The sequence below is a fragment of the Saimiri boliviensis genome, chromosome 19 (genome assembly GCF_048565385.1).
Source record: "Saimiri boliviensis isolate mSaiBol1 chromosome 19, mSaiBol1.pri, whole genome shotgun sequence".
NCBI classification, from domain to species: Eukaryota; Metazoa; Chordata; class Mammalia; order Primates; family Cebidae; genus Saimiri; species Saimiri boliviensis.
In genome coordinates, this window is record NC_133467.1 from 22,690,296 (window position 1) to 22,823,583 (window position 133,288).

Consider the following 133,288-nt stretch of genomic DNA (forward strand, 5'->3'; position numbering starts at 1 on the left):
TATTTCCTTTGCTGTACAGAAGCTCTGGAGTTTAATTAGATCCGATTTGTCTACTTTGGCTTTTGTTGCCATTACTTTTGGTGTTTTGGTCATGAAGTCCTTTACTATGCCTATGTCCTGAATGGTTTTGCCTAGGTTTTCTTCTAGGATTTTTATGGTGTTAGGTCTTATGTTTAAATCTTTAATCCATCTGGAGTTAAGGTGTCAGGAAGGGGTACAGTTTCTGCTTTCTGCACACTGCTAGCCAGTTTTCCCAATCCCATTTATTAAACAGGGAATCCTTTCCCCATTGCTTATTTTTGTCAGGTTTGTCAAAGATCAGATGGTTGTAGATGTGTGGTGTTGCTTTCAAGGCCTCTTTTCTGTTCCATTGGTCTATATCTCTGTTTTGGTACAAGTACTGTGCTGTTTTGATTACTGTAACCTAGTAGTATAGTTTGAAGTCAGGCAGTGTGATGCCTCCCACTTCGTTCTTTTTGCTTAGGATTGTTTTGGCTATGCGAGTGAGTTCTCTTTTGGTTCCATATAAAGTTTAAAGTGGTTTTTTCCAGTTCTGTGAAGAAGGTGATTGGTAGCTTAATGTAGTGTCGAATCTATAAATTACTTTGGGCAGTATGGCCATTTTCATGATACTGATTCTTCCTAACCATAAGCATGGAATGTTTTTCCATCTGTTTCTGTCCTCTCTTATTTCCTTGGGCAGTGGTTTGTAGTTCTCCTTAAAGAGCTCCTTTGCATCCTTTGTTTGTTGTATTTTTAGGTATTTCATTCTCTTTGTAGCAATTGTGACTGTGAGTTCGCTCTTGATTTGGCTCTCTTTAAGTCTGTAATTGGTGTATAGGAATGCCTGTGATTTCTGCACATTGATTTTGTATCCTAAGAGTTTGCTGAAGTTGCTTATCAGTTTCAGGAGATTCTGAGCTGAGGCAATGGGGTCTTCTAAATATACAATCATGTTGTCTGCAAATAGAGATAATTTGACTTCCTCCTTTCCTATTTAAATACCCTTTATTTCTTTTTCTTTCCTGATTGATCTGGCTAGAACTTCCAGTACTATATTGAATAGGAGTGGTGAGAGAGGAGGGTATCCTTGTCTAGTGCCAGATTTCAAAGGGAATGCTTCCAGATTTTGCCTATTCAGTATGATATTGGCCGTGGATTTGTTGTAAACAGCTTTTATGATTTTGTGATATGTTCCATCAATACCTAGTTTATTGAGGGTTTTTAGCATAAACAGCTGTTGAATTTTTTTGAAAGTCTTCTCTGCATCTATTGAGATAACACGTGTTGTTTGTCTTTGGTTCTGTTTGTGTGATAGATTATGTTTATAGACTTGCATATGGTGAACCAGCCTTGCATCCCCAGGATGAAGCCTACCTGATGGTGATGAATAAGCTTTTTGATGTGCTGTTGCATTCAGTTTGTATTTTATTAAAGATTTTTGCATCAATGTTCATCATGGATATTGGCCTGAAGTTTTCTTTTTTAGTTGTGTCTCTGCCAGGATTTGATATCAGGATGTGAGGCCAACAAACATAGGAAAAAATGCTCATCATCACTGGTCATTAGAGAAATGCAAATCAGAACCACACTGAGATACCATCTCATGCCAGTTAAAATGGCAATCATTAAAAAATCTGGAGGTAACAGATGCTGGAGAGGATGTGGACAAATAGGAACACTTTTACACTGTTGGTGGGAGTATAAATTAATTCAACTATTGTAGAAGACAGGGTGGCGATTCCTCAAGGATCTAGAAATAGAAATTCCATTTGACCCAGCAATCCCATTACTGGGTATATACCCAAAGGATTATAAATTGTTCCACTATAAAGACACATGCACATGTATGTTCACTGCAGCACAGTTTACAATAGCAAAGACTTGGAACCAACCCAAATGTCCATCAGTGATAGACTTGACAAAGAAAATATGGTACATATACACCATGGAATACTACACAGCCATAAATAAGGATGAGTTCGTGTCCTTTGTAGGGACATGGATGAATCTGAAAAGCATCATTCTCAGCAAACTGACATAAGAGCAGAAAATCAAACAGCGCATGTTCTTGCTCATAGGTGCGTGTTGAACAACAAGAACACATGGACATAGGGAGGGGAGCATCACACACTGGAGTCAGTTGTGGGGGGGTAGGGGAGGGACAATGGGGGGTGGGGAGGGATAACGTGGAGAGAAATGACAGATATAGGTGATGGGGGGAGGGAGGCAGCAAACCATCTTGCCATGTATGTACCTATTCAACAATCCTGCATGATCTGCAGATATACCCCAGAACCTAAAGTACAATAAAATTATATATATATATGTTTTATATGTGTTTAAATTTGACATAAAACTTGAAACCCATTTTAATTTGTTCATTTTTATTGCTTCAGATTACTGAATTAATGTTATTAAAAGTTTATAAGACATACTGGTTTAAAATTTGAGCATATTAAAAGTTAAAGTTATAATTTTTTAAAAAAGAACCTAAAATAGCTCTCTATTGTTAATCTCGTACAATCTAAAATTTTCAGCCCTTCAGTAAATACCTGCCACATACCCTGTAGTCATGCAGAGAAGCAAATGCAATGTAACATTCATGTTTGCATGCTTGTACATTGTTTACAAGGCATTTCCTGATTTTTGTTCCTCTTGATTCTCATACTTGTCTTTTAAAGCAGAAAGGGAAAGGTTAACATCTCCACTTTGTAAATTATAAAGCAAGGTTTGGAAAGATTAAGATCAGTTCATTGAAGGCCTTTTCAGCATTTATTCTAGTCCTCAACTTTTCTGAGTTTACACATCTAATAAATGGCAGTGACCTCTCCAACCCTTGACTTTTCTCCTCTAGTAATCTTGTTTACCCTAACCTTAGCGCCACCCTCCCATGGACATTCCCTGGGCTTCGCCACTACCAGTAACTTCAATCTTTTCAATTTTATTCATTCTAATCCCATTTTTCCCATCTGCTCCCTTTGACAAGACAAATCTAATCATCTTTTACCATTACCACAATTAATAACCCTACCACTTTCTCACTGGAATTCACTTATTTAATGTTCTTATTCTTTTCCCTCAACAGCCTTTTCATTTCTCACTTTGTCAGAGCCACAACCCTTAAGCCCACTACCCATGTATTCTATGCCTGCACTTCTGCTGCTTAATATGGCTAGAAAAATATAAAAACACCACACAACCATGTTTGCTTGGTCTGACCTTAAGTTCGTGACCACTATCCGGAAATCAAGCTATCAACATACCTAGTCCGTTTACTTTCCCTCTGCTCTAACTACTAACACCTTTTTTCTGCTCAGATATCCAACACATCCTCCCTACACCCACTTTCAGTTGATGGCCTTCCTTCTGGCTTTACTGAGAAAACTGAAGCAATCAGAAGACAGTTTTTAGACATCTGTCTCATCACATCAATCCACTTCTTATCAGCATATGCAGGCAAATAGCTGCCTTCCTGCTTGTTGTTAAACATAAATTCTCTCTGTGACGCTACCTAAGAGAAATTTATTCACTTGCATAGATCAAGTCCCACCTCCTCTCACCTGCTCAAGAGCATTACTAAAGAAGTTCTCTCCTCTCACTCCTACAACATCAATATTTCCCTTTGTACTGGAAAATTCTAATCAGAATGCAAATATCTTGTTATTTCATCCATATTAAGACCAAACCCAAAAACATGGTCTCACACACCAATTCTATTCCCATTTCCTTGCTTCCCTTTGCAGCAAAGAGTGGTCTATACTTGGTGTTTCAGAAAAATCTCATTTCTTAAGCTCATTTTAATCAAACTGTTGCCTCCACCTTATCAAAACTGCTCTTGATAAGCTCACCAGCCCCTTTCTTATTGCTAAGCCCGTTAGTCAATTTTCAGGCCTCATCTTCTTCAAACCATCAGCAACAACTAACACTGTTGGTCATTTCTTGATGTATTTTCTTCATTTAGCTTCCAGATCATCAACTTTCTTGTTTTTCCTCTTATTAATGATCCTTTTCAATCTCCTTTTGTTAGTTTCTTCTAGTCTCCTTACCTCTCAATGTTTCAGTGCTCCAGAGCTCAGTCTTTGGTCTGTTTTTTCTTTCTCTATTTTTACTTGCTCCCTTGGTGATCCCACCCAGTCGTGTGACTTTAAATATAATTTGTATGCGAATGACTTCTACTTTTAACATTTTTAGCCAAGAATTCTTCTCCAGACTGCAGATGTGTGTGTCTACTCACCTATCTGACATCTGAAGGAAATAATGTATATAGTGGTCCCTTTCCAAGACAGGGGACCTCTGGCTTCCACAGTCTCTCCCTAATATGTCTTGAAATCTCTAACAAGTGATGTATATGCTGACAAATCGGTCTTCCCACTACAGCTACCATCACACATCTATCGTGTTTTTCCTCCCTAACTTCATTCCATAGCCGGCTCTCTCCATTGCCTTTCAGTAGCTACTGTCCCTGCTGTCCATGGTGCTGTCGCCTGATTCTCCTCATTCTGCCTATCTGCAAGGTTCCAGAGCTATCTGTGTTCTAAGGAAGCGTGGATAGAATGCCTTTCTCCTCCATTTTGGTCTTTACCCAGCAAATAAAAGTTTACTATCCTAATAGCTGACACTGGATTTTCTCTTACACAGAGTAATGACTGTTTGGTAAAATATTTTGATAAGCAACCAAAGTTTGAAGAGAAGACCTTATAGGTATGGGTGTTGCCTAGACAGAGGCCTGAGAAACAAATAGATGGTTAAATTCTGCACGAGACTGTTTTACTCATGAGAGGGAAGGCAAGCATGAACAAGTAGTCTCTTAGGTGATGTGAGGCTGGCATCTATGTGGACCAAAGGAAAAGATTTGGTTAGGAAATTTGTGGGCCAAGGGAATGTTTGTAAGTCCATTTGTAAGTGGAAGTTTCTTTTTTTGTTGTTGTTTTGTTTTCTAATTTTTGAGACGGAGTCTTGCTCTGTCACACAGGCTGGAGTGCAGTGGTTTGATCCTGGAGATGGAGACATTTTTAGACTGGGATAGTCTGACATATTTAAACATTGTTTCCACTTCTACAATGTGAAGCCTTCCTAGGGCTCTCATTTGGCTCCAAATATTCCTCTGCATGCTAAACTCATGCATGCGTGCTGTGTGGAAATGGAAGTGCTGAGAGGGAAGGAGCTATGTTTTATATTTGGGTCACTGTGTGTAACACATAGACACAATTTGAACTAAAACAGAGGTAATCATTAGAATATTAATCCGTCTCCACATTCCACCTCTGCCAAGAAATTTGCAGGAATCTTGAAGAAGTCTTTGGATTTCTAGGACTCATAGAATGGGTAAGCAGGGTTTAATAATGATTAAATTACCTTAAGGACAAAGCTATGCCGCTTGTGTGATTTCCACTCTACTGCAAACTCCTCTAATGCAATGCCTCACTAAACCTTCATGAAAATTCACCTTTAATCTCTGGCTCTAGGTTTGTCAAAAGAGCCTAGAAGGAAACAGAAGCCACATTACCTATTTGAGAAAAGGAAATACAAAATAATATTGTGAAGGGTTATCAGATATTGACACATAAAATAATAAACTGAGGAGGTAAGATAATTAAAGCAAATGATGTCCAAAGTGTCCCTAACAGGAGTGGAGTAAAGGGAAGTGATTTTTCCAGAGCAGAATTTCTCAACCTCAACAGGATTGACACTTGGGTCGAATAATTTTATGTTTTGTGTGGCTGCCTGTGCACTGAAACGTACCTAGCAGCATCCCCGACCTCTATTCACCAGAGGCCAGTAGCAATCCCCTAGTTTCAACAACCGAAAATGTCTCCAGGTGTTGCCAAGTGTTTCCTGGGGGGCAAAATTGTTCCCAGCTAAGACTGTCCTGAAGGAAGCTGGAAGAAAGGTGAATTATCACTAAAACATAATCTGGGAGAGACTAAAGAAATATCTATATACAATTGTCTTTGTTGCCATTCCGGAACTTTATTTGCCAGAAATGAGCATGATGTAATAATGATATACATTCCCAGAGCAACATGGCTCTTGGCTACTTTTCGCTGTACCACACATATCCTACCAGAATATTTACCTGGCATCTCATCCTACCATTGGTGTAATTCACCTTTTAGATTTTACTCAAAGATGTCTCTACATAAATGTCACTCCCTCATCAATTCCACAGATGGTAATCAAATGCCTACTCCTCGTCTGCCACAACATAGTCACTGTGTCCCATGTTTTCTAAAAAAAAAAAAAAAAAAAAAAAAAAAAAAATTATACTGGTTTTTTTTTGGCGTTCATCAGACTGCTTTAAAATTATTTTGCATAGATCTTCCTTCTGACTGTGGAGTCTTCCAGAGCACAATGTGTTTCTGTTTAATCTTAGGCCTTTGATAATAGTACTAAGAGTAATAATTTTTAATATGAGTACAAGAATTCACAATTTCCAGAGAACTCTCCTAGAGTCTGTCTCATTTTATTCTCACAAGTTTGCAAAATGCACGCATTTTAGAACTTAAGGTCCACAGAGTTTTAGAGAGATTCAGTTAATATTATAAAATTAATAAACTGTGGCTCTGGATCTAGAACTTAGAACTTTTATTCATTCCAATGTTAAAAAGTAAGATAATATTATAAAAGCCCATGAATGTTGGTGATTGGAAAGTGACTGGAAGAGCTTCAAGAGTAGGTTTAGTTCCTGTAGCATAACGGGTAATAAACAAGCTTTGCAAGTTTGCAGTATTTTACAGTGAAGCAATGTGAGAACCTATGTGAGGAACATGGGAATTTTGATAGTAAAATGGAGAAGGAAAAGATTATGTTAGTGAATTTGTAGGCTGAGGGAATATTTGCAAGTCACCAAGCTATGAGCATATTATTACATGTAGTAGGAGAGATTAAAGAGACAGTCTAGGAAAATTGCATAAGTATAATCCAATGAGTGGCTTCCTGAAAAGATGGTAAAAGAGAAGATTAAAGGAAAGAACAAAGGATGTATAAAAAGATCATTTTATTTTAATACTTATTTTTCATTGAGTTTTTTAAAAGATCTACAGGTTTCAAAATAAAAAACACAAGCAGATGTTTTTCAATTGCATCTTATATTTAAATATTCAACAACAGATAATAATTATCTGCTATATACTAGGCATCATTCGCCCATGAACTTATCTTCCTTGCAATGACTCTTTCAAGAAGTAGTAATTTTTAACCATTTGCAGATTAGGAAAATGAGTATAATAAGTCAGTAATTTTATTATGATCATATAGTTAACTCTGGAAGAGTGAGTGCAGAAACACTGCCATCATGGGAACAGCGGTTCTTTCCACTATAATAGCCTGCCTTTCAGAGATAAAACACACAACTCTGTCCTCAAGAAAGTTACTACCTTTTAGATGAAAAAGACAAGTAATCTGGTCGATTACCATGTAGCATAGAGTGCTGTGTTGTGCAGGGCTGCCTGCGCATCGTAAGATGTCTGTCTGCCTGGGGAACCATCAGAGAAGGAGCCATAAAATATGACCATTTAAAATACTTCTTTGAAACATTTACCAAACTTTTCCTAATATTCAGCAAATTTTCTGTTTTTAGCTGTGCGTGTTTTTGTGAAATTCACACAATACCTTGAAGAAACGCCCTGCATGGGAGAAAATTTTAGACGTTTTATACTCAGTGCAGTTCTTTCCAGAGCCACCATGTGGTATTGTTGTGCAATTAAAACAACTTCTTTTTAGCATTCTGGCCTTTCTCTTGACTAGTTTCTCATCTAAGAAATATCTTTTCTGACTTTACTCTGTTGATTCTATAACAGGTGCTTATATTTTACCCTTTAAGTAGGGCTTTTTAAGTGTCTGTGTTCTTAAATTTCTCCAGCAGCTATTGAAAACGGTTGGCCAGACTTTTTTTTTTTTTTTTTTCCAGAAAAAGCCATGAGGGCACATTTGCCCATGCCATTGCTTCCAGGAAGAGCGACAATTCCATATTTGTTGGCTGGCTACCTTTCATTACAGCCCCACATGGGATAGCAACACTTGGCCCCACAGGACAGAATCACTTGCACACATCACCCTGAGACACTTCTTTGATGCTCTCCAGCTCTTCCATCATCATGAAAGCCACATAAAAGCACATGAAAAATTAGGTCTCACTTTATAACACCCTAAGGGAACACTCTCTCTGGGAAAGGGCAGTGCAACAGAAGGAGCACACTGAGCCTTGGATTTGCATCAGTCCTGGGATCTCTTGGAGACCTGTGGAAAATTTAAGGCCTGAAATTTTCTGTCATTTATTAAAACATTGTCTTTGTTTTCTCCCCATCTTAAGCATCATCATTACTGCTTGTTAACTTTTATTGATTTTTCACTGTTTTGTTGTTACATCTGGACCCCCATAAAGGACAATTCCTTATACTCCATCTAAGATTGAAATAGAAGAGAGGCAACACCTCAAATCAAATGTCAAATAACAATAATCCATAATATTTTAGTATTACTTGGGAGTTTTCAGAGTATTTTCTCATACAGTATTTTATTCAGCCTCACAGCAAATCTGTAAGGCAGATATTGGGAATTACAAATCAGGAAATCAGTGTCTGATAAGTTAAATAATCTTCATCAAATCAACAAATGACAGAGGCAAGGTAGAACTCAGACTTCTGAATCTCAGTATACTGTGTTTTCACTGCACCTTAGCTCCTTAAGCTAAGTGGCAGAGTGTGTCTACAAAATGCACACCCAATAAACAAGAGTTTGGGATAAAGAACAAGGGCATAACAGAGGCCGAGAAACTAGGGAACCAGAATTTATATGATGAGTGAGATTTTAATCATCAAAATGTACTACATGCTTTGAGCTCTCTTTAGGCAAATTCTTTTTTTTTTTTTTTTTTTTTTTTTTTTTGAGACAGAATCTTGCTCTGTAGCCCAGGCTGGAATGCAGTGGTGCAATCTCAGCTCACTGCAACCTCCACCTCCTGGGTCCTGATTCAAACAATTTTCCTGCCTCAGCCCCCTGAGTAGTTGGGATTGCAGGCACGTGCCACCGTTCTCAGCTAAGTTTTTTATATTTTTGATAGAGATGGGTTTCACCATGTTGGCCAGGCTGGTCTTGAACTCCTGACCTTGTGATCTTCCTGCCTCATATGCCCACGTCGACCTCCTAAAATGCTGGCATTACAGGCGTGAGCCACTACGCCTGGCCTGGGCAAATTCTTATAAAATAGCTTAGTAGGCAGCCAGAAAGTTGATTTCACAGCTTAAGAAAAAAAACCCTCTCATCAGCTAATGTTTATCATGATATCTTTCATTTGAAAATGTGCTTTGCACATGTGAATGCTTAATACATGCTAGTTGGTAATGACAATGAGGACTGATGGACTGAAATTACCTTTGGCACCAAACTTGTCAGCTTTCACATGAGTAGCATATGATGAAGAATGGTGTGTCCCATTAACAGCTCACTAAGCATGTGGGTCCGTAACAGTAACTTTTTGAACCCACTGTGGCGCTAGTGCAGGGCTGATAACATAAGGCCATATATATACAGTGCCAGTCATTCCAATGAAAACTGAAAAATTCAGTCAATCATCTGGAGATTTATCCACATGACACCAAACATCTGGATGGGCTGAGTGTTTCCAGTTCCCACTAGGATGGTGTCATGTAGATGCTTACTTCTACTCTTAGAGACAAGTAATGCCTCACGATAAATAAACTTTTACATATCGTGGCATATTTGGGGCCACAAGAGTATATTTAATTCATTGATTCCCTCAGTAAATATGTTTATAAGAGTGAATGCTATGTGTCACCAATCACTCTTTGGTACAAGAGACCAAACATGCACAAAGCAGTCATGGGTAGTGGAGAAAGACAGTGATTCCAATGAAGAGTAACAAAGGCCATCACAGAGATATAAACAAAATGCCAAGGGACTGCAAAGCAGAAATGAACTATCTCTACCTAAGAAAGTTTGCAAAGCTTCAAAGATCAAATGGCATTTGAATAAGGTCTTATTCAAACAGAGTAGGCATGAGTGTTTTACACAAAAAAGAAAGTCAGAAGGAATGAGGGAGCACAGCGCTGTATGCAAAGATGAAGAGATACTCAAAAACACTTTAGGGAAAAGGAGAAACTGGGAGAGGGTAGAATACAGGAAATACTGGCAATATCTGTCCTGGGTCCTGTGTGTTAGGGAGCCAGATTTCAGCCTTCCTTCGGCTGCATGCTTTCTAAGAAGTTGTCCATGGGCAAAAGAACTGGCTTACCGAGAGCCAGCCCTTCAGCCTTTGCAGACCACAGTTTGGTTTCCAGAATTCCCTGCCCACATGGCCCCCAAACCCAATTAAGGATCTGCACAGACTTTGCCCAAAGTTCATCCCCCTAAAGGCAGATCATGCTGCTGATGTGGGCACCCCTACACTGAAGTGGACAGCTATTTCTGGAGCTATGGATGAGCTTGGATGTGTGAGCTAGAGTTCACATGGTGTATATGAAGCTTCTTATGAAAGCTGAAAGTATATGAAAGCTGGAACCACACATAGAAAGAGAAGGGCTAGCAGACTGCAGCGCTGATGCTGAGAGCCCGCTATTGCTGCCCTGCTATGTTCAACAGTAGAGCTCCTAGAAGTTCGGGAATTCTAAAGTTACACCTAGCCTTTCAGACTGCTATAAATATAGGATAATTAACCTAGAATAGTATGATGTGTTTTATTTAACTGTTTGTTCCCTTGCTTATAACTTTTAAATATCTAAATACCGGGTGTGTGAGCCTCCGTGGACGCTCTTGACCTGAGTTTGGTAAATGTTAGGCACAGTTCTATATTTGAGGAGACTGGTCAAAGATGAAGCTGGAGAGAGGTTGGGACTAGACTCTGAAGGGTTTTATGTAACATGCTTAGTAGAGACATTTCTAAAAATAGATATGTGGGCTATCAGATGGCTCAAATCCTTCCTTTCACATCTTTTTCCACTGCTCCTGTCCTCAAAGATTTCTTTCTTTCCTAAACGACTATTATAATTATTACCCACAACATACAATCTAGCTCTTAATGAAAGAATCTCTAATTGCTTAATGAATATCAATGTTATCTCCTCAACCTGACTATAAGCTTTAATATTGGATAAAAAACACCTAATATTTCATTTTTATCCTCCATGGATGTGTTGTATAGCTTTGCAGTGGTGATTTTTCTAATGACTATTTAATGATTCACTCTAAAGGAGCTGTTAATGTAAAACAGATTTCAGTATTATAGCTAAGCCATGTTCTTACGCCATACCTTTTATATGCCTTTACCTCTTCGGGACTGGATCTATAATTTGCAAGACCTGGTGAAAAAAATGTGGGATCTTTTATTAACAAATAATTGAGAATTTCAAGACATGGAAGCAGAGCATTTGCTATTGTTTGGCTGTGTGTCCCTAACCACATCTCATGTCAAATTGTAATTTACAGTGTTTTAGGAGGGAACTGGTGAGAGGTGATTGAATCATGGGCATAGGCTTCCCCTTGCTGTTCTCATGACAGAGTTCTCATGAGAGTTGAAAGTGTGTAATACCTCCCTTTTCTCTAACTTTCTCCTGCTCTGGCCATGTAGAGACCATGCCTGCTTTTTCTTTACCTTTTACCATTATTTTAAGTTTCCTGAGGCTTCCCCACCAAAAGCAGAAGCCTGCACAGCCCACAGAACTGCAAGTCAATTAAACCTCTTTTCTTTATAAATTAGCCAGTCTCAGGTAGTTCTTTATAGCAATGTAAGAACAGACTAATAGAGCATTCAAGCAGGCATGAGGCCTTTCTGAGTGCAGGGTCCTGTGAGACTGTCCAGGTTTGCTTCCCTTACTCACTTAAGATGACTTTCCTTTAAGCTTTGTTAGTAAACTCAGAGAAAATGGCCTCTGAGTCTTCCCAAAGTGTGGTCCAGTAGTTAATGAGATGGGTTTTGATGGTACATAGATAGAAATTTGCTTAGTGTTATAGTTATGTATCAATATGTTATGATATATATAACAGTTATATAAATGTGTCTTAGAGAAATATAATTTGCACATCAATCAATAATTTCAGGTTTATTACTGTTTGGGATGAAGTTAAGTTTAAAAATGGGCCAGATTAAAGAAAAATGCTAAGTAAATAAGAATACAGGTGTTATGCAGATGTTGCAGAAAGTGTAAAATGGTACTTCAATAACAGAAATTTGGAAACAGTGGAAAACTAGATGATTATGGTGCCTTAATGACCACAAGAACTTAAAGTATAATAAATAATAATAATAATAATAAAGAATACAGTAGCATTCTTAGGCCACACCTGACTTTTTATTTTCTGTTCTGGCTGATCTTTTCTTTGAGGTTTCTTTTTAGGCTGGTAAAAGATTTTCCAATATTGAACAAAGAAAGGCTGCTGAATCTAGAGTCCAGTTGGAGGCAGCAGTAACCAATAACATCCCAGGTTTCAAAGTCCATCAGCCATTCACCATACCCTTTCCTGATCCTATTTTGTACACAGGAAGACTACTTACCAGGGGAAGAATACATACTTGAAACTGTCCACCAAAATATTTCTACCAATTTTCCAGTCAGCCCTGAAGTACTAATAGCAATTTTGACACTCTTCATTCATTATTGTGGATAGCTTTAAAATGTGTGTTTAATAATTATTATTAAGTAATAAATAACACTTAATCATTTATTATTAACTCCAGTTATTGTCCTTTCCAAATTTATACATGGCACACAAAATTTAGCAAAGATCACTTGAGATTCTTGCCTGAATTTGTGCTCCTTATTTATCTAGAGTACATAAAGGGCTAGAATTTCTAACCTTATTTGGCATTATCAATAACCCAATAAGTATGAGTATGTCCATATTATAGATGAGTCACAGGAGGCCAAGTGACTTGCTTAAGGCCAGCTACTAGTGGTCAAGTTTCTGAAGGAGGGCCTATTTCTACTCTTCCAATTCCTAAGTTCAAAATGTTTTCAGCATTCTTTGCTTGGACACTTAACACCATGGTCCCAGTATTTCATTCTAGAATGAAGCTTCTTCCTAAATTCACATAGGACTATCATTCCAAATTCTGAAAGCTGTTAACCTTAGGGATTTAGGGAACAAGTGATGAGAATTTCTAGGAATTCTCAGAAATTTCAAAAGTCATAAGTTATTCTTAAATTACTTCCCACATTTCACACATTCTTTATATTCTTCACTCATTATCATGGATATCTAAACATTATTTGTTTAAATTATTAATGTTATTTAAATAATGTAACATTCAGATTATCTAAGAAGATAACAGGAATATACAGAGTCACATATCAGTATTACCAACATAAGAACTTGTTTTGTTTCCCAAATCCATTATTTCTTGAAACACCACTCATGGAATTTGTATAAAATAAAAATACTGATTGCAAATAAACATACAAATATTAATTTTATTTCCAAGAATGATTCACCATTAGTAGCATACAAGGCCATGAGCATTCAGTTATACCACTGGAGCAGTAATATGCAAGACTGAATACACTGTGACCACTTCACTCTTATGTGCTCCTGTCCTGGTACCAAAAATACAAACCTTAAACTTCCACTCCAGGTGGCACCACTTTCTGAGACTCATTTGACTCAATAATTTCTCTATGCTATGTATCGAGTTTAATTCTCTCACAAGATAATATTTTTCACAGTTCTCCAACTTTTCAGCTGATTTTTCTTGGGATGTAGGATTTAGAAAAGCATATTAAAAGAAATGCTGGGAAGAAACAACTGAGGGGAAACACTGCTTAGGACAGGCAGCAATCTGGGATGGTGAGCATTTGCATATAGCAGTTAGGTCAGATGATTCGTGTTCCAAGAAAGAGAAGGGCAACAACTAAGTGAAGTTTTTAACAATATTTCCTCCTATTTGAGATAAAGGGCCTTTTTAAACCTTGTATTAGGTAATGAGTATCCTACATGGAATTAAAATCCACTATCTTCCCAGGAAGAGGAATTATTTAGGAGTTAATTGCTCGTTGCTTGTTTAGTCTTTCTGTGGCTGTCAGATTATTCCTGAATGGGGGCCTCATAAACAAGAAGCTTCCTAGCATGTCCTCGCCAGACCAAATGGACATGTGTTTCCCATTTAAACATTTCATTGCCCCAACTGAAAACAAATCAGCTGTGTCTTTCGGATCTTAAGGGGAGAAGGTTGGGATTTATTCCTGGACAAGCCTGAAGAAAACATTAATGGATGAAATATGTTTGTACAAAAAGACTTTTTAAAAGTGTTGCATTGATCTTTCCTAACTTGATCTTTTCCTTGAAAAGAAAGCGCAGAAACATTCGTCCATGTTAGCCTAGCTTTGTACTTAAATGAGGAGTGATGGATTAACTTTGCTTTGGTTTAGATAAGCACCAAAAGAAATAGTCACTTTCTCCAGGGGTTATCCCCACACCTTCAACAATGTAGTCTAGAAATCCCATTCTCTCCTGGCCATAGACATCAATAGAAATCCACTTTCTGTTTTCTCAAGCCAGATTCCTTCATCAATTCAATTTTTCCCAAGAAGACTCTCACCGATTTCTCAATTCTCAATGTAGTCAGCAAGAAAACTGGTCCTGGAAAAAAAACATTTTGACTTTCTGCATAAAATATAATGGTCTCTTTAAGATTGCAAGCCCACTGTGGAGGAATTTTGGCTTATTTTATGTTTTGTACCCTGATGAAGCACAGGAAATAGGAAAATAGATTATTTTTCTTGGCAAATCTTGGGTATGTTTGGTTTAGCAATTGGACAATTTTTAGTTTAAACTGGGCAGCACAACATGAAGCCACTGTCAAAACTGTGTGTCAGGTTCTCAAGCATAATTAGGAAAATTCATTATCCCTAATGGTTTTATTCTGAACTCTATGTGATAGAACTGCACTGCAAGTAAAATATGTTGGGGTTTTTCTTACTTGTGTTCGATTTTGTTATAAGAAGGCTTAGAACCTCAAAGAAACTTGAGAGATGGCAAGATCCACAGTGAACCCAAAGAACAGCGCTGTATTAGCTAACCAGAAGCTGGCATCTTGTTCATGTTGGTGCCATGCCACTCAGCATTGAAGATATATAAGAATAGCATAAAAGGGTATTTAAAAATTACTCTTATACAGGTATCTTAATTAAATTTAAAATGAAATTTAGACGTCACTTTTTCATTACTCAAACAGGTGAGGCTCCATCTGGACAGTCTGATATATAATTCTTATTTGAGGCTAGTTCCCAGAACTTACCACACATCTCTCTTTCAGAGAAAATTTTAGCAGAACCAGTAGGGGTCAGTCTGTGGTTTTATCTAAATTATCTTCTAGCTTTTATATTCCGTGCTCTGATGTCTATCTTTTCTATCTTAATTTTTTAAATACTAATTTTTCCATATAATAGTCATTCTTGGGTGTACAGTAAGACCTTACTTGACAGGATATGCTTCCAAGTGAAATGGAAGCATATTATCTCCATTGAAAAATCTTCCTCAGTTTGTATTTGGTATTGATATTATTGTCTTCCAGTAAGACTATGATACATTTCAGGAAATTTAATGTGATCATAGAGATACATTAATGTTATTCACCAAGAGAAGTATATATGTTATCAAATATAATAACTAACGTGATAATAATGATTATCAGTGCTTGTTGTCAGATGGTAGCCAATGTTCTTTAGGCCTTAAAAGCATGTCTGTATATATGATATTCTCTGAAGTCACAGAGGGAATTTTGTTTTTGATGTGGATGTCCAATTAATTGAATTAATCAACATATGCCAACAGTTTATTACTTTGCAGCTGAACTTCTGTTCCTAGTTCCACTTCTTACAGATCAAACTCTTCTTCATCATAAGGGCATTCATGGAGCTTCTGTTTCCACTACTAATACTTTTATTTGTCTGTCTACTTTTTGTAGATTTATACTGTTTTAATCAACTGTATTGAGGCATAATTTACATATAATAAAATGCACATATTTCACAAGTACAGTTTAATAAGCTTTAACAAATGTGTATGCTCGTGTAACCCCCATGCCAGCCTTGACAGGGAAAAATCCCATTAGCTCAGACAGATCTCTTATGACCTTCACAGTCAATTTTCCCACCCCCTAGCCTGATAACCACCTGGACTTCTTTCTACTCGTATAGATTTTTCCTTTCTAGAGTCTCACATAATGGAATTAAATATATGCACTCCTTTGCTTTATCTTCTTACACTCAACCTCATGTTTTTGAGATATATCCATGTTGTCGCCTGTATCAGTGATTTGATCTTTCTTATTGTCACGCAGTATTCTATTTTATGCATATACCACAAATGTCTACCCACCCACCTGTTGTGGGCATTTAGGTTCTTTCCATTTGGCATTATTATGAATAAAACTGCTACAAACATTTGTGTTTAAGTCTGTATATAGAAAAACATTTTTATTTCTCTTCGAAAAATACTTAGGAATATAATTTCTTGGTTTTATGATGACTGTATTTTCAGCCAGGTAAGAAACTGAAAAACTGCTTTTCACATGGATTATATAAATTTTAATTCCCACCAGCAATGTTTAAGATTTCTAGGTGCTCTATATCTTTACCAGTATTTGGTATTGTTAATCTCCCTAATTTTAGCCATTCAAATGAGTGTGTAGTAGAAATTAAAACTAGTGAAGATCATTGCTTCAGGAATGTTTCATTTCTCCTGGAAATAAGAGCCCACTAACCCATTATCTAATATCTGTTTTAAGTGAGGACCATCTCAAATGAATCTTGTGATTCAAGTGCATTAACTATTTTTTCAAGACTCAGGTCAAAGTGACCCAAAGTCTTTATTTTTTATCACTTACTGATAAACAGGTTGTGGACAAATTAAAGTCATCTGACAAAAGTAGGACATGTTGTAAAAATTTACTAATTTTTACAATAAAAAATTAGTTCTTTGATTTTAAAATTATAAATATTTATAAAGTATGGTTATTAATTGTCTTATTTAACTCTATAAGCTTTCTAATTTTAAATTTTTATCACTTACTGACAGAGGTTTGTTGAAACCTCTGTCAGTAAGTGATAAAAATAAAAGACTTTGAACAATGAGAAAATGGCTCTTTATTTTTTAATAAAGACTTTGGGTCAAGTCTTAAAAAAATAGTTAACGCCCTGGAATCAAGATTTTTAACTATTTTGATAAAAAGTAGATTTCTTTCCTTAATTCTACACAAGTAATTGATTAAAATATTGAGTAAAAATGTACCTACAACAAAGTCCTGAAGTATGCAAATGAATAAGCATAAACTTTGGTCTTGATTATTCAGGCAGTAAAAATTTTTATTCATTTGTACCATATCATCATCTGTCTCATATTTGTCTATTTTTTTTTCCTGTTGAGAAAGAGAAACTTACTCAAAATCTTCTTGGACATTTTCAGCTTTCTAGCTACCAGCATAAGGATAAAATCATCAGGTAAAAGTACAAAAGCCCTGCCATAATAAATTTCCTAATTTTTTTAAGGCCTCCAAAAATGAAGATGAGCAAGTGTTTTTAGAATCTCCTAATCCACCAATTTATGAATTCTTCTTACTTAGAAAAAGCATAATGAACACTTTCTACCCCCTTGTGTCCATAAAATCTGTCACCCCCACCCAGCTTTTTTTACATTAAAAAAAAAAATACGTTCAATGGTTTTCTGGGAAGCAAAATTAAACACTACAACAAATTTTAGTAAAGGGCTTGGATTTACCAAAAAACCAAACACAGACAATTGCAGCAGTAAATCAGTCAGATTAATTTTTCTAAAAGATCTTTAAAGAAAGTTAGTATTGCGTGATCCAAGATGGCCGAATAGGAACAGCTCTGGAGTGCAGTTCCTGGCAAGATTGCAGAGGGTGAGTGATCACCGCATTTTCAAACGAATTTTTACTGCCCACAGACCAGAAGATTCCTGGGCGGAAAAGCACCATGAGTCTCCAGTGTGGCTGTTTCAGCCTGCGCAGTGGGTCTCCACACAAAAACTCACAAAAATCTGGGAAGCTATTTCAACTGGCTCCTGGAACAGCTGGGAGACAGAATTGCTCACTCAGTTGAATAAAAGGGGACTGAAATGGGGAGCCAGGTAATCTGGCTCGGCGGGTCCCACCCCCACAAAGACCAGCAATCTGAAACGCTCTGGATTGAGAGTTTCACAGCAAGCGCAGCTGGACCTGGGACACTCCATCTCTGTTGGGGGAGGGGCATCTGCCATTACCAAGGCAGCCCACCACTACTAAGGCAGTCCACCATTACTGAGGCAGTCCACCATTACTGAGGCAGTCCACCATTACTGAGGCAGTTCTAACTATACCTCTATAAACAAAACCACAAGAAAGTTCACACAGCAGCTGGGCAGAGCCCACGGCAGCTCAGCAACACCTCTGCTGGCAGATTGTGACTAGGCTACCTCCTCGCTGGGCAAGGCAGCTCTGAAAAAAGGCAGCAGAATGACAGGAACTTAGAAATAAAGCTCCACCTTCCCAGGGCAAAGCACCAGGGAAAAAAGGCGGTTATGACTTCTGCTGCATCAGACTTAAATGTACCTGCCCAGCAGCTCTGAATGGAACAACGGAGCTCACAGCTCAGCACTTGAGCTCCTATAAGACATAAACTGTCTCCTCAAGCAGCATCCCAACCCCTGTATACCCAAAGAGACACCTCATAAAGGAGAGCTCAGGCTGACACCTGGCATGTATCCTTCTGGGACAAAGATAACAGAACAAGAAACTGGCAGCAACCCTTACTGTTCTGCAGCCACCACAGGTGATCCCCAGACAAGCAGGGTCTGGAGTGGACCTCTAGCAGTCCTACAGCAGAGGGGCCTGACTGTTAGAAGGAAAACTAAAAAACAGAAATAACTTCATCATCAACAAAAAGGGTGTTCACTCAGAGACCCCATCAAAAAGTCACCAACTACAAAGACCGCAAGTAGATAAATCCACAAAGATGGGAAGTAACCAGTGCAAAAAGGATGAAAACACCCAAAACCAGAATGCCTCTCCTCCTCTAAGGGATCACAACTCCTCACCAGCAAGGGAACAAGGCTAGATGGGAATGAATCTGATGAATTGACTGAAACAGACTTCAGGAAGTGGGTAATAACAAACTTCTCTGAGCTAAAAGAACATGTTCTAACCTAATGCAAAGAAACTAAGAACCTTGAGAAAAGGTTTGATGAAATGCTAACAAGAATAAACAGCTTAGAGAAGAAAATAAATGAACTGATGGAGCTGAGAAACGCAACACAAGAACTTCACAAAGCATATACGAGTTTCAATAGCTGAGTCAACCAACAGAAGGAAGGATATCAGAGGTTGAAGATCAGCTCAATGAAATAAAATGAGAAGGCAAGATAAGTGAAAAAAGAATAAGAAGAAAGTTAATGAAGCCTCCAAGAAATATGGGATTATGTAAAAAGACCTCATCTACATTTGATAGGTGTACCTGAATGTGACGGACAGAATGAATCCAAGCTGGAAAACACTCTTCAGGATATTATCCAGGAGAACTTCCCTAACCTAGCAAGGCAGGCCAATATTCAAGTCCAGGAAATACAGAGAACACCACAAAGATACTCCTCAAGAAGAACAACCCCAAGGCACATAATCGTCAGATTCTCCAAGGTTGAAATGAAGGAAAAAAATGCTAAGGGCAGCCAGAGAGAAAGGCCAGGTTACCCACAAAGGGAAGCCCATCAGACTCACAGTGGATCTCTCAGCAGAAACCCTACAAGCCAGAAGAGTGGGGGCAAATATTCAACATCCTTAAAGAAAAGAACTTTCAACCCAGAATTTCATATCCAGCCAAACTAAACTTCATAAGCAAAGGAGAAATAAAATCCTTTACAAACAAGCAATTGCTCAGAGATTTCATCACCACCAGGCCTGCCTTATAAGAGCTCCTGAAAGAAGCACTAAACATAGAAAGGAACAACCAGTACCAGTCACTCCAAAAATGTACCAAATGGTAAAGAGCATCAACACAATGAAGAAACTGTGTCAACTAATGGGCAAAACGGCCAGCTAGCATCAAAATGGCAGGATCAGATTCACACATAACAATATCGACCTCAAATGTAAATGAGCTAAATGCCCCTATCAAAAGACACAGACTGACAAATTGGATAAAAAGTCAAAACTCATAGGTGTGCTCTATCCGGAAAACCCATCTCATATGCAAGGATACACATAGGCTCAAAATAAAGGGATGGAGGAAGATTTACCAAGCAAATGGAGAGCAAAAAAAAGCAGGAGTTGCAATTCTCATCTCTGATAAAATAGACTTTAAAGCAACAAAGATCAAAAGAGACAAAGAAGGACATTACATAATAGTAAAAGGACCAATGCAACAAGAAATGCTAAGGATCCTAAATATATATGCACCCAATACAGGAGCACCCAGATACGTGAAGCAAGTTCTTAATGACCTATGAAGAGATTTAGACTCCCACACAATTATAGTGGAAACTTTAACGCTCCACTGTCAATATTAGACAGATCAATGAGACAGAAAATTAATGACTATATCCAGGACTTGAACTCAGACCTGGACCAAGCAAACCTAATAGGCATTTACAGAACTCTCCACCCCAAATAAAATACCTAGGAATACAGCTAACAAAGGATGCAAAGGACCTCTTCAAGGAGAACTATAAACCACTGCTCAAGGGAATAAGAGAGGACACAAACAGATGGAAAAAATTCCATGCTCATGGTTAGGAAGAATCAATATTGTGAAAATGGCCATACTGCTTAAAGTAATTTATAGATTCAGTGCTACCCCATCAAGCCACCTATGACCCTCTTGACAGAACTGGAAAAAACCACCTTAAACTTCATATGGAACCAAAAGAGAGCCTGCATAGCCAAGTCAATTCTAAGCAAAAAGAATGAAGCTGGAGGCATCATGCTACCTGACTTCAAATTATGCTACAATGCTACAGTAATCAAAACAGCATGGTACTGGTACCAAAACAGAGATATAGACCAATGGAACAGAACAGAGGCCTCGAAAGCAACCCTGTATATCTACAACCATCTGATCTTTAATAAACCTGACAAAAACAAGCAATGGGGGAAAGAATTCCCTGTTTTATAAATGGTGTTGGGAAAACTGGCTAGCCACATGCAGAAAGCAGAAACTGTACCCCTTCCTGACACCTTACACTGAAATTAACTCCCGATGCATTAAAGACTTAAACTTAAGACCTAACACCATAAAAACCTAGAAGAAAACCTAGGCAAAACCATTCAGGACATAGGCAGAGGCAAGTTTCATGTCTAAAACACCAAAAGCATTGGCAACAAAAGCCAAAATAGACAAATGGAATCTAATTAAACTCCAGAGCTTCTTCACAGCAAAAAAAAAACAATCATTAGAGTGAACCAGCAACCAACAGAATGGGAAAAAAATTTTGCAATCTACCCATCTGACAAAGAGCTAATATCCAGAATCTACAAAGAACTAAAACAGATTTACAAGAAAAAAACAAACCCATTCAAAAGTGGGTGAAGGATATGAACAGACAATTTTCAAGAGAAGACATATATGAGGCCAACAAACATAGGAAAAAAAGCTCATCATCACTGGTTGTTAGAGAAATGCAAATCAAAACCACTTTGAGATACCATCTAACCCTGGTTAGAATGGTGATCATTAAAAAATCTGGAGACAACCAATGCTGGAGAGGATGTGGAGAAATAGGAAGACTTTTACACTGTTGGTGGGAGTGTAAATTAGTTCAACCATTGTGAAAGACAATGTGGTGATTCCTCAAGAATCTAGAAATAGAAATTCCATTTGATCCAGCAATCCATTACTGGGTATACATTCAAAGGATTATAAATAATTCTGTTATAAAGACACATGCACACATGTGTTCATTGTGGCACTATTTACAACGGCAAAGACCTGGAACCAAACCAAATGCCCATCGATAATAGACTGGACAAGGAAAATGTGGTACATATACACCATGGAATACTATGTAGCCATAGAAAACAATGAGTTCGTGTCCTTTGTAGGGACAAGGATGAATCTGGAAACCATCATTCTCAGCAAACTGACACAAGAACAGAAAATCAAACACTGCATGTTCTCACTCATAGGCGAGTGTTGAACAACGAGAACACGTGGACACAGGGAGGGGAGAATCACACACTGGGGTCTGTTGGGGGAGACTATGGGAGGGATAGTAGCGGGTAGGGAGTTGGGGAGGGATAACATGGGGAGAAATGCCAGATATGGGTGGTGGGGATGGAGGCAGGAAACCACATTGCCCTGTATGTACCTATGCAAGAATCCTGCATGTTCTGCACATGTACCCCAGAGCCTAAAATGCAATAAAATTTATTTAAAAAAAAAAAAGTAAAGAAAGTATTGTTAGGATACACAGCACATGCTCCAGGACAGATGGAAGGGTAAGTTTCCACACCCTAGTAATTCTGTACCTTTTATAGATTACAACATCCAAGTGAAGGAGGGCCACATCAGTCTTCAGGTAGCATAGCTGCTATGCTTCTCCAGGCTATCATATATAAAACCAGAGCAGGTCTGCACATAGATTGGTCTGCATATATGCCTGAGATAATCAAACTTACTGCTATACAATATATTATATGATTACTGGGTACAGATTGGTATAGTACGTTTGAGCATCTCCCTCAGTCTGTGTAGGCCAATATTAGCCTAATCCAGGTACACTCCTGAACTCAGTACAGTGAGATAAAAATAAAGTGGTTTGCTCTAGTGTACCCAGAAGCCAAGTCAACAAAACCCCAGACTGGCTGTGAGGCCTGTCCCCTATATAATGCATAATAGGTATAATGCCTGCGATCTCTCTTCCTTGAAATGTTGAAATATCTTCCTGGTTCTCCTATTCTGTAATTGCTTCTACTGTGTATGACTTTTCAAACATGGGCCATGATGTTTACACCATCATATTTTTTGTTAATTATATTTAATTTACAATAAAAATTAGTTCTTTGATTTTAAAATTATAAATATTTATAAAGATTATTGTTATTAATTGTCTTATTTAATTCTTCTATAAGCTTTCTAATTTTTAATTTTTATCACTTACAGAGATTTGTTGAAATTTCCAAATGTGGTTGTGGATTTGTAAATTCTCTTTTGTAATTCTATTGATTTATCCTTTATAAATCTTAAAGCTCTGTTACTAAGTGTTGTTAGGTGTTATCTAAAATTGCTAGCACTTCATGTTGAGCAGTTTTGTCTTTTTACCATTATCTCATGAACTTCCTGATCCCTAACAGTGGTCTTTGCATTAATATCTACATTATCTGTTATTGACATGGTCAGACCAGATTTCTTTTGCCTAGTATTAATCTGATGTATATTTTCTCACACTTTTATCTTTTAAATTCTATCTTTGCACTTTATGTATCTCCTGTCAATAGCATATTTGCAAAATATTTAAATTCCATCTGACCACCAGCAGTTTATTTGGTGCTAGGGTGAGATGGAGAAGGAGATGCGTTCTTTCCCTGAGAAGGCAGAAGCTGAGTTAGGTACCTAAAGATACACATCATAGGGGCTTATAGGAGCCAGCCCAGATACTGGTTTTCTGAGGCTTGGAGGACAATTCTATGTTCATTCATAGGCCTATGATGCCTGCTTTCTGCCTTTCTGATAGAAAACCAAGCATTAACATAAAGTAGGCACTGTGAAAACTCACCTGGAGCCGGGAAGGGTAGGATTGAGTAGGTCAGGAGAAGTAGGGACTGCTTGCCTAATGAAGAAAGTTCTTTATAACTAACTGGCTTCTAACACTTCATCCCTGACAAGAAGGGGCATTGCACAAATAGCAGGGAGAGGAAATTGAGACAAAAGACTTCCAGGGATTTTTATTCACTCAGAAATTAACTCTGCACTCTATTGCTTTGGGGCTAGGCTATTTTGTTACTAGAAAATGGGTTATTTTGTTAGAGAAAGAAGAAATTTTTCAGAAGCCATCTCAGTTACTATTCTGTAGACTTTCCCTTGGGCTAGGAAAAGGGGCTTCTAAACTTCTGAGTGCCCTTTTTATACGTAAGAAGGAAGAAACCCAAACCCTCAACCTTGTGTAGCTAAGCAACAGGGAAAACATCTTGTATATACTTCTGGAAACAGCAGAGCAATCACACACATTTCCATGTACTCCCTTTTTTCCTTTCTGCAGTTTTCTTCCTCTTCTCACTGCCACATTGCCCTCATCTTTGAATTTCCTCTGCTGGAATGCCATGCAGAGAACTCAGACCTCCTGATCTGCAGACCAGGACTCTTGCCACTGTATCTGAGTTGTCTTTTGATAGTATGGAAGGAAAAGGGAACCTAAAGTGTGATACAGTTACTGCATTCTTGTTTCATGTATGTTATCTCCTTTAATTTTCCCACTAATCTCTGATGTAGGTTATCATTTTACAAAAGAAGAAAAAAGACTCAGGGGATAAGCAACTTGCCCAAAATTACACTGAAAGTAAGTAGCTAAGCAGGGACTGGAACCATGATCCATGTTTTTTCCATTACATCATGTTGTCCCCTGAAATTCCCCTCTGTAGAATTCCTGTTAATGCTTGCTATTCTGCAGCAGAATCCCCTCAGACCCCACACATTTACTTCTCTTTTGCCCCATCTCATGCATTAAAACTATGTCCTATTCCTTTAAAACCAAGCAGTTGTGGAAATGTTTAATAATCATCTCAAGGCATGAGTTGAGTCTATGCCCCGCTTGCAGCAGAAATAATGGGAGACTCCTGGAAACGGTGCAGTGATGGCGGGAATAAGTTTCTGCTTGTAGCAATTTAGGTACGGTAGTAAACCGAGGGAGACGTTCTTGGTAGAAGTCTTCTGGACACTTTGACTCTTCTACATCTAAAAGCTTGACTGAACTATATGCAAAAAAATTTGTTGTAGTTTTCTTAAAAGTATGTTACAATATCCCTCTTCCCTTCTTGGCTAAGACAAAGACAAGGATTACATCAACACACTCACCCCAACTCCACATCTCCCTCTGCTGAGGCTATACCTGTCCATTCTTTCTGTCTACACTTAACAAATTTTGAACTATAACAAGCACAGAAAAGTACAGAGATTAATATCATAAAAAAGCTGTACTCACCACCCAGCTTTTATCCAATTTAATATTTTGTCATATTTTCTTCTCATATTTTTAAGAAGTAGAACATTTCAGATGTATTAGAAGCACCCAGTATACCTGTCCCAATCCTATCCTCCACCCCCTTGTTCAGAAGCTGTTTTTGCTGAAATTGTTTCTGAAACAAGACATTTTATGAAATAATTTCTTCTATGATTTTTTTTGCATTTTTACTACATACATATATGTTTACAAACAACATACTATTACAGTGTGCATTTTTAAACTTTTTATCAAGGGTCTCACACCTTTTTACAACATGTCCTGCCCTCAAAATTATGCTTCTAAGTGAATAAATGCAGCTGTATTTCCTTCATTTTCTATTTCTGAATAGTATTCCATTGTTTGAACATGTCACAGTTTATTTATTCTCCTATTGAAGGACATTTTGTTTGTTTCCAATATTTTGTTATTGCAAACCATGTTGCAGTGAACATTTTTGTTCATGTCTTCCTGTGCACATGTGTGAGTTTCTCTAACTTTCCAGGATTGCTAGCCTTATTTTACCACAGCTTAACTCAATGACACCAAGCAAATAAACATTTAAGTCGAGGAAATAGTTGTCAGATGCTTTTAATTTGTCCACGAGCTAGTTATCTTCCTTTTAGGAATGCTCACTTTTTATAACTCAAATAACAGTTTGAAATATTTCCCATGAACTCCAGAGTGTCAGGCATTAATTTCTTGAAAGGATTATTTGTGTATTTATTTACTACAACGTTCAATTTACTTTATTAGTTTATAATCCAAAGGGCACAAGATGCCACAAGACTATGTATTACATATTCAAAGTCCAATGTGGGAGAATAATTTATCCTGTTCATTGAGAGCTTTAAGTCCATGAGTTACCACAGGGATGTTGAAATGTTGGTGGTATGGACGGAAGAAAGGAAGGTGGGAAGGGAAGGAGGGAAAGAGAAGAAAGAAAAAGGAGATGTTTTTATGTTGTGCTGAGTTACAGTAACAAATAGACCTTGTCATGTAATGGCTCAAGAGAACAGAACTTTATTTCTCTGTCATACAATACCCCAGGATGCTTCCAGGTCAGTGAGGGTTGCAGCGTTTCTTTATGCAGTCACTTTTCTGGTTCCAGGCTGACTATTACTTTACTGACTTTAAAATATGGCTCCCCAAGTTGATCAGAAGTTGTCATCTCAGTCAACCAGATGAAAGAAATAGCAAAAAGAGTGAATAGGGGCTCTGAGCCAGGATTGAAACTGTCAAATACCATTTATGCTTACATTCCAATGGCTAGAAATTAGTCATGAGACCGCATCTCCCTGCAGGAGATGCTGGGAAATGAAATCTACCTGTGTGCCCAGATGGAAGAGCAAATGGACTTTGCTAATATGTGAATTCTCTCTTCCACAGGAAAGAGAAAAGGAATTGCTGCAGTTTTAATTGAAGTATTTGCAGCAAATGTTTGCCAATATTAGTAAGAAGAAATAGGTAATACCAATTGAGCTAAAAACAATTTGCAGTCAAAAATGCTCTGTTTCTTCTTCTTTTCACTGGTGTACCTGTGCTATTTTCATCTGCCTACATTTCATTTCCTCATCTATCTTCTGATAACAACAGATCTCCACTACCCAGTCCTCCCAGTTTTGGTAAGGATGCAGCCTGAGCCCCCCCAAAAAGTAGAGTTGGACGTAATTGCTGATATGCAGGAAGTTTGTTTGGAAATGATCCCACAGAGCAGGAATGAAGGGTTGAGAGAATACAGGTAAAAAGGATGCATGATCAAGGTGGCCACTACTTCTGTGGTGACTGATGGTCAATAATTGTATGCATGTAGACAAAATGTGGGGAGTATTTATTGGTTCAGTTGAAGTTCTGTCTTCAAGGTTGGTGGAAATATCACGGGGACTGGGCACTGTAGTAGTGACTGGGCTACAAATGGGGACAAAAGGAGTTGCACTGGCTCCCAAGTGGTGTCTGAGACAGGTAGGCAGTGCTGGCCTGGCTACTCAGTACACCTGCACCTTCAGGGCACAATTATTGGCTCATGAGTGTACATACACCAAGTCAGAATTACAGAATTCTCCCATGGGGCTCACACCTGTAATGCCAGAATTTTGGGAGGCCAAGGCAGGCGGATCACAGGGTGGGAGTTCAAGACCAGCCTGGCCAATATGGTGAAACCCCATCTCTACTAATTATCCCTCAGGATTTTTATAATAGCAGCTTGTTTCTAAGATCCTTCTTCCAAAGCTGAATGGAGGTAAGTCTGCACCTTCAAGCAGCCCCTTTCCCTACTGGAAGGAGAAAACTTGCCTGCAGAGGTGGGAGATGGAGTCCTGGTGACATCAAATCTCAATACCAGGACCTGAGGTTCTCAGAGTTACCCTTACAAATCTTACAAATCTCCCTTTCGTCCTATGACCACACCCCATCCATGTAATACGTACTCTATCTTAGCCTAATTTGAGTTGGGTTACTGCCACTTACAACTGAAATGAACCTGAATGGAAACATAAAAATGGATAGATGAAAGTGGAGTTTTACTATATACATGCCTTCAAATCTAGAACTACATGGCCTGTGGTAGTTTAAAGAACCAAAAGATCTCAACTCCAAGCCAGCTCCCCAAAACTCCTGAGCATCAGACTGAAGGTCAGAATCTTCCAAATGGCAGAAACATTTTCCCACTTTCAAGCAAAGTCAGGAATTGTGAAACGCAGCAAAAAGTACTGAGGCTTAGGAGGAGCTCAAGAAATGATGGCAAATCTTTCCTCAGCCCCTTCCCAATCCCTTCCTGCTGTCCTTGCTCCCACAGACCGGACTGTTATAACATAATAAACTCTACTCCTCTCCCAGTATAAATTGCAATCTGTTAGGATCTTGCCTGAGGACAGAGGCAGATTACCTCTGCCCAAAACTCTTGTGTCATTCTATCCAAAGGCAGAAGATTACATTGAGATCCTAGGAATAAGCAAACCTCTGAGTCCCATCAAGAAAAAAAAAAGTGGGGTTGGGATGGGTTCAGACTCAAGAATATAACTCAACAATATTTCTGACTCAACAATATTAGTATGTATTATGGAATGTCCAGAAATGTAATCAAAAAGCAGTCAAGCCAGATTTTAAAAGGTGTATGTCATTCATCCGCTGGGATAGTAGAGTAGTGCCTGTTTCCCAGGCCTCGGCATGTATGGGGACAAAGGGTGAAGTAGGCAGATGTGGGTGCTGGATAGACTGGCCAAGGAAACCACTTTATTGTCAAGGGATTGAGTCCTCCATGTTCCTGGTGTTGCATGCTGCAGACAAGTGAACACTATGTTTTCCCCTTTACTTAAATGAAAGTATTATTGTTGTTAGCCTTTCTTCTCCACACCCATTAGGAATGGTTAAAATACCTTAGCTATAGATGACAGGATCATAAGAAACCACCTACAGATCTAATTGAAAAATATGGGCGCCTCCGAGTTTTCAGATAAGTGTTCTTGGGAGTTTTTGGCATCATGTTAAGCAGAGGCACTATGAATGGGAAGAAAGTGTTGTGCATACTGGGTGCCCCAGCACAGAATGTTTTGAGTCTCTGCTGCTTTTGTTAGTCCATTGTCCATTTCCTTCCAGGATAGTATTTCCCTTCTTATGGAAGGCGGCTCCTGCTCCATATCTATTTCCCTGGGGTACTCATGGACCTGTGGATCAGAGTGTCCCTCAAAAAGCAGTCTGGTCAATCAGAGGATCCCCCACTCCCTGATCACAGTGCTGATTCAGAAAGCCACATAACCCCCACTGGGCCAACCAGAATCTTTCCCATGGATTGTTCTGCTTAGAACCAGCATGGAAGATTCTTTACCCCTCATAAGAATGTGAATCTAAAGTAGCTACTACCCATACTATTTGTCTGCTCAAAGGCTGATTAATTGGAAAGAATTAAGAGAAATAAGAGGCAAAAAAAAAAAGAGAGATGGAAATAGAAAGAATGCTGGAGCGTTGAGCCCTTGTCCAGTCTTGTGCCCAGGGCGAGCATACAAATGGAAGGGCTGCATATTTATGTCCATAAATTTATGTTATAAATCAAGCTAACAGACTATTAAAGTATGTTCTAGTCTCATACTATAACAAACATACCTTCATAATGACTTGGAAAGCCAGGTTTGCTGTCAGGATTCTCATATTTGGAGTTTCTTTCCAGAACATGGTAGTGGTGGAGAAGGGGGTTGGACCTTGGCTCCAGCCTGTGGCCTTCCCATTTCTCTCCTTACCCCAGCCCCATGGTGCACCAAAAGTGGATGTGTGTGCATGTGTATGTGTGTGGGTGTGTAGCAACTATAGCACACATACCCCATGTCTACCTGCACACTCTTCCCCCACCAACAGTAGCCTTTTGACTATCCCTCAATGATATGAACCAGAAGAGGAGGTCTGTTAAGGTCCTGAAAGTGGGCTTGGGATCACTTGTTTAGGGAATTTCAAGTCTCAAGTACATGGAGTGTGGTCAAGAATAGGGGTATAGGCTGCAGGGGGGGCACATGCTGGTGGCCCCATGAACTCTTTTTCTCAGGGGAGGGACACAGTCAGAGGAATATAGGTAATGCTCAGGGGATGGTACACAGGCCTTGCCTGATAGAAGGGTAAGAACTTACTTACATGGTTTGGTTGTATCCTACCCCAAATTTCACCTCAAATTTTAATAATCTCCATGTGTCAAGGGCAGGACCAAGTGGAGAAAATTGAATCATGTAGATGATTTCTACCATACTGCTTTCGTGGCAGTGAATAAGTCTCATAATATCTGACAGTTTCATATATGGGAGTTCTCCTGCACAAGCTCTTTTGCTTGCCACTACGTAAGACATCCCTTTGCTCTTCCTTTGCCTTCCACCATGACGGTGAGGCCTCTCCAGTCATGTGGAACTGTGAGTTCCACAAAACCTCTTTCCTTTGTAAATTACCCAATCTCAGATATGTCTTTATTAACAGCATGAGAAGAGACTATTATAGTAAACTGGTACCAGTAGAGAGAGGTATTGCTGTAAAAATACCCAAAAGTGTGAAAGTGACTTTGGAACTGGGTAACAGGCAGAGGTTAGAACAGTTTAGAGGGCTCTGAAGAAGACAGGAAGATATGGGAAAGTTTGGAACTTTCTAGAGACTTGTTGGATGGCTTTGACCAAAATAGTGATATGGACAATATAGTCCAGGCTGAAGTGGTCTCAGATGGAGATGAGAAACTTGTTGGGAACTGGAGCAAAGGTGACCCTTGTTATGTTTTAGCAAAGAGACTGGTGGCATTTTGCCCCTGCCCTAGAGATTTTTGGAACTTTGAAATTGAGAAAAATGATTTAGGGCATCTGGCAGAAGAAATTTCTAAACAGCAAAGTGTTCAAGAGGAAGCAGAGTATAAATGTTTGAAACATTTGCAGCCTGATGATGCAATAAAAAAGAAAAATCCATTTTCTAAAGAGAAATTCAAGCTGGCTGCAGCAATTTGAATAAATAACAAGGAGACAAATGTTAATCACAAAAACAATGGGGAAATGTCTCCAGGCCATGTCAGAGACCTTCACAGCAGCCCCTCCCATCACAGGCTTGGAGGCACAGAAGGAAAAAATGGTTTTATGGACTGGGCCCAGGGCCCCCTTGCTGTGTACAGCCTAGGGACTTGGTGTCCTGTATCCCAGCTGCTCCAGCCATGGCTAAAAGGGACAAAGATATAGCTTGGGCTGTGGCTACAGGGGGTGCAAACCCCAAGCATTGGCAGCTTCCAAGTGGTGTTGGTTCTGCGAGTGTACAGAAGTCAAGAATTGAGGTTTGAGAACCTCTGCCTAGATGTCAGAGGATGTATGAAAATGCCTGGACATCCAGGGAGAGGTGTGCTGCAGGGGCAAAGCCCTCATGGAGAACCTCTGCTAGGGCAGTATAGAAGGAAAATGTGGGGTGGGAGCCCCCACGCAGAGTGGGGCATTATGTAGTGGAGCTGTGAGAAGAGCACCACATCTTCGAAACCCCAGAATGGTAGATCCACTGACAGCTTGCACTGTGCACCTGAAAAAGCCACAGACACTCAAGACCTGCCTGTGAAAAAGGAGCAAGGAGGGGAGCTGTAGACTGCAAAGCCACAGGGTCAGAGCTGCCCACAGCCATGGGACCCCACCTCTTGCATCAGTGTGACTGGATGTGAGACATGGAGTAAAAGGAGGTCATTTTGGAGCTTTAACTATGCTGCTGGATTTTGAATTCACATGGGGTCTGTAGTCTTTTCGTTTTGGCCAATTTCTCCTATGTAGAACAGGTATATTTACCTAATGCCTGTACCTCTATTGTATCTAGAAAGTAACTAACTTGCTTTTGATTTTACAGGCTCATAAGTGGAAGGGATTTGCCTTGTCTAAGATGAGATTTCAGACTTGAACTTTTGAGTTAATGCAGAAGTGAGTTAAGACTTTGGGGGATTGTTTTGAAGGCAGGATTGGTTTTGAAATGTGAGGACATGAGATTTGGGAGGGAACAGGGGTGGAATGATATGGTTTGGCTGTGTCCCACTCAAATCTTACCTCAAATTTTAATTATCTCCATGTGTCAAGGGTGGAGCCAGGTGGAGATCACTGAATCATGTATGTGGTCTCCTCCATACTGTTCTCATGGTAGTAAATATCCCATGAGATCTGATGGTTTTATAAATGGGAGTTCCCCTGCACAAGCTCTTTTGCCTGGCACCATATAAGACATCCCTTTGCTTTTCCTTCACCTTCCACCATGATTGTGAGGCTTCCCCATCCCTGTGGAACTGTAAGTCCACTAAACTTCACTCCTTCATAAATTACCCAGTCTCAGGTATGTCTTTATTAGCAGTGTGACAACAGACTAATACTTACCTTAAAAGGACTACGTGTTTGTGTACCTCTAAATTCATATGTTGAAACTTCAGCCCCCAATCGGATATTACTAGTGGGTAGGGACTTTGGGGGTAATTACACTTAGCTGAGGTCATGAGGATGGAGCTACTGTATTGAAATTGGTGTCCTTATAAGAAACTAGAGCTCACTCTTTTTGCCATGGAAAGCCACAAGAAAATGGCTGTCTCAGGAAGAAGGCCCTCAGCAGACTCTGCCAGCCTCCTGATCTTAGATTTCACAGCCTCCAGAACTGTGAGAAATAAATATGTTTTTAAAGCTACCAGTCTATGGTATCTTGTTAGAGCAGCTCAACTTGATGAAAACAGGAATAGGCTTTTTTCCAGGGTCTAGGATCCCTGGGGCTGTCCTGGCTCTGGCAGCATGTCTTGGCTGGGTGAGCTGTCCTTCAAATAAAGCCTCTTTATAAATTTGACTAGTTTGATAAGTTTCTGCTACCTGCAACTGAAAGAATCCTTATTAATAAGCTTATAATGCCAAGCAAGTTGTTCTATTTTTATAAAGCATTTATTCCTACCATAACTTGCTAAATCAACCTTCTTCCTCCAGCACTCTGGTAAAAGATACTCTTGAAAGTCATGAATCCATTGGCCTTTCCTCCATTCCCAATTAGCTGATCTTCTCTGTAGCATTTGAATATGTTAAACATTCCCTTCTTTTTGAAAACCTCTCTTAACTCTGGAATAAAAAATAAGCTTAAAGCTCCTCCTATTTTTCAAAGAGCTTCATTTAAATAGACTTTGTTAGCTCTCTCCCCAACTAGAAATGTTCTTCAAAGTATAATTGTCCTTCCTGGCTGAAACCACTTTCAAAAGCCATTTACTGGGAATAATTATTTGAGTCATAATGGTGCTCTTTCATTTCAATGAACCCATTTGTTCTTATACCTCAAAGTATCACCTCCTTAAAGATTAATTTCAAACTCATATCTCCATCTTTGACTTTGATACCAAGTTCCATTTTTGTGTCTTCACTTAATGGATGCTTACATTTGAATTTTCAGCTTCAATGATACCACAAAAATTGCACTTATCTTCTATAGCTGGGTCTTTCCCATTTGGGGTAGATTTTGTCAGTGATTCGTTTTCCGAGTCCCCAGGTTTTAAACAGATACTACCTTTGATTCCATTCTATTATTCTTGCTACAATGTCCCAATGATTCTTTTATTGTAAGATGATTCCTATTCCTCCTTTGTTTTTTGTTTCCTTTGCAGCAACCTCTGTCTGATCTGCTTCCAGTTCCTGTTCTGCTCTAGTTTACCTTCATTCTTTTACCAGAATAATCCTGCTACAGTAGCATTTTTTTCACATGGTGTTTTTGTTTTGTTTTGTTTTGTTTTTTGTTTTTCCTGCTCAAAAACCTTCAATGTATTTCTGTGGCATGAGGAAAAGTCCAAACATTTTTGTCTGACATGCAGTACCTGCAAAATTCAGGTTCAACTTTGATCTCTAGTATTTTATTCTACTCGACTTTAAAATTAACTCTCCATCTCCCAGGTCCATCTTGCCATACATCTCTGAACACAAATTCCTCACTCCTATATCCCTGCCTTCACCGCTTCTTCTCCACTCCCTCATTTGAAAGGCCATCACCTGTTCTTTACCTGTCCAGATCCTTAGTGATAAAATTTAAGTCCCAGTTTTTTTGTAAAACCTGTTTCCCACTTCAGCTCACAGCATGTTCTTTCTTCCTCCTCTGAACTTTTTTTTGTCTATACTGTTTGATACTTATTAATATATTATCTTGAACTGTTGCATACTTTTGCATGCTAAAGTTGCTTTTTATACCAGATTTTAATTGGGATGAAAACAGAATCTATGTCTCACAATTTGGTTTTTCTGTCCTCCCCATGACCACACACCCCATGCTATACACAATGGATCCTTAAGAAATTTTAGCTTTTTATTTCTTTACTCCAAAACAAACAGTCATGCTTATATGAAGTCTTTTTTTCTTATGGTGTCTGGTATTGTAAATGCTAAAGACATTGATTTTTGAAATGCTAAACTCTTATAAAAGTTCCACTCTGCTCTCATCTATTATAATAATCAATGTCCTCTCTTCCTCTGACCATTGTCTTTGTTTCTGAAGAAAAATTATTTTCCCATTTCATAGACAATAATATCACACTCAGATAAAGTTCTCTTGTCTATAAGCCCTTCTTACCTTCACTCTTCTGCATGTAATCTCAGATCCTAGCAGATCTGTTTTTTTCAAGTTCAAAGAGAAAATAATCCACAGGCTCAAATGTATGTAACAAAAGACATGGTAGTATCCTTCTTTCTTTTTATTGAAAAGAAATCATTTCTATTCTAGCGCAAACAATGTATATTTTACAACATAAAGCAAGATATAATTTACATATTATATTTCTTATGAGATCTTTATACCCTAAATGTCATTCCCTTTTTTATTAAGTCACCTCTTCTGGTTTAATTTAACCTGCCAAGTACCCTACAAATCAGCATCTTGTTTGGAGGGAGATTGAGGACACAGACAATTCCTATGTATTCACCTGTATCTGGTATCATGATGATGAGGAACAGGGATATGTCTTGATGTTTGTGGCCCTGAAGCCCTCCACTGACAACTGGCTTAAGATCCAGATGGCTTCTTCTCCAAATCACATACCAAACTTGTATTTTTAAAAATCGACAATAAATGAACAAAATTGAGAGCCTGCACTACATGTATACTTCTTGATCAAGTGCTTAGATAATAGATTCTTGTGGTATTGGTTCACCAGCAGTGAATGTTACTTTGGCTGACCAGCACTGGTTACTCTATGATATTCCCAGACATGACTTGCCTGAGACATTGAATAGAACCCCCCAATTTCACCTATCATTTGGGTTTGTGGGTTCAGGCTTTGCTGTTTACCACTGCAAATGGATGTCCAAATGAAAATTTCAAATGACTTTGTTTCACATGTCCCTCTAGCTAAGATTTCTCCCTTCTCAATAAAACCTTTTCATGTATGATTTCTGTTCCCTCCCTATAATTCAAGTCTTCTTAGCCATTCTCTCCAAACTCCAAACCTCCAAAGTTCACCATTTTCTTGGATTATACTCATTTCACTTAAGAATGTTTCAGTCTGTTGGGATTATACTCATTTCACTTAAGAATGTTTCAGTCTGTTGGGATGTACTTTTCTTTCAAAACTTGATAATCCAAAGCAACTAATGGGACAGATGGATGAATGTAGAAACTCTTCAGGAAGCATGTAATGTGTGCTGTTCAGCAAGCCTATTTGAATCATTCAGTAAGAAATGTTTTAATAGTAGGTTAAAAGAAGATAATCAATTGGTGAAAGCAAAATGCATAAGATGAGCTTCATTATTATTTAAAGAACTTCAGAATCAACATTTGAAATACAATTTCAGATTGGTGGCTATTAGACTGAAATAACATCACCCTTCGTTCAATCTGATATGCCAAGGGAAATACAAATATGTGCTAAAAGTGCATCTTAAACCCAAAAATCCTTGTCTGTCACTCAGAGTATAAAGTTGGCATATTTGACCAAAATTGATCCAAAGTTTTTTAATTACTCACAACTAAAAGTTAATTAGAACTAAGCCAGTCAGGATGAAAATATAAATAAAAAATATTCTGTTCTATGTGCCTTAAATTATTCTTTGGTCAAATGATGTGATTTTTGAGAGATCTGAAAATATAAACCTATTTCTCATTTCCAAATACAAGGTTATAAGTATGTACAGCAAGGTAGCATTTCCTTACTAGAAAACAAGGCTTCCAGGTACCATATCATTCCATTTACATTGTACATTTTATAGTCCCTTTCCTCCCGTGGCTACAAAGTGCTGGACATACAGAGAATACAGGAAAGAATTAAGGAGCAAATGAATAGAGCCTCACAACACCCCTGTGAGGTAGGTAAGTATTGTTAATCCCATTTACAAATGGGCAAACTGAGGCACAGCATGGTAGTAATGTAGTTGGTCAAGTCCACCTGGCAAGTTACAAAAGCATGGCTGGGAACAAAGAAAAAGAAATGAAAGATCAGTCCTGGCTCCCAGCCCTAGACACTAAACTTTATTTCAAAATATTAAAAAATAAAAATAGCCCACAATTGCCTTTTAAATGTTGAAATTTAGGAAAACTTTTAGATATTCCACTTAAACATGTGTCTTTCATATTCCTGTTGAGTGAAGAAAGGGTAGACGACTAAATGGTTTTCCCTCCTCTCACTAACTGCAATTCCCGTGATAGATCAGATGTATCAGCATTTCACCAGAGCTCAGGCTCCAAACTCAAGGACATTTTTATAGCCTCAAATAGTTTCTAATTAATATAAAGCCCTAATGTGAAAATGAGACCTGTCCTCAAACAGCTGCCCTATCAATTGTTCTCTGGCTTTAATAAGAATTTTGTGTAGAAAAAGAAAAGCAGCAGGATTCCTAATTAATGTCTCATCACTATAGAGATAAAAACAGTGGTGATGGTGTGTAATTTGCTTTTTGTATTGTTTGGGAAATTGGAAACTAAAGCTTGCAGTATTTTATATATATATACAGTACATATATAACTGTGCACCTCACCATCCTTAAGGCACCAAAGAGATGTAGGCATGGCTTTTACAACTCACTCTTTGTGTTTCTAGAGACATTTCTCTTCCTCTGTCATGTGAAAAATATTTCTTCTACCAAATGGTCTGTGATAGCAAATCATTTAAAGACAACAAATATCTTTAACTTAAGATAACTGATTGTTTGTGTGGGGTGAGGGGTGCTGGTGATAGTGATATAATCTATAGCTTGGAGCTTAAATATTTAGCTTAGATATAGAGCTTAGTACTTAGAATTAGCCAGACAAAGCCAATTACATTGGTTTAGACAGCCCAGTGACCAGATGTTATGCACAACTTTTTTTTCAGAGGCTGATGGAAAAACCTTACCATGACCAACAAAGATGGAGACAATGAGAAAGGGAATTATGTCTGTCCGGCACAGATTCTTCAGAAAGACTTTGGCTTTTCAAAAGCTGCTACAGCTTCTATAAAGAGAACTGGGAAGAGGACAGGTAAGGCACTCAGGTTCAAACAAGTCAATGAGGAGACTAGAGGCAATTATTCTGGAGAGAGAGAGAGATATATATATATATATATATATAGTTTCTTTGGCTGCTGTAGTTTTTAAAATAACTTCATACAATCATGGGGGTGGGTGGGCTGAACCTAGCTGAAGAAGCTTGGAGTATATTAAGCAAAGCATGAATAGGAAGAAAAACAAAATAAACACATACAGAAACAAGTGTTGGTGGTATCCCAGAGGGAGGAAGAACATTTGTTAACTAATTTTCATTTTGCTCCTCTCCTGCTTTTCTCTGCCATGGTCCCAATGTTTTAGTTCTGTTTTTTGTTTGTTTGTGATTTACTTTTATTCCCCCAGCAGATGAAGAAATAACAGAGCGGGATAGGTGTCTTATGGTTTTTGCTTTCTTCTTAGGCCTGTTTAATTATTTTTTTTCCTCAGTTGACTGTTGGCACCTGGTTCCTCTGTAAACTATATTCCTTGGCCTTCAGTCTCAGGTTGGCAATGCTGTTGGCCATGTTGATACCCTGTGCAGGGCTATTGTTGGCACATGTGGCAGAATAAGTAGCCATGGCGCTGTAGGGACAAAGGAGAGAGCAGGGAGAATAACAGGCATTAGTTTCACAAAGCTGCAAGTCCGTGCCCCAGATGGATGTACTCTCAGCATGGGGGCAGGCAGGGGCAATGGCTTGGACTAGATGGCCTCTAGGGTCCCTTACAGCCCCAGCTTTCCATTCATCTAAGGTACTTAGAGAAGAGTGGCTGTGTTTTGAAGAGCAGGAGAAAGTGATGTAGAGTGAGGAAAGGGAGGGAGAGGTATTTGTTGTGTTGGTAACAGTGAGTAATGATTTATTTCTGGGGTGAGAGAAGAAAGTTGCTCAAGTTCAATAGCAGGTGTTTCATCTGCTGACTAATTAAAACACTATTTAATCTCTCTTCCTGCCTGCCTCCCCAGCCTGTAGGAGCAGTGAGGAATAGAAACAAGCATTTGAAAATAAATTAAAGGGAATTTTGCTCCTTCACTATAGATAGCTGACCTTAATTCTAACACATTTTAAATAATCAACAAATGCCATAATAAATAATGTGCACGGAGAACCAATTAAACAATCCAAGATAAGTTCTCTGCCATTCTTGATTTACTGGTTGATAGCACCAAGCATTGCTGAATCAAGAGGTTACTAACCCACTGGCCTTGATTTTATAACCTCTCTTCAGAAGAACTTGAATAGCACACTCTGCCTTTTGGGTCAGTTATTTTGGAAATGTTTAAATCTCCTAGATAAACTATCAAAGGCTCCATTTTCAGCATTCTTGACCTCAGAGGTAACTGTTTCTCACTGTCCTTATTGTTGAGAAAGATCTGAAGTTGTTTTTCATTGCCAGAGATTATAATTAAGACCTGAGAACACTGCTAGGCAGAAATTTATCATTGATGGGTTTCTGTTAATTGCATCCATGAATCTCTGTTAAAAGAAAAAGAAATGGTTTCATAGACTTAGTAGCAAATTACTATTTCTATTAAATAGTTAAAAGTATACTCGTTTTAATTAAATAAAAATGTTTCTAGTTGCTTCTAAGATTAGCAAAATGCCTTTCAACTGAGGGCTGGAATGAGATAGACTTATAAATGGAATGACATGTGCTCTTCTGTTGCCTGCATTCCAATGGAATTTTGTCAGCCACATAAGACTTTGTGGTTCTGGGGATCAAGTGACAAGATCAGAAAGAGAGAAAAGTAAAGCTACTCCACAAATAGAATATATCATTGATACTTATTTGGGACACAACGTAGTCAAAACTCCTAATAACCTATTTCAGCTCAGCTACTAATAATTAACTCAAGAAAATTAATTTAAAGAAATATAATGAGTCCCAGATCACTAGGTCTTTCCAGAAATACGCATCTTTAATTAAAAATCTTTATAGACCTGGTTAAGTGTATGGGTGTGTATGTGTTTACACATATACATGCATGTATCTGACACAAGGAGAAACAAAGATTACAAAGGGATCCTACTTTCTTTTTCATTTTTGCGTGCTTCATTCAAACATCATTGATCATGTGGTAGATTATCTCAACTCTCTATACAAGGTTATGTTCTTTTACAGCACACTGAACTTTTGCTTTTGGCACTTAATTCAAGTTTAGCTAATAATTTGCTTAGTATCTATCACTGTTTCAACTATGAGCTCCATAGATCAGACACCACATCGGCCTTGCTCACAAGTGTATCCTCAGGTAGAGATGACACCATATCTAGTACTGTATGTTCAATGAATAGACAGATAACTAAAAATAGTTAGATATAGTATGATTAAATTGATTCCTGCTCGATGTCAGTGGTTTCTGTCATTCTGCTAAGAGTAATGATCTCTAAAAACAAACAAACAAACAAACAAACAAAATCTTATCACTATGCTTTTATTCATAGGAACTGGTCCTTAAAGTCAATTTTACTATCTCAATAGAAAGAGCAAAGTCAGTAGCATATGACAGAAGCAGGAGCTGATGACTGTGTATACTTGGATCCATCAAAAAATATCTTTCACAATAAAAACTGAAGAAATTATTAGTACAATCTAGACTTTTAGAATAGACTATCACTTCTACCACTGCCTGCCAAGTGATAGAAGCAGAAGAGTTCCCAGGTAAGGTAGGTTTATGTTAGAAGTGAGGTAAATGACCAGAACAATCCACTAAAGTGGGACAAGTTTTGTTTTGTTTTTTTGTTTTGTTTTTTTTTTTGAATGTACCAAGAAATGTCATTTATTTTCAAAATCCACATACATATTATCATTTAGTTCATGGTTCCATTGAAGATCTTACAATAAATGTGTATGTAAACCCACAAAATCTATATTCAAAAATTTCTAGGATATGCCAAGAACCCGAACATCTAAGTAGCTGAGAAAAAAAGACTATTGGATTTGGGAAATGTTCCTAAGTTATAGCTTATTATAAAATCAACCAAGTCAACCTTTCTCAATCAGTTTTCTGTGAGAGAATTAAGCCCTAAAGATGATGCACAGTTAGTATAATTTTAAACACACAGAAGAGAAACTGGAATTAGGAGTTGTTTCTATTATTTGCTAAGTACTGAGAAATAAATTTGGATGGCTTATGAAAACAGAAGGCTAAAACTACATAAAATAGTTCTCTGTTGCTAAGTTGTAGATTGTCATAGAATATTGTGCTCTTAAGTACTTGGTCTAATTTTCTGAGGGATGTGTTTTTTTTTTTTTTTTTTTTTTTTTTTTTTTTTTTTTTTGAGATTCTGGACAAGCAAAGTCCTATTTAACAAAAGCTTACTCTTAGATAATCAAAGTTGTATTCCATCTCTTTAGCTGAAAAGGAAGATTGAAACCTTGGGGAGATTATTTTAGTTTACTGAAGATACTTTTGCTGTTTCCCATAAATGTCTACATAGTAGTGATTTCAAGTGGCCTATTGTATGACCATTTTTGTTGTAGTGATTTCAGAGTCAGCTACCTTTACCACCTGATATTATAGTGAGGACTTAGTAGGGAACACATTTCTTGGAAATACTGAGTTTCTCTCTTGAGTGTAGGCAAGACAGTAATTCCCCAAATGAGATGAATGTTGATGCAGTTTCTGTCTCAAACACAAATTAATGGGAATTAAGATCATCGATCGCATGGGAGATTGGATATTCACAGGAACATTTTTCACATAAATGGCAGCCCGCTTTTCCACAGTAAAGAACAGTGCCCTTGTCTGATGATATGGTGACATTATTATAAAAACACCACCAAAGGCAAGTCTGTGACAATGCCTTATAGGTATCCCTCAAATTAGTGGAGCTTGAGGATTAAAAAGCAGTTGTTTTTAATGAATGAATTTTGCAGTTCTCTAGGAGCTTGATAGGTGATAACATCTTCACTAGATAAATGCTTAGGAAATATATAAACTTTCAAAATTGATTTAACTTGTTCCAGCATTCCATAGCCATAAGAAGTAGGCTAAAAGAACTGAAGCCATCTTAATTCACAGCCTCTTAACAGAAGTTTAGAATATGTAATCCTACAAATAGGGATTCCAATAATATTTTGGGCACATATTAAATAATTGCAAGTCTGTTTTCCAGTAATTTGACATGGATCTAGCTTCTCAGTTTATGCTAAGGGTGTCATATAGGCAAGCAGTGAGCAGTCCTTAGATACACCAGTGAAAAGCAAAACTTATTACAAGTCAGAAAAGACAAAATTAGTGAGTGAGTACTCTAAGAGTAGCTTAGTCATTCTTCAAATATGGCAGTAGATGTAAGATGGAGAGGACCTGTCTCCTAAAGTGTCAACAGATGCAAGAGAGCCTTGAGCGGCTGCCAACATGAAATTGTTCATGACCATCTGCTTTCCATGTCATGGAAACTTCTAAAGTTCTGCTTAAGAAAAGAAAAAGAACCCTGAAATGTTTTCTTAAAGGTCCAATGAGGGTAATTAACTGTTTTCAACCAATTTATAGAGCCATTCAGAGCATGTAAAATGACCAGTCCTTCCTATACAGGATTCAGCTTGCTCAAATAAAACGGGGAGATTGAAACTAAGTGATCTGTACAGATTAAGCACATGACAACAACCAACAGCCTGCTTAACAGCACCAGAGATTGTGCCTGTTGGTCTTGCCTTCTAAGTAAAACCCTTTTATTCTTGGAAGTAGGGTACAGACATAAGCTGAGTCCTGGGACTGAGTTTCTAGGCTTTGGCTAAAGAACCATTTTTAGTTAGTTTTAGTAAAGTTCTTTGTGTCAGTGACCAAGAAACCACATTACTGAATAAAGTGCATTGAGAAATTAGGGATTCATAATAAATGCTTGATCCCATCTGTTGACTCAGCTAGTCCGCACTGGGACTTATACAGAGCTGACACATTAAAATCAGCTTCAAATGTTTCCATCTCCTTATTTGGAGATTCCTAGCAGATGCAGCACAGCCATAGATAGCAGAATTCTAACCACCAGCAGGGTTAGAGTACTGTTTTCACTGGGGACAAATCATTTTTTATCATTTCAACCTACCCTGAAAGCTGTGAGGGGAAAAAAAATATGTTAAAATGACTACCAAACATTGAGGAAGTACAGAAAATCTATTCGTGCTACAATTTTAAACTCGGGAAACTTATGAACAACGGCCCCTCTGCTTTCTAAAAACCTATAGTGTTAAGCCCTACAAATCACAAAATACCTGACTCATTTTTAGCTCTTTGTTTTCTATTTGGCCCTTTGAACAAATGATGACAAGATGTTTAAAATTTCACCCTAAAGACAAATCTGTCAGCCTAAGAAGTCTATGAGTTTTTCTGAAATCCTTGGGTTTCAACAGCTCAGGATTTTTTCAGACTGTAGGGGTTATGGTGTTCAAGATATGATGTATAGAAGTTGCAGAAAGTCTCTTTGGTTAGTTCTTTTGTCAGTGCAAGAACAACAGAGGTATACTTGCTTCACCTGACAAAATGTAATACCAGTTTTCCTAGGGAAATTTACTTTTAAAAAGAGGTCTGGTAATTTCTTTTGAAAGGGATCTTTTGTGATGTAAATAATTAACTTCTGTTTCTAACTTCTGTTTTGAAATTCAGAAGTTGATTTTCTAATACATATATTTATCTCTTAAAGTGAACACGCTTATACATTTCATTGGTAAGCTTTCTGTTTGTACTAAATTTTCAGTGATTTTTCTGCCATTTTTAACTTTTCATTTTAGAAATATTTTCATGTATAAAGCCTCTTGCATCTTTCTATTGTTGCAAGTTTTTTTTTTTTTTTTTGAAGTGCACATTGCATATTGGTAGGTTCCAAACACCCCTGTGAAATAAGCAATGGGGAAATTAGAGCTAGCTTCATGTTAGGTACAAAGCTACATAAGAGAACAATGATCTCACTGACCTGAGAAGCAGCAGAAGCCAGGACAAGAACATAGTTCTTCCAAACCCTGTCCTGTAACCTACAAAGCCTCACTGTTTAAAGTGTGTACCAAGTGTCAGCAGCATCAGCATCACCTAGGAGCAAGTTAGAGATACAGAATCCAAGCTCTACCCTGGACTTAATGAACCAGAGTTTGCACAGTCACATGATCCCAGATACTTCCTGTGCACAGCAATCTCTGAAGAGCCCTGCTCTAGACTAGTATCATACTACACTTCATTTTGCGGACATGCTTTCTTGCAGCTCTTGTTCCCAATAGTATTCCTCACTTGAGGGCTTCACTGCTGAAATTTCTAGAACTGCAAACCCCACTTTCTTAGACACTCTCAGTTCCCACTTAAACTCTACCCCAAGCAGCCGCCCTCTTCCCCCTCTGACAAGTTACCTTTTCAGTGTCTTCCGTTAGAATCCGTTATGAAGCCCCTCGTGTAAACAACATCTTGGGAGGGACGAGGATCTATTTTTGAAAGTGTGAAAGGGAGAAATAAGCCAAATGCGTTCAGCAGATGTCCGGCAGCACCATGACCACGATCAAATGAGGTGGGGAGAAGGATGGGGAGGGAAGCTTTGGGCAGGGATAATTGGCCTCTCTTTCACTCATCACTAGCTTTCTTTTAAGCCCAGCCCTCCCTCTGGAAATGGCACTTCAGGTCAATGCTGCAAAAGCAGGCCATTCACTATCCACCTCATCTAGGAAAGGATGTCTCTGGGAAAATGTTGCTTGGCTACTTCAGCTCAAATAACAGTCAAAAGTTCAGGACTTGGTTGGTTACTGCTACCCAAGAAGTAAAGCACTGCAAGATTAGTGAGTCTGAATAATTCTGGTGCTTGCATGTGCTTTCATTCTTACAATTTGCCTAAGAAAAATAGTTCCGAGTTAAGCAATGGGTGTGTGTGTGCCAAAAACAAGCTTCCTTTAACTGGCCACGGATGGGTAAAGAAGACACCTGCCAGACAACAGTGTCTGTGTTAGGGAACACTCTGTGCCCCTGATGACTCGGTTGCCTGCCTAATGTCATCACCTCTAGCATACTCAAGGGAATGAGTGAGGTCATGACGTGCTATAATTAGAGCAAACTATATGTCCCAGTTTGCCAGAGACAATCTGGTTTATACATATTGTCCTAGTACAATTATTAATAGCACTCCCCTTTCACTCTAAAAAAAATCCCAGTTTGAACAATAAATTATACAGCTACCACTCTGGATGTAAAAGACACCTAGAAAAAAAAAATGTGTTGGCTATTTTCCAACCCATAATTCTGACCATATGCAAATAACTGCTTTTGTGCCTTGGTTTTCTCCTTTCTTTTTTCAGGGAATAACTGGAAGTCAGCAAACTATCCTTTCTGGAAAAACTGTCTGCTCAGTGTCCCTGGTTTGTATGACCAAGCCACATCTATCAGTCCAATGGTATGCCCACACCCCACAGAGCATGGACCTCAGCTGCAGGCATGCTTCACTGATCTAAGGTAGTTCTTGAATAAAAAGGGATTTCAGATAGTTTTCCAATCTTACACTTTTTTACTATTTTGGATACAATGCAAGGTTTAATTTGAATGAAATACAGTCATGTGGCCTAAAATGTATAAAAAGAGGGATTACCAGCATTAGTTCTAATTCTGCTTGCTGAAGGCTTAAATTTGGGCAAGTATTTAGTCTCTTCTTTGGAAGCAGAGCAAGACAGAGCTGTCACACAGGAGTGTTCCAAGAATTAACCAAGAGAAATGCCTTTTAATGAGTGTCACATGTGAGATAACTAACTTGAAGTAATAGTACCAACAAGAACAGTGAGTTAATTTTTCGTAATATGAAAGGTCTATCATTTCCTTTGCTTTGAATTACTTGTTTTTCTTTTTTATTTCCTTAACAATATTTCCTATCAAGCTTCAAAGTGTGAAATCATAACATAGTTTGGTTCTAAACATAGTAGAAAATTCTCCAAGTAACAGAATAGTTTTTTGCTACTTTTAGAAATTAACCAAAATATAAACACTTCAGTCAACATTGGATCAAAAAACATTGTCATTGATTAAATTATTGCTTTAACATCACTTTTCTACTTATATCTGAAGATTAATTTATTCTTCTTACATAATATGAACAATCAGATATTTTGATACTTAATTTTTACAAATTCCATATCTAAGAGAGAAATAATATAAAAGCATACCATGAAATGAGTAAAACGTATTAGGTTATATGATTTTAAGTGAAAAGAGCAGGATACAAAATAATATATACACTAAGGTTATACCTATATAAAATACTGAACTCTAATCACAAAAATGAATATACTACTTATGTCAAGATGGTGAAATTATGGATTTTTTAAAAAAATGTATCCAGTATTTCTACATAATTCTTTCCATTAAAATAGAATATTTCCAAAAAAGGCATGCATAAATTGCCATGTTAATATTTCAGTTGGATGTCCATATGCTAAACACATATGATACAGGCTCATACGGCTGAGGTCCAAGTAATATAACCCTATATTAAATCAGGAAAGATTTCATCCCCATTCGTGCAGTGTGCTGTGTGCAGCCTCTCACTGGTAAGGACCACGTGGCAGCCATCTGGCTTATTTATGGCTGGTGTGAAAAGTTCTTATGGAGGACCCAGACAGAAAAAGGAGCAGTACTTATTGGTTGTGATGAAATTCAAACCAGAAATCTTAAAACATCAGGCTTTGAACCACACCCATTTTCCAATCCATTAAGCATGTTCTTGAACACACTAAATTTCTCTTATAGCAATATATATAAGAGAAATAAAGCAGCCTTCCATTTACTTAAAATATTAGAGAATATGTGATTTCACAATCGTCTTCAAAAAATGTGTTTTTGGTAAATCTTAGAGGAGTTTAAATTTAAAATAGGGCACACAGATATTACTAATGTTTCAAGCTCAGCAAGGCATACCACATCTGAGTGCAACAGGGCCCAGAATAAGACTTCCTCAGACACTGGGTCTCTATGTACTAAGACCAAAAGAATTCAGGCTAATTTTATAACAGGAGATATAAAAGAAATTTCCAAGTATATTTACCGTGTTTCTCTATAGGAACTGATTTAGAACAGAAAGAAACTTTTAGATGAGGCTTTTTTGCTTTGATTAAAGCTGTCAACCTTTGAAAAACATTTGCATTTCAAAATGTGGCATTTCACGTCAGGAGTTCAACTTCATCTGAGACATAATCTTTTATATTTCACTTAAAACCTCTCCTTAAGCCAATAAATAACCTTGACAATAAAAAGGTAAACGAAAGCATAATAAATGAATTCGTGACTAGATCTTCCTCCACTAAAATCAGCCAGGGAGAACACATATGCTTGACCTTGTTTCTCAAGAGTACTCAGGTTTACTTTCAAAGAAAGGCACTCTAGACTAATCCAATGGGTTAGGCACTTGTGTCTCAGCTTCCCTTCTGGCATTAGCCTATATTTTCTGAACAGCATAAAAAGTGGAGGTTAAAAGCCTCTCTATGAGATTGAAATAGTACTCTGTTATTTGTTTCTTTAAAATGTTCAACTTTTTAATATAAAAGTTTAGTGTAAATTATACATTCCTTTTTTATTTAAAAGAAACACACACATACACACACACACACATACACACAAATATACACAAACTGACCCCCAAAGAGACCTTCAGACAAGTAGACAAGAATTAGCAATAGATTAGGAAGGCACCTGGCGTTATAAGAAATTCACAACTACTAACAAAGAACCTTGGCCATGAAAGTGATCAGAATGAACTTGGGTTTTCTTTCCTTCTCTTTCTGTCATAGTCCCTCTCTGTCTCCCTCCTTCCTTCCTTCCTTCCTTCTTTCTTTTCTTCCTTCCTTCTTCTTTTTTTAAATTCAAAGTCAGTTATACTGCAAAGTTTGCCTTTGGCCCTATACTTGGAGCCTTACATGTTAAGTCCCTACATTTGCATAATACAACAAATTTATCTTAAATTTGGAAACAGGGTAAAGTTTTGTTCCAGAACAGTCACAAGAGGGACACTGGGCATAGCTTAATGATCTTTTGTTTTAGATTCTTCCTCATCTTTGAAACCTTTGCAAGAGTTCCTGAGTCCAAGAGGAGACTGCTGAGGTAGCCTGTCCCTCTCGCTTCTGCCCCAAAACCTGCTCCTGGGGCAGCTAATAATCTCCTGGGAAAATGTGGGGATGCCAGCAAGTTGAATGTCTCTGAAGAGATTAACCCAGTAAGAAATGTCAGTGACCTGCACAAGCAGCTTGAAACATGACCAACCGCTGAGAAACATGTGGAAGTGGAGCAAGGGAGAGTGGGCCAGTCATTCACCTGTACGGAGACGCTGTCCCCCAGGAGAGATAATCGGTGGGTCTCGGAGCAGGACGAGGTACGATGGGCTGCTCCACAGCAGTCACGTCTCCTGAGTAGGATTTGAGGAGGGAAGCATTTTTATTGGCTAGCATGGCTCTCTCATTCCTGCGGAACTTGGCTCTTCGGTTCTGAAACCACACCTGGAAAATTGTTAGGAGGAGAGAAGGCATGAGGAAAGAGGAAAAACAAAGAAGAAGGGGATACATGAATGAAATTCTGGTTGATTTTACTATATAACGCTTTCCAAAGGAAGATATAAGATGGCTATGGAATTCTCAGAACTTAGAACAATAGAAATATGCCATACTCCTTCCCTCATGAGGGCCATTCTTAAAGTTCAAGGCTATTCTAACAGGACCATAAAATTCTCCAGTAATCAGGTCTCCAGAGATGAAATCTGTGACTGACCCACAGGACAGCAAAATATGGGTTATAATCCCTGTTACAATTGTAATCAAGAAAAATGAAAAAAATCTCATTAGACTTCTGCCACAGAAATAATGACTTTTCTAAAAGCTTTTTCAAAATTCTTTCTTCAAAATGTGAAAATCACATCTGCTTTCATAATTATTAGATATTTTAAGAAAATTTCCCATCTCCCAAAAGTAGATGTTCCAACAAAGATTTAAGAAGAAAGTGTTTTATTTGGGAGGTGCAAGGAACACCATTAGAGGAGTGAAGAAGTAACAGAGAAGACAAGATAATCACTAAAGAGTATACCACTAAACCAGTTGTCTCTGTGGTGGCTCAATCCCATTCAGAGTTGTTGAAGACTAAGACTAATGTAGGACACACACTTCAGAGTTATCCTTCTTGGGGGTGATGGAGCTGGGTGTGTGTACACTGGATCCTGTCAGCCATTGGCTATTAATGTTCCAGCACATCTGGAATGTGGAGGCAGGGCAGTCTCCTGAAGTTCTAGAAAGACACTGCTGGCATAGAAATGTAGAGACTAAAAGATGGAAACTGACAAGACTATACCTAATTGTAGGGTTCAAGGGAAATGGGCAGCACTGACGGACAGCTGACAGCATTTGCTACAGCTAATAATAAACCTATCAAAAATAAAATATTTATTTTCAATTTTATAAGTTCCAGGATATGTTTGCAGGATATGCAGGTTTGCTACATAAGTCAAACTGTCTCTGTTTGCAGATGACATAATCCTATACCTAGAAAACCCTATCGTCTCAGCCCAAAAGCTTTTTAAGCTGATATGCAACTTCAGCAAAGTCTCAGGATGCAAAATCAGTGTGCAAAAATCACAAGTATTTCTATACACCTACAAAAGAGAAGCAGAGAACCAAATCATGAATGAACTCCCATTCACAATTTCTGCAAAGAGAATAAAATACCTGGGAATATAGCTAACAAGAGAAGTAAAGCACCTCTTCAAGGAGAAGTACAAACCACTGCTCAAGGAAATCAGAGAGGACACAAACAAATGGGAAAACATTCCATGCTCATGGATAGGAAGAATCAATATCATGAAAATGGCCATACTGCCCAAAGTAATTTATAGATCTAATGCTATTTTCATTAAATTACCATTCACACTGTTCACAGAATTAGAAAAAACTACTTTAAAATTCATATGGAACAAAAAAAGAGCCTGCATGGCCAAGATAATGCTAAGCAAAAAGAACAAAGCTGAAGGCATAAAACTATCTGACTTCAAATTATACTACAAGGCTACAGTAACCAAAACAGCATGGTACTGGTACAAAAGCATGCTCAGAGACCAATGGAACAGACTAGAGAACTCAGAAAAGACTGCACATCTGCAACCATCTGATCTTCAACAAACCTGACAAAAACAAGCTGTGGGGAAAGGATTCCCTATTAATAAATGGTGCTTGGAGAACTGGCTATGCATATACAGAGAATTGAAACTGAAACTCTTCCTTACACCATATACAAAAATTAACTCAAGATAGATTAAAAACAAATATAAAACCCAGAACTATAACAACTATAGAAGAAAATCTAGACAATACCTTTCAGGACATAGGCATGGGCAAAGATCTCATGACAAAAATTTCAAAAAACAATTGCAGCAAAAGCAAAAATTGACAAATGGGATCTAACTAAAGTGCTTCTGCACAGAAAAAGAAACTACTGTCAGAATGAACAGACAACAAACAGAATGGGAGAAGATTTTTGTAATCTATACATCTGACAAAGGTCTAATATCCAGACTCTACAAGGAGTAACTTATGATGGACCTCATATACGATGGTGGTCTTATTAAATTATAATACCAAATTTTTGCTATTTGATATGTTTAGCTACACAAATGCTTACCATGTTATTACAATTGCCTACACTATTCAATACAGTAATATGCTGCTGTTACTTGTAACCTAAGAGCAATAGGCTATTCCCTATTGCCTAGGTGTGCAGTCAGTTATACCATCTAGATTTGTGGAAGTAGATTCCATGATGTTTGCCCAATGACAAAATTATCTAAAAATTTGTTTCTCAGAAGAGATCTCCATTGTTAAGCACTGTATGACTGTAATCTGTTGAAATTCACATAAATAATAAATGGCTGAGTTTTTGAACTCAAGGCCATCCATCTCATCTCACTCTTCTGGAGTGCTGTGGAATTTTACTCATTCATTTTCTCATTCAAGAAATCTTTATGGAGTGCCTGCTATGGTCTAAGCCCTGTACTAAATGCTGGAAGGAGAGAGATGAGAAACTCCTCTGCTTTTAAGCAGCTCGCAATCTATTAAAGGAAGACATGTAAAATTTGAAAAACTGCAAAATAAATATTTTAAGTGCAATTACAGAAATGTATAACAAGGTAATGGAGAAGAAAGTTATTTTTGTGGAGTAAGCTCTAGGAGACAACATACACAAAATACCATGTGATCAGTGCCCTGTAGAGCTGGCAGCATGAAGGGCCTGGGCGGAAATTGGCCAAGGTGGAATCTGGACTTGTCTTCCCAGACTCCTGGCTCTTCTGTTTCTAATGTGCCGTCACATTGCTGTTAGAGCTATCATCTTAAATGTTAATCACATTAATGCCTTGCGTTATATCATCTACTGACTCCCCAATACTCACAAAATAAAATAGAAACTTTTTACCATAGAACAAAGGCTGTTCAGGAATTAGCTCTTTGTCCAATAATCTAGCCCCAAGCCACATCACTCTAACCTCATGCACTGGCCCCCTATGGCTCCAGCTCCTACCCTGTGCTCAAGATTACCTGTGGACTCCCAAATGTGTTAGGCTATTTCCCACCTAAAAATATTCACACCAGATATGCCTGTCGTATTCTTCCCCTCTTTGTCCAGGTGTCAAAGCCCACATATTTTTTTCAAAATTCAACTTTAACACTGAACATCTCTTAAAAGTCTAACGGAGTTGGATTAAAAATAGTGGCTACACTACTTTCAAGTTTTGTCCTGGGAGTTGTTTAATTTCTCTGCTCCTTTGTCTCCTAATCAATTAGAGATAATAATAATATCTAACTTACAGGATAGTTTTGAGAGTTGGCCCAGAATGGGTGCCTAATATAAATTATCTCCCTTTTCCCCCAGGCAGATTAGATCATTTCTTCATCTGATCTATCACTAATTATTGTACATTCCATTGATAGAGGAATCATATTATGATATCTTAAGTGTATGGTTTGCACACCTCTCTTCTCTGTCCCAGTCCAAGCATCCTTAAGGAGAAGGTCAGTGTCTTACTTATCCCCAGCAAACCAAAACTGGGTTCAAGAGTATAATATGTGCTTGATAAGTGTTTGAGGAAAAAAAAAAGGAAAAAGAAGAAAAAAATAAATTTTGCAAAGATGAATAAAACATGGCCTATATCCAACAGACCTCCTCAGTCCTGTGGGGCAAGTTGGCCCAGATACAACTCAATATAATACATTTCATGTTATAATAAATGCCGTAAATGTAATGAAGCCCAGAGTCAGAAGGGATTGGTTCTGATGGGGAAAAAGAAGTCTTTCATGGGGGAAGAATAAATTCATGAAGGGAGAACTCTGTCCTACTCACTTAGGAAATGTTCACAGCTCTAAAAGTCATTAAATCATAGCAAGGTGGGAAAAGATAAAGAAAAAATAGTTCCAACATATAAGAAAGGCATTTCCCTGTTATGATAGGGGTGAGACAGTCCCCCAACCAACCCCAAAACTGGTCTTTCACTTTATTTTAGAAATGCCCACCATTGTCCTCTGCAGGTTTCCTTATTTAAAATTTAGATCACCACAGCAGAAGTGGCACAGTGGTGTGCTGTGGGTTACCGGACTAAAAGTCTTCATTACACCACTGCAGGCTGAGGTGGGATATAAAAGACATGGCATGTTTGAGGACAGAGGAGGAGAGGATTTAAGAGCAGAGTTAGAGATTTGTAGTAAGCAGTGTGGGGGAAGAGGGTGTGGGAGACAAATTTCATAATCTGCACTGGATGGTGAATGGGAGAGCAAAACGGAATGTGAATGTTGTCCCTATGGGTCACTCTCAGTTGAGCCCAAAGGGACACCTTCACTCACACTTCCTCCTAACCTACCCTCAGGGGCCCCACAGGCTCCCATGACTTTCTTCTTTTGTCACTGACATTTTTCTTTTTTTCCTTAGGGAGCACTTCTTGGTGAGGTCCCTGTTTCCCCATGGGGAAGCTTCCATGCTTTCTGTTCAGGCTGAAAGGAGCAGCAGGATCTCTGCATCAACTACACAGCTGTCTCCCACTGTGTACTGTGCCTCCTGCATGGGCACCGACCCTAATCAACGGGGTAGGAATCTACCTTGGGGTCTAGCTCAAGTTCCAGCTGGTCAAGAAGGTTATTGTTCGCAGAAAGAAATTCTTAACACTCAGACTGAACATAGATATACAAACAATAATTTCATAAGACAGGACAGATTGGACCTACCCACCTTATCAAGACAGCATCTTGCTACTGGCAGTATGGAAGACAATAAGATCTTTCAGCAGAGACAGCAAAGTACTACTTGGAAAAAGCATTTAGCCAGGAGACTCTCTCTCATTCATTCATTTTTGTTTGTTTGTTTTTTACTTAATTATTTTTTAGTGATTAACAGCATGAACTCTGGATCTGCATATCTGCATTTAAATCCATTTCAGACACTTCCTAGCTATGTGATGGTGTGCAAAATACTTTAACCTCTCTGTACCTCAGTTTTCTCATCTGCAAAATGAAGAATACTATCCACATCGTTGAATGGGTGTGAGGATGAAATCAATCGCTTATGTAAAGAAAACTACTAGCCATATAAGGGCTCAAGTAGTAGTAGTTATTAAATATTGTTATTGTTATGACTGTTGATCACAAGTTATATCTTGTTCCCGATGTCTGGCTTGCAGTTGGTGTGTCATGGCAGTAATGCTAGAAAGAATGGCTATTCTCGTTATCCTGCCTTTCATGTTCTTACCCTTTTTCAGTTCACAAAGAGATTTTGAGGGTAAACAAAATCATCCACTTGAGTATGCTCTTAACTCAGTTCCTGAGTATTCATTTCCCAGTCCATCAGTGCGCATAATAATGTGTACTTACAACAAGTTTCTTGAAGACTGGAGAGGAGAACTGAGGTAGGGGACAGAGAATTCATCTCTTTAACCACTATCAAGCTCAAATTGAAATCTAAGGGTGCCGATTAAAATGCTCAGATGGACAATGTATATCACATAAATCTGGAATGGTCAGACACAAAGCGGTGCGGGGAGAGGAACCTGTAGCAAGGATTATTCTGCCCTGCCTGAAGGCATTCAATTTTATTTTTAAAAATACTCACTGCCCAAAGAAACATAGCTGGCAACAGGATTCTATCCGCATGCTGACCATCTATAACTCTTATGAGTACCAGCATATGAAGCCTATAACTTGTATATTTATTTATTTATTTATTTATTTTTGAGACAGGGTCTCATTCTGTCACTCAGGCTGGGATGCAGTGGCGTGATCTCAGCTCACTGCAACCTCTGTCCCCCACGCTCAAGTGATTCTCCCACCTCAGCTGTCCAAGAAGCTGAAACCACAGGCACACACCACCATGCCTGCAGCCACCATGCTGGGCTATAATATGTGTTTTTAAATAGTCTTCAGAGATGTGCCTCTAAGGAGGTGATTCCTTGGTGCCAGCCTCCCACAGCTTGAGTTACCTGCACTCTGGCCTCAGTGAGGTTCACCCGGCGGGCAAGGTCTTCTCGCACAAAAGCATCAGGATAGTGTGTCCGCTCAAAGACACGCTCCAAAGCCTGCAGCTGGCTGCTGTTGAAAGTTGTCCTGTTCCTTCGCTGCTTTCTCTTCTTTTTTTCCTCTGAGTTCAGCTGATCATCTGGAATACAATACACTGATGAAAAGAAGCCAAATTCACTGCAGGAGTCCCACTTAAGACTTTTTTTTAAACAATATATCTATAGTGAGATATGGTTTTCATTTCCTCAGATCTTTATCAAAGTCCTGTAGCCAAATGCCACTTTGCATGTGCAAATGTGGGCATTAGTGCTCTCAAGTTCATATGTCAAGAATTCCAGCAATTCTAATGCTTGGCTGTTGCCTTTAAATCTGAGACAAGACCTAAACTGTCAGAGAGACAGTGCTTGCATGCTCCTTGATGCCTGTTTGTCAAGGAAAATCTTACCCTTGCACACGTTCTCTGGACTTCTCTAGAGATAAAGGAAGAAGAGCAGATGGTTTTGTACCTTATTTGTCTTTGGCAATATTATGCTCACTCATGTTGTTTAATAATCAAGTAGGTCAATCCCCTTGTTCCTTCTCTCCTAGCATATGTACATGAACACACATGTAGAGTTATAGAGAAGACACTATGCTCAAACCACATTAGAGAGATTTATTTTACCATTCACTCTCCTTGAAGCAGCAAGTAATTTCTAACAGCATTCACTCAAGGCTCCATGCTGTTGCAAAGGCAGGCCTCAGAGGCCTCACCTGAGATCAGGACTAGTGCTACAATGCCATCAACCCAAGCTAACATTAGCCTGGGGCTAAAGAACAGGAAACAGTTCAGAAAGATCCCTAAAAACATTTCACTCAAACTTGAGTTCTAGGACCCTGAGATCTTACGGACCTTTGAAGAATCACAATTCCATTTTTACCTGTCAAAATTCTTCCTTGGTTTTCTCTTGAGTTTCCCTAAAGGTGGTGTGGTGAGCTAACTGTCAAGGTTGTCCATAACAGTCAGAGAGAAGTATGCTCGCATCCTGCTGCCCCTACCCAGCCCAGTCAGGAGTGATGGATATGTGAAACTGCAGAATACCCGCTGTGCTGATACCTCCATCAAACTATCACCCCAAGGCCTGAGCTCTGCAGAAACTCTGTGTAGCTCCCAGAGATTTGCAATACTGTGCTGTCAAAACTCAAAGTCACATGCTCCATCTGATGAACTGGGCGACTTATATTTTCCGTAGCTTTTCCCAAAAGAGATTTATGAGTCGTTGGAGTGAGGATGGGAGACAGGAAAGCTTGGCCATTCGCTATTTAGAAAGTACGCTTGGCTGTCTCTTCTAATATGTAAATTCTGATTCTCTCCAATTATAAACACAATATACTCAGCAATACTATTAGCATGAGTCACAATTGACAATTACCTCAGCTATAATATTGTCTTATTACAAATTGAAGGAATGTTCTAGATTTGTGTCCAGAGTCAAAATGTAGCTTAAATCCAGAAGCTCCTAGCTCAGATGCCTGACAACTGAGCCTCCAAGTCTTTTTGCTAAGAGACCCCTTCTTCGTCAATGCTTCCTTATCAGGAATACCCTTGAAGCTTAGAATAGAAACTGCACATTTCTGCTTGATAATTAAAGCACCCAGGTATAGTAAATGCTTGTTTAATTTGTTTTCAGAGAAAACATGAAACTTCTCTTGTCCTTCAAAGACTGTTTCTGTAGAAAAACATGTCATATGATCACAACCAGATTCCTCCAGCCAAGAAGCTACCACACCATTCTCTCTGCTTCATGGTTTTGCGCAGATCTTCTCTTTGGCTTTTTACATTTGTGGTGCCTCACCTAGGGGCCCTGCCTTGGTAGCACGTCTGTGACACTGAGTAAGAATATAAAATCAGCTGCATCTTGAAAATGGAGCAAATTTAATAATAATTTTTGAGACCTACCAAGGCCTAAAATATTTCCAACTAACATCACTGATTATGCTACTAGCTATTAGCAAAATTAGTTCACGAAAAGATCAGCACTATAGAATTCAAACACCTGGTATTAAATACCTTTTAGTAGTTACCTTGCACTTGTATTCTCCTTCCTATTTAATATTTGAAAGCATTCCTCCCATTCCTATTCTTTTTCCAAATCATTTTGTCTTGTACTTCAGGTCCTTCTAGGTCATACAAGCCCTTGTGATAGTACAATAATCTGAATTTTATGCCCCCAAAACAGAAGTCTGCAAAAAAATATATTCTTAGCTTCTATACCTTCTTTTAACTGAGACCAATTAGACCCTAAGCCATTATTTTTAATTATTTGGAGAAAATCTATTAAGCCAATCCCAGGATTTGTTTTCTTCTCTCAAAGAAAATTCTTTCTTAGGTGGAAGCACAAGTTGTAAATCTTTTATGTTGTTTTATAAGCCTATTTCTTCTTGTACTGCCAACTGCGATCAAGACCAAGAATATTTTGTGTTTTGTTCTTAGTATTACAACCTGCTACATAATCTCAGTAGTTCTTTGAAATATTCTACTATCCAATCAAATTCCACTGACTTTCCACCATAAACCACCAACTCCCTTGACGTGGGAGTAAGGGAAATGGAGAATTACAGTTTATGACAGGGAATAAATAGCTATGATGACCTGAAACAATTCCAGCAAAAGTTTCCCAGTGAATGTTCTTGTTGTTTTTAACAAATGAAAACACTAGTCCAGATGATGTTGAAGGTGAGAAAAGACACAAATAACAGGGGTCCAGGGAGTCTGGCTCTGGCAAATGTCCTTCAGAGTGCAAGTATAATAGAAAGAGACGATGAGCGGGCTATGGAGACAGCTTGAGTGGCAGTCCTGGGGATTGTCTGTCTTTGCTCACTAATCACAAAGTGTGAGCTCCCTGTTTTTCCCCAAGAATGCAGAACAGGACCCAGCATGGTACGTTCAACAGTACGAAAGGAAACACAAACATTGTAGAGGTTTACAAATCCAGGGCATCTGAAGGACCTGTGATAAACACATTTATCAGATTCTTGGCTCTGGTTGAATACAGAGGGGAGAAAGCAGTGTATTTTTACCAGTTACAAGAGGATCATTTTTTCTTGCAAAAACAACTACAGTGAAGGTCAATTTCAAAACATGCTGTCTGAGGATACTGACATCCAATTTGATATTAGGATGTATCTCATTCTTTGACATTCTAAAATGGGAAGGATTCAGCAAGCTGCAGAATAACCAGAGGAAACATGAATACGTTTTTATCAAAGGCACAATGTTTCAAATCCAAGGTGTTTATGTATTTTATAATTTTTTTGATGATTGAACAAACTGAAAATATGCAAATGTTGTCACTCTTAGTAAAAACAAGCAAAACAGCCTAATAAATAGGTGTAGTCTTGCTTGGGATCATGAGTCATAAAATACTGGCATCTAATAAAACCCATGAAATTGCCTAATTCAACCATCTTATTTTCCAGGTGAGTTAAATTAGATCTAGAACAATGTGACTTGCCCAAAATCACAGTGCAGACTTGGGACCTTTAGCCAGAGCTAGAAACCAGAATTCCCAATTCCATTCCACTCTTAAGAACAAATGATAACATACATGCTGTGCAAGAGAGAAACAATAAGCATCTGACACATAATTGGAAACCATTACCCAGGGAAAATATTTACAGGAAAGAAAGATTTTTCCATACTAGCTGTTATAAAGAGGGTCTGAGAAAGAAGGTAGATGAATATCACATGTTGTCCTTTCTACCAGAATAGCCATTAAAAAATGCAACCATTCTCATCTAGACAGCTAGTTTGATCCAGATGTTCCTGCATTTTTCTTTACAATGGTATCCATAAGTCCTTGATTCATCAATTAAGTAAGTGCAGGGTTATTTTAGCTTAGCAATATGCCCCATCTTAAATCTTCTTCCACAATTATGGGAGATGATTTTCACTTTAGGACACAGTTTAAAATCTCTCTGTTCCTAAAACACATCTAAAATCTTACCTTCTCTATAAAACTTTTCTGATAGCACCAATTCATATTGATTTCCCAGTCTCTAAATTATATATATATATATATATATATATATATATATATATATATATATATATATATCAGCATATTGTCAAATGCTTTTTAAAAGTTATGGTTCAATTCTTTCTATGTAAATATTTTGTCACCTTAATGCATTCAGGTATTTTCATAAAGAGATAGGATTCCTTGACATGTTACATTACAGTAAAAGTTGAAGGAGTTACAGTAGTGTCGTGGTATAGAAGCAGTCCCAGAATATTAGAACCTTAGTGACTTATTTGAGGTTTTAAAGGACCGGGTAATTTCTGAATTCCAATTATTTTTTTAACAGTACATAGCAAGTAATATTGTGAGCATTGTCTTTTGTCTCTGGGTAGTTTTACCTGCAGAGGAAAAATTCTTTTATAGTGTTTCTTTATCAGATAAGATAGTCACCAGATTTAGAGACGGAAAATGCTTTGTGGTCTGATTCCTTTGCAAATGGGAATCATTCTTTCAACTTTATCCTTTACTAGAAAAGCGGCTCCAGGATACACGAATTATTTAAACCACCAGGAACATACACAAGAAAGGGGCATTTAAAAAGATGGGTGTTTCTAATGTATCACAATGTTCGAATACGTATGAAGAACTTCCAGAGAAAAGAAGGCCTAAGGTAGGATACCCTCTGTGCGTTCAAATATTAGTTAAAGAGAACAGCAGCCCTGACCTTGCCTCTAGTGTGAAGTTCACTCTGGACTCCTCATGTGGCTGCTGAAGTTGCACTAGAGGTAGAATGGAGAAGGACTGAAGTGCCATCCCAAAGCATGGGGACCTGACAGCATGTGGTGATCCCTATTCACTAAGGCCTTGCACTCACCATGCAAGCTTCAGTTAACTCCAGAGCCCCTCACCCTCTTCTGTTCTGCATCCTGTGGGAGGAACCTTAGCCATCCCAAATCATTGGTCAGCCAAATGTAATTTAAAGGTATGGTAAAAACATATTTTAGGAATAAAATCTGAAGAAAAATGTGTTTCCTATGCCTGGGTCACATCAGTTTGGGAAAAAATCTGATGCAAGAAGATAAAATGCCAGCTTCAGTAGCAAAAACCAACTACCACATCAAAGCTTGTCAGCTGCCTGTTGGTTGAAAGCATGGCAGGCAAGCGGATCTAAAGTGCAGCCCGCTGATCATTTTATGGGCATTGAAGAATGTTTTCAAAGGAACTTATATTGCACAACAGCTACTTACTTTAATGGGATTTGTGTGGTTCAGGCCCTGTAACCTTTGGAAAATTGAAAGGAAGTGTAATTGCAAAAGCCACTAAAAACTGTTTAGCTTTTATTGCAAGTCCTATGAAAAGCAGTGAAATAGAGCTGTGGCATTCATTTGAGTTTCTTTGGCTACATTTAGCATTAACTGAAATTAGGACAGAATATTTCTAATATGTGCCTGATAAATGACACATGGGTCACTTAACTAGGAAGGCTGTTGCAATACAGATTGAGCTTAGTGCATCACAATGACCAAAGCCAAGTTGAGCAGCACACCCACACCTTCTCAACAATATAGTCCTTCAGCGGTCCTCCACCATTGAATCCCAGCAAGTATCAAAAATGAACAGATCTCTGCCAATACAAGTACCCCACTGAGCAGCTATGGTTCATTTTAAGGTGCATTATCACATCACAGCTACTGAACTGTAGCACACTAAAGCCCCTGAACTTTGTACGGTGATCTTAACTGTCATCATGGTATAGACTTGGTTTATTTTTAGTCAAATTATCAGTCTAAGCCCTAGCAAATAGGATTAAAACACCTTATATGTAATTTGGGAAATGTCATATGTTCTTTGGAGAACAAAATTCTCTAAGAAGTGTGAAATTACATAATTTTGAGTGGTTTTGATCAAAAAGATGAGTCAATGGTTCTGTGTAGATAGCTCAAAGTTTAACTCTCTCAATAGAGCCACCCTCCTTTCAAATGGAAAACACTAAGGAATATGAAGTATTCTAATGCGATTTGCACTGTTTTTAGCTTCTTTGTTATATATTTCCTTTCACCTCTCTAGAACAAATACATTTCTATAGAGCCAAAAAATATTAACACATTCCATATCACCTTAGGTGCGTTGACTCTTTTAAGACATTTTTCTTAAAGGATTATCGATCAGAAACCCTGAGAATATCCAACACAAAGCAAGGTTTCCCATGTAGTTCCATATTGGAACTATACTTACTTCTGAGGCTATGTTGATAATTTCCCCCGTGCAGCAATGTGGGCACTTTCTGTGTGATGATGGATCTGTTTTAGACTATAATTCCAGAGCACAACATTTGTGTTTGTATTCAATTGAAGCTCTTATCAATGCTCAGTAAGTGAATAATCAGACATGAATAATACTACTAATACTACTAATATATTCATAAATACATAGTATTACTACTAATAATAATGCTAATGTATTCATGGATACATTAGCATTCTTACTGTAAGAATACTGTTCAATAACAGAATACCTTCTGTTATTGATAAAGACATAAAATTCTGCCTTCAGATATGTAAGCTACCTTCAGTTTTTCAATGGATGAATTACTAATTTACTCATTTTTCAATTTATTGCAGGATTCCAAAAAAAGGGAAAGAAAGAATCTTTTTGTCATACCCAACTAGCTATAACTGGGATGGAAGCATAGTTGGAAGTGGAGTGGAATAGAAAGTAAACCAGCTTAAAAATGATAACCTGTGTTCTCCTACAGACCCTGCCACAGAGTAACTGTGTGGCCTTCAATAAGTTGTTTCACTTCTCTGAGCTTCAGCTTCCAAAATGATAAAAAGAGAGTAAGACCACCTGCATTGCAGGGTCACTTGAAAATTTAATAAATACATAAAAGGCACATAGGCTGGCACATAGTTGGCATTTGACAAGTGGTGGATCTTACTGTTACCACTGCTGCTATAACGTCTCCTCAGAAATGGGCTGGTTCAAAATCATTGCTGCTGTACCTTTACTCTACTCTTCTTCTCACTCGTTGTTGTTGTTGTTTAGTTATTCAGTAAGATTTCTAACACAGAATAACTGTAGAAAAAGTGAGAAATCCATTCAAATATGTTGATATGGCTTGGTCAGTTTTGATGAACAGCATAACTGAACTAGGAAACTGGAAAAATGAATAAAAGCTTTAAAAATTAGCAAAAACTGAGATATGGGGGTAGACTCAAACTTGGACAAGAAAATCATGCATAGATATTTGTCCTAAAAGCTCCATTTGGGGCATTTTTGTGCTATTATTCAATTCCTTGCTTTCTAAAAAAAACCAACTTGCCTTCCTAAATTCAAATTTTGGGAAAAAAAATCTAGAAAGCAAGTAGATTCTACTATTTGTATGGGCAAGCAATTGGTACCTTTAACAAGTAATCTCACTAGAAATTAGCTTAAGAAAAAAAACACAGGAAAGGAAAGAAGGCCAAGGGCTAAAGACAGGTTATGAAAATTCAATTCTTTCCCAGCCTATTTGCTTTGGGTTAACTAATTTCATTGCCATATGACTAAAAACACAGAAGTTCAGTCATATTACTCACTATTTACTCTGACTTTTTTTTTTTTAATGTCTTATTATTTTGGTAAATTCCAAAAGGATAAAAAGAAACCAATGAAGGCAAAGTTGGCAAAGTTCTGGGAAAGGAGTGAGTTCTGACTGAGATTTTAAAAGCTTTCTAAACTTGCAGTATTCTGGGTGTGTGGTCCCCTTGGAAGTGCCTGGTATTTGACTAGGAATTTGACTAGGACTACAAACAGAGCTCAGGATGAGGCACATTCTCTTGTCTTCTTCATTTTTTTTCCTTTGTAGTGAGTGCTGCCACTCTGTAAAAGAAACAACATCAATCTTGCCATTACCAGTAGAAACTAGTGTTTTCATGACAGGAAGCCATCATGTCATCTTTTTCAATGATTCCTTATCTTTTTGGTTATAATTTGTAATGTTCTAAAGAAAAAATCTAAGGCCGGGCGCAGTGGCTCATGCCTGTAATCCCAGCACTTTGGGAGGCCAAGGTGGGCAGGTCACGAGGTCAAGAGATTGAGACCATCCTGGCCAACATGGTGAAACCCCATCTCTACTAAAAATACAAAAATTAGCCTGGCATGGTGGCACGTGCCTCTGGTCCCAGCTACTCGGGAGGCTGAGGCAGAAGAATCACTTGAGCCCAGGAGGTGGAGGTTGCAGTGAGCTGAGATTGTGCCCGCTGCACTCCAGCCTGGCGACAGAGCAAGACTACGTCTCAAAAAAAAAAAGAGAAAAATCTGATAAACACAGGTTCTAAAAAAACACGACTGGAAGCAGAGAGGAATGAAGGAGATGTGTGAACATAGTTAATGAGTAAGCACAGCTCTTAGAAGGAAAGGAGTGATGGAGCAGCAGAGCTTCTCTGCTTGGATAGAAAGACAGCTACAAGGCATTTGAACTGGTGAGAACAAAAACATGACTTATGTTTTCTTATAATTTTTAATCTTGTATTAAAAGGACAAGGTGCTTAGAGCAGAGAAAGACACAGTAACAGAATTAGCTTTTCATGACAACAAGAGATAGAACCAAGGGCAATTCTGTAACACTATATAGAATAAATGAAGAGGTCTGAAAAGGAAATCAAATTTCCTCTTGGTGTTATTCTGGTCTTGGATACCAAATAAATCTGAAGATGAAACATGATAAAATGGTCAACATAAGAGGCTTGATATTTTTAGATACTTTTTAGATAAAATTCTTTTGAAAAAACAAAAATTCAAATTTTATTTAAAGAATAAGAAAAGTCATAGTGTAAATAGTGGCTTAAAGCTTGACTTTTTTTGAGGAAAATACCATTCTTTAACATCTGAAGCTTTCAATTTCCGTATCTGTAAAATGGGTTGTTGGCTTAGTCAGCTCAGGCTGCCAAAACAAAATTCTATAGACTGGGTAGCTTAGACAACAGAAATATGTTTCAGAAGCTGGAAGTCTCAGGATGTGGAGTTGGCCTATTTGGGTTCCTGTTGAGGGCTGCTTCCTGGCCTGCAGTCAACTGCCTTCTTATTATATTCTCATATGGCAGAGAGAGCAAGAGAGCAAGCTTCCTGGTCTCTTCTTATAAGGCCACTAATTCCATCACAAGGACCTACCCATGTGACCTCATCTAAACCTAATTACCTTTCAAAGGCCTCAGGTTTGATAGAGAGCATCACATTGGGGGTTACAGATCCAACATAAGAATTTCAGGAGGATATAAACGTTCAGTCCATGACAATTGCTTTAAGATACAAGTGGTACATATATTTTTAAATGATACAAATTGTGACAACTAGTTGTACACATTTCCTTATATTGTACTGTAAAATATATTATGTCTTACGGAGCAATTGTGGAAATGGCTTTGGATTGAGAATAAGGAGGCTTTGATTCTAATTCAGGGGAGTTACTAGAAAAGCCTGTGAAGTTAGCCCTCAAGTGTCCTAACTGGCATGATTATAGATTGGGCTATGTGACTAAGATCTCTTTTAAATTCAGCATAATGGAGTTATAGGATAGTTTTTGCATTTCTGATGCCTAGCCCAATAAAAACTTTCAATAATTGCTTGTTTAGGGTGATGACTGAATTATGTTCTTTTGGTGGTGATGGTGTTGTTGGTGGTGGTTTTTAAATTTTTTTGAGAAAAATTTAGGCTGGATTTTATCTTGCCTAGGGGCTATAATGTAATTACCAGGCCTGGAGAAAGCTTCAGTAATTGACATATTCCTCCATGCCTACAGCACTCTGCAGGGATAACACTCCAGATTGAAATCAATGTGAATCTTCAGAAAACATTAGTTTACTTCTAACTACAGTCTAGAGAAAGAAGAAACCTAAGATGTTTTTTAAAAACAACTCTCTTAGAGTTATTCTTTCTTCTAAATTTACTAAAAAGGAGATAAGAGCAACTACCTACTTCTTTTTTCTGCCATCCTTGACCTCCTAACCATGAGTCAAGTGGCATTAGCCTTGCTGCAGACACTGTATCAGCCATTTTAGGCTAATCCCAAAATTGATGCCACTAACAATGGTTACACTCAATCTTGACTTTTGCATCCTCTCACTATCACTTTATTCATTCATTTGAACAAATATCTATTGAGCACCTACTACATGCCAAGCAATGAGATACTCTGAGTAGAGAGAGATGCTGTCTGTCATCTACTCTTCAAGATACTTTATAACTGATTTGGGGAAAGAAGTCACAAGCGCTTGAAACGTAAGTGTTATGCACCAAGTGTTATGCGGGTTTTTCATGCCCTTTCTCAGTGCCTGACTTTGCAGCAGTAATTATTCCAGTTAGAATTTACATCTTGAAGGCAGATGAACAAAGTATGTAGAACAGAGTCCTAAACCTCTTGAAAAGTAAAGTAACAATAGGGAAAAAAAAATATTCCAGTGCACTTGATGGCCGTCAGAGCCAAGAATGGGCTAGGAAGGAGAACAGAAATACCAAAGTGAGTGTTAGGTTAGAAAACACTGCATGGGCCTCTCTCTGTCATACCTGAAGCTTAGCATCCTTTTCTCAGCTGACCTGTTATTTCCCACCCAATCACTGCACTCTAGTTGTACTGCTAATGGTGATGAAAACATAATTTTCTTGTCCTTTTCATTTATATTTTCTCTGACCTTGTCTTTCTTTGCCTAATAACACACTGTAGACTTTACCCATATCTACTAACTTTTATATTAATGGCTTCTTCTCCTTCCCCAAGTCTCAGCTGACCTGTCAGCTCTTTGCAGGAACCTTCTGTGATCAACAACCAGAAGTCGCCTTCTCACTATTCATCCATCATCTTAACCATCTGCCTTATAACAATTTTGACAATATGTAATTATTTATGTTGATTGTCTCACACTAGAATATAGCTTCATGAAGGTAGGCACCTTATTTGTCTCATTAACTGTGCTATCCTGGCATCTGGTATTAGTCTTCCATATTTTAGGTACCTTTCTTAGAATTATTAAATTAATATGTTAGATTGTGCTTGGTGAAAATGCCTATTCTGCACACTCTGGTCAATTCACATTCAGCCACCAAACCTGACCACTCTTTCAGGGATCCATTTTTGTAATAAGGTCTTGACACACAAATTTTCCAGCTTCCTGCTTTTTTGTAAGACATGTAAATTCCAGGATCAAGTGCTATGCAGGTTTTTCATGCACTTTCTCGGTGCATGACTTTGCAGCAATAATTCTCCAATTAGAATATACACCTTGAAGGCAGCTGAACGAAGTGTGTAGAACAGAGCCCTAAACCTCTTAGTTATGCTTAATAAATGTTTGACTTTGATAATGATGACACATATGGAATTACTGACCATCTTGCTTCTAGAGAAGACAAAGGAAGTCCCAAAAGGCATGACCTGATACGTTATTTCTATGTTCCAAAAAACATATTTAGCTTGAGGTTGTATTTTCTTCTAGTTAGTCATTTCCAGTCACCGTGTTTTCTGTTCCCTTTTGCTGGCAAAAAAGCTTGGACAAAAGCCTGGCTAATTCATTCTCCAATATACAGAAACATTACTGTCTGTCAACCACACCTAAGCCTTAATTATATGGTGATTTCCTCTCCAGGGATATGTGACTGTTTTAACTAGTAAGGAAGCCGATGCACTAAGGTCATATGAGAAAAAAAAAAGTTACATTTGGGTAAAACACCCAAAAATTCATGTGGAATAATCTTATTCCATTGAATCATGTCCCCTGTTGTTGAACAGCCCTAAAAAAGTCCTTGTTAATAGTCATTCTGTCTGCCTGGAGTGGAAATCTATGAGTAATCTATGTGTCACTGTGACTCATGTCGTGGCCAACACTTCCAAATCCTCATCATCTGAAGTTTGGCAAGAATTTGCACTGCTCAACTCATAACAGGAAGAAAGTAGGATGGAAGAAAGACCTAATAAAAAGTTTTATTGATGAAAAATAAAATGATAACCAGAGAAGGAAGATAATCAAGGATAAGGAAGGACAATGACTCTTTAATCACTACCTGGGTCATTCTCTTCATTGGCATCTGTTTCCAACGTGACTTCCATGGCAATTACAGATATATTTCCTCTTCTAACCTTGGGTCTTTTTTTTCAGGTTTTTCCTATTTCTAAAAGTTTTCCAATTTTTGAACTACTTTTAAACAGGACTTTGATAGTAATATGTGGAACCAAGAACAAGGACAAACTGGATAGACTAGAGTTTAATTCAATTGCAAGAGCATTCCCCAACATTTGATAAAAGTTTCATTTACCAGCTTTCTTATTTCTTTTCTTCAGTCTATTTGACTAAAATGGCACAGGCTCTAATTATGTGGTTAATTTACTCAGAAGTCAGCACCTGTAAAATAAAGTATCCTAGGAATAAACTTGAAGATTTCATGGACTCAGGAGATTCTTACAGAAAACATATACTGATTTGGTGAGTAGATGTAAGAAAGGATTTGGGAAAATCAGATTAAATAAACACAGTGTTAGCATTAAATCAGTTAAAGAAGATGTGTGCATGGTAACTGATCTGGGCAAAGGTGGGGACATCCTAAGCTGCATTTTAATTTTTTGTTTTAATCTAGCCAACAAGCGTTAAAAGGAAATATTTTCCTTTCTTGCTGTTTAGCTGTGCTCTGCAGACCCCTGCTGGGTTCCTTCACTTTGTTCTTGGTTACATCTATACTGGGGCTTTTTAGTAGTAGTGGTCATACCTTCCTTGATGATGTCATTAAACTTACTGCTTTCCTATAAATCTGTTGTTAGTTTGAGGAGAAAGCTTCTTGGCTAGAAGGATTATTATGATTTTCTTTCCTAGAGATGTCCAGGGATTTTTTTTCTTTTTCTTTCTGTTTTTTAAGGACAGGGTCATACTCTGTCACCCAGGCTAGGGTGCAGTAGCATGATCACAGCTCACTGCAACCTCAAATTACTGGGCTCAAGTGATCCACCTGCCTCAGCTTAGCTGGGACTACAGATGCACACCACCATGCCCAGCTATTTTTTTTTTTTTTTTGGTAGGTACAGGGTCTCACTGTGTTGCCAAGGCTAGTTTTGAACTCCTGACCTCATGCAATCCTCCTGCCTCACCCTCCCAAAGTGCCGAAATTATAGGTGAGAGCCACAGTGCCCTGCTGAGACTTCCGGTTTTACTACCAGTCTCAGGTCTTCCCAAGGCCAGATGACACTGAGCTTTTCTGGCCATTAAATGTAGATAGTCACCAAGTGATATTAATATAGGTAAATTCTCGACCTGAGAGAACCCATTTTTTATATTGAAACTTATCTCTAATCATAGCCCCAGACAAAATTTATAAAATAGTAACTTTATATTCTTTCCCACATTTTAGCAATTCAATATTAGTAAAAGTTTTTTCATAGAAATTTATGAGAAGTCAATTTTGTATAATGGGGTATGGGGGAACTTCAGTGGAACAGAAGATAGACAACCTGATTTCTCTGTCTCTGGCGCAAGAAAGTCATGTGATCTTGAGAATGTAACTTTGCCAATCTAGGTTTCTATTACTGTTCCTGTTGAAAAAGGGCATAGTATTAAATTGTTTTTAATAACTCTTTCTAATTTTAAATTACAGATTCCTCTTCAAGTACTTGACCAATAAATCTGCCTTCAAAGAGGTATATAGTAAAGAATAATATACTTAATTACTAATTATCTCCATTTTTGGAATCTGTGAATTTAACAATGAGTTAACTAGATACTGTGTAACTCTATGGATCAAATCTTCCTGTGGTCAAATCTGCAATGTCTTTGATTGTTTTTAAATAACATTAGTAATGATCTTTGCAGATATAAGGATTATTTCAACATTGCATGAATGCTTATTTTCTTTTAGATAATTTTTAAAGATAATGTTCAGATTTAGCAGGTATTCGAATACTTAACAAGAGACCAAAGAAAACTATTTATAAAGTTCTAGAGTTTTAAAATAATCTAACATTTAAGGCTGGAGGCATTTATAATTTCTTATAAAATGTTTGTGTGTGTGTATATGTGTCTATGTGGGTATATGTGTGACTTAGCTCAGAGAACTTATAGTTGAACTGGTAACAACAGTCCTATAAACATGACAACTAGAAGCAGATTCAGTTGCCCACAGTGGAAAGGAACAACCTCTTGCAATGTGAAAGGTTTACTTGTTTGAGTTCTTTGCATAGCCACTAAAACTGCTGAGACCTACTGTCATTACTTAGCCCAGTACTAACTGTATCTGGTAGCTGACTGACATACTAGTTTCTGGTAGGAGCTCCCAGACAATGGCTCACATAATATCACTGCCTGCTGAACTTAGCTGTAAACAAAAATATATATTTTTTAAATAGATATTTCAGGGCCAGGCGAGGTGGCTCACACCTGTAATTCTAGCACTTTGGGATGCCAGGGTGGGTGAATGACTTGAGCCCAGGGGTTTGAGACCAGCCTGAGCAACATTGCAAAACCCTGTCTCTACAAAAATAAGAAAAATTGGCTGGGTGTGGTAGTGTGCTTCTGTAGTCCCAGCTACCTGCGAGGCTGAGGTTAGAAGATCACCTGAGCCCAGGTGGTCGAGGCTGCACCGAGCCCATGATTGTGCCACTGTATTCCAGCCTGGACAACAGAGTGAGACCCTGTCTCAAATATCTCAAATATTACATATATATATATATATATATATATATATATATATATATATGATGTCTAAAATTTAAATAAACCAAGGCAGAGAATATAAGGTTCTAAGTGAAGTAAATTGCCAGATTATGCTGGTCGGCACAACCATGAGCTATATAAATGAGGTCTTAAATTGCTACATAATGCAAATATGGAGAGGGAAAATGGCAACGTGGCAACAAAAAAAGGAATGGGGTGTATTAAAGATGAATCACTAAGGATGTTCTTCCATTAAATTGTGAGAGTTTACATGTTGAAACCATTCCACGAGGACACAAATAATATGTGTGCCTTTGGAACTATTTGCAGTGTATGTTTCAAAGTCTAGACCAAAGTCACTAGGTAAGTTTTATGAGTCCCTCTAGAAGAGCAGTTTCTTGTCAGGGCTGGAAAAATAATGGCACAAAGCATCCAGTAACAACAGAATCTAGGCCTGTTAGTTCGATCCCAAAATGATGCTCTTCCAAAAGGAGAGGATCCAGAAAAACAACTTATTCTCCAGACTGAGTGTGAAAGGCCAATATTTAAGATTTGGAAATGTTTTGGGTATACTCTATTACATACAGGGTGCGGATCTGTTGGGAAAAATCTATTTACCATTTTATTTGTTCCAACAAAGACTCTCATGAAGTTGAGTTTCTCCAAGATCATCATTTGTGGTGGCTAAACACAGGAAACAGGAAAGATGGATGGCACCAGCTTTCCAAAGTCTATCTTGCTTCTCAAGGTTCCTTTAAGAACACAGTACAGCTGAGAAGGCAAGTTTGCATTCAGGCCTATACAATGACTGCAGTGACCAATGGCCAATAAATCAATTACATCTTGTGTACCCTACTTAACCTATGAATATGATGAATATTTGGAGTGTGTTTTTTGTGGTTTCAAGCCAAAAGTTAACCACAGCTTAGAGATTGTTGAACTTCAGAAAAATAAGTAGAAATCTGTGTCTCCCACTTTATTCTCAATGCAGTTGAAAAGAAAAGAATTCCATAAGAGAGAAACTTAATTGTGTTCTTAACTTCTGAGTGTTGAGAGGCTACATTTATATAGGCCTTTCTTTCAAAGATCGTAAAACACCTCACATATGTTATTTCATTTATATTCCAAATGTCTTCATAGTATAACAAAAATACAATTTTAATTTAAAATGTATTAATTTAATAAATTTTAACAAAACTAGGCAAAGTTACATTTATCTAATTTAACATTTGGGGGAATCAATGTTTATAGTTCAGAATAAAAATGGTCAGAGGGTAAGTTGATTAGTTTTGCCTTGAATTAAAATTTTTATTTTTGCTTTGCTTTCCCCAGTACTCTAGGCCACATTAATTTTTCTCCTTCCTTAACTCTGAGCTAGTGCTCAATTCACATAATTTAGCACATTGCTATATATTTTCATGTTGTCTTCTTTGTTTTCTATGTATTTGGTCTCAACTGGGTATTCAGGGCGAAGGGCTGGTATGGACTGGAAATGACATTAGTTAGAAGACAGAGCCTTGAGATCCACACCTGTCACTCATTGTCTTTCAGCAAACTCACTCATCTTGCCTTAGCCCAGGGCATGCAGCTGATGTCTGGTAGTTTGACTACAGAGCCCAAGTTCTGAAGTAAAATGTAAAAAACAAATGTAAAAAGTACTAAATGTGTTAAAGAGTTGTTGTGAGGTTCAAATAAGATGACTTAAAAAAAACTGTCATACATTATTACTATAAACACTGTGAAGACAAAGACAATATTTTGTACTCTTCCTATATACTTTCCAGAAACTAATGTGATGTCAAGACAATAGGACTTAACAAGTACTTAATAAGTATTTCTGAATAACAAACAATACTTATAAGTATTTCTGAATAACAAACAATTATCTTGCTGAGAACCTCTGTTAAGTGCTCTACATGGACCATTTCATATTTCACTATACTAGGAAGTCTTGCAGATGAAGAAACCAAGGCTTAGGGAGCATTGGGCACACAATGGACATCTGGTAGTTTGGCTACAGAGCCCAAGTTCTGAAACACTTGACATTCATAGAACAAACGATTCAGAAAGAATTCAGAGGTTATGAATTTTTTCTTCCTATAAACTATTAAGAAGTGGAAGAACTTTTCAGAAGTGGATAGGAATTCATGACAGTGTATTGGGTATAATTTTAACCTAGAAATTAGATAAACTTCTTGATATGATTGGATTGCAATTCTATGATTTTCGTAAGAGGTGTTTTGTTCAAAGAAATGCCTCTGAGCATTTGATTTGGCTTTGCAAACTGAAGTTCCAGCCTGCAAGATATTTCTGTTCTTCTCTTGATCGGATGGTTATAAATCCCTCTCAGAATAGTGGGAGCATAAATCTGATTATGCACAAAGCCAATGGGAACAAGATAATTGCATAGATCTCCTACCCATCCATTTTACCCAACGTCGTAAATCACTGAACTCCTGCAACCTCAGCTTTATGGAATCTCTTAAGTTTTTAAAAATACTCCCTTATTGCCATTTATGGAGAGCCACATTATATTGTCTTTGCCTTAAGTACCATAAAATAAAATTTTAAATTTGAGCATTTACCCTTTAGAAGGTGCTCATGTGATAGAACAATGGAAAACAAAATTGACCTTCTTATATGAACACGGGCAAAAGCCTCAATCTTGGGAACTAGTTAGCTTCACTCTTAAGAAATTAACTTGAGTAGTTCTTTTTTTTAACTTGTTATAAATTACATTTGTTAACAGAAATGTGGATCTGCTTTGCCCTCACACACACCCACTCTACAGCACTGCCAACTCCATAGGGAGAAGTCTGACAAATTCACTTCTTAAAAGTTCTTCTAAGTAGAGTAGAACTGTGATTTTTTTTTTTTTTTTTTTTTTTTGAGACGGAGTTTCGCTCTTGTTACCCAGGCTGGAGTGCAATGGCGCCATCTCAGCTCACGGCAACCTCCGCCTCCTGGGTTCAGGCAATTCTCCTGCCTCAGCCTCCTGAGTAGCTGGGACTACAGGCACGCGCCACCATGCCCAGCTAATTTTTTTTTTTTTTTTTTTTTGTATTTTTAGTAGAGGCGGGGTTTCACCATGTTGACCAGGACGGTCTCGATCTCTTGACCTCGTGATCCACCCACCTCGGCCTCCCAAAGTGCTGGGATTACAGGCTTGAGCCACCGCGCCTGGCCAGAACTGTGGTTATTAGAGGCTTGAAAGAGGGAGGAGAGGGGAGAATAGGGAGAGGTCGGTTAACAGACACAAAATTACAGCTAGATAAGAGGAGTAATTCTAATGTTCTATGGAGGGGTCTCCAACACCCAGGGCCATGAACCGGTAACAGTCCATGGCCTGTTAAAAAACGGGCCACACAGCAGGAAGTAAGAGACAGGTGAGTGAGCATTACTGCCTGAGCTTTGCCTCCTGCCAAATCAGTGGTAGAGTTAGATTTTCCTAAGAGCAGAACGCGCTGTTGTGAACTGTGCATGCGCGGGATCTAGGTTGCGGATTCCTTATGAGACTCTAAATTAATGCCTGATGATCTCAGGTGGATCAGTTTCATTCCGAAACCATTCTCGCCCCCTACCCTCACTTTCCTTCATCCATGGAAAAATTGACTTCCATGAAATCGGTCCCTGGTGTCAAAAAGGTTGGGGTCTGCTGTTCCATAGTGCTATATGGTGACTATAAAATAGTTCATGTATATCTTCAAATAGAAAAGAGGATTTTGAGTGTTCTTAACACATAGAAAAAGTAAATATTTCAGGTGATGGATATGCTACTAGTAATTACTCTGATTTGATCATGACACATTGTACACATGTATCGGAATATCATGTTGTACTGCATAAATGTATAATTATAATGTGCCAGTTAAAAATAATAATAAAGAAAATCTTATTTTCTCTGTGACTTTAGGACATCTTTAAAACCTGTAGTTGAAGCATTCTCCTTGTTGCAATAACCCTTGTGAATAAAAGTTTTCCTTAATTATTCTACTTAATAGTTTTTAGAAAGAAAATTTATAAACTCTGAATTTGTAATTCTTAAACAAAACAAGCAAAACATTTGGCCTGAGTAGAGATAGAATGATCAGATGCTTACAGGTTAAAATGATTTCATGCCCAAGGATTATATGAGCCTTTAAACCATGGAATTCAAAGTAAGTTGCAATGACGAATCACAATTTAGAGTTCCTTTGTTGTGTTTCCTTTCTATTTAATGTAATATATATTTACTACTTGTGATGCATACTGGCTAATGAGTATGAAAGGTCAATGGTTCCCACAGGAGCTCAAAATTTAGTGAGGAAAAACAGAAATATAAGCAAGTAACTCCAAAAAATGAGTTATGTAAAATAATGGAGGATATATATTGGAAAGTTGTGATGTAAAGGAAGGATCAAATGTACCTTAATAGATGAGATAACAGAGGAGTCATAAAGAAGAGGAACTAATTGCACTAGATTTTGATTGAAAAATATACATTTTGACTAGTGGAAAAATACTGTTTGTAATGGACAGAGCAGGCTGATAAAGGCAGTATCATTCCTAATAGTGAATTTTTACATTTATTCTTCACAGTAGCCCTATGAAGAACCATGTCACTGTCCTAATTCAGAAAAGTAGACTTCTCAAGAATGCATCACTGACAATGATAGATCAGGATTTCCCTGTTGCCTCAGCCGAGCATTGGGAGCTTTAAGAAGAGAAGATGTAGCTGTAGTGGGAAAGTAGGACCAGATGATAGAGGACCCTTCCCCACACACTAAGGCTCTTCAACTGCATCCTCCAGCATAGGGGAGTCAGTAATGGGTTTTCAGCAGGGAAGTGGGTCATGGGGCAGTTTTGTCTTCAGGTAGCATCCCGGTAACTTGGAGCTTGGTTTTAGCTGGGCGTGACGCAAACAATGCTTTACAGATTCAGGACAGTACCAATAATATGGCCTGTCTGCTACTTTTAGTGCATAGGATGCTCAATGCCTCTCTGATTGCTAAACTTTCACCATAATATCTCTATCCATCATCTTCCACTTTCTTCCCTGTCTAAGTCTGTTTTTAACTCTCCTGGTCATCTTTCTTTCAGTCTATGATATATACATGTATCCAAGCTACTAGATAGGTAAAGCAGCAGAACAGGAGGACATGTAATTTTTTAATGTATGGAAGAACTCTGAAGGACATTCCAATTGGTCTGAATATATATCCTAAAGTTTCTCCCACCCTACAAATAATTTCCAAATGCATAAAATTGGATATGGTGTTTCATTTGCTTAAAAAATTGGCCATAGGATGTTATATATATATATATGTGTATATATATATATATATATGTTGAGCTTTCTTAACACACACAAAAAGTAAATATTTCAGGTGATGGATATGCTACTAGTAATTACTCTGATTTGATCATGACACATTAGTGTCATGATATATATATTATATATATTTATATTTATATAATATATAAATATATAATATATATTTATATATATTTACATATTTTATATATATATGTAAACCCTTGGAATCCATCCACTTGGCTGGGCTCAGTGGCTCACACCTGTAATTCCATCACTTAGAGAGGCTGAGGCTGGCAGATCACATTGGTCAAGAGTTCAAGACCAGCCTCACCTGGTCTCTACTAAAAATACAAAAATTAGACAGGCGTGGTGGTGGGCGCCTGTAATCCCAACTACTCAGAAGGCTAAGACAGGAGAATCACTTAAACCCAGGAGGTGGAGGTTGCAGTAAGCCTAGATCGCGCTGCTGCACTCCAGCCTGGGCGACAGTGAGACTCCTTCTAAAAAAAATCCATTCACTTGTACTTTTGAAGCACACTGGTATTACTCAGTGCATTTTTGTGTTGCTTTGTTTCGTTGTGAAAGGTATTAATCCCAATTTATATCCAAGCAAGGCAATCTTCTTTTGAGCCCACAGGAACCTGATTCTCTTCTTTTTGCCATCCTCTGGCCCCTTACAGTATAATTTTCCCTTCAGTCTTGTGGTGTGCAAACCCTTGGGGAAGCCCTTCCCCAGTCCCATCGCCCATAATAGTTTTCTGTGAACGGACTAGAGAGCCATATTCCTGCAATTTATCTAGAGGAGCTGTGTGCAAACCAGAGCTCTGAATGGGACAGAGAAAAAAATGAAACCCATTTAAAAACTCAAATAATTCTCATTGCAAGGAAGCAAACATTTGCCCCTCTAAAAGGATTTTGTAAAAGAATAAAATAAAAAGTAAAATAAATAAAATGTTCACTAGAGAAACAGAAAAGTCTTTTCCACAAGAAAAGTCCTTTCTGTGCTGAAATTGGCAGCCGGACGGCCTGAGCATTTATCTCCTGCACAGAAAGTGCTCTGTCAGGAAAGCTGTGACTAACAATAAGCTGAAAAACACACCACAGACTTCCACTGTATTTTATTTGGCAGAGAGGAATTATTCCTCAGCACAAAGTATTTGCAACTGGCATCAGTTAAACAAGAAATTACAACCTTTAAAAGCTCTATTTATCATTAGCTGCAAAAGTGCAGACTTCACCGTCAATTACCCTGACAAAGGATTACAGACCATCAACACCGCACACAGGATAACAGTCTTGGCAGCCAAAAGGCCTTGCTGAGGCGAGGATTAGACAGCTAATAGCCAGGGGCTCCTTCTCCAGAGACCCTCTAGACACTTCCTCAGCCACCCTCTTCCCCATTCAGGACGGACTCTCCCATCTCTAGCCCTCGTCTCCCTTCACCTCCATCCAGTGGAGACTGCTGGGCTGACAAGCTTTTGGCAGAAGGATGTGACACTTGGGCCACCATCATTTAAGAATCATTGGCCAAATCAAATCAGCAACAACTTACTCCAATTCTGCACTGAATGTGTTCTGTGGATGGAAATGGAAATTACGAGATATCTGAAAGCTGAAGAAATAATATGGTGTTACTCCTCTCAGCTGCTTTGCAAGGCTAAATGGTCAGGGAAAAAATAGTCTGTTTTAATAAGCAAAAGGCCTCTACTGTGATTCTAAAACAACCTTCTAAACCCTGAATAGTGCCTATGTATTCTTGGAAGAAGATTTTTTGCATTGAGCTGAGGCATTACCCCATCTTTAAATGATTCCATTCTTTAGGAACAGAAAAAATAAAGAGATGCTTTGTTTTTCCATTTTTAATTTTTTAAAAAAGTATTTTTCTAGTGGTTATATGATGGTAAGAAATCTCTTTCAAGAAACGTATATAAGCATATAGCCTTATTTAGCTTTAACTTTCCAAAAAAGTACGAGGTAATAATCAGTGTTTCTGTCACCTTGTTGCCAGTTAAGTTAGTTTAAAATGGTCCTGGAGTTTCTCTCAGAAGCACAAAGCTTACAGATGATGATTATTCTCTTCAATATTTTTGTTTTCATTGGCTATATTTGTCTCCATTTACAAACACAAATACTTCTTGAGAAAAAATGTAAAATAATACGTGTAAACCACTTACATGTGGTTTGGCTCCTAGTGGTCAACAAATGATGATGAGGAGGATCTTGGAGATGATACTGATAAAGTTCATGATTATGGGAAGGTAGAAGATGCAGTATTAAAAGTTATGTTATAAAAAGGCCTTTTGGTAATACAAAAGAACACAGTGATTTATATCTAGATCTAGATATATATAGATTTAGAGATAGATATATCCAGATACTTACATATATATATTGCTCAGTGCAAAAAGGCTTCTTCCAGGAATACCTAGGCACTATTCAAAGGTTAGAAGGTTATTTTAGAATCATAGTAGAGGCCCTTTGCTTATGAAAATAGACTATTTTTTTTTCCTGACCATTAGCCTTGCAAAGCAGCTGAGAGGAGTAACATATGTATCTATGTATCTATGTATCTATGTATCTATCTATCTATCTATATCTATATAAATATATGTATCTAGAGATATATACATATATACATATATGTATCTAGAGATATATACATATATACATATATGTATCTAGATATATATGAATATATAAATATATGTATAGAGATATATATCTTTATATATTTATATTATAGATCTATAAAATATATCTGTTTTTAAGGATTCCATCTACAAATATGATATCTTCTTAACTATATAAGAAAATGTTCAGTGAAGATTGGAAGAAAATGCCTTTGAATAATGCAAAGATTGGAAGAAAACCCCCTGAATGATGCAATAATGAACACTTTCCCCTTATCTTCCTTTCTATATATTTCTCTAATTCTCTATGATAAGCTTGCCTTACGTTTATTATTAGAATAGAAAAGGTCAATACAGACAAATCAATCAAAACAAAAATATTACATTTGGAGGATGATTATGAATTTATAAAACTGTTACACATGCAGTATTATAACCCTTCAAGGGAGATCATTGTTCCCATTTTACAAAAGTAACTGATGTTCAAAGAGATGAAGCTGTTTTCCCAATGGAAATTAGTTCCCCGGCACAGCCAATGCTAAGACATGGTTTATCTTACTCCTCGGCCTCTGTGCTTTCCATTTCTCCTGGCTGTCTCCTGCCTGGAGAGCATGTGCATGCATGTTCACATTCTGTATCTTTTCCAGTTAATGTGTATTTAAGAAGTGGGTCTATTCATGTACGAGGCCCCTAATCTCTCCAGATTAGAGAATGTTCCTTCACGTTTGGTCTGCTATGTTCAGGAAAACTATCACAGGGCTATCGCTTGTAGATGACCTCCTCCAAAAATCACAGGAGTTTGGATAGTTTTATTTAGCTCTATTAAGTTCAAAAAATGTGCCAGGCAGATTCTCAGTCCAAAAATAATCTCCTTTTATTGGTGTTCTAAATTAACTCATGGTGGAATGAGCCGAGCTAAATTAAAGCTTTCATACAGTGAGGCCCAGGGATTTTTACTGAGTGGTAAACGTTTTCTTTCTCTGTGAGAACTTTACTGTTTCCTTCCTCTAAGAGAGGCTGTGCTTAGAGGCAAAGAAAGTAGCTCAAAGCAGATCTGCGAGAATTCATTTTATTTGACAAAGACTCTTAGTGTAAGCCCCCAGTGTGGAACTTTTAAAGTTTTATAGGTTTTCCTACCTTTTAAAGTAATTTGCACATAAATAAAGGGATATTAATCTCTAGTACAAATGGCAAAATGTATTCTTTGCCTTTTTTTAGCTGGAAAATTGGATTCGTAAGAATCATTGAGTAAGGTATTTTTACTTAGAAACGACTTCAAATAGTTTGACAAATCTTAACCACATCTTTTCTGGACTTCTGGCTGCACTTTATGTTATCTTTTCATAACTACTGGAATACCATGGCACATTCCTCTCTGAGAACTGCACACTAGAGAACAGGCAGCGTAAGACATAAAATATAATGTTAAGATTCAGGGTTGCCTCTTTTTATCTAATGCAGACATGTCACTGCTGGGCATGGTTAATGATGTATTTATCACTTTCTTGCAGTGTGGGGATAACACCCACAGGGTTTACAAATAGCCATAGACAAGCATGTCTGGCTTGTCCCACTGCCATATGGCCTGGGTACTTTTCATGTGTCACTCTCTCCCTTGCTCCTGCCTACCTTGCACCTTGAAAGAGTGACCAGTGCAGGTGTGAGGCACATGTTGATCCTTTCTGCCTCTCTTTCTGTACTGGTCTTTGGACATGCATACTGCTACAGACAGAAAAAACTAAAGTGCCAAACAAAGCCTTTATGTTGAAATCTAGAGAAAAGCATGTTTTCATTTTATTTCTCCACAGTGGACATCTGGGTGATCCTAGAAAAGTCATCCTAAATTGCTCCAAGCATGTGCTGTGCATTCAATAAAGGTTTCAGTAAAGGTCTCAAGAGAGTAGACAAGGAGAAAAAAGCATACTCAGGAAAATAAGAGAAAAGAGAAAATAAGAATGAGGATCATGACATTTAAAGGAAAAGATGCACATTCATACTTATCACACAAAGAAATGTGTGAGAGAGAGAGAGAGGGCAGGCACTCAGGGATTCTACAGATTTCTTACTGGAGAAGTGAGTTGGAACTAATAGGAAATATAATTAATTGGAATTGTTATGTTTAATTAAGTTGAACTCAAGACTGGTCACATAAAGAATTTTGGTCTTGACTCAGAAGAAGAAAATACTCTGTTTTATCCAACTGTGACTGAGGATCCCACACATCCCCAGCAGAGAATAGCCTTTCTACCCCAGAATACTTACTCCTTCTACCAAGCTTATGTGAACAGACAAGTGACACTAACATCAGATATGTTCTAAAAAGTTTTTGGTAAAAAGAGAAAAACACCCAACTGATTGAACCTTTAGGTATGTAGTATTTACATAGCATCTCGTTGAGAGAGGCTACAACCATAATGCAGCTATGGGAAAGCCATTGGTGGAACATAATAAGCATTATGTAGGGGCTCAGTTTCCAGTCACAGCTGTGCAGCTAGCTGGCTGATCTTGTGCAAATCGCCTCAGTTTCCTCATTTTGCCAGTAAGAGATTTGGAAGGGCACTCTCTCTAGCTCCTTCTGTCTCTAATAGTTCATGGGGATGGGGTATGGCTATTGCATTTAATTATAACAACATCAGATATCTTGCCAATCAGGCCGCCAAGGACAATTAGCAAACCATCCTCACCATTACCAGGGAGCAGACTCTTCCAGTGCAAGTCTTTGCAACTGCAAGTAAGGTCACATCACCACAGTGTATCTCACAATGCATCGGACTGTTAGACTATGTCGGTTTCCAACTTAGTACAGGAAGCGGCTGATGAACATATTAGACGAATTGATGCCTTTAGCCTCCTCTTAATTCCTAAGTCTACGGTTCTAACAACAACAAATCCTTAGATGTTATCATACTTTTAATTTTTATCTGTAAGAACACTTCAAGCACAGCTGCTACCCATTAAATCCAGTGGCTGAGAGCATTTGATTACTACAGGAAAAGGAAAATCAGTAAAGTTTCCTTTACAATCTGCTTTCATTGTAAAATAGAAGTCCTGAATCAACAAAAAGATCTGCTTGGTACTAAAAGCATAAATGTGCTTTCTTAAAACAGCAGTAAATACTGTGGGCACATTTCCCAGATTTAAAGTACTATCCCAATTCTGCCTTATTTTCCCCATAAGTGCCCTCATACTTTTCAACCCATGTGACTAGCTTTTGAATAAGCAAATGCAATTATATAGGGAATATGCCTCTCCTAGATGGAAATATAAATTATGCAGGCACACACACATACACAGTCACAGAATTTTCATATAAATTTCATAAGAATAATTTCCACTTTACAAAGAAAACAGCTTTCTGTGAGATAGCCACTCCCTATCTGTGAAAATCTTCAAGCAAGGCTGGATCCTGTCTGCCAGGAATACTGGAGAAGGAATTTCGGCTCCCAGAATAGGTTTGGTTTGATCATTTATAAGCTCTCTTTCAACTCTGAATTCAAAGTTTCTGCAGGTTACTATTTTTTTCTAAAATCATTTTAAAAATTGATCAAACCTTTCTACTGTGTTTCGTGTGTTGGCAGGTACTATAAAAAACACAAGTGAGAAACTGAAACCTTATGGTGCTGAAATTTGGATATATTTGCACCTGGGGTTTGGACACACTTGCACCTGGAAACCAAAGTATGTGGTAATAAAGTCCTTCGTGGCGACAACTTTCCTACAGGAAAATTGCAAAGTCCTTCACAAAACTAAGCCTCTCTTGGCTTCATGGCATCTCTGTGTGGTGAACACATGAAAACTAGTAATAAAATATGTATAAATAAGATGGAATTATTGCTCCCAAATCATTTTTCTTTGTGGGTACAAACCTTGCCTGAGTTGTACAGACTCATTGCCTTGCCACTACGTCTCATTTTCTCCCATTCAGATCAGATTTTTTAGAGAATAAATGTCCCTTGATCTTCTGTCTCCTCTTTTAAGTTTAGTCTGATTCAAGGTCTGAGCTTCTCATCTTTTTGATCCAACTTCCAAAGAAATTTTAAATAATAAATTGCCTGCTTCCATCATACTATCCACACTATCAAATTTCTTATTTCTAATAGTTTTTCTTTTAAGAGTCTGGCTGAGTAAGTTTTATCTAAAAACATGCATTTCCAAAGTATTTACAACAGTGATTATTGATTTCAGTGGGGGATGGCAGATAGAGAAAGTGGAAGCTCACAGCCCAGCAAAAAAGTCAACTGTTGTTCTTTCCTGGTACCCTTCATAAGAAAGGCTGCACTGCCATATCAAATATCCTGTTTCCTGAGAGCCTGCCTCTGAGATTGGTATGTGCAGGAAATTACATCATACTAGAATTTGGTCATACTGACCCTAAATACACCCGTATTCCAGTGTTTGCCCTTTGACCCCACCTCCCTAATCACATTTGCATGCTGTCTCCACTCTTTATAGTATATTTAGAACCTTTCCACAGCATATTCTATTTTGCAAGTCATTTATCAACGCTAATTCATCTCTTCTCACCCTGATTCCTTTGAGGTAGAGCCATGTAATTAGTAGTAATAACAAAACCATGGTATTTAGCTTTTCTATAGCTTCTGTCTCCTGAGAACTCTACAAATATTAACAGCACACACAGCAGTCTCCCAGAATCGCTTAGGTCACAGAAGGACTGGAGAAAAATGCTATGACCAGCGTAAGTGGAATAAATTGAAGGTTGCGTTGGAAGTGAATCAAGATGCTGGTGTTAACATGCCTGAATATTTAGGAAAAGTTCCAGGATCACTTAATGATGAAAAGCAATAAGGCTGTCAAAGTTTGTCTGGAATATATATAGGATTAGGCCAAGTCCTAAAATTTCCCAAGGCACTTCAGGGTCAAGGGCTTTCTGCAGAAGGTAAGCCTTTTGATGATATAAAAATTCTAGAAGTCTCAGTTGCAGAAAAATGTGAGAGATGCATGTGTGTGCATGTATGTGTGTGAGAGAGCGAGAGCGAGAGAGAGAGAGAGAGAGAGAGGATTAATTCGTTAGTTAAGGGGTTTTTTCCACTTATTTCCATGAAGATTCTCTATTGGACCCATTTTAATGCCCAATATTTTTTGTAGATTATTACTTCCCATCTTGAAAAAAAAAAAAGTTTTAACTAGGACAGACCTGGTTTCTTAATAATAGTAGAACTCTAGTGGCCTGAATTAAGAAAAAAAAATGCTTTAATTTTTCATCAGATATACTCAACAACTTAATAACAACGTAAGATAATCCCTTAACCACATTCTAGAAAGTTAGCTACATTCTAAAATATGTCAAGAGTGAATTAAGGAAAAATATCCCAACAGGCTTAACAATTCTATTTATTGGGAGTTTTTAGGCTTTTATTTTGAGTTAAACCCTTCAAATTAAGAATTTAATCAAAAGTATTAAAACAATGGAAAAATAAATTGGGTTCTTACCCCATAAGGATTTATGTCCGTTATTAGAAAGGGCTTTCTGATCCTGGACAATTATTATTAATAATACAAATGTATATTTTTCCTGGAAATGTAAACCTGAAGAGATCCAACTTCAATTTTGGTCTGCCAGGATAAAAACAACTTTACTATGGAATTGGTTCGTCTCTCATGGCATCACTTTACATTTGATATTATATTTGTGTGTATATCCAGAATCTAGATTCTAGACCCCTATATTACCTCTTAAGTTTCTTAAAGGACAGGGAGCTTTGTATTCCTCATAGCGCTTAACACAATAAATAGCAAGCACACAATAACTGTGCATTAAATATTTCTGGAATAAATGTGCTGGTAAGGCAGGCTTAGAGAACATTGCTTCCCCTCACCCTAACAGAAGGTCCCATGGTGCTCTGAAACCTGCTGCTGGAACTCTCTTGACCACGATCCAGAGCACAGGGTTAATATTTTCACACTTTACATTAAACCATTGGGACTATGCTTCATTTTGTTTATTTTCAATACTATCTTTGTCACAACACACAAGAGTAGAGGAGAAAGAGGGAAGGAGAGGAAGGGAGAAAAGGTGAAAAGAGAAGGGAAAAGAAAGGAAAGGAGAAGAGGAAAGAATAAAATTAAAGAATGCATTTAATATAATATATCTGAAATAAAAACAAAAATATAAAAAAGAACTAAAAAAGGGACAGAGAGGGAGGCAACGAGGGAGAGAGGAAGGGAGGAAGGGAGGGAGGGAGGGAATACATTTCTTCTTAGGGATGTTAGAATCCATTTGAGTGGCAACTCCATAAAAGCACGCTGTTTCTCATTATTTATGTAAGTTTGATCTGATTAAATAAGTCAACGGGTTCTAAAGGACATTATATTTCACTCTATGATTGCCTAATAAACATTTTTTAATACAATCTTTGTTTGGTTGCAAACATCCAACCATCTGCTTTATTTCTTAAATTTATTCACTCAACACATACCTTTTGCACAGCCATTTTCCAGGTCTGTGAGGTCTGTCACTGACACTGGAAAAACAGCAGTGAATAAGAGATGACCCTCACTTTAAAGGCTTACCTTGCTCTCTCCATAGCTTTCTAAACCCCAAATTAGTGTATTATCCATGCCCAAATTTTGTCAAGCATCTTTTTATTATATTATCCTCTCAAGACTCTTTTGTCTTTCTAGTTAAAACCACAGGTACCCTCTCTTTGGAATCAAGCCTTTTCTGATGGACTATGTCTGACCAGTTCACACATTTCCTTGTTTTGATGCTCAACAGCAGAGACTGCATCGATCTAACTTACTGTTCTCTCTTTAGTCTCTTACATTTTCTGAAATGTCCGTCTCTCTGAATATCTTCTAAATTTAATTTTATTTATACCGTTCTCAGAGTCACACTTCCAGGGCCTCTCTGGTACAAAGTTCAGGTGGCACATATTTAATCTGCCCTGACCCAATAAAAACATTTGAATAAAGTCTAATTAATATCATAATTACTCTTACCACACAAATTCTCATACATGGGAGGAAGTGGAGGAGCTGAATTTTCCAAACATGTATTTTCTCAATTTTTCAAATTGGAAAATTAGGCTAGTAATGTTAACTAGATTGTGCTTATGAGTATTACTATAAGTAAATGCTAAGATCCAGCCAACTTTCTTATATACACCACACACAATTAAAGGATTCAAAGTGACAAAAATGACTATTGTAACTTCTCTCTCCCAGTCAATTCTAAGTGATGAACATCTACTCATCTACCACTATTCAGCTTAAAGTTCACATCTCCCATGATGCTTTCTTTACCCATTGGGCTACAATTTCATCCTTGTGACCCTTCTATATCCTGCCTTGATCCTGACTCCATCCTAGAAGCTATAACATAAGGCTGATTTAGGGTACACATGTCTTTCTCTACTGTATAAGCGCCTAGGAGGAAGGGACTAGACCTTATCTGATACAATATTTCTAATGCTTATTACAGATTGTGCTTATGAGTAAACAACTTTTGTTTGGGACACTGCATGGGACATTACAGGTGCTCAGTAAATGCTGAATATATGTGAGGGAGAGGAGGAGTAAGGATCTTACATATAGTGAAATGCTAACCAAATGCTAGCAAGAGCTAGAGACCTAGCAGCTCCTGAATTTTCCAAGCGATATATTTTATGGAATCTGTTAAGAAAAGTGTTTCATACAGATGAGGAATGCCAACACAATCCTTCTCAGACAAAATGGAACCAAATCTTCACAAAGTTTTCTCTTTTAGGATCTCTCTCTCTCTCTCTCTCTCTCTCTCTCTCTGTCACACACACACACACACACACACACACACACACACAGAGACACACACACAGAGGGAATATTAAATTTCATCAGTTTGTTCCACAGATGCTTGATTTTTATGACAATCCAACCTCTGTGCCCCATGCCCCCCCCACCTCACTCTGTATCGCCACCTGGTGCCTGAAAGCAAGAAAAATATCTAAGAAATGAAAACGATTTTTTTTTAAGCTGGTAAGTATCAGGACCTCGGAACTATAAACTGAAGGTTTAAAACAAAAACAAAAACATGTGCTTATTGGCATAGACATCTGGTCACAGGCATATAAAGATTAAATACACAAATCTTCCTCAAAACTCACCCTTGTTTCCATTCACATCTTTATGAATGTTCTCAATCGTTTCATCCCCACGAACTGCCTTCTCACATAGATTCCATGATTTAAAACCTTTTCTACTAAATCAACTCTATTTGTCATTTGCATTAAGTAAATTCAAAATTGTCAGACTATGATATCATTTAGCCTGTGATAGCCAGGAATATTGTTCATTCATTGATTTATTCAGCTGTTTAATGAGTCCCTACTTTGTTCGAAGAACAATACATGGCTCCACAGAAAGAATCTTACTAAATTATTATCAATCCTGTCAAAAATATTAAAGTTCTTTTTTGTTTATAGAGAGTAAACATATATTTTGACTAATATTTTTAAAATAACAGAAAAAAGAAAGGTCCTCTATTACTGCTCCAAGAAGTTAGGGAATCTGAGATTAGGAATTAATGGATTAGAAAAAGCATATGCAGATAGATTAAGTATAACTTCAAATCAATAATTCCTGAAGAAAATATCTACATTTAGCTCAGATTATCTTTCATCTGGTTATAAATATGCTATTAATTGCTAATCTATACTGATAACAATTTTATTGTCACAGAACTAAAAACCAAAAGATGCATAAAGAATATGAATTTTACTTGAACTTGAGTCAGCACAAAATTATCAAATAAGTTTCAATACTGAAATTAGCAAGTATATAGTTAAGATATGGGAAGAAAAAAGAATGCTAATCAGAAATTTCCTGCAAACAGTTCACAGAACAAAGACAAACTTTTCAACTTCCACAATAAAATGGGTGCAAAAATCAGCACAAATAGTAAAGTTTTATATGTTAAATGTGCCCATTTATTTTACTTTGCAAGTATAGCCATTTTATTACTTTGGTCTTACAATATTCTTTCTTCTATGAAATGATATAGTCAGCAGATTATAGGAGGTTTATTTAAATGTCTATTTAAAGAAGTAAATATACTTTAAACATAAAATTTTATTGGTAAATAAATTTCATAAATCTGTATAACCCTGAGCATTAATCTAAAATTGTTTCAAGGAAAATTAAAGGTTAGAAACTGTTGGCAGATACCTGACAGAGCTATCTTTAAGAGCAAACTTTTAAATAGTCTATTGCTTTTTCAAATGGGTTGGTTGAATAAAAACAATTTTTAAGACAAATGGAAAAATAATAGATACTTTAATTTTCTGCCTCAGTACAGTGCAGTTTCAGAAATATATATTAACACTATATAACACCACATTTTTTGGACCCACTTTGTACTTGAAGCGTTTGAGTTTTCCTTACATTCTTACTTTATACGGCTTCCTGCGTCCAAAGTCAACAAGGAGCTGCAGGATTTATTTCATCTCTCAAGATCTTTAGGGTAACAGATAATTAGTAATAATAGCAATTTTTGAGAAGTATGACAATGAATTTAGAGGTCACATAGCAAGTGATTGAATGTATAGCCTGCATGCTTGACTTCTAAATTATAGAGTAAGCAACGCATTGCTTCTAAATCAAAATATTCTTGATTAGCTATTTCTCTTTCCCAGTCCTTCTTTTTCTCCTTTCTTTTCCCCCTTTCTCTTACCACAGAGCTTTTTGAATTGAGTAGAAGTATTTGGTCACTTGCTCTTTGACCCTGGTGTCTCCAGAGACTACATATTCATTTTGAGAATGAGTCCCTTTAGTTACCTAAAGTGTCCTCAGACTAAATTGTTTCCAGATGTTTACAAATATTTCAAGGATATATCCACACAGTTTTTATGGCTGAGTGATAACTGACTCCACAATGTCTGTTCAATTGTAAAATAAGAATCAAGTACATGTTATAAAATAACTTCTATTAAGCAAGGACTTGATACATACAAGGCACAATGCTAACCATATCCTATACATTTTTTTACTTAATACTCACAAAAAGCCTATAAAGGAGGTATTATAATCCTTATTTTAGGGAAAAGGAAAGTGAGGCTCAGAAGGTGACTTCTCAGAACAATTAATTGATGGGAGAAGGGTGCTATACCAAGTCCATGACCTTAGCACTTGTGTCCTGCTGCTCTGCCGAAGCAAAGCTCATCTACTGCTGGTGTAAGGCAGGAAAGAAAAGACAGAATTCACAAAAGTTGGGGAGCATCCCTGAGCATCCAGAGAAATTGCTTTTAAGAGGCTACAGAAGGAGACTTGTAGACCAAGAGTTCTCATTTAGTTTCAATAAATGCCTCCAATGGGCTCATTCAACAAATATGCTTTCAACAGACTGTAAATGTACAATGCAGGCATTTTCTCATTGTTTAAAAACCAGCCTCCACAAATGGGGTTTTGAAAATTGCCTGTTTAGTGTTTATTTTGTTCTTTACTCACAACAGTTCTTTACTCACAACACTCTGACTTGTAAAATAAAAAAGAGATTGAGAGAGAGAGAAAAATCCTAAGTGGTCAAGGTGATCCTTTTGTAAAAAGCTCTTTCTTATGGAAATCATGCTTTTTGTTTAAACTTGTGGTTCTCTGAGAGGGAAAAACAGGCTACTTAATTAGTAAGAAAACTTAAATGAAAAGCATTTGGTATGGGGGTGGAGAAGTGTCCAGTCAGTTCTTGTTTATTGTAATTAATGGAGAGCAGCAAGGCATAACCATTTATAAGGCACTCAACCAATGTTACTACAGTTCCATCTCCCACATTACATAGTTTCCTCATTTTCGTTTTATTTCCAAATGATTTTGAATTCTCAAAGTGTAGATTCTCTGATAGTGAAATAAAGAAACTCTGGAGTGTGCAAATTAGAGAGAGGTGTCAATTATAGATTTTAAAAGAATGCACCAAGTGGTAAATCCATATGCAGGCAATTAAGAGGTGACTCTGTTTGTTCTGGAAATATCTCTCATGGAATTGACTGCACAAGCCGCTGCAGCCGCCTGTCTCCTACCAATGCTAAATGTCATCTATTCACGCCACCTCCTTCTCTGTTCTCATCAAATAGCTACCCCCTAAGGCTAGAATTTGAATCAGTGTCAGAATTGCTGACCTTGGCAGGTCACATTTTCCTTAGACCCACTCCCCAAGGCTCTACACAACTCTCAGACTTTTGACCTTGCTGAAAACTAAGGGATTACTGGAACAAGAAATTCTATTCCCCACGTCTCTTCCTTCCCTTCTGCTTCCCCCACGCCCCAGTGCTGCTGTAGCTCCTTTTAAAGAAAAGCTCGCTTATGAAACACAGAGCTGCCTGCTCTTGCCCTCTTAGGTTTTTGGTCCTCTAAGCCAGCATTTTTTTCCAAGCTGCCATTTTCCACTCACCAGACAGTATTTTAAAAAAATATCTGAAACGCAAATGGCAACTTGTTTTTTTGTACCCTTAACTAAGGATCTGCCAAGTTTTTTTTAACGTAATGTTGTTTCAAATCATTTTTAAGTGAGCTTAATGCTGGTGAAAGGTGCTGGATTGACAGCCTTGGAGGTAGACGGTCTATATTTTTAGCTCTAACAAAGTGAAGCTATATTGATCTCTGCCAATGAAATCCACAGGCTTCACCCTTCAGCCCTGGAAGGGCTCTTGTGGGATTGAACAGGTATATGTCAAACTGAATTTGCTTGTTTCATGTTTCTATTGTTCTTAACTCTCAATAGTCTGATTTGTAAATAAAAAAATCAGTTACACTCAAGTTGCATTCACATGCTGCCTTCCGCACTCAAGGCCTATCCCTATATATCCTTGCTAGATATGAAAAATCCATCCTCTGAATCCCTAGCAGCTTGTTGCTTTCTTATTATATTAGAGCTTTATAGTAGTATTCATTAGACTTCAAGCCATATATAGCTTTTCCTCCACATTGTACCCTCTTGAGACTTCATGACCAAAAAAGAAGAAGGAAATCAAGCAGGCATTACCATTTCCATTTTACAGGTAGGTAACAGAAGCCAAAAGTGGCAGAAATAGAGGCAGGATTGAAATCTAGATTTTCTGACTGCAAATTCCAAAATCTTTTAGTCCTCATCTATCAAAATGAGTACTTTTTTAAACGTTCAAGTTTGGGTGACAGCACTTTAATTCCCAAATCATTTTCCCTCTAAATGTGTCCTGCAGATGGCCTAACAAATTCCCTAGCTTGAGTCAGCCTTCCAAGTACTGCTGGGTTGTTCCTGAGTCAGCTGCTAATCCACACTTGAATCGCCCTTTGACAAGACTTCCCCAGCTGTGGCCGTCCCACCTCACACAGTCCTTGGTGTCCTCCTGCATCAGCAGGTGAGCAAGGATAATCAGTCCAGCCACAAATGGTGTCAACTGGCTTATTCTGACCCAATTTTCTTCTCCGTTCCTTGTTTCAGATCATTAATAAAGACATTAGTGAAAGCTCAAAAGGAGACATAAACCTCAAATAAGCCCTGGTCCAAAGCCGTTATTTCAGCATCAGGAAAAATACTGATTAAATTCCCAGTGCCAAGAAATTAATAAACTGGTAGGTTTTGAATTGTAATTTGAAAGTCAGATGACTGTCATCTTGTTCCAATATTCAGTTTGCATGATGTCCAGTCTTTCCATTCAAATACTAAACTTCTCTGCACGGTCTATCCAATCAATGGCATAACTATAGGTTTATGTTGACTATAACTTATCATTTGCCAAATAATTTTTTAAATCATGAAAAATGTTGGAAGATTCAAGATGTTGAGAAAAATTAGATAGGCATTTCTTAACTCTCTTCATAGTGCTACAAATGGCAGAATGCTTAAAGTACCTGAGTTTCCAAATCTTGTTGTCGTTGTGAGGTGGAGTCACACTCTGTCACCCAGGCTGGAGTACAGGGGTGTGATTGTGGCTCACTGCAACCTCCACCTTCTGGGTTCAAGTGATTCTCCTGTCTCAGCCTACTGAGTAGCTGGGATTACAGGTGTGCGCCACCATACCAAGCTAATTTTTGTATTTTTAGTAGAGATCAGTTTTCACCATGTTGGCCAGGCTGGTCTTGATCTCCTAACCTCTAGTGATCCACTCATCTCGGCCTCCCAAAGTGCTGGGATTACAGGCATGAGCCATCGCACCCGGCCGATTCCAAATCTTTAAAAGCAAGATATATCTATACAAATAGTTTCTTCTGATAGTTTTCTGACTAATAATTTCTTATGAGTTTAAATTTCTCATAACCTGGAATCACTTCAGGGTCATGGAAAGTTTCATCTGTAAGAAACTACAAGAAAAGATCTGAATAAGTCTCTGAGATAAAATATCTGTCTTGGAAAAGAGAGGATAAGCCTGAGAAATAGGCATACAGAATAAAAGACAGGAAGGAGTTGAGGTTGCTATTGACATTTCAAGCAGATGCCACCTGAGAGTATGAGGGACCACTGAGTGACAGGGAAAAGAGGAAGAACAGGATCTGTGACCCCAGGAGCAGACATGTTAAAATTATGCTGAATATGAACTATGTGAGGCACAATATTAGATCCATCTCGCCAGCTGGATGATTGGCAAGAGGCCATGCTATTCACTGCTTTAATATCCTCCAAAGTGCTTGGCATGATTCTGAGTACAACACATACTTGTTCGCCAAAAAATTGCTGGTAGGTGTAATTTTCTGATTTTAGCTCCTCTGAATTTTGGTTACTCTTTCATTGTTTGTTTGGAGAAAAGACCTGACTGAATTCTGACCTTGGGGTCCATTAATGCATACACACTAAAAAGAAGAGCCTCAGACCCGGGAAACACGAATAACTTCTGAAGACATTTCATTTATACAAGTCTTCACGTATCTGAATTGCAGTCTTTAGCAATGCTGCCTTCTGATGTTTTTCTAAATTACAAAGAGGCCACTTTTGCAGAATTTAAAGCAGAACCCTTCCTTTCTGGGAAAATTACAGGCAGTACCTGAATTATAGGCTCTAACCTTTCAAATAACAAAATCAAAATAAATTGCTCCTATTTCATACTCCACTGCACAGAACCACTCCTTCTCCCATGCAGCTGCTTCCAGGGAGCCCACCATGGTAAGGCTTGGAAGTTTGAGAGAAAACCCAGGTACAGAAACAGAAAAAAAAAAATGAGACTATGAAAGATGAATGTCCTAGGTCAGTCCTCCAGGCCAGGCTGCACAGCCTCAATGACAATGTCCCCCTTTTTCCCCTTTCATTTACTAAACTCAGCTGGCTCTGTCGGCCTCCCTGTAGAAGACACATTCTAGGTGCCTACCACTGCTGCTCTATCCTCACTCATATGGCTGGTTCAAGACACCATCATCTCTCATTTTGCCTGTTGCAATAACCTCCTAACTGCTTCTCCTTCCTCCTCTAATATCCATTCTCTATATAGCAGTTGGGTTGTTCTTCTAAACACATAAATCACATTATAGAACTCACCAGTTTAAATCTCTCCCATGGCTTCCCATTGTCATCACACTTAGAATATAAGGACAGTTCCTCAGTGTGACCTACAAGCCCCTATCACCTAGCCCCTATATACCTCTCTGACTTTGTCACGTCCCATCACTTACTACCTTCCAGTCACATTGACCTTCTTTCTGTTCCTTGACCATATCAAGCTTGTTCTAGCCTCAGGGCCTTTGCACAGGCTGTTCGCTCCCTCTGCTTGGAAGGCTTTTCACCCTGCTCTCTACATAGTTAACTCTCCTTTTCGTTCATATCCCTTCTCAAATAGCCTGTTTCATTTCTTTCATAGAACTTATCATTAATCCACAATTGAATGCATTATCTAGGTGTGTGTTCATTTATTTTTTTTTAATTGCCTCTGTTTCCCAGGAAATACAAAGTTCATGAGAAAAAGAAATGTGTCTATTTTATTCGCCACCACATCCCCAGAACATAGAATAATGACTGGCCAAAGTAGGTACTCAAGACATATTTGTCAAATATGCATGAAAAAAAATGAGAGAGAGAAAGAAAAAGAGACAGGAATGGAAGTCTGTTCTACAAACATAACAGATTTAAACCTAGGCCTCCAGCTTTGTTATGCTAACAAATTCCAGGAGATGAGGACATGGGGTGCCCAGAGTTTGTGGAGTGTTTGCCTAAATGATGGTAATTCAGTTCCTTATCTCCTCTTCAGCTACTGTTCTATGTGGTTCTCTTCCTTACAGGGAACTCTAGAGAAGAGGGATGAGTAGGATGTGACTGAGGCACCAAAACCTCACTGGCATTCTTAAAGAAGCCATGCAGTGTGACAATACTATCATGGGTAACTGAGAGCATACAGGAGGAACATAGAATTCAGACATAAGAGGTCAGGGGAGAAGGGGTTTGGAGAAGGCTGCCTAGAGATTAAATGCATCTAGTTCTAAATTTTGCCTAAATTTTGGTCCTGTATCAGTAAAGAGAGAAGAGCCATCCCTTTCCTCCTCATTCTGAGCCACAAATCTCTTTCTTCCAGGATGCAACACACTAGCTGCTTCTATTTACACTACAGTTCCACTGTATCATCCATCCACTACTCTTTTGTAGCTTTCCTAGGAATCTAATCACAAATTAAAACATTGCATTTGGAGAAATGAATTTCCAGTTCCAAACAGCCAAATTAGAAACAACTGTCTGAATATTTTAAATAAAATTCTATTCATGGCTACAAAAATTCATTTCCATAGCAACAGAGAACATAATCAGAAATGTTGAATCTGTCCCCGTTTTTGTCAGTGTTTTACAATTCAATGTTAGATGATGCAAATTAGAAGCTTGGTTCTACCAGTGAGGTAAGGTTGATACATATATATCTGATTTAATCTTCAATAGACTTGTCAAGAAGATATTTCTATGATTCCCATGATTAGAGCTCAGAAGGGCTGGGTGGCATGTTCAAGGCCACACTGTTGGAAGGACCGTGGTCAAAACTCCTCACCTTCAGGAAAGCTCTCTGGTTCACCTGTTTCTTCTCTAGTACTATCTTCCAACTAACTCACTTCTTCATTTAAGTTCACTGAGCCCTGAAATTGACCTCAATTTTTCTGCTTACCTGACATCTAAATGTCTAGTGCTATCAAGAGGGTTTTTTTTTTTTTTTTTTTTTTTTTTTGCAAAGATAACATTTTCTGAAGGATTATTTGCATGTAGCACAGTCAGGTACCACAGTTACAAGAGTTCTATATTCCACTGAATAAATGCCACTGAAAAACCATTCAACTCAACCACTTCCTTCTAACTTTCTAGCCACTGGAGGAAATTTTAGAAGATACTGGAATGCAGTGAAATAGAGGGGTCAAGACAAGTTCTGGTTTGTCAATAAGTAGCTTTAACGCTTCAGGCACATTGCTACAGTTCCTCTGAGTCTCAAAGCCCTATTTGCAAGGTGGAGGTGGAATATCTATCACTCAGCATTATTGTGAATATTAAACAACATAATTAGTATAAATTACCCAGCACAGTACCTGATCCATGATGGTACCCAATACATCTTAATTTCTTCTCTTTAGCTCCCTTCTTCCATTAAGAGACCCAAAGGCACAAGTTAAGTGGAATCATTTCTGAGCCTCAAGGCCAAACACAAATAAATACGGAGACAAATCCAAAGTCCCCTTGCTCACCTAGAAACTGCCTTTGTTGTTTCATTGATACATTTTACACCCCCATCAGTTAATAGGAATAGAACCACATTTTACAGTCACATTATAGAAGTCAATCTTACATGGTTCTGGAGTTATCTTTCTATGGAAGCATCATACTTGCTACACAGAAAACTGTATTTTATTTAAACCAGAAAGCCCAGCTGTCTTTGGTAACTGTTCCTCCCAAAGGAAAACTCATTGAGAAGGTGATTTAGCCAGGATAACTTTCAGGACAATCACAACCAACACCAGCATCTGCAAGGCCCGAAATATGGGATGTTATGACACTTGGTGAATTACTTCTGACGTACTTAATTATGCAACAACAAGATTTGCAGGAGCATAACCACATAGTTCCCCTGAGAATGCTGCCAGTATGCTCCACAAATGATTAAATATAAAATAAACAAGAGCTAACTGTGAATTATGAAGTTGTAATTCCACCAAGGGGGTTCCAATGATGTCATAAACCACTAGAGCAAAGTTCATGTCACCAAAGGTTCCCAGATGGGCTTAGAGGCCTGTAACTCAGTAGTGGTCTCTACTACAGACATGGGTCCAGGAAACCCTGTCACCTCTGTTTTCCACCCCTTCACATCTCTGTAAGATCCCTCCTTTCTTGTTTTCTTCCTTCAAGTTTTCTAAAATCATACTGATTCTCTAAATGTAGTTTCTTTTAATTCATTCATTCCTCTGTCATTCAAGACAGACCAACAAATAAATCCTTTGGACAGCAATTTATGATTACATATACTTCACTGGAAAAAAACAAAGCCTGATACTTAATAGAAAATCACTTTAGGACAAGAGCCCTGAAACATACTTTAAAAGGGGATATTTGAAATAGAACTTCAGCATGTGCCAAAACCCACCAGTGGGTTAAATGCCGTTGTCTTTAAATGATACATTTGGAAAGGTTATGTTGAAATTTCATATACGACCTTTTCAAAACTCAGCATCTGAAAAAAGGGAAAATTAAAACTTGGCTTTATCAGACCATAAAAAAGTAAACAAAATTTGAAAATAGAAAAATTGTGCTTTATCAACTGTCTGAAAGTAAGGAAGGACTTTGTAAGAAAAGAAGATAAAGGTATACTTTCATTTAGAAACATACTTAAAACTAAAATTAAACTGTGAACATTATCTGTGGAATAGATTGCCACTTCTTTGACACGTTTTTTCTTTTAGAATAAGTGCAAACAATCACCTAAAACTAATCTTAACATATACAACTACAATCTGTCAATATATGACAAAAATAAAATAAAGTAACACAGTTGGTCTTACTTAGAAGCTTTACATCCCTAATAGTTGTCTCACATTGTTTTTCTTGGTTTTATGTGGCGTGGTTAGCAAAATGCCAGATGCCTAGTAAGTGCTGTATGTGTGCTCTTTATTTCTCACTTGTTTGTTCACATATTTATTTATTCAGTAACTGTTCGTTAATCCTCTTATGAAATAAAAAGCACCATGTTAAGTATTCTGAGGCTTAAAATGTTTGCCTCTGCCCTTGTCTTTAAAATGGTATGTACACCTTTGAAGAGTTGAGACTAGGAGAGTTATTTAATAATGGAACACACAGGATGCAGTGGAGGTCACGAGGAAAACATTATTCAATACCAATTGCTATGGGAGACAGTGGTCTAGATCAGTGTTTTCAGACTGTGTGATATGAAAATCATCTGGGATATTTAAGATGCATATGCTGTGGAGATTCTGATTCATTGCATATGAGTGAGGCCCTGGAATCTGCATTTTAAGAAACCTCAATTCATTCTGATGCAAGTGAACCAAGCATCACATCGAAGATAGGCAGGATTAGAGTGTAAGCACATTAGAGAAAGATTCCCATAATCTGTTATTTCTCTTTATCCCTATTTTCTAAATTATTAGAAATAAACTGCACATATGGGAGAGACATAGAAGAAGAAAAACAATAGCCAAAGGAAAATATTCCTAGATGAGGAAGGACTTCATGAGCTCTAGAGAACAGAGACCCAGGGTTTACTACACCCCCAATCAGAGATGCTACATAATATGATAAAATATTGACAGAATTTTTAACAAACACACGTAACCCTTTTCCGTATATTAGAACTGCTATTGCCAACAGAGCTGTGCTCCCAAGCTTTGCCTAACACTCACCTAGAATGTTGGGGCTGACCGGCCTCTTCTCTCTTGCATAAGGCACATGTTAAGCTACTTCCCTAGACCATAAGCACACTAGCCTTGTAATAAAGTTGTCAAAGTGCCTCACCCATGGTGACCAGTTTTCTCCACATATATCACAACTGCTAGCCACACTGATCTATTGCTCAAGACTGCCAGAGAAACTTAATTGTTGATTGCTTGGCAAAAAAAAAAAAAAAAAAAAAAAAAAAAAAAAAAAAAAAAAAAAAAAAAAAAAAAAAACAGAGAGAGAGAGAGAGAGTTCTGGATGCTTCATGATGTAGAAGTGCCATCTATATATCTTCCAGGCTTATCAGATTTCAAAGAAAAATATGTATGAAAACAGGTCACATATCAAACAGAGAATAGAATGTTTATCTTACTCAGTTGGGTTTAGGAAATCTAAGTTGGCAAAAGAATGGCAACTTTATGTATAATTATAGTTAACCTGGTGAGCATTATTCATGTACAAAAAAAATAAGTAAACTCACAGAAACCCAAGCATATGACATATAGTCTCCATAAAATTCAGAAGCTAAATAGAGGGAGGGAATTTTTCTTCTTCAATCCCTGTAAAGTCTGTAGTGATAAATGAAACAACTTATTATATTTACATAATTTTTATAATATAAATTATTATATTTTCAAATGGTACCAATCTTTAATATTGAGTACAATTTTTAATATTGAGTACAATCTTTAATATTGGTGCCATCCAAAAATATAAAATGATCTCTGTTATTGTTTCATGCTAAGGGAGGAAGGGTGGCCTAAAGGTGATGACCATAATGAGGAACTTCTGAAACAAACTCCTAGCTCTATCAGGTACTTACGGTATGGCCTTATAAGTGTCCCTAAAAGTTATGAGGCATCAGTTTTTAACTGTAGATAAAAAAGAAATAGACTCAGTGACATGCTGTAAGAGTATGGCTTTTGGAATATGAAAATATTCCTAATTTCAGTGGCACTAAATGGCCTCCAACATTGATTGGGAAACCACAGTGGACATATATCCATGCCTGGAATAAGTGATACTAGTCAGAGATGCTGTGGGGTGGAAATAATGGAAGTAAAATGCCTAGTACCCTACTACCATTCCCACTGAAGGCAATCAAATAAATGATTAACCTAAAGGCCATTGATAACAACTTATAATAAAGCATTTATTTGAGTAGGGCACTAGGCATTTTGCTTACATTCTTTCATTATTCTGAACAAAAAACCTGTGTGATAAATATTAATGTGCCAGTTTCATAGATGAGGAAATTAGGACACAGGTATTTGTCTAAAATCAGTTGGCAAGTATTAATAAATGATAGAATAACAATTTGACACAGAATTTTATGACTCCAAAGTAAAACAGATGAAGACACCTAATGTATCTAATTCTAAATTGAAAATTTTTCACATTTTGAGACCTTGCTGTAAATCCAATGAAATGCATTCTTATTTTTGTATCGTTGCTTGACAACTTAATTTAGAAAATTTTCCATTCACTCCCTTATATTATAATAATGCACATAGATTTAGCCCTTTCTTTCTCAAATATTTTCCCAAACACAGTCTCTTTCAGGCCTGCTATGTTAGCGTGGAGAAGATAGGTGCAGCAGTCACATGCCAGTTTTATCGTGAAGAACATGAACCTCAGGAATTTAAAAAAGACTGCAGCATGGCAATGTGTTATGAAATGGCATGCCACACTCTTCGTTCCTAACTCAGGATTATTTTGCTAGATAATAATTCACCTAGAGAAACTTGGTTGACATCAAAGATCATGGAATATAATGAAAAATAAATAAAATGGTATTTAAACAGCTCCAAGCCACAGTTTTCCTGTCTGTAAAATGAAAATAATTACTTTATCCTGATCTTATTTCTTAAAATTGGCTTTATAGAACACAGTAGCAGTTGCATATGTTTTTAAAGTTTGTAAAGCAGTTTTATGTTTTATTCCACTTTATCTTTCATATTAAGAATATGAATTCTTTATGACAAAGTAGGTCATCTTAATAAACCAGCAGTCTGAGTATATTAATTCAGTTGAAATGATTATATATCAAGGCCTATATAGATTGAATTTCCTGGCCTTCAAGGTAGCTCTGAATCTCCAAATCAAAAAGCCAAAAACACTGCAGAAAACAGATATTCTCACCACCCTGAGGAAAAAAAAAAGAATGTTAAGGTAAAGAAAAAAAAAAGGGGGGGAGGGATATAAATTTAAACAGCAGCCCATATATTGTGAGTAAAAACGATCATACCAGGAAAAATTTCTTCCCTGAGGGAAGCTAAGAACATACTGTAACAGCCAAATGTGCAGTGATATTTTTTCTATTTCTCTTGTCAGAAGGGATTCAGTCTTTGAAATATGTCTAGCAAAACTGCAGATTTTGGTTCCATGATTAATGAACTAAATTACATTTTATTTCTTAAATGTGTTGAGGATTCATCCTGTGGTCTTCCCCTGATCTGGAGGATTAGAGCTGTTGAACAGCACATCTGGTTATAGGCAAAGAACTCTCTGGGTGGTTGTCTTTCTTTCCTTTCTTAGAAATAGACAATGTGGGGGAACTTCAGAAACTTTTATTAGGCAAGTGTGATTTTGAGTTTTCAAAAATTGTGTTTACTCTCTCTGTTCTCCCTTTCTCATGAGGAGAAAGATTAATTATTAACATATATTTAATTCATAATTTTAAATTTCTGGTCTATGGGATTTTATATCACTTGTTAATACTTTCCCTAAATAAAATATTTGTATTCATCAAGAAAACGTTTTAATGTCCACTTGCTTGGGAACAAGTTTTAAATAGACTTTATAATAATCAAATATGTTGTTTCCCTGAACTTATCACATTTTAAAAAGCTGAGATGCTGTAAATGCTCATGTCTGGATAAATGCACTATCTTTAATTTATTAATAAGTGCTTCTTCATCTGTCAAACCACACTGCCATTCCTGGAAGATGTCACTATCTTACCTATACCTCTAAAAGGCATAAAGAAATAAATCTAATTTTCTTCCTTCTTTCTTTTAAAAAGCATGTATGATCCTTAAGACATTTAATTTTAAAAATTCAAGATTCAGGGACCAGGAGTAATAGAAAATTTTTAGTGCGCTACAAAACTTCCCTCCCTGACCACTAATTCTGTGAGCTCTTCCTTACCAAATCATGTAGAAATTGACTTTTGGAGCAGTAATTCTCTAACTGCGGTCTAGGAACGTCCTTTAGGTATTATGCAGGCTTTTCCAATTTCAAAAAAAGACATGTGCTCATGCCTAGGGAAGGTTCCCAGATAGAACAAGAAGAAAAGAAAAAGAAACTGTTTACTCTGAAGGACTTCACTGCTGGAAAACGTACCCATCAGAACTTGAGAAAGCTGGGAATTAACTGATACAGCTTCCACAATCCTTGGAGAACTGTTGCTCGTCTTGTATGTGCTTATCTGTTTAATTTTTCTGATTTCTGATCAGAGCAAGTGGGTTAAATGCTTATGCATTTTTTTTTAATTTTAGAGAAATATAGTCTTTGAAAATGGGGTTAAAAATTTATTCACTGAGTAAAGAAAAATCAATAATTAAGAATGTTAATGCAATATGATGCCAACTGTGTAAAAAGTTTAAAAGAAAATATTTTAACACCAAAATACTAACTGTATCTACCTCAGAGTGGTGAAACTTTGGTGTCTTGACATTCCCGTTTGAATTTTTAAATGTACGATAATACAGTTTCAAAAATGAACATGTGTTACACTTTGGTATCACTTATAATTTTAAAAATCACTTGCAGCTAAAGATTACAAAAACAGAGGTGGGGAGGAGGGGAGAAAAAAGGGGTTACAAAAACAGTAGAAGTGCATTGTGCAAAAAACAGTCTATTTGCTTACTACAGTGGTGCTATATACTGCGGAATATGCCTTTTCCCCAAAAGTCTCTAAATCTCAAAAAAAAAAACAAAACTAGATAATCATAAAATATTTAGAAAATACCTGAGCACTACTGTGGAGCCACTGATTAATATTTCCATAGTAAGTCTTGAGAAAAGAGATTCTTGTGGTCTAGAATAAAGTAGTCAGCGAAGGATTCCCAAGGAGGTGTGATGAGAGCAAAACCTTGGAAGACAGCATGGAAAGCGTTGCAAAAACGAGGCACAGAGCGAGAACACTTCGCATCAGAAGATCAGAAGTCAGAGAAGCAGAAATGAGACCAGAGCACATGAAAGGAGACTACAGCATATAGATTTAGTGTACTAGCCTAGCTAGCATACTAGGGAACAACAGGAAAAGAGAGAGAGAGAGAGAGAGTGAGTATCAGGCAGGCTGCTAAAGCAGGTATGGGAAGGTAGACTATCAAATGTCATTTTTAAAAAACAAGATAAACAATTCAGTTTTGATGTAAAGAATGAAAAGTCATTGTGAGTTGTAAAGAAAGAACATGACATGATTTTTGTAATTTATGTGTAGAAAAATACACTAGCATTTGTCATTTGGAAATTCAACAAATATTCTTTAGGGATCTATTATATCCAGTCTTTGTCACCAGTACAGCAAGGACAAGAGTTTCCACAGGCTAGGAGGGTGGTTCAGCAGGGCAGGTGAGCCAGGATAGAGATTTAAATAGCAGATGAATTCAAGTGATTTTAGAAGGTAACCTTGCTGGGATTTGGGGATGAATGTAACAGAATTGTAAAGGAAAAAGAATCAAGGATGAGTCTGAAGTGCCTGAGTCTTGCACCCACATGTTACCATTTAGGAAAACAGAGAAGCTGTAAGGTGGACCAGATTGGGGAAGGAGAGCTCATTAGTTCCATGTTTTGTTGATTTTGAGGTTGAAGCACATTTGCAATGAAGTTCAAATGGAAATGTCAAAAAAGTGCCTGCAGATATGGATTGCAGCTCCAATGGAGGGTCTTGAAGCTATCAACTGGGAGTGATTCGCATATAGATGGATATTAAAATGGTGAGTCTAAAAGATACCTCCTAGGCAAAAGGTATAAAATGGAAAGAGGAGGGTAAAGTGGCTAGTACTTAGGCTAGATTAGAAAGGTGTTCCACCAAGAATGGAGAGCCCATTCTCTCACTTGGTAAGCATTACCTGAACACAGACAACAGTTTAGCAACTGTCCCAGTAGTATATGACTGTTGGAGTCCAGACCAGTATTTAGGGAAGCAGCACTGGTAAGTCACAATGTACATAATTATTTAATGTTAATTCCCAATCTGAATTAATGGTGATAGGTGAAAATGCCCAGGTATAAACATTTACATTCAATACTGACTTCCATGGGAATTTTCAACTGCATGTATTTATGAGTTACCTGAAAATAAAACAGAGATATCCAGTCCCCCAAACCTCAATCCCCAAGAAGTCTCTAACTTGGCTACTATAAAATGAATTAGCAGAGAAGAAAGATACCTGGTATATTACATATAATTGAGCTCAACAGCCTTCTTGTTTTCTAAGGATCCTAGAAACAGCACTTAAGAGACTTCTGTGACCTGTAGATGTCAGTTTTCTCTGCAACACAGATTTTCAGCAAACTGTTGAAGCAGAGAGAGTACCCAAAAGGGGGAGTAGACAAGGACAGGAGGCTTGGGTGGGGACTGTCACCACCCTCAGGGTCCAACTCAAATCTATCAATCCCTTTGCAGACTAAATTTGCATGAAAAATAACAATAGAAAGTTGAGGAAATGTGGTTCTCTGTAGATATCTGATTTGTTGGCTACATCTAACACTTTGCCTGTAGTCAAGCTGACTGAACTTAGCACATCCTGGCTCAAATTTTGATAGAGTTGGGCTCCTTGGCCTTTAAATTGTATATCTGAATTCTCTTTGAAAAGATTTGGCCTCCTTGTATATAGTTAGAGTACTGGGCGCACCCATCTGTTTTTATGCTTATGTGTAACTATACCATTTTCCAGTGCTCTTAGGTCCTTGAAAATACAATGACATGACTGATGATGAGAAATTAAGTGAATGGGGTGAATGTTCCCATTCTCAGACCAACGTTTGTGGGAAAGCAATTTCCCTTACAGTTCTGGCCTTGTGCTTCTGTTTCTAGTGAACACCTCAGGTCAGATATCTTGGAAGGTACATATTAACCATCTTCTATGCTATGAAGACAAAACAGTCATTCTGCCAGTTTGTTACTCCCACCGTTGCCTAGATTTGTCGACCCCCCCATGTCAGGGTGTGGTAAGAAGTTGAAAATCCCTCAATTTACAGAAAGGGTTAAGAATTTATCATCTGTCCTGTGGGTCTCTTGAAACTCTTGTTTGAAAAGGGAGGATCAGTGGCGGCCAGGAGTCACATTTGCAGAATGGAAATGGCTTTAGGTACCCAAGTTGCAGGCTCACACAAGACTCAGGGCAGTTACTGTTCTTTTGTGAGGAGGAAAGGTTACCCTGATCCCAGGGCCTAAAACTCTAAAATGCCAGGTTTTCTCTGTGTCTTAACACTCCGGGCACGGTGAGGGCTTCTGTGGCAGTTTTCTCAACATCTCACTAACACCAGCCAGGCCTCCATTGCTCAGATCAGCCCCTCTTTCTTTAAATATCTCAAGTGCGTATGCAGAAAAGTCCGCCCAGCTCCATGGGGACAAACCCTCTCCTCCTCCATGGAACCCAGGCACCAGTCCTAGCACCCACCAATTCCGTCCACGGTCATCTGGCCCCACTCCCCTCGTGCTCATCTTGGAACCTAGACCACCCTCATTTCAAAGGAAGAGAGGCAGGCAGCCAGCGCGCCTGCCAGCTATCTACATGTTTCCATTAAGATGCAAGTGTGTGTGCAGCTTACATTCATATAGTCCCTGAAGTGTCTTCAAGCTATTATTTCCCATGTCTTGTTACTTGTGTTCAAGAGACTCTCTCTCCTGCAGGAGCCCAAAGATTTTTGAAGGCAGAATAGGTCCCCGCGCCGCCTGGGAGGAGCGCGCCCCCTTTCGGGGAAAGAAGGCAAGGAAGAACGCGTCTGGCGAGGCTCGGCACTCATTCCCCACGCACAGAGCCGCGCCCAGCTCGGTGCAGCAGGGAGAACAGCGGAGATGGGGAGGGAGTGTTTGTTTCATTATAACCAAAGATACCGTGGGTTCTGTTTTCAACGTTAAAATTCTTCATTGAATTAATTACTCTTCCACCCATTACACACCCTCAATCCCCAGCAAAGGTGAGATCCAGAAAGAGCCTCCTGTTCCGACCCCATGTCAACTTTATTATTGCAACTGAGTTTCGATATATTCTCTCCCTGTTCGTTAAAGAAGTTTCCAATCATTTCACAGTAACTCCGTGAAAGTAAACAAAATGGGAATAGAACCTGCCTTTGCCCTTTCTCATAACTCGGATCTTGGGAATTCAAATTAATACACAAATTTCAGATCTATCCCTTTTTAAGAGACCTGAGCCTGGGGGGATCAATAATGGTAAAAATAGCCCCAAAGTTCTCAGGAATTAGAGCGTCTTCATTACGTGGCACAGCTAAGGGACTGGGACATCCAGTACCCGGCAAATGTATTCTGGGTATAACTCAGACCCTTATTCTTATATTTGAGAACCACAGGAACAGAAGAATCCCCAAGATTCTGGTTGTCCTCAGATTCCTCTAACTCACTTGTGCATCTGATTGATTTATTCTGACATGTTTTCTTTATTTTCTTTCATAACATTTCCTTAACCAACCACCATTTGTGCCTTTATTCCCCTCCCCTACGCTAATGTGGCCCTGAAATCATCCTCCCAGATATTTTTTCATCAAGAAAAGTAGTCCCAGAGCAAGTGAATATGGTATTTTTTTAAGTCTTAAACTTAAAATCAATACCCCATAATTGTCTGGATGAGTACTTCCTTGAAGCTGCCACAGAAAATTAGAAAAATCACAACACAATCTACTAGTATTTAGTCCACAGTGGAGACGTATTACTCAAGAACTTCTACACCTGAAAAACAAACCTGCCGACGCTGAACCACTGAAGATTACTCCTCTACAGTGTAGCTCCTAATTTATTGATTTAAAAATAAACAGCATTTGGAGAAAAGGGGGACATTGCAGCCATTTGTTGATATTATTATTAGTGTTTGAGACTATTGGGTTTTGGGTCTTAGCCTGCTCACCAAGCCATTTGATTTTAAAGAAATCCAAATTCTTTTAAATGGATATATAACACTGTTGACATATGCATCCTCTTTATTAATATATTGTTGTAAAGGGAGTAAAAGGGCACCCAAACGATGGGACTGGTACTCAGAAGGCATCAAAGTAAAACACAGAATTCGATAAACGGCGCCCAATCAGATGACAATGGTGTGCACTTACAGGCAGCTCTCTAAGTGTTTGGACACAAAGAGTTGGCCCCATATCCAAATATTGCCTGTAAAGTTTTATCTGTAGTTCTAAGGAATACTTTAAGGATCCTGTTAATTAAACTTACAAAGGCTTGGGTAGAGAATGCCAAGCCCCCACGTTTTACTTTTTCTTTGAGAGGATATTCTGACCCCTAAAACACTTCCACCACCTGTAGAAAAATAAGCGAAATGCAATCCTTATCTCCTCTACAAACGCCACTCTTGATCTTAAAAAGTTGTTCCTCATATTGCTTCTTCTAAAGAGGAAATAAATATATGCATATTCCCAGAGCGGTTGAAAGTGGGCCCGGCCCTAGAACTGGAGGCGCGCTGGAGGTCGCAATGCAGGCGCAGGCAGGCACAGACCTTCGCAACAACCCGGTACTTGCTGCCCTCACGCTTCCACCAAGGAGGAAGGTTTTCCAGGAGTTAGGGGCTCTGCGTTGGTCGTGTGGTAGGCTGATGGATAGAGAGGGAAACAGTGTGTAGGAGAGGGATTGTAAAAGAAACATGCCTTTTAAGATAAACAATCAAATTGGTTTAGACATTGTCATAGTTGAAAATCTACAGGTTGTTATTTCCTGGAAAAGGTTCCTGTCTGGGAGAGGCATTCAAAGCTGGGTCGGTGGAATAGGTGCTGCTGAATTGACTTTTTTTTTTTCTTTGCGGGGGGTGGGGGGTTAAGGTGACGTCTTGTTGATTTGGAGATGATTTATTCCCTCATGTTGTAAAATCTAAAATGACAGTCCTGGGAAGAGGAAAGAACCATAGGGACCCGTATGACCCATTGCTGTCTGCCTGAAGCCCTGGCGCTCTGACCTGAGCGCACCAGGGTTAGGTCTTTCAGATAAAATGCGGGACTGCGCGATGTCTAACACTCGGGAGAGGCGCTCCTCCGAAGCACGGAGGAGGTGGAAATTCACTGCATTCCAGAGTTTGGGGATCTGGAGCCCCAGTGAGTACTGGCAGGCTAGGGCTTCGGACTTCACTGGCCTATCACCCCACACTTCAAATTCCCAAGTCGTCCTTCACCCAAAAGCGGGTAGGAGTCACTGAACTATCAATTTCTCCAAAATTCCAAGAGATCACCGGGGCCCCTACCTCTGCATGTAAAATAAACCGAAATCACCACCTCTTGGCTGGCCTTGACATTCGGCTTTGGGGATTCACTGATGCACCTTGATCCTGTATTTCACCTCCTCCTCTAAATAGAAATGTTTCCAGACTAACCTTAAAACGATATATTTCATTGCCTCCCCTCTTCAACGAGATAACTGAAGCCCAAATTTAGACTGCCAACACAGGCTCCAGAGTCCCAGGGTGGTGCTGCCTAAGAAAATTTCTGGCGCAAGGGTTGCTGCAAACGCTGAGACTCTAGGGGTTGATATTACTGTGATGCGAATTCCAACTTGGGAGCGCCCTAGAAAATGTTCCCGCTCTCCTAGGCGTTTCTCTGGCGAAGAGAAGTTGGCCGGGCAAGGTCCCCGGAGAGTGTGACTGGTGGATTGGGCAGGCAATTCCTTCGCGCTGCGTTTACACCTCTCCCTTTGTGACAAATCGATTTCCCGCGCTGCTGTTCTGTATTTGCATCCCGCCTCGCCTCGGGAGCCAGCTGCGCTCGGTATACACTTAGCATCGGCTTGTGAATGTGTGCGTGTGCCCGCGCGTGTCTAATTGACTTTCCGTCTACCTTTTTATGACTACATGTGTTTCCAACAAAAGGTCTTATTAGGACAATCTGGTTTCACTAATTTAGAGGTTGGGAACGTGGAAGGCAGCCCCCCCCCCTTTTTTTTAAGAGTTTGCAGACGTGACGTTCAGATTAAGAAATGACAGCGGGATGCACTGTCTTCATTGGAGTAGGTCTGCCTATTTTTATGACCCATTCCTCTTTCCTCTCCCTGATTACCCACGTTCTGCCACCACCCCCATTCACACTCCACACTATCCCATGAGCCACTGGATTCCAAACAGTGTTAAAGAACTATTTCTTTGAACACTTAATGTATTTGAGCCCAGAAGCTGGAGAATTTACTAGACTGGGAGACTCAGTAAAAAGGGAAAGAAAGCATTCCTCAGAGAGGACAGTGTAGTGAATATCAACCAAGGTAAGGGTGGGGACAGAATTGCTGATGGTGAGTGGGGTGGGGAGGGTCAGGGAGAAGCCCTCACTTTAGACAATAACTAGTTCCTTCTAGCTCTATTTGGCCCAGATTGTAATTAGAAATTTTGCAATATTAAAAATCCAATATCGAAGCTGTAAGTGGGTTTGTTTTGCTAATTTCAACTGAAGAGAAAATTTAGAAAGGTCAAGGACTGTTTCTAGATAGCTAAAGGAATCAAATGCTTCTTTTTAATGTTCTCTGTCTCTCCAAAGAAGACAATCGTTTCCTACTAGACTAGATTTCCAGCGGGGTGCAAAGAGCGCTAGACTCCCGGTTCCATCTCCGAGTTTCTTTGGGGATGGGCGAGAGTTTGCTCTAGCCATCCATTACCATGACACTCCCCTCTTCCCTGATTTACAGTCTGAGCTTCATTGTCATTGCAGGCTGGAGGCCAAGCGGTCCTGACTTCCAGGGGGCTCACAACAGCTTTCTTGGTGACTCTTTTTGGGAGCCCAAGAACTAGGGATTAGGGTTCCCCTGGACGATTGCTTCTTTAAGACTCAGGCTCTCCCATTCTCATCCCAGTGAAGAAAAAAAAGATAGAGGAAAGTGCTTATAAAAGCAAGGAACTATTCGTTAGAACACTACCCTCATCTCTCTGGGAAGGAAGGCCTGGGGTGTGTGTGTGTGTGTGTGTGTGTGTGTGTTTCTCAGCCACTTTCCTAGCTCTAGGTGCCTGTCACATCATCCCCATCACATCACTCTGCCTTCTGCGGCCTCCTCCCAAAACTCTCTTAGTCATGCTTCCGATGAGCATCCTCTTTCTGAGCCTCAGTTTCCTTTCAGGGTCCTCTCCCCACAAGGCCTCTCTAGTTATTGTAACTCTGAGATGGGCCCGAGTATCACGAGTATCACGTGGGTGAGTTTTAGAGTCTCCCCTTTTCCAGGGACACACAGTCCCCAACTCCACCCGCAATCCTCAGCTTGTCCTCACGCGCCCCTGTGGAGACCACATGCTCCCCTGGGCCTCCACGGAGCCTCGGCGAATCTGCTCTGGGTCGTTCCACCTCTGGCTTCCTCCGGCCAGTCCCGCTTCATACCCACTCTAAGGCCACAACAAATCCCCGAATCCCGAGCTCCCTTCTTGTGGTGTCCACTCAGAGCCAAACAACTGGTACAATTTGCATCCCTCTTCCCCTGCAGTATCCGAGGGGCACCAGGGCTGGGTCGGTCCCCAGGCTGGCTGAGGCGGCTGGCCTTGGCTTTGCTTTTCTCATCCTCCTGTCTCCTCGTAGGGCAAAACAACATCTCCTCTCTCCTGCCCCACTCTGGTCTTCTAAGCAGAAGTTTCTTTGTGGCCCTGTTTTCTGTTGTGAGTTCAACCTCTAGTGTTCGAACAGTGGTAAATGTCGCCATTAATAAGTAGTCCTGGCAAAACAGAAACGACCCGACGTGCAGAACTGACGAAGCTGGGGTCTACATGGAATGCTATTCTCCTTACTCTTTTAGTTTTTCATTTTCCCTAGTAAAACGTTTAAAAACGACCACAGCATTTCTCAGTGCATTCCGTTAGAGCTAAGAGTGCTCATGCAAACACTTAACTCGCGCTGCAGTGTGGGCAGCAGAAGCAGTCCCTCTAGCACCAAAACGCTAAACAGAACGTCTCTGCCTCTGCACCTAGCCCTTTATGTGGAACCTGGGGACACCCGGTTCTTCATTCCTCGGAGTTGGCCACTTTTCTCTGGTGTACAGGCCAGACTTCCTCATCCAGCTTCTGCAGCCCTCTGCTAGCACATTGAGTGGATCGGCCCTAGGCCTCTTTTGGCTAAAAACACCGAGGGGCGCCCAGGCCAGTAAGGAAGCAGGGTGAAGACCGGGCGCCCTGAGCACGCCATAGGCTCTCTCTGCGGCTTGCTTTAGCGGTGGCCATTGGAGCCACCTCTGTGCCCAGGCCCTGTTTCCAATTGTTTCTATGTTCAGTTTGATTTGTATGTCTATTTTTCGAAGGTCTGAAATAGGCAATGTTTTGCGAAAATCACAGAATGCTGGCGTGCCCCCTGGTTCCACGGTTTCCAAATTTTAAGACAAAATGGTAACCAGCAACTATTGACATCGAAAGCGATCACCCTCATTTGAGAACTTACAGCTAAGTTCAGACTCTTGCAACCTCAAGAAGAGGGAATATCTACGCGTGTCTGGCACATGTCACCTGGGATGAACTGGGTGACCGGTCTGTTACAGACTCGGGGACACGGGGATACAAGTGCCGTCTCTTTTTAAGGCACCATTACTAAAGCGAAGCGAGATTTTCAGGGGCGCGAGGCTGGTCGGTGAGGATGGGGAAGGGAAACTGTACTTTTCCGGACATTTAAGAAGCAATAGGGAATGCTCCTCGAAGGTGACACTGACCTCAGCACAGAAGCCCGCGCCTCCGTGATGCAGCTCGCCTGTGCGGGATCACGCGGGGCTGAATCTCAGGTTTCACCCGTAAAGGACATTCCCTTTGCTTGGCCTGAGTTTGCCCGAGTCAGCCGGGCTTTTGAATCTGCCAGTCTCAAACCCATTTTCGGTGGAGGCGACAGCAGGGGGCAGAGAGCAGCTCCAGCGTCTCGGGCAGGGCGTTCTCTCGCGGCCTCCCCGCTGCGCCCGGCCGTCTGTGCCCGCGTGGAGTGTGCAGCATGAGCAGCGCCAGTCCTGCTGCCTGTGCCTGGTGCCCTCCCTCAAGCCGTCGTACGCTGCCTGACAGAAGTCCTTCCAGCCGGACTCAGCATCCTTAACCAGCTGCTTTCCCAAACAGTGCTGGCTCTCTGAGTTTGCGCCCCGATAAGACCTTTTCCCAGCCCTGCCCCGCCGCTCCGCCTGCGGGATGAACTGAACCCGAGCCTGGCTGAAGTAAAGAGAGTTTGCGGCAGACAGAGTCTCTGCTTCCGACCTCAGGGCCTCGGAGCCCCTCTCTAGCCTCCTCCTTGGTTATGCCCTCGGCCAAGACCCGCTTTTCGCATCTGGTTTCCCCTGTGACTGACCCTTCCTTTGAAGTCTCCCACTACCTCTCCTAGTCCCAGGACCTTCTCTTTCTGGCCCCGGACGGGCCATCGCTGTCCTACCCCGGTCCCCGCCCTCTGTCCCGGGCACACACCCCTGTGGGCATGCGCCCCTCACTCACTGTCCTGCTGCGGGGTGTCGCTGCCGCTGGTGAGTCCCGGTGACTCCAACAGGCTCCGGCCAGCCTCGCCCACGTTCTCATCCGCCTGTGCCGCCACCATGTCCCCGGCTTCCTCCAGGTCTAGCAGGTGACTGACGGAGAAGTTCTTTTTCGCCTGCAGGGTGTCGAGGTTGCCCGGGCTGTCCAAGCGGCCGCCCAGCGCCGGTTGCCGCTCCAGAACGTGCCCGTAGCTGGAGGTCATGGTCTCCCCCACCGATCCCACCCACCCCCCTCTTCCCGCTCGAATCAACACCAAACGCTGTGGGCGCGAGGGGGGAGAGGAGCCGAGTGGGGAAGAAAGAGGGGGGCAGTGCAGAGAGAGAGAGAGAAAGAAAGAGAGAGAGAGGAAGAGGGAGGGAAAGAGAGGAAGGCCAAAAAAAAAAAAAAAAAAAAAAAAAGTGGAAAAGAGGGCGGGGGACCCCCTTCTGTAGAGCAGAGCGTTCTGCACCGGCCGCCTTCCCCAGCCTTGGTTGCTTTCCTGAGGCCAAGTCCGGCGCGGTCCAAAGAGATAATCCACACCAAAATACAATATTAAAAAGTCACCCTATGTTCAAGTCAGGAGAAAAAAAATCCCTTCCAACTCTCCAAAAGCGTCCACACGCACAGACTAAAAATAATAATAAGGGGGAGAGAGGAAAGCGGAGGCCAGCAGGGCGGGGGAGTTAGGCAAACAGAAGAAGAGAGAAGAAGGGGTGGGAGAGAAGAATCAAAGTGGAGGGTTTTTTTAAAGGTTAAAAAAGTTATTCCCAGGCAAGAGTTCAAGCACCAACAGAAGAAGGCTTGTTCCAGCTTTAAAACATCTTCAAGAAAACGTGTTCCCCCCTCGCTGCACTCCTGTGGATTCTCAGGAGTGACTAAAGTTTCAGGAGGAGAGGGTGATGTCTTGCAGATGTATTAGAGAGCAGGATTCTCACTTTACTTTTTGTAAGGAGTAAAAAAAAAAAAAATTAAGAATAAAAAAAAATTGGGCTTCAAGAGTCCAACGGAGGGTGCCAGTGGGTTCCCCCCTTTCCCTTCTCTCTCTCCCCCTCTTCTTGCTGGGCTCCTTTTTCCTTCTCAGTTGGATCAAGAAGCTCTCTGGCACATCAAAAGGCACAAACTGGCATGCAGAGGAGGCTTTGTAGGGAATACAAGAAAATTGGAGACCCCTGGGAGGGCAGATCTCGACTTAATAGGAGCCTGTAATTACGTGGCAAAGCCTTTGTGCCGTGCCTGACGTTTCACAGACCCCCTTTCTCCATCACAATCTCCTTCTTCCTCCCTTCCCTGGGTCCAAAAACAGTCTGATTAAGAAAACCCCCTTTGCCAACCTCAGAGCTGGAGAGAAAGGGAGAGGGAGGGAGCAAGAGAGAGGGAGGGAGAGAAACAGAGGGAGGGAAAGAGAAAGAGAGGGAGGGAGAGAAAGAGGAGGGGGAGGAAGAAATAAGAGAGGGAAGAGAGCAAGAGAGCCTCTTTGGATTTCTAAAGGTCTAATTATCATTCTCCTGCAATAATATCAGGGAGAAAAGACAAACTGAAACTCAGTCACTTCAAACGTGCTGATTATTTTGCTTCGGCATTAACTCCTCCAGATTTGTTTAAGATCCTGCTGGAAAATCTCATTTGCATGTTTTGATAACAGCTGTGGGGAAATTGGAAAAAATCCACCACTATCACAATCAAATTTTCTTCTTCTGCTTTCCCCCACGACCTTTAAAAAAAAGATTTTCTGCTGTTTTAACAGTTTTGGGGTGAGTACAGAGAGAAATTAGGCTATTTTTGGTTCTGTAGAGGGAGCCTATTAAATAATGTAATAAAATAACAAGAGGGATAGTAATGGGAGGCTCTCTCACTCCTCTCGCAAAGACTAAACGCAGGTTGGGGAGATCTAGAGGACACCGAATTTATTTGAGGCTTTCCCCGCCATTAGGAATACCAGGGCTAGGGCAATGAGAAATGTACTTGTCTATTAAGCTGGAGGAAAGGACTCCAGAAATATATTATAATCTTTCTCCCTACCCCTGCCAATTTTGTAACCTCTGTGGTACCGCCAAGGTTGCTTCCCCAGGCGAGGACGCTAAACCCAGAGGGTCCCGCTGCGCAGATTCCTTCAAGCTGGCTGGAACACTCCCAGAGGCAGGAGTTGGGGAGGCTTCCGTGCGGTTCAGCGTCCGGCCTGGCTGTGGTAGTGGGAGGACAGAGAGGAGCGGAGGAACCCCCATCTAAGTCTAAGGATAATGCTCTGTCGTCCGTCTGCGGAGTCCTAACTTGACAGAAGACAGAGAGGTGCTGAGCAGTTTTTTCATGAACTGTTAGAATTTGGTAACAGCTTTAATAGTCTCATTAGAAATGAGTTACTATATGATGACTAAGTAAAATATTAAGTGCTTATTTGTGGCGTTTTATGTTCTTTAAACGTGCACATACACACATGCATCCGTCCTCCCTTGACTGCTAGACTTTTTTTTTTTTCGTTCTATAGCCGAGAGGCTCAACTGGAGAGAAAGAAGGGTCCGAGTGTGTGTAAATGGTTTCTGGGCTCCAACAGCCATAGTTAGCCCAAAACTTCCAGCCCTGATCTGGGAAAAGAACATTTGATGCCATCAAAGGGCTGCAGATTGAAACCAGATGTGCTCGCCTCGGTTCTTTCCATGCATTTAATTAAGGAGCAGGGATGGAGGAGACTTTTTCATCATTAGTCCACCCACTCCCCGCTCCTCTCTGCAGTCCTTAGCCCCCCTCCCACTGCCCCCACCCCCACCCCCATTCCCAGGCCGCTGGAACCCCCGACCAGGAGCCCGGAGCGCTGCCAGGGCTGCACTGTGCGCCGTGCAGCAGGTCGCTGGATCTCCCCAGCGGTACCGGCTCTAGGCAGTAAACATCTGTCCGCGTCTGAGCCAAGACGAACAGGACGCCAGTGGGGCGGGCGGGGTGGGGGAGGCGGGCGTGCACGCGGGTGGGCCAGCGCAGAGTGGGAGCCTGTGGGTGCCTTCCGTCGGGATTTCCAGCTCAGCTGCCTTGGAGAGTCTAAGCTGAGCGCCGCACGCGCTCGTGCCATCTGCTGTACTGGACGCAATCTAATAGCGTAGAGAGTTTTCCACCGGGCATCCATTCCACGTGGGCCGTTTCTCCCTTCCCAGCGGTTTGCCCTTGCAGCAGATCAGCCTCCCCACACCCTCCCTAGAAATGGTGCAGCTCCTCGCCTCTCCCTCCTTTGGCTTTCTCCATCCTCATTTACACAGTTGCGTTTTAACCTTGCTGTTTGTCCCCTACACGGACCGAACTGCCCCTCGTAACAAAGGTCTGGGTAAAGGCTGGGGACTTTTGACATCCCCAAGACGGGATGTTACCCCTAAAGATCCAGTGTCCTCGGTCAGTTAGGGGGAGATCGTCCTTCCGAGGAAGTTGCCTTATTCGGGTGAACGGTCAGTATGGTTGGTGAGCGAGGAGTAGCCACAGGGAAGAGAGTTTATAGATGGACATCCGGAGGCAAACGCAGATGTCTCCGCTGATATTCGGGCGCATTTTCTAGAGGGACCAGGCGCTTCCTGAAAATCACCCATTTGTCCCACTTGTCATTAGTGTTAATATCAACCAATCCTACCAATACTAACTAGAATGTTAACGGTTTCGAGAAAAACACCGGACACGTTTGCTAATTGATCGACTCTCTCTCTATATATATATTTCCATGTGCAATATTTTCCCCAAATATCTTTCGGACTCGGAGCTCAAATACTGGCCAAAGTGCTGGGCTTGTCCGACCAGTGCAGAGCGGCTCCTGCAGCTTTAAAAGCGCAAGGTCGTGGAGCCCACCTCTAGAAATGAGGGACAGAGAGTGTCCTTGAGTCCTAGGAGCTGGAACTGGCGGGCAGAGTCCCAGGGTACTCAGGGAAAGGGAAGAGCAGCTTCGGGGACTTAGTCGCTGTCCCCGGGAAGCGCAAGGCAAGCAGCAGGGCCCTCTCCCGCCGTTTCGCAGTGTTTTTCTCAGAATTCTGCGGAGGCCACCAGAGCACTAAGGCTTGAGGGACACTTCACCACTAGGGAGAGGCTGCCTTTTCCCAAGATATCCCGTAGGCCTCAGCTGCAGGGAGCAATCCCTGAATTCCCCTAGCCCCGACATCACCGCAGGGAGTTGGGAGGCAGGGTGGGCTTTGGGACCTGTTGGGGAGAGTCCCCTAGGAAGCAAATCACAAAGGCAAACCCTGCAGAATTGATTCCCCCCCACGCCCACCTATTTTCTTCTTCTTCTTTTTTTTTTTTTTTGCTTGTTTAGGTCTTTGTGGATTTTTTCCTTTTCCTTTTTTTCTATTAGCAATTACAAGTGGATTGGATCCACACTCTGATTATGTTTACACACATTTGCAATTTGTTGAGAGTCTGAAGTGTAATTTTAAAATATCTATCGAGATAACCCTACAGGGAAATTCAAGACAGAGCCGAGAATGTGTTCACTTCATAAACACAAAAGGCATGCTTGAGCTGGCGCTCCCAGAACCCTCCCAGCCAGAGCTGATGCTCTACCCTAGGCACCCATAGGCAAGCAGGAAGCTCCTTCCCAGAGCTCCATAGGTCGCTGCTCCTAGCCTCTACTGGACCCTCAGGTTCCAGGTCCTGCTTTCAAGTGGGTAGAGGAAGGGGGAAATTGGTGAACCGAAGTTCCCTGGGCTTGGCTGATGTTGCAGGAACCAGGTGGGCCAAGCACCTTGAGAATCTGAATGACCATCTGGCAGAAAGATGTCAGGAGAGGGGACTTGAGGAAGCTTTGGCAGAGAGCACATACTCATCTCCCAAGCAGGCGGCAGACTTGGCCTGGGCATTGAGAAGGCCCCAGAGAATAGCCTGCTGTTACCTCTGTAGTTCCTTAATCACTACTTTGCTTTCCCCATGTGACTTTTGTGGGTGGGAGAGAGAGCTGGAAAAAGAGAATTTCTAACTCAAAGTCTCTGAACATGTGTAGACCTTTCTCTGGCTTTAGCTTTGACTTCCATCCATCAATTACTATTTTTTGAAGTTTGAAGCCCTGCATGATGTAACCAACCAGAAACTTCTCCCTTGTGACCTTTCCAGCATCTGAGACCCACTTTCCAACTGTTCCTTCTGCCCTACCGCCTTTAAAATAACTCCTGTTTTTAAATTCCTCCCCATGTAAATGTGAGCAAAGCTAGATCTAGCAAGGAAACTTGCCAATAGATCAGACCAAGGTAAGAAAGAGGTTTGGTTCCCAGCCATGTGCCTTTGGGTGGTCCTATTAATAGTTAGGTTTGGTATTGATTACTGTCTAGGGTTTCCCTGGCACTGAAAGTTGGCAGAACTCTGCCTTATCTGGCTAGCAGAATGTCTCCCATCCTAAGCAATTTCCCCTCTGAGGTGGAAGCCAGGAATTTCACTCCCTGACATGTTAATAAACTGACATGATAATCAGGTGACAGGTCACAGGTTCCATGACACATAAAGCAGACAGCACTACTCTTAGGAAATAACATGCTGTGGGAATAAACATGCTTTCCTTCTTATGGTTAACAATCTAGTACATATTCATTAACAATGATACAGGGAAAAAGACTGAAATGTAAGATGGATTCTGCAGGGTTCACATTTTAATGTTTTTAGAAGGAGTCTTTATGTCAGGCCTGAAAGGAACTCTCCTTTACCCTTCCAATTCTGGTTATTGTAACAATAAGTGTTATTTCAGGAGCATGTCTCCTATGCTCTATTCTTTATCCAATAGCCCCATTGAATTATTTTGAAATTTTGTAACAATCAAAGGATGTCAGACTAAAAATACATTTCCAAGTAATGATCTGGTAACAGATTTACTCTACTATAGGCTGGGAGGCCCAATATGTTCAGTTGGAACATAGAATAGTTTCACTAAGCCCATCTTCTCCTCAAACCACTGGTTGGACACTCTGCATATACCACCAAAAGCAGCTTTAGCCAAAGACATCAGTGACCTGCACATTGACAAATGCAATAAGTATTCCTCAGACCTTAGCTTGCTAAACGCTTCTGCTATCATTGGTAGTGTTGACCATCCTTTTCTTTTTTTTTTAAAAAAAATGTTATTCTCCTGTTCCTCTATTTCTCTGACCACTTATTTCGGTTTTCACAGTATATTCCTTTTTCTCTGCTCACTCCTTAAATATTTATATTCTCCAGAGTTCTGGTCTTTATTTTACTGTCCTTCAAAATACATAGGTTGTTCTTAAAAGATCTCATACATTTTTATGGGTATGTCTTGGTCCATTTTATGTTGCTATAAACGAGTACCTGAAGCTGGGTAATTTATAAAGAACATAGGTTTATTTAGCTTCTCCAGTCTGAGAAGTTTAAGGATAAGTTGTTCAAGTTCAAGTCCCGGCTTCTGGTGAGACCTATTCTGCTGCATCACAATATGGAAGAGAGGGTAAAAGAGGCAGTGGACATGTGTGAAGAGAAGGAAACCTTGGGGGGCATCCCAGCTTTCTAACAACCTGCTCATAGGAATCCATTCTCCTGAAAATTAATTCAGTCTTGTGAAAGCAAGAATGTATTTACTAATGCTAGAATAGCACTGAGCCACTCATGAGGGATCCATTGCCATAACCCAAACACCTCCCCACTAGGCCCCACCCCCAACTCACCCTCACTGGGGATCAAATTTCAACATGAGCTTCAGTGGTAACAAACAAACCATTTCCAAACCATAGCAATTAACTACCACCTGTTTGTCAATTAGTCCAAAATGTAAACCTTAAGCTTGTCCACCTACTTACTGTCATCTTGTGCAAACTGGGCAAGTTACCTCTCCAAGCCTTAGCTAATTCATCTCTCAAATAATGCTAATTATGGCACCTACCGTATATATTTGTGAAAACTGAATAACAATGCAGGCAATCGATTTATCACAAAGCTTAGCAAGAAAAAAGCCCCAAAGAAGAAAAAAGAGGTAGCTGTCTCCTTGCTGAATATGCACATTTATTGAAGAAAAAAACTTAAACTCCTTCCCCAGTAGAAAACCTAGGAATTATCCCAAATTCCTTCCTCTTTGATACCACCTCCAGGTCTGCTTATATTATCTAGCTAGTATCAACTCCGATATAAAATAGCCAATAAATGCTTGTGGAATTGGAACTGAAAATAAAGGAGGTAAATAGGTAACACTGTATGTGAATATGTAGGTATGATATTATAGTGTGTTTGTATTATGTAAACATAAAAACAGTAGGCAAGGTGTCTTGTCAGATGCTCCAGGAGGAAATACAGGTATTCAGGTGCCATACCTTCTCTGTCTTGAGGAACCTAAACCTTACCCACCAGGCAGATTCAGATGTACCACAAATGGTTATTAAGAGGATTAAGAAAGAGAATAAAGGAAAAATGCCTTATCATAGTCATTATTCAACAAAGGTTAGTTCCCTTCCTCCATTCTTTACCTTATGCTCAGATTTTTCTGGGCTGCACAGAATAATAGGAGACTTAATTCTTGCTATCATCCTAATTTAGAAAAGTCCTTTAAGGATGGGCATATGCATGTAACTTAGATGCTTAAAACTGGGAATGGTTCTAGGCAAGAAGCAACACACAGAGCTGGAAGAGAAATCAATGCCAACCCCATTCCTTTGCAGAAAGGACTCGTGCCTGGTGGATTTTTTTGTGTGTCTCACTCTCAGAATTTGAGAACCTGCACACTCATCAGATTATTGGCCCTGCATAAGACATCTAAGCTGAGATCCCAGGCTAGGTTGGTGCCTCTGCAAGATCTTCAACTTTTGGGCCTTGAAGCTCTGTTTCCAGGCCAGGCAGATGTGAGATGGAATCTGACAGTACAGATACAAAATGCTCTGGACCTGGGTAAGTTTGGCTGATTTGAAATGCATAAGGTCCTTCAGCTGACTTTGCTGCTTGTTTATAGCATACCTGGCGGGTATGCCGCTTTGGATAACCCTCCTTGGCTTGCTGCTCCCATAAATCTGGAACCAAGGACAGGCCACTTCTCCACCTGCTTTCCTCCCCTTCTGTAAATCTCTAAATTTCTAAAAGTGCCTCTCTCTCTTCTCCCAGTTCTCCACTTTTCCGATAACACTAGCTCACAGGTAAATATCCAAGCTGGTTGCAACTTGTTTTGTCCTGTTATACTTGTTAAGTTAGGTATATATTTTACCCTAATTTTTCTTGTTTTTATCTTGTTCAAAGCACTAGGATCTACCTTACTTCAAGTTTTTCTCCACAGTAAATAGTAGTAGCAAAATTTCAAAGACTTTTTTTTCTTTCCTGCCTCAAAGTGATGCTTTGAAATAATGTGTATGTAAAGAACTCAGTGTAAAAGCTGTGAATGTATATCAGAGCAGTTACATTTGTCATTACCTTCAGTTGTCATTCTTTCCTGACATTCTTTTCTTGCCTTTCCTCACTATGGAAAACAAGGATTTATATAGTGGAAATAAGAAAACTGATTTTTAAAAAGTCTAAAATAATGTGTTATATCAGCACTTTGCAGATGACAAACCTATTATTTCCACACTTTGTTAAGCCACGATTCACCTCTTTATACAATATATCTCTTTGTCTTTCACGAACCTGGTACCCAGCTCTGCATTTAAAGCACCAGAGCTACCTATCTCCAAAATGCACACTGAAAGCAAAAACAAAAATAAAAACAAAAACAAAAACAAAAACACTTCCTTTTGCCACTTACCCTTTTATTCTTTCCTCTTTCCTGAGTTGTTCTTTTAAGCATCTTCTGCTCCTTTAAGCCAGAAGTCAGCATTATTTCCTTCAAAATATAAAAAGAGATTTAGTGACCTCTCTAATATTCATTATTGTTGTATGCTTCAGTCTCCATTAAAAATCATTACACAGGATCAAACGTATCAACATTTATATTCTATTTTGGACATAAAGTAGGAGTTCACCATTAATCTTTAACCATTACCAAATAATGTATTACATCCTACTTTGTGCCTAATGTAGTGTAAAGGCTAGAGGCTTTAGAGGCTTTGAAGGCTTATTGTTTGCTTCCACCTTTTTAAAGAAATTTTGAGCAAGTAACCTAGTTCCTCTGAGTCTCACACTTTGAGTCTCAGAAGCTCAAAGTACATCTGAAAAAAAAGTAAGATAACAAGTTAGACATAACGTAGTTCCTGGCAAGTAATAAATACTCAATAAAAGTCAGTTCAGAAATTCTTCTTTTGTCAATGATGTAGTAGCTTATAGCAGAAGAGTAGCGCTCCCTGCAAAAACAACCTAAGAACCTAAAAATGTTTATATCTTCCTCACTTCAAATATCAGAGACCTGCCAAGGCAATCGAGACTTGAGCAACCATATATTCCAGACAAGGATGTTCTAAGGCAAGTCAGACTTGTTTTATTCTATTTTTATCAGGTTATTTGGAGAACTTTGGAATAGAACAAGAGACTAAAAAAAAGAAAAAGTATATGTTTAATAAAGGAGAACAGTAGAGATTTATGCAATTGCAGGCCCTTGCAGGAAGAGAAATTGGAGTTTGGTATTGATGAGACTTTACAGAGAAGGGAGGCCGAGACAAGTGAGACCAACATTCACATCAGTTTTCTCCACAAGGAATTAGTCAATTAAGCTGCACAGGCAAGAGGCTAAGAAGCAGAACACAATGTGAATAATGGCAAATCAGAGATTTCTGCAACTTGACAATACTAAGGAGACTAAAACTGAAGTTCATGCCAAGGAGAAGAATCCATAAGAAACACTCCAGGCTCCATGTTAGAAGTACTGGAAAGCTACACCCTACAAATGCAAACAAATTGCATGTAGACTGACCCTTACTCAGTCTACATATTAACATGTATACCTTTCTTTTATATTCCATACACATAACTTTCTAGTTATTCAGAAATACTAATCTACCAGAAAGTGGTAAATTGGAATGAAAAAGAAAAAAAGTAAGAAAATAATTGACATTCAACTTCTGACTACCAAAAATGGGACTTTTTAGTCATTTTTGTGACAATATTCTTAGAAGGTTGGCATTGTGGAGAGTAAATAAATTTGTTTTTTTAGCTTTCTTTAAAAATATCAAGAACTAGGACAGCCATTTTTTCACTAGGCATAGAACTTCAGGAGGGCAGTTATTTCTTTTCAGTAAAGTCCTGTCAATTCTCTTTCCTTAATATTGTTTGCCTCAATTCTGTCTCCATTGACTGGATGCCTGCAGCAATTTGGTCATTGGTTTCATTATGACTAATATCTCTTCACCATGCCACCAAAGTGGATTTCTTAAAATGAATATTATCATATTTGTCTATTTTAACTTTATCCAGTGGTTCATTATTGCCAATAAAAGAGAGGATAAGTATCTTAGCACAGTGATGGCATGCACTTCTTTTCATTGACTAGATTAGCATTACCTCCTACCTTCCTTTCCAATTATCAGGAACTTAGGCTGTGCCCTTTACTTGTCTGTAATGGTTATCTCACCTACTTTGCTAAAAATTAGCTTTTGCTCATTCTTCAAGTGTCAATTTCAAAGCCACCTCTCACAAGAACACTTCCTGAACTCTAAGGAATACTTCTGTCCCTCCTCATCTTCTTTGCCCAAATCCCTATCCCACTTTTCTTTTTCTTATTTGCACTTCTACTTTGTAATTATTTATCTATTTACATAGGTAATTTTAAAAATCCGCCTTCATTACTGTAATGTAGTTTTCCTGTAGGTACAGAGTGAACATATCTTGTTCACTACTCATAAGGAACTTGTTTAATAAATAAATATAGAGATGCACCCTTATTCTAAATAAATCTATCTTCAGCGCTATAACTGTGTCAGATTCTACTTTCACATATTTTTAGTTTTTTTCTGGAGAATTTGTCTTTCTCCTGAAAACCTGTATTGGGTCCTATTTCAGGAAATCGACTCAATTTACTTTCTCTAGAAATCCAGATATATTTGATCACTCTCATCTTTGGGCCCTGTTGAATCACAGTTTACCCTCTTATCATAGAATATATCACATTCTATTGCTTTTATTAGGTCACATGCCTATCTTCCCATGTTAAAATGTATGTTTCTTCTGGGTACGGATTGTTCTTATTATCTCTGTTCTCCCAGTGTTTACCATAGCATGTAGTTAGCCCTCAGGGGTCAATCAAAGTTGGTTGGATGAATGAGTAAATATGTTTCTGTGAAGTGCTACATAGCATTTGTGATTAGTATCTCATTTATGCCAAATAATTCATATTTAATATCACTACAAGATTACTTGATTTATAGTAGGAAGAAAAGACAAGAGCTTTCTAGAGGAAACTTCAAAGGACAGTCCATCTCTGTTACTGATGGGATGTGTTAAAATAAAGCCAAAGAAACATTCTCCATCTAACACCTAATCCAAGTGTCTCCAAACTACGGCCCACGGGCTGCATGCGGCCCCCTGAGGCCATTTATCCAGCCCCCGCCACACTTCAGGAAGGGGCACCTCTTTCACTGGTGGTCAGTGAGAGGAGCACAGTATGTGGCGGCCCTCCAACGGTCTGAGGGACAGTGAACTGGCCCCTTGTGTAAAAAGTTTGGGGACGCCTGACCTAATCCTTTATCAAAACCACCAATAATTACAATGAGAAATAACAGTTGAAAGAAAGGTTAAATTCACTGGCATTGTCAACCTCAGCCAAGCACTTACTGTAATGCCCCTTTGAAAGAATTTCAAATGGGCATGGACTACAATTCTCAAGTCTTTAGTTTATGCTGCATACAAAAATAACTTCACAGACTTTATCTCTGCTTACCACCTCTGAACTGGAAGTACTTTTAGTCTTGGTGGGACCAAGCCTTGGACACTAGTCTATCCTAGGGGAACTGAAAACCTATCTCCTTTGGTTTTGGAATCACTATTGTGTATTCTTTCTCCAGGGTCACAGTAGTGATGTTACTTCCTCAGGCTCATACGCACAGTTATGCAAGAACAGCCTCCAGTACACAGATGAGCATAAAACATCTATCACTGCAGGTGCAGGATTGCTTTTATAATGAATTAGTGCCTCCTTACTGGGAACTAGGAGAGTCCTGCTGTTTGACATTTTCAGTTATTAGGCAATGTCTGAAGGCACCCAATATTTCTATTCCACACTTACCCTTTTCTGGAGCAGAATGCAAATGCTATAACAGCTGTGTGTGTATTTGTTTTCTTTTGGGGAGAGACAGGCCAAAGAAACCACAATAAAGTCTAAAGCACAGCACTTCCTTCACTTACATAAGGATTACAGAAGCAGGTGCACAGTGTTTGTTTCTTCTGGGTGTATAATAAGGCATCAATTTTCATATTAATAATTCACATTTGATAACTCATATTTCATTTAAAAACCTGTACCAACTTAATCTCTGGTCACCCTGTCTGAACTGTAGGTAATCTTGGCCCTGATGGAACTAAGCCTCAGGAAACGGGCTTATTCCAGTGGGACTGGGGAAAAAGGAACCCTCACACACTGTTGGTAGGAATGTAAATTAGTACAGCCATTATGGAAAACAGTACGGAGGTGCCTCAAAAAATTAAAAATAGAAGTACCATATGATACAGCAATCCTACTACTGGGTATATATGAAATCAGACTCTTGAAGAGATAACTGCATTCCTCTGTTCATTGCAGCATTGCTCACAATAGCGAAGATGTGGAATCAATCTAAATAGCCATCAGCAATGAATTAATAGAGAAAATATAGACTTTTAAAAGTCTATATGTATATATATATAATGGAATACTATTCAGCCATACAAAAGAAAGAAAATCCTGTAATTTTTGACATGAATGAACCTGGAGAACATTATGTTAACTGAAATAAGCAGAGCATGGAAAGACAAGTACCAAATGTCCTCACTCACATGTGAATGTAAAAATGTCTTACTCCTAGAAACAGAGAGTAAAATGATGGTTACCATAGGATGGAGGTGGGGGATTAAGGGAGATATTGGTCAAAGAACACAAAATTTCAAATAAACAAGAGGGATAACTTTAAGAGATCCATTGTACATCATGGTGACTACAATTAAGAGCAATATATTTTACATTTAAAATTTTCTAGGAGAGATTTTACAGGTTCTCATCATTAAAAATGGTATGTGAGGTAATACATAGGTTACATAGTTCAATTTAGCCATCCCACAAGGTATATATATATCAAAACATCATGCTGTACATCATAAATATATAGAATCTTCACTTGTCCATTGAAAAAATGACACACACCCACAAAAATTCACAAGCAGCTCATCATCATGGTCATATATATGGTATGAGGGCTATCTCAGCTATGCTATAGAACTGCTTGAAAGACATACCTGATGGTTGCCTCTGCCCTGTTCCTTTAATCATAGCAGCATCATTACTCTTAATCTCATATTTGAGGACTCACAACGTGAAGGGTCACACCTGTGTGGTATAGATGAGATCTATATTAAACTGAAACCCTCAGTCTAAACATTCTAAATTCCAAGGAGCCAAAGGGGCCAAACAGAAAATATTTTTGTTTTGTTTTGTTTTGTTTTGAGATGGAGTCTTACTCTGTTACCCAGGCTGGGGTGCAATGGCGCGATCTCGGCCCACTGCAACCTCCACCCACTGGGCTCAAGCAATTCTCCTGCCTCAGCCTCCCAAGTAGCTAAGATTACAAGTGCCCACCACTGTGGCTGGGCAATTTTTGTATTTTTAGTAGAGACGGGGTTTCACCATGCTGGCCAAGCTGGTCTCAAACTCTTGACCTCAGGTGATCTGCCCTCCTGAGTCTCCCAAAGTGCTGGGATAACAGGCGTGCATTTTATGTTTTAGGAATATTTCTGACTTTGCTCTAACCTTGATTGTACACTAAGATGAAGAACAAACAGACAGTTCCAGAAATATCCATATCCTTTTTTTTTTTTTTTTTTTTTTTTTTGAGACAGCATCTTCCTCTATCACCCAGGCTGGGGTGCAGTGGTACAACTAGGGCTCGCTGAAACCCCTGCCCCACCCTGAGTTCAAGTGATTCCCCCACCTCAGCATCCTGCCCCCTCAGTATCTGGGACTACAAGTAGTTGTCATCACGCCTGGCTAATTTTTGTATTTTTTGATAGAGATGGGGGTTTTGTCATGTTGCTCAGGTGTTCTCGAATTCCTAGGCTCAAGTGATCCACCTGCCTCAGCCTCCCAAAGTGCTATAATTACAGGCACGAGTCACGGTGACTGGCCAAGATCCATATCTTGAAGCACCTAAAGACTAAGGCTGGCCTTTTTCATGTTCCACAAACACTCCAAGCTTTTGCCTACCTAAGAGCCATGTAGAATTGCTTGGTCACAGATTATTATTACATTTGAAAGCTTTATAGATATCACCAAATTGTGAAACACTAAAATTTTAGAAGATGTTTCTTACATGGGATTTTATTTAGATACATGGGTGAGACAGTGAACAACACCCTTGAAAATGTTTATGAGTTAATGAAATAGTGAATTATTTGCTTGAAAGAGACTAATCCTAAGTATTACTATTAAATAGATAGAATTATAAAGCACAAATGTTTTTGAAGCCCAAGGGGTGGCTATCCAGTTTACTTCTCCTGATAAGAGAAGGGTAAGGAGCGTGTGTTATTTTGCTGCTGTGTTTCATAGGGTAGTGGCATCCTGCCTTTAGCTTCTGTGCCTTATTGGAAGGTGGTGTCAGGTGAAGATCAGCATAGTCGTTTGCTAGGGCTGCCATAACAAAGTACCATGAACTGAGTGGCTTAAACGACACAAATTAACTGTCTCATAGCTCTGAAGGCCAGAAGTCTGAAATAAATATGCAAGCAGCAGTGGTTATTTCTGAGTACTGTGAGGAAGAATCTGTTCTAGGCCTCTCTCCTTGGCTTATAGCTGGCTGTGTTCTCTCTGTGTCTCTTCACATCCTTCTCCCTCTATGTATTTCTCTCTCCTTTTTGTAAGACACCAGTCATATTGGGCACCAGTGATTTTACCTTCATTACCTCTGTGAATACTCCACCTTTAGGCATTTACTAAGGTCATATTCCAAGGCACTGGGAGATAAGACTATAACATATCTCTTGAGGGGAGATGGTGAGATATTATTCACCCTATAACAATAAGGATGGTCTGAAGTTGGGCAAGCAACAGATGAGAAAGTCAAGATCAACAGATGAGAAAGCAAGGAAGACTGGAGATTTAAGATAACCTATTCATGATGGGGTTAATCCTGAATGATCAGAAACTTGGAATAATTTCTAAGCTGAAATGCCAATAATTGCAGTAATTTTTTTATGTGATGTCCATAATGATAATAAGGTTTGGGTCAGGAGATGTTAAAGAAGAAAGAACATTTGAACAAGAGGCCAGGCACGGTGGCTCACATCTATAATCCCAGCACTCTGGGAGGCTGAGGCAGGCAGATTGCCTGAGCTCAGGAGTTCGAGACCAGCCTGGGCAACATGGTGAAAACTCCTCTTTACTAAAAATGCCCCCCCAAAAAATTAGCTGGGTGTGGTGGCATGTGGCTGTAGTCCCAGCTAGTCTGGAGGCTGAGGAATAAGAATCGCTTGAACCTGGGAGGCAGAAGTTGGTTACAGTGAGCCAAGATCGTGTCCTGCACTCCAGCCTGGGCAACAGAGAGAGACTCTAACTCAAAAAAAAAAAAATAACTAAATGCATACGAAATAAACATTTGAACAGGAGGAGAGCTGCAGTAGTAATGGTGTAAAACAAGGCCGAGTTATGACACTGTTCATGATCAGGGAACTATAATATTATTTAATATTAGCATGTTTGACCCTTCTGAACTCATTTATTGTCATTCTTGTGTTTTTCCTTTCATTTTATACTGAATTAATTTAGATTGGGTTTAATCCAAGGTAGTTTTTGCAGCAATAAAGTCTATTTTGCTAAAGATTTCCATGTTCCATGTCTGTTAAGTTTCTGAAGATGGTGAATTCTATTAAAAGAGAGCCAGAGAAACAATTCTTCAAAATTATTTGAATGCTAGGTTTGTACTCTTTGTTTTAAGGGAAAAATAAAAGTTTTTAAAGAGAGCATAAGGATCTAATAAAAGTGTGACTATGTCTACAAATTCAGGTCAGAAAGAAATGTTGCAACCTCCCTGTCAAATCAATTTAATTCATATTTTAAGATTGCAATGCATGAGGCAAAAACATAAGCATTAATATTTCCTGACCTCTCCATATTGGTTATATTATAGTTTTAGATTTTATTCAGGGTGAAGATGGGGGGTGAGCCATCTTGTCTTCAGTCATTCTGCCACATTGATAGCCATGGAAATGTCTTCTGCCCACATGACCCTTTCAGGACCAACAGAGTCCTACTGCTTCTGGAATGTCTCCAGCACAGACGCTTTCTTAGTGACATGGCTTGTGTGTCCCTCCGGCTGAAAACTACTCAGCCATGTCCTCTAGGAGGTTTCAGAACATTTCCTCTGGTGCTCTGAGAAGCAGGATGCTGGTCTCTTCTACTGCAAAAGTCACAAATCTCTTTTCCTTCTACTCACTAGCTCAAAAGGGGCAGGTTGATTTTCAACCTAATGGAAATCATTTTCAATTTGTTCATGCTATAGAATTTCCTTCTTTTTGCCTCCTCAGCAAACTCCACAACCAATTATTTCCTCTGAAACTTGAACTTTTAGAAACAATGGGCAGAATGACTTTGGTCTGAGTTTGCTTCCTTCCCTGCCCTGTATCATCATTCCTGAATAACAAGAGGAGGACTAGCAACCTTGAATGTGGAGAAGAGAAGGTGCCTGCTGTCTAAGTTGTTTGAGCTCCTTTGGGGAGGAGCAGCAGCCAGCACTGGGACTCACAACTGCCTAACACACTAAGCTCCTGGGTGGGGGAAGGATGGCATCCACGTCTATAGCTCCAGGGTGCACTTTTACCCTGCTGGTGCCAGGGAGGCTGGATGGCTCAGTCCCAAGACTTGTCTCCACAGCCCAACAGACCAGCTGTGGCAGCCTGTGGCCAGAGTGCATCTTCAGGCCTAACCCTGACCCATCTTTCCTCAGTGGGTGGGGCTTTCCTGAAGGATCTCCAATAACTTCAGCTAGAGCCTCAGGAACAGAATTGGAATTTCCCTGGACCTGAGCCCCTAGAGGGAGGGGTGGCCACAGTCTCTATGGACCAGCAGACTTAGCCTCTCCTCTTGGTAGTTCTGAGGAATTTGGGCAGCCCAGATGAGTGGGTTCCCCCCAGCAAAACACACTCTCTCCACCTACGGACAAAGTGCTATGTTAAACGAGTCCTGCTCCCTGTTCCACCCAACTGAGTGAGACCCTCCAACAGGGGTTGTCAGACACCCTATAGAGGAGCAATCCTACTGTCAACAGTTTGGTGCCCCTTGAGGTAGAAGTTCCAGAGGAAGGAGCAAGCACCCATCTTTGCTGTTCTCTAGCCTTCTTGAGTGACCTTTCCAGGCATGGGAGTTAATCAGATTAACTGGTCCTGAAGTTAACCCCCAGAAACTGCAGCAGACCTATAGAAGAGAGAACTTGTCGAGTCTGACCTTGCAGACCCCGACCCAGCAACAGATGAATAAATGCACTCAGACACAAATTTCCAGTGAAAGAGTGGGCTAGGTGGCTGGGCTACTCATAGACACTGAGAAGGGTCTGGTAAAGAGTTAGCAGCCATGGCCCTCCCCAGGTGGCACTGCGGGCATTTATTCAGTATAGATTTTATGACAGAGGTTTGAGCCAACACACTTGTGGATAATTAACGTGGTCACCCTTTCTGGAGAGAGTAGACCTACAAATGATTAAAGACCAGGTTCTAGGCTGGGCGCGGTGGCTCAAGCCTGTAATCCCAGCACTTTGGGAGGCCGAGGTGGGTGGATCACGAGGTCAAGAGATCGAGACCATCCTGGTCAACATGGTGAAACCCCGTCTCTACTAAAAATACAAAAATTAGCTGGGCATGGTGGTGCGTGCCTGTAATCCCAGCTACTCAGAAGGCTGAGGCAGGAGAATTGCCTGAACCCAGGAGGTGGAGGTTGCGGTGAGCTGAGATCGCGCCATTGCACTCCAGCCTGGGTAACAAGAGTGAAACTCCGTCTAAAAAAAAAAAAAAAAGACCGGGTTCTAAGGACAGGACTAAAGCAAACACCATTTTTGGGTAATAACACTGTTGACCCCCCAAGTAGAGAGCAGTTATGCACCCATGGATGTTCAAAGGTCGGTATTCGGACCACATAAGTAAACAAGCTTCTTAGTAAACTCCATTACATTCCTTTGTACCTACTCTTGCCTACTTGCCTCTGGGTAAGAACTGCCACCTTCAGCTCATTCCTTCCTAAGGCTTTTGCAAAAACCTCCTGGCCTTCCAAGAAGGTTTGCATCCTTTTCTCTTTAATTTTTCTCTTATAATTTTTCCCACCACCCTGACTGAACCCCTACAGGATATGATCATTGAAAGGAAAACAAGCAGAAAGCAACAACAACAGATCATCGTCAACAGCGAAAAGTCCCCACAAAAACCCCATCCATGGATCAGCAGCATCAAAGACTGAAACTAGACAAACTCACCAAGATGAAAAAGAATAATAATTTAAAAAATACTGAAAACCCAAAAGTGGGAAATTGACAGTACTAAACGTCCACATCAGAAAACTAGAAAGATCTCAAACTGACACCCTAACATCACGATTAAAAGAGCTAGAGAGGCAAGAGCAAACATTCAAAAGCTAGAAGACAAGAAAAAACTAAGATCAGAGAAGAACTGAAGGAGACAGAGAAATGGAAAACCCTCCAAAAAAATCAATAAATCCAGGAGCTGTTTTTTTTTTAATTAATGAAATATGCCAATAGCTAGACTAATAAAGAAGAGAGAGAAGAATCAAATAGACACAATAAAAATGATAAAGGGGCTATCACTACCTACCCCACAGAAACACAAACTAGCATCAGAGAATCCTATAAACATCTCTACACAAATGAACTAGAAAAATCTGGAAAAAGCAGATAAATTCCTGGATGCATACCCCGTGCCAAGACCAAACCAGGAAAAAGTTCAGTCCCTGAATAGACAAAATAACAAGCTCCAAAGTTAAGGGAGTTATTAGTAGCCTTCCCCCTCCCAAAAAAACAAAAAACAAAAAACCAACAACAACGAAAAAAACAGAACCAGGCAGATTCACAGGTGAATTCTACCAAAAATACAAAGAGGGGTTGGTACCATTCCTTCTGAAACTATTCCAAACAATTGAAAAGGAGGGACTCCTCCCTAACTCATTTTATGAACTCATTTTTTGTATCATCCTGATACAAAACTGGAAAGAGATACAACAACAACAACAAAACTGCAGGCCAATATCCCTGATGAACATCAATGCAAAAATCCTCAATAAAATACTGGCAATCCAAATCCAGCAGCACATCAAAAACCTTACCTACTACAATAAAGTCAGCTTCATCCCTGGGATGCAAGACTGGTTCAACAAATGCAAATCAATAAACATAATCCACCACATGAACAGACCCAAAGACAAAAACCACATGATTATCCCAAAAGATGCAGAAAAGACCTTCAATAAAATTCAACATCCCATCATGTTAAAAACTCTCAAAAAACTAGGTACTGACGGAACATATCTCTAAATAATAAGAGCTATTTATGACAAACCCACAGCTGACATCATTGAATGGGCAAAAGCCAGAAGCATTCCCTTTAAAAACCAGCACAAGACAAGGATGTCCTCTCTCACCACTCCTATTCAACATAGTATTGGAAGTTCTGGCCAGGGCAATCAGGCAAGAGAAAGAAATAAAGAGTATTCAAATAGGAAAAGAGGAAGTCAAATTGTTTGCAGATGAGATGATTGCATATTTAAAAAACCTCATCAACTCAGCCCCAAAACTCCTTAAGCTGATAAGCAACTTCAGCAATGTCTCAGGATACAAAATCAATGTGCAAAAATCACAAGCATTCCTATACACCAATAACCGACAAGCAGACCGCCAAATCATGAATGAACTCCCATTCACATTCACTAGAGAAAGAATAAAATACCTAGGAATACAGCTAACAAGGGATGTAAAGGACTTCTTCAAAAAGAACTACAAACCACTGCTCAAGGAAATAAGAGAGGACACAAACATATGGAAAAACATCCCATGCTCTGATAGGAATAAACAATATTGTGAAAATGACCATACTGCCCAAAGTAATTTATAGATTCAATGTTATTCCCATCAAACTACCATTAACATTTATTTACAAAATTAGAAAAAAAAAATATTTAAAATTTCATATAGAATCAAAGAAGACTCCATATAGCCAAGACAGTCCTAAGCAAAAAGAACAAAGCTGAAGGCATCATGCTACCTGACTTCAAACTATACTACAAGGCTATAGCAACAAACACAGCATGATACTGATACCAAAACAGGCATTAGACCAAAGAAGCAGAACAGCGACCACAGAAATAACATCACACATCTATAACCATCTGATCTTCAACAAACATGCCAAAAATAAGCAATGGGGAAAGGACCTCCTATTCAGTATATGGTGCTGGGAAAACTGGCTAGCCTTATGCAGAAAACTAAAACTGGACCCCTTCCTTACACCTTATGCAAAAATTAACTCAAGATGGATTAAAGACTTAAATGTAAAACCCCAAACCATAAAAACTCTAGAGGAAAATCTAGGCAATACCATTCAGGACATAGGCATGGGCAAAGACTTCATGACAAAAGTGCCAAAAGCAATTGCAACAAAAGTCAAAATTGACAAATGGGATCTAATTAAACTAAAGAGCTTCTGCACAGCAAAAGAAACTATCATCAGAATGAACAGGCAACCTACAGAATGGGAGAAAATTTTTGCAATCTACCCATCTGACAAAGGTCTAATATCCACATCTACCAGGAACTTGAAGTTACAAGAAAAAAAAAACACATCAAAAAGTAGGCAAAGGATATGAGCAGACATTTCTTAAAAGAAGACATTTAATCAGCCTACAAACATATGAAAAAAAGCTCAGCATCACTAATCATTAGAGAAATGCAAATCAAAACCACAATGAGATATTATCAGAATGGCAATTATTAAAAAGTCAAAAAACATCAGAATAGATGCTGGCAAGGCTGTAGAGAAACAGGAACACTTTTACACTGTTGGTGGGAATATACATTAGTTAAACCATTGTGGATGACAGTATGGTGATTCCTGAAGGATCTAGGACCAGAGATACCATTTGACCCAGCAATCCCATTACTGGGTATTTATCCAAAGGAACATAAATCATTCTACTATAAAGACACATGTACACATATGTTTATTGTAGCACTATTCACAATAGTAAAGACATGGAACCAACTCAAATGCCCATCAATGACAGACTGGATTTAAAAAAAAGGTGGTACATATACACCATGGAATACCATATAGCCATAAAAAGGAATGAGATCATGTCCTTTTCAGGGACATGGATGAAGCTGGAAGCCATTATCCTCAGCAAATTAACACAAGAATAGAAAACCAAACACCACATATTCTCACTCATAAATGGCAGTTGAACACTGAGAATACACGGACACAGAGAGGGGAACACCACACACCAGGGTCTTTTCAGGGGTTGGGGGTAAGGGAGGGAACTTAGATAATGGGTCAATAGATGCAGCAAACCACCATGGCACACATAATGCCTATGTAACAAACCTGCACTGTCTGCACATGTATTCCATTTTTTAAAGAAGAAATAAAGAAAAAAACAAAAAACAAACAAACAAAAAAAAGAATTACATTGGACTTATTTTCAGAACCCATGCAAACAAGAAGAAAGTAAAGTGAAATATTTAATGAATTAAAGGGAAAAAAATGACCAGTCTAGAATTCTTTATCCTTAAAAAGCAAAAGAGAAAGATTTTCTCAAGCAAAAATTGAGAGAATTTGTCACCAGAAGCCTTGCAGGAAATGTTAAAAGATTTTTTTTCAGAAGGAAGAAACCTGATATGCCAGATACTTGAATGTATATAAAGAAAGGCAGAGTGTTAGAAAAGAAACATATGAAGGTAAAAGACCACAAACCATGGATCCTCTTCAAAAGATGAGCTGACTTACTTAAATGATTAAATACACAGTACTTAAGCTTTTCTCAGAAGACAATCAAAAATTCTAAATGATTTTTAATGTCCTCAATATATTATTCTCATATCAATAATATAGGTCATTTCTAATGATTTAATAATAGGGTTCTTTATTTGTTCAACAAATAATTATTGAATGTATGCTAAATGTTACACTCCAGCACTATTAATAGAAAAAAAGAACAAAGATAGAGAGAATTAATTCTCCCCAAAAGAAATTTGCAGTTTAATAAAGCTAGAGAAATACTGCTTGAAAATTTAATAATACAATGAGGTGAAAGACATGAGCGTCACATACATAAGCTAAGTGCCACTTTCAGGGAAGCATCTGACTTTAGATATCAGGCAAAGTTCATTAGAGGACACGGCATTAAAACTGAAATGTAAATGTAAGAGGATTTTACAAAGGGATGACAATTGTGTATGCAAAGGTATAAAGAAGCATGTCATGTATCACAAATGCAAAGTGGCCAGGGGTGGTGGCTCATGCCTGTAATTTCAGCACTTTGGAAGACTGAAGCATATAGATCACTTACAGACCAGCCTGAGCAACATGGTGAAACCCTGTCTCTACCAAAAAAAAACAAAAAACAGCCAGGTGTGGTGGCACATGCCTGTAGTCCCAGCCATTCAGGAGGCTGAGGCGGGAGGATCTCCTGAACTTGTGAGTGTGAGGCTACAGTGACCCAAGATAATGCCACTGCACTCCAGCTTGGTTAACAGAGTGAAAAAAAAGAATGCAAAGTGATTTGGTATCACTCAAGTTTAGAGGAGAAGAGTGGGAACTGAGGCTGGACCAGTGGGAGTCAGGTAAGAAAAGTCTTGCATGCCTGGCAAACAAATTGACTTGTGTTGATTTTTGTTTTTGTGTTTTGAGACAGAGTCTCACTCTGTCACCCAGGCTGGAATGCAGTGGAGTGATCTTAGCTCACTGCAAATACCGCCTCCCAGGTTCAAGCAATTCTCCGTCTCAACTTCCTGAGTACCTGGGATTACAGGCATGCATCAGCATGCCCAACTAATTTTTTTATTTTTAGCAGAGACGGGGTTTCACCATGTTGGCCAGGCTGGACTCGAACTCCCGACCTCAGGTGATCATACATATTCAGGACATATTCTTGTTATTCCATAAGGCATCCTCTAAAACTAGTGGGTCTCCCGAGCTCAGGTGCCTGCCTTGGCCTCCCAAAGTGCTGGGATTACAGGTATGAGCCACAGCGCCTGGCCTTTTTTTTGTGTTTTTCTATAGACAAATCAGGTTGATTGAAGAACAGTGGATTATAATAACAAAAGCACTAGGTAACATTTATTGGCTGTTACCTTGTCTCAGGCTCTGTTCTAAACGGTTTACATTTATTGATTTGTTAAAGCCCCACAATCTGCTGCAAGACTCACCATGGTTAAGTAACTTATCCAAAGTCATTCAGCTCAGTGGCAGAGCCTGGTAGGATGTGACACAGTGGCACTTGTATTTAGAATTATCTCTCTGACAACCATGTAGAAGATGAAGAGGTTGGTGATAAACTCGAGCAATGGGGATGGGGATGGGGAGGAGGGAAAGATAGTCAGAAAGTAGAACTGACAGAATTGATGATCAGATGGTTATGTGAGGGCTAGGAGAAGATCTAGGATGACTTTGAGATTCTTAGCTTCGGAAAATGGAAACAGATGATGCCATCATTCCAAAAACAGAGAATACTGGAAGTAAAAGAATTCTGAGACTATTTCATTCACTCGTGGATTCATACATTCATCTATTCAGTCAATATTGTCTGCCTACCCTGGGTCAGGCAATCTTTTAAGTGTTGGATATACAATGTTGAGCAAATTAGACCAAATTCTCATACGGCCTACAGTCTAAGAACAAATTCAATTTTCGAAAACATTAAAGCTTCTATAGGACATCAAGGTAGGCATTTCTACAAGAAGCTTTATACATAGCTTTTAAAAATTCCTGTTGATTCCCTAACATTACTGGAGACTCAGCATTTTCCTTTACCCACAATGTGTCCAGTCCAGGACTAGGTCCTGAAATACATCTTGGATTCCATGCACCTTCACTATGGTCTAAAGTCAACACATGTAGCCAGAGGTGGGGTGGTTCCTAGGCTTTGACCAGTACACCTGAAGCAAGCCAGCCTTGGGAGAAAGAAGATTCTATCTCCAAGGGAATATGTCCAGGGACATATTATGTGTTTAGCTTCAAGAGAAATCTGAATTGGAGGTAGATATGTGAAGGTCATCAGCATGTATAAGGTAGATTACGCCACTCATGTGAATGACTTTGAGAAGAACTAACAGCTGAAGATGGTGCTTGGAGTAACATTAGGAACAGGTGTCCATAGAAGACTTGGAAGAAAAACCTGGATAGGGAGCAGGAAAACCACTAGAGTAGTGTCACAGATTCCCAAGGAGAGGAGAGCTTTTAGAAGACAGTAATGAGTAAAATAAAATGCCCTGAGTGATATTTAAAGCACAAGCTGACAATGTCCCATCAGTCTTAGAGGATGATTTATGGAAAAACAGGAATATGTCCTGAATATGGGTTCATTTGTATTGACTCTTCATCCATTTATATACTAAGAGTCTTTGCTGAGGATTTTGGTATTGACACAATAGTTTACATCATTATAATGAAGTCTTGGGCCTACAGT

The 133,288-nt window shown here is 39.1% G+C and overlaps 1 protein-coding gene across 2 annotated transcripts; it reads right to left on the reverse strand.

Moving 5' to 3' along the window:
* Positions 1 to 34,309: 34,309 nt before the first annotated feature.
* Positions 34,310 to 110,095, reverse strand: PRRX1 (paired related homeobox 1). Of its 2 annotated transcripts, XM_010336139.3 has the most exons (5): positions 108,550 to 110,092; positions 53,531 to 53,706; positions 47,350 to 47,531; positions 43,422 to 43,493; positions 37,582 to 37,670 (listed from the first exon to the last, which is right to left on the reverse strand). In XM_010336139.3, exons 1-4 carry the CDS (start codon positions 108,788 to 108,790, stop codon positions 43,439 to 43,441), a joined length of 654 nt encoding a protein of 217 aa, XP_010334441.1. In that variant the 5' UTR covers positions 108,791 to 110,092; the 3' UTR covers positions 37,582 to 37,670; positions 43,422 to 43,438. The 2 variants fall into 2 exon arrangements, with proteins under 2 accessions (XP_003925430.1, XP_010334441.1); XM_003925381.4 differs by lacking the exon at positions 43,422 to 43,493 and having other exon boundaries at positions 34,310 to 37,670; positions 108,550 to 110,095.
* Between the last annotated feature and the right edge of the window lie 23,193 nt (positions 110,096 to 133,288).

Coding starts and splice junctions, on each gene's coding strand:
- PRRX1 (XM_003925381.4), bottom strand. CDS start 108,790: ATGACCTCCAGCTACGGGCACGTTCTGGAGCGGCAACCGGCGCTGGGC. Junction 53,707..108,549: donor CGACACCCCGCAGCAGGACA/GTGAGTGAGGGG, acceptor ATTGTATTCCAG/ATGATCAGCTGAACTCAGAG. Junction 47,532..53,530: donor TCACTGAGGCCAGAGTGCAG/GTAACTCAAGCT, acceptor ACAATTTTCCAG/GTGTGGTTTCAGAACCGAAG.